Raw genomic sequence first — 141,129 nt, forward strand, 5'->3', positions numbered from 1 at the left:
AAGAAGAAATGAAGCGCTGGTACGACCAGAATGCCACTCTGGTCGAGTTCCAGCCGGGCCAGCAGGTATGGGTCATGGCCCCCGTGAAGCCTGGCGCCCTCCAGGACAAGTGGACCGGGCCCTTCAAAGTGATTGAGCGGAAGAGTCCAGTCACGTACTTGGTGGACGTCCAGTCGCCCCGGGATCCCCTGCGGGTCCTACACGTGAACCGCCTCAAGCCTCACTTCGTACGGACAGAACTGAGCCTCCTGCTGGCCACCGATGACGGGGCCGAAGATGAGTCCGATCCCCTCCCGGACCTCCTGTGTGTCAAGGAGAAGGATGGCTCTGTAGAGGGAGTGAACCTTTCTCCATCCCTCACTGACCAGCAACAAGCGGACTGTCGCCAGCTCCTAGGACAATTCTCCGACCTCTTCTCCCTGACCCCCCGAGTCACCGACTGGTGTGTCCATGACGTGGACACCGGGGACAGCCCGCCAGTAAGACACCGAGCCTACCGAGTCCCTGACCGAGTCCGGTCCTGCATTCAAGCTGAAGTCTCGAAGATGTTGACCCTGGGGGTGATCGAGCCATCCGATAGTCCCTGGGCCAGTCCCGTGGTCCTAGTTCCGAAGGCAGCAGCCCCCGGTGTCGCCCCCGAGCTCCGATTCTGCGTGGACTACCGGGGGCTCAATGACGTCACCCGGGCCGATGCCCACCCCATACCCCGAGCCGACGAGCTCATTGACCGACTCGGGGCGGCCCGGTTCCTCAGCACATTCGACCTCACCTGCGGATACTGGCAGATTGCGCTCACAGAGGAAGCCAAGGAGCGGTCCGCCTTCTCCACCCCAGATGGGCATTATCGCTTCCGCGTAATGCCCTTCGGAATGAAAAATGCCCCGGCCACCTTTCAGCGGCTGGTGAATAGGGTGCTGGCCGGGATGGAACAGTTCAGTGCGGCCTATCTAGACGACATCGCCGTTTTCAGTTCCGGATGGAGTGAGCACCTCCAGCACCTCCGGAGAGTGCTAACCGCCCTGCGCCAGGCAGGCCTCACAGTAAAAGCCAGCAAGTGCCAGATTGGGCAAGGATCAGTAGTCTACCTGGGGCACCAGGTCGGGGGCGGTCAGGTCGCCCCTCTACAGCCAAAGATCGACGCCATCCTAGCCTGGGAACCACCCACCACCCAAACGGAGGTCCGAGCCTTCCTGGGCCTCACTGGCTACTACCGAAGATTCATCCGGGGGTATGGCAGCCTGGTTGGCCCCCTCACCGAACTCACATAAAAAAAACAGCCCAAGAGGGTGCAGTGGACGACTGCCTGCCAGGAAGCGTTCGATGCCCTAAAGAAGGCCATGTGCACGGCCCCCGTCCTCCAGGCTCCCGACTACTCCAAGGAGTTTGTAGTCCAGACCGATGCCTCCGAGCATGGCATTGGAGCCGCCCTGTCCCAGGTGAATGACCAAGGCCTAGACCAGCCCATCGCCTTCCTCAGCCGGCGGCTGTTGCCCAGAGAACAGAGGTGGAGCACCATTGAGCGCGAAGCATTTGCCGTAGTCTGGGCCCTCAAAAAGCTGCGCCCTTACCTGTTTGGCACCCATTTCAAAGTACAAACCGACCATCGGCCCTTGCGATGGCTCATGCAGATGCGAGGAGAAAACCCCAAGCTACTGCGGTGGTCAATCTCCCTCCAGGGGATGGATTTCACTGTAGAACATCGCCCTGGTACGGACCACGCCAACGCGGACGGCCTCTCCCGGTTCTTCCGCCTCAGCGAAGAGAACCCCCCAAGATGATGGGTAGTTCTCTCCGGCTTTCAGCTGGGGGGGACGCGTGTTAGACCCGGCCTCGTAGCATGGCTCTTCCTGTCCTCGCACTACCTAACCTGGTACCAGGGACCCCAAGCACACGGCCCAGCCGATCCTTCCCACCAGAACACACACACGCAGCCCGGGCCTCCCCGTCCATGGCCTCTCTCCTTTCGGCCACCCCGGGCACGCGTGCCCACTTCGATGGCCGCCCGGCCTCAGCACAACCCGGGCCTAGAGGCGCCACTCCGGCTGGAGGACATCACGCTTCCAGGGGATGAGAGAGGGAGGAGCAGTTTCTATCGCACCTCTGAACTCCCCTGGGACGATGGGTTTCGATCGGCCCTCCGGCCTCCCTGAGGGCTGGCTCCACGCCTGCTGGGTGTCTGGGACTCCTCCCGACCCGGCCCTGAAAGGATCAAAAGACAATAGCAGGAAACCTCGACAAGCGACCCCCAGGTGACAAGACCCCTGCCTGCACAGACTCCGGACATCAAAGAGGGGTCGACCTATAACAAGGGGTGCTCTGGGACTGTCCGGCAGATTCGCCTTGGAACATCTGAGCCCTGCTGAGTGACTCGCGGCTCCCCGAAGAACGTAAGACCTCCGAACCTGTGCTTGAGCCCTGCTGAGTGACTCGCGGCTCCCTGAAGATCGTAAGACCTCCGAACTTGTGCTTGAGCCCTGCTGAGTGACTCGCGGCTCCCTGAAGATCGTAAGACCTCCGAACTTGTGCTTGAGCCCTGCTGAGTGACTCGCGGCTCCCTGAAGATCGTAAGACCTCCGAACTTGTGCTTGAGCCTGCTGAGTGACTCGCGGCTCCCCCTGACTCTCTTTGGTCCCGCCGGACCCCACGACGACAAGCGTATCCCCCAGCTCGAGGATTGTGAGCTGTGCGCCGGGTACGCTCCTGCATTTGATCCGATCCCCCCCAAAGACTGTCCCGCTACCTCCTACCCCCGCCAAGACTCTGTGAGCCCCCGCTCTGCTTGTAAATATCTGCCTTGCTGATCATAAAGATCCTACTACTTCGATTTGATAAACTTTGAATCCTAAGAACCCTCGGTGTGGCGTCTCTTTGTCGTGTGGTGCCAAGTGTACGATCCTAGGTACGAGATTCCTCCCCCTGCGGAATCTCCCGCCAGTGCCCGGCTACGATACCTTGAGGGTGGGTCTCAGGACAGTCAGGGCCCCCTCCGGGCTCCCCTGAGGTCGCCTTCTAACATCACCAAATGTTAACAAAAGTATTGGCTATGGACACAGGGCGGTGTCCACATGCCGCCTCTTGACTAGGGAAAAGGCCTCATAATCTCCTCCTACTTTTATCTTACTGGGAGCAGATGGAAACATGCTCAATTAATGTAGTGTGTGCTGTAAAAACCTTTAGACAAACACAAATGGTGGCTAGTCTCACAACAATGCCCATCCAATGTTCAGCACTATTGTTAGGGATGTTAGATCATACACAATATATCTTCATGGTGGGGTAGAGGTGCTACCATGGTATTACAGACACCCTGCCACCTCGGGTGTTTACCTGCCTAGGACAGTGTCCTTGGCATACATTATACAAAATAATAAGTACCAGAGCACACATAGAAAGTCTATTCAATAAAGAAAGTAGTCAAATATGAAGTCCATCAAATTCTTTGTCCTTTTTTGTGAAGTTATTATTAACAAATTGTAGTTTCACAATGTTCGGTCTATACAAGCAGGAACAGCCAATATTTTATCTAAACAAGCAAAAGCAGCAGACACGTATTTCGTCCGTTGGACTTTTTCAAGGCTGCCCAAAATATACATATATTGGTATGGAACATAATCTCTCATGAAATCTTTTAGCCAAAATTCATACATGTCAACCTCATATAGCAGTGATGAGGCGAAGGAAAATAGTGATATGAAATTATATACAACGCACTGAGGATCCTGAATAAAAATGCGCTGTAACGCCAGCTCACTCAAAGCCGTAAAAAGCGGAACCCATGATAGGTGATGTTGACCGAAACATGAGAACCTATGGAAGGGGACCATAGGGAATGCCAGGATATAGTATAATAGAAGTGAAAAACTAGGTTTCGCACGCATTGTGCTCTCAAGGATAAATAGAAATATGTGTATTTAGTGTTCTTTTTTGCATGCGAGGACAGAATAAACATTAGTAGTGTGATTTAATAAGAATATGGAATACCTGGGCGTCCAGTAGTAAGAACAATGTCCAAAAGTATTCCAAGCCATAAGTAGGAGATCTTGTCAGAATCTATTAAAAATATATATAAAATTGTATGCATAGGGAACCATGCTGAGGAAAATATAGTACTGTGTGGAAAAGTAAAAATTAGTACACCGAAAGGAGAGCGAAGTCTCCTGAACAGTAGACAGAGAAGTGTAAATAACAACATATAAAAGTAGACCAGTGTAAAAATGGAAACTAGTCACCCAGGTGATGAGGGAGGTGATTCCGTGTGTAGCGCAATATAATAAAAAAGGTCAATATATGAGTAGTTGTTTCATGAATTTCCCCATGGAGTAGTAAATTGGTAAGAAGTATTTTATGGGTGATGACCGGTTAGTATACCTAAAGAGTAGTCCTAGTCAGTCCTCATACTGGGCGCAACCATGAGGACTGAGCGTATGTACAGTGGTGTTGGCTCTTTAGACAGGGGAATGACAAAGCATACTTTGAAAATTGTCCCTATACCTTGGGAGCAGAGAACATGAGGTGTTCCTCTAAAGTGGAGGCTCCAAAGTCAGCTAGAAATGAAGTATGTCTCCGATCATTATGCAGTTTTATATTCATCTTGTCTGTGTGAGCAAGAGCAAGTAAACTATCTATTAATATGACTATACAATGAAATAATAAAAGATGATAATGTAAGTCAAGTGTGATAAAAATCAAACATTATACAGAGAAATAGCAAGATGAAGCAAAAATATTGCAATGTTTTTGCCAAATGAGGCAAAATATTAACATTGCCAACCGCTGACAGGGAGTTTGGGAGAAATCTAAGTATGTAGACGAGTAGACCCACCAACGTAAAAACAGAGAGCATAGATATATTCTAGGCACTATATTTGTACATAGTGTGCATACATATGGCTTACCTCCACCGCCAGCGAAGTGCTTTAAGGAGTCGTGTTTGCTCCTAACAAACGTGTCCAGTGCAGGTGTTCTGAAATAAACCTGGGCAGCCGACCGCTGCGGGAAAGTCTGAGTCAAAATGCTCTGTCGAGCGTAAAAGCCATGATAAGCCTGCAAGGTAAGGTCAACCATGAGCTCAGGCTATCGAGCACACATGTAACGGCATGTAAACAAGCAGTGGTGGTGTCATCTTCTTACCTGGAAAGTATTCAAAGCCCACTAAAGTGGCAAACCGAAGTTGCAGTGCAGTAAGATTACTTTGTATCTGGGTTAAGAGCTATCCCGAAAATTCTTGAACAGAGAAGGTTGTGCCACCTATGTTTTTTAGTTTGAGCCTAACGGCAGCGCGCGTGCATTGCTAGCTCTGCGAGACTGCTGTAGTAGAGTATGGGAGAGAAGCCAGCGCCCACTGTCCGCTCATATTTTTCATTGGCTTGTGTCATTGTCTTTCGTAAATGCTGCCTTCGGATTTGTAAATAGGCTTGTTAGTCCCTTCTTACTACGGCCTTGTCTTCATTTGTACCCTCCCATGGCAACTGGCCCTTTTACTTCAGTTGTTACACGGGACCTGTTATTTAGTCTGTAAGCACTACCAATACCACCACCACCACCAATACCACCACCACCAATACCACCACCACCAATACCACCAATACTACCACCACCAATACCGCCACCACCACCAATACCACCACCAACACCGCCAATACCACCAACACCACCAATGCCACCACCAATACCACCAGAAAAACCACCACCACCAATACCACCACTAATACCACCACCACCAATACCACCACCACCAATATCCAACACCACCACCACCAATCCAATACCACCACCAATACCAATACCACCACCATCAGCAATACCACCACCGCCAATACCACCACCAATTTCACTACCACCAATACCACCACAACCACCACCAACAATACCACCACCACTAATACTACCACCACCACCACGAATACCACCACCCCAATACCACCACCATCAATACCACCATCACCAATACCACCATCAATACCACCACCACCAATACCACCATCGCCAATACCAATACCACCACCACCAATACCACCAATACCACCACCAATACCACCACCACCAATACCACTACCACAATACCATCACCAATACCAGTACCACCAATACCACCACCAACACCAATACCACCAATGTCACCAACACCACCAATACCATCACCACCAATACCACCACCACCAATACCAATACCACCACCTCAGCGCCTCTCGCTCACTGATAATAGCACGGGCACTGTACGGGGCCGAAGCTGTAGCTCAGACCATCCCTCTCTCCCTCCATGCCTGCCATAAAGCATAGCCTGCCGTGCATCAGGGGTGAAACCTGGACCCACTACAGCTCGAGTGTTTTTTATTAGGCCAAAGATAGCAATGACATTACACAATGCCACACTGCACACTCAAATCACGGAGAGGGCAGGAAATAGCCCCCTGTTCCCACTCTTCCTCGGGAGCCACGACAGTCTAATCACAGAGCGAAAGGTGTTGGAGTGCTTTATTAGTGTTTAGAGCTCAGATCATATGTAACTCTCACTTCACACTTTGTGTCTTTGTAATTTACAACACTTACACATCTTCTTCACTGCACTATTTATCACTACTTTGAAGACACAGCAGGCCGCTCTCTTCCTCTGATATTAACAATCTAACAAGCGGTCGAGAAGGCCCTTTATTGCAATGCAATAGGTTTCGCATTTGCGAGAGTTTAAGCTATTAGTAGTATAAATGACAATGCCTTTTATTTACGTTTTAAAACCCAAAACATAAATAAAAGGCAGTGTCATTTACAATGCCATAGCTGAAATTCGCGTGAATGTGAGACCTATTGCATTGCAAATGCTTATTTTCTTGTATGGTGGGATTTTGAGGGGAGGAGCCAGTTTAAAGCGGAGGTTTCTTTGTTGAATATATTTTGTGATTTTATTCCTGATGAAGAGCGGTCCTGTTCCATGAATCGCTTTGTGGGGTATACAAAGCAGTTTGAATGTGGATCTTCTGGCAACCAGTAACCAATGTAGGGCTTTCAAGGCAAGGGACATAGAGGGCCCGATTGACAAAGGGCCTCATCACTTGTGGTCGAGGCCCCGGAGTCGGGGTGACCACCGCACTGCAGTTGCCCACTCCCAGGTTCCTGCACCGACTGGGGGCCCCTACCGCAGAGTGGGGTGGCGTTTGTGAATCAGTCCCTTAGTTTATCAGTATGATTAGTGTCAGAAACTCTTTCAGAGTTGCACTCCCACAGTACCTCCTGGAGTTCTCCTTCAATACGCACTATCTCTTCACTTGGACAGCCAAGCATACTACGGAGTTGAACTGGAATCAGATAGCGTTGTTACACATTGGACACCAGCAGTAAACAACAGTATTGTCTATGGACACAGGCCGGTGTCCACGTGCCGCCTCATAATCTCCCTCTACTTTTATCCTACTGGAAGCACTTGGAAACATGCTCAATTCATTTAGTGTGTGCTATAAAAACCTTGACAGGACCTCCAACAAAGTGGGTTACTCACTGGGCTGGCAGATAGAACCGCTCTTCTACCGCATGTGCTGCAGTGGATAAGTTATAGCCATGGAAATATTCCACTTGTCATTGGAAATACGCTTTACCATTTTCACAAAATATGCCAATAATAAACACTACATTAAAAATCTCGGCAAGGCTCCCAGCCCAGTGGGAATTCCTGAGAAGGGCAGTTCTGGGCCTCACCAGAAGAATCAGCCCCATGATATATTAGGCAACTTAAAGCTTGGTTTCTAATTTTCACCTACTGGAGCAATCAAATTGTGTGCTCTTGGACAATTCCGGTTTGAATTGCTGATTCCACTCCCTTTTTTCCCAGAAATTGGAAGTAGCCGAATCGCGGTAAATGATGGCATTTAGTGTGAGATTAGAAGAAGGCCAGACTGGTGCCCAGTACACATCACATAACGTGAATTTGTAAAGTGCACGTTCACCCAAGGGTATCTTGGCGCTGAATAACAGATGTTTCTCTACACATGGAATATTACCTTAGGGTAGACAGTGCCCAGGACACATTGACAGGGTAGGATAGGGTAGACAGTGCCCAGTGTCTCTCTACTAGCAAAAATGTAATTTAATGGGATGGTTACCTTAAAATGGGATGCCCTGCATTGCTATCTTGGCTCTCCGACTTGACCAAATTGTTTGATCTTGGGCAAATTATGATCTCTGTGTGCTTTTTTGACCTTATCGCGTGGTACACACTATTTAACTCGGGAGCTGTCTTTGCTCCTACGTTATGATTACAATAAATGTGTGCAGAGATCTCATCCCAGAGGTTATGTATGAGAGGATAGAATGAAAAAAAACTTGAATGTATGTAAAAAGGTGGAAAAAAACTTGAATGCATGTGTTGGAAGGGCCGATCTCAGGGGGGGTTACAGAACACGTTCCTGACAACCGCGTGACCCACCTCTCCCAGAACCAGGCCGAGCACCGGCAGGGAGGCCCTTTCAGGAAGGGGTCTCGTACTTTAGGATCGCACGCGCTGAGCTTGCACTACTTGACAAAGGGACACCACACAGTAGGTTTCAGTAGATGGAGATCTTTATCTATAGATTCTTTGGATCTTTATGATCCGCAAGGTAGTCTTTGGTCAATACAACAAGCTTGGTAATTCCTCGACAGGGGGGTTGGGGTAGCGGGACAGTTCTAGGTGCAGAGTCAGTGCCGAGTATCCTTCGCACAGCTCTCAATCCTCGAGCCGGGGGACACGGTACAGACTCGGGTCCAGCCGGACCAGTGTATTCTCGAGCCGCGACCACGTCCGCAGGGCTCCAGCGAGAAGGAACTGTCGTTCAGGTGATCTTCGGGGAGCCGCGATTCACTCGGCAGGCTCAGCCGGTCTTAGAGTTGGTGGGAGCCGCGAGTCTCTCAGCAGGGCTCCGATGGTCTTAGGGTCGGGGGGAGCCGCGAGTTTCTCAGCAGGGCTCCGGTGTTCTTAGTGTTCTCGGGAGCCGCGACAACGTCAGCAGGGCTCAGATGGTTTCCAAGGATCAGGTAGCGTCCTTCTTTCCGGTTTTGTCGAGCCGCGACCAGGTCCGCAGGGCTCTCTTAGTTCCAGGTCTTCCCCGCCCCAGTCCCCTCAGCGCCCCCTGTTATACGCCTTCTTCTCTTTGAAGTCCGGCGTCCTCACAGAGAGGGGTCTTGGCATCTGGGGGTGGTGTGTTGGGATTTCCTGCCGCTCGGCTCTTTGATCCTTTCAAGTTGGGCCGGGAGGGACTCCAGACACCCAGCATGCGGGGAGCCAGCTCCCTGGGGGCCCGGAGGGCGATCGAAACCCTCTATTGAGAGGAGGTCAGAGGTGTGACAGAGACTACTCCTCCCTGTCTTGCTAGGGGGGTTCCCTCTCCCTCGGCCGGGCATGGCGCGTTTAGGGTCTAGGTTTCGCTGGGGCCAGTTTGGGGTTCTCTCCTCTCACTTGCATCAGCCACCGCAAGGGTCGATGATCTGTTTGGACTCAGAAGTGGGTTCCGAACAAGTAAGGCCGTAGTTTCTTTAGTGCCCAGACTACTGCGAAGGCCTCTCTTTCAATGGTGCTCCACCGTCGTTCCCGGGGTAGTAGCCTCCGGCTAATGAAGGCTACGGGCTGGTCTAGACCCTTCTCGTTGAATTGTAAGAGGACGGCCTCGATGCCGTGCTCCGAAGCGTCCGTCTGGACTACAAATTCCTTGGAGTAGTCGGGGGCTTGGAGCACGGGGGCAGTACACATAGCGGTTTTTAGGGCGTTGAACGCCTCTTGGCAAGGGGGGTCCATTGTACTCTCTTCGGCTGTTTCTTGGAGGTTAGCTCTGTGAGGGGGCCGACTATTCTGCCATAGTTTTTAATGAATCTTCGGTAGTAGCCGGTGAGGCCTAAGAAGGCCCGGACTTCTGTCTGGGTCGCAGGGGGTTCCCAGGCCAAGATGGCGTCGATCTTGGGCTGGAGGGGGGCGACCTGCCCGCTACCGACCTGGTGTCCCAGGTAAACCACTGAACCTTGGCCAATTTGGCATTTGCTGGCTTTGACGGTTAGGCCCGCTTGGTGCAGGGTCATCAGCACCTGTCGGAGGTGCTGGAGGTGTTCGGTCCATTGGGAGCTGAACACCGCAATGTCGTCTAGGTACGCGGCGCTGAACTCTTCCAGCCCGGCCAGTACCCTGTTGACCAGCCGCTGGAAGGTGGCCGGGGCATTTTTCATTCCAAAGGGCATGACTCGGAAGCGATAGTGCCCATCTGGGGTGGAGAAGGTGGACCGCTCCTTGGCTCCCTCGGTGAGCGCAATTTGCCAGTACCCGCAGGTCAAGTCAAAGGTGCTGAGGTAGTGAGCAGCCCCAAGGCGGTCAATGAGCTCGTCTGCGCGGGGAATAGGGTGAGCGTCGGCTCGGGTGACCGTGTTGAGCCCCCGGTAGTCCACACAGACCCTGAGTTTGGGGGCGACCCCAGGGGCCGCTGCTTTCAGAACCAGTACCACGGGGCTGGCCCAGGGACTGTCGGAGGGTTCGACCACCCCTAGGGCTAGCATCTTGGCTACCTCGGCCTGGATGCAGGTCCGGACCCTGTCAGGGATGCGGTAGGCTCTGTGCCGTACTGGCGGGCTGTCTCCGGTATCCACGTCGTGGACACACCAGTCGGTGACCCTGGGGGTGAGGGAGAAGAGGTCTGCAAATTGCCCCAATAGCTGGCGGCAGTCGTCGTATTGTTGGGGGGGTGAGGGAGGAGGAAAGTCTCACTCCTTCTATAGAGCCATCTTTTTCCTTAGCGCACAGGAGGTCCGGGAGGGGCTCGGTGTCCTCCTCGGTCCCATCGTCGGTGGCCAGGAGCAAACGCAACTCCGTCCTCACGAAGTGAGGTTTGAGGCGGTTCATGTGGAGGACCCGGAGGGGGTTCCGAGGGGACTGGACGTCAACTAAATAAGTGACTTGACTCTTCCGCTCTACGACCTTGAAGGGTCCCGTCCATTTGTCTTGGAGAGCGCAGGGTTTCACCGGGGCCATCACCCAGACCTGTTGGCCCGGCTGGAACTCGACCAGAGTGGCATTCTGGTCATACCAGCGCTTCATCTCCTCCTGGCTAGTCTCGAGATTTGCTTCGGCGAGCTCTCGGAATCTCCGAGTTTGGTTGCGGAGCGCCAGGATGTATCGGAATACATCTTGGGGGGGCCCTCGGGGGGCGGTCTCCCAGCCCTCCTTGACCAGGCTCAGGGGTCCCCGGACGGGGTGCCCGGACGGGGTGCCCGTAGAGCAATTCGAATGGGCTGAACCCCAGGGATTTTTGCGGGGACTTCCCGGTAGGCGAACAGGAGGCAGGGGAGGAGGACGTCCCACCTGCGACGGAGGGGCTCTTCGAGGCCCATGATCATCCCCCCTTCAGGGTCCAGTTAAACCGTTCCACTAGACCATTGCCTTTGGGATGGTACGGGGTAGTGAATTTGTACGATACCCCACATTGCTGCCATAAGGACTTCATGTACTTCGAGATAAAGTTAGTGTCGCGATCACTCACGACCTCGCGAGGGAACCCGACGCGGGAGAATATCCCCATCAAGGCTCGTCCCACCACGGGGGCCGTCACGGTTCGGAGGGGGATGGCCTCGGGGTAGCGGGTGGCATGGTCCACCAGTACGAGGATGAACCGGTGGCCCTGGGCGGTCCTTGGATCCAGAGGTCCCACAATGTCTATCCCCACCCGCTCGAAGGGGGTACTAACGACGGGGAAGGGTTATAGTGGCGCCTTGCGATTTCCGCCACTTTTTCCGCTGGCCTGGCACGTGGGACATGACTTACAGTGGGCCTCGACATTATCTCGCATCTTGGGCCAATAGAAGTGGGTGACTAAGCGATGATAGGTTTTGTCTTGGCCCAAGTGTCCCGCCAGGGGCACATCGTGGGCTAGGCCCAGGAGGAAGTCCCGGAAGCGCAGGGGTACCACCAGTACCCGGGCCGATCCTAACTCGGCAGACTTCTGCTCACTGTACAGGAGGTCGTTTTCCCAATACACCCAATGGGTTCCGGACCTGTCGCCCGCCGCCTGGGCTTCGGCCTGCTGCCGGAGTCCGATGAGGGAAGGGCAGGCGGCTTGTTCTCTGCAGAACTCCTCCCGGGAGGGGCCCCCCTCGAAGCGCCATTGCGCCAACTCGGGAAGGCCACCTAGCTCCGTCATTTGCTCGGGGACCCGATTTAATGGTCCGTTGTCGGGGATGGGTTCCCCTTCCGGGGGAAGGTCATCGGGCTCGGGCAGCCTGTCCCGTCCCTCGGGGATGGCGACTGGATTCAGGGTTGGGGCCTCACCTCCCTCGAGGGGAGGCGATCGGGCTGACATGGAGCGCGTGGTGGCGCACACCCATTCGGGTAGGCCCATCATTCCTAGGTGGGCCCTTTGTTCCACCTGTCCCCACAGGGAGCTCTTGAGATCGTTGCCCAGGAGGCAGTCCACTGACTGGGAGGTTCGGACGGCCACTCTCAATTTACCGGTTACTCCCCCCCATTCGAAGGGTACCAGGGCCATCCTGCAGAGGCTCTCGGAATTGTCCGAGGATATAACCGGACAGAAGACGTCGGGTAGTATCTGGTCTTCGGCGACCAGGTGGCAGTGGACCGCTGTGACACACGCCCCGGTGTCGCGGAGGGCCTCGATTCGGTGACCGTTGACCTTCACCTGCTGTCGGTATTTCTTGGTGTTGGCGGGTAAGGGAGTTCCGGGAACCATTTCTCGGTCTCCTAGGGAGACCAGGGCCATGGCTGCAGGCTCCCACTCCTCGGTGTCCTCCATCTCTTCTCCTAGGGCCACGGTGGCCATCTGTGGGGCTGGGGGAGCGGTCGCTGCGGCCCGTTGGTACATGGGACATTGGGGGTCATGGCGTAGTGACCAGTCTGTTGGCATCGGTAACAGGTGATCTTGACTCGGTGTCCCTGTCTCCCCGGGGCCCCGTGCTGGCTGGAGGTGGTGCTGGAAAGTGCGGGGGTTGGTTTCTGGGGGGACTATGCTGGGGGCCTGCCTGGAATTCCCTCTGTCTTCCCTGGTTCCCCCCACCCCTCTGGCGGGGATGTCCCTGACTGTGGCGGCTGTAGTCTCCCACGGGGCCCCGGGTGTTCACCTAGCGGTCAGCTTCAACAGCCAGTTTCCGAGGATCTGTGAGCTTGCTGTCGAGGAGGTGCTGGCGTAACTCTACAAAGCAATTGGCGGACAAATGTTCCCAAGCGATTAGGTCGAACAGCTCCTCAAAGGTGGAGACCTTGCTGCCCTTGATCCACCCGTCCAAGGCTCAGCTGTAGAGGTTTACGTACTCCACCCACGTAGTACCGGGTATCTTTTTGCAGTCTCGGAACCGTTGCCGGTACATCTCGGGGTGAGTCCATATCTCGCTAATAAGGCCTCTTTCATGTGGTTGTAGGAATTTAGCACGGTGGAAGGCAGGTCCAGCAGGGTGTCTCTCCCCTCACTCAGGAACCGGCCCCACAAGCCAGCCCCACAATCCTTCTGTGGGACTCGGTGGGAGGTCATGGCGACCTCGTAGGCCTTGAACCATTGCTGGATGTCGTCGTTTTTGTAATACTCTTTCATCACATCCTTGGGGATGTGTACCTTTGGTTCCATTGGGGGAGAGGTCCCTTGACTCCCCGAGGGGCTGGATTCCTTATTCTTGGCTTTGAGTTCGATCTCTTTTAGGCTGCGCTCGTGTTCCAGTTGAAGTTTTCTTTCTTCGTGTTCTCGCTGGTGTTTCTTTTCCTCAAGTTCCCCTTGTAGGCGTAACTGTTCTACAGCTAACTTTTTTTCGGCCAATTTTAGCTCTCCCTCTATCTTGAGCTTGGCCAGTTCTAGTTCGTGGCTGCGGCTCCTTTCCCGGTCCGCTAGTTCCTCCGGGGATAGGCCCCCCTCTGGGGCGTTGTTCCTCACCGGGGTGCTTCGGAGTTCGTTCGGTAGTTCCCCCTCTCGAGCGTCTCCTTCGGTTTGGGAAGGGGAAGCTCCGGACTCTATCCAGGCTTTCAATGCTTTCTGGAAATCTTCTTTTGTGCTTAATCAGGTGGTAGCGATTCTAAGGTCTTTGCAAATTAATTCTTGGTGCGTATACTCTTCCAACCGGTCCTCTCGGAACGTAGAACTCGCGTTGGTTCCTGTGGTACTCATGGCGGTTCCTTCTTCCATCTTTGTTCGGTAGTGTGTCAGCCGTTTACTGTACGATTTCTAGGAGTCGGCTCGGATCCCGTCGCCTGCCAGTAAATGTTGATAGGGACGATCTCTGTGGGGGTTTCAGAACACGTTCCTTACCACCCCGTGACCCACCTCTCCCAGAAACAGGCCGAGCACCGGCGGGGAGGCCCTTTCAGGAAGGGGTCTCGTACTTTAGGATCGCACGCCCTGAGCTTGCACTACTTGACAAAGGGACACCACACAGTAGGTTTCAGTAGATGGAGATCTTTATCTATAGATTCTTTGGATCTTTATGATCCGCAAGGTGGTCTTTGGTCAATACAACAAGCTTGGTAATTCCTAGACAGGGCGGTTGAGGTAGCGGGACAGTTCTAGTGCAGAGTCAATGCCGAGTATCCTTCGCACAGCTCTCAATCCTCGAGCCGGGGGACACGGTACAGACTCGGGTCCAGCCGGACTAGTGTATTCTCGAGCCGCGACCACGTCCGCAGGGCTCCGGCAGGAAGGAACTGTGGATCGGGTGATCTTCGGGGAGCCGCGATTCACTCGGCAGGCTCAGCCGGTCTTAGAGTTGGTGGGAGCCGCGAGTCTCTCAGCAGGGATCCGATGGTCTTAGGGTCGGGGGGAGCCGCGAGTCTCTCAGCAGGGCTCCGGTGTTCTTAGTGTTCTCGGGAGTCGCGACAACGTCAGCAGGGCTCAGATGGTTTCCAAGGATCAGGTAGCATCTTTCTTTCCGGTTTTGTCGAGCCGCGACCAGGTCCGCAGGGCTCTCTTAGTTCCAGGTCTTCCCCGCCCCAGTTCCCTCAGCACCCCCTGTTATACGCCTTCTTCTCTTTGAAGTCCGGCGTCGTCACAGAGAGGGGTCTTGGCGTCTGGGGGCGGTGTGTTGGGATTTCCTGCCGCTCGGCTCTTTGATCCTTTCAAGTTGGGCCGGGAGGGACTCCAGACACCCAGCATGCGGGGAGCCAGCTCCCTGGGGGCCCGGAGGGCGATCGAAACCCTCTATTGAGAGGAGGTCAGAGGTGTGACAGAGACTACTCCTCCCTGTCTTGCTAGGGGGGTTCCCTCTCCCTCGTCCGGGCATTGCGCGTTTAGGGTCTAGGTTTCGCTGGGGCCCCGGGCCGGCCATCGGTACATCGGGACATGGTGGCCGGGGGTCTTCGGTGGCTACGGGGTGGGGAGGTCGGGCGGCTATAACCAGGGATCAGCGGTGGTGTATGGGTTGTGTTGGGGTGCTAATGGTCATGGAGGCCCATGCCACGAGCCCGGGCCCCACACGATGGAAAGAGTTGGAAGGCGTTTGTCTACACACTCCCCGATCCGTTCCTAAAGTTGTATCATACTTCCTCATTTACACATTTTCTTTGCCAATCTCTATTTAGTCCATTGTGTTATATGCTTTTTTTTGTAAGTCTGTTAGACTCTCTAAACCCCTTTGACGTATTGTATGTAGACTTTACTCCTCTTAGCATGCATTGCCCCTTTCTCTGCCCCTAGAGATTTTGTTTCCCACACTTGTGCTTGGTGTTGTCACGCACTTTCTGGAATCAATCGCTTCTCACTCACTTTCTGGAATCACTCTCTACTCTCTCTCGCTGAAGTTATGACCCCCTCCTCTCCCCCTGCAGTTGTTGTTACACATGTTTCCTGCCTCCCAGAAGTTGTAGCACACTTCCCCTCCCCTCTCCCTCATTCCCTCTCTCCCGGCACTGATCCTCTGCTGAGCTGTACACATCTCATACCAGGCGGGGCTGGCGCAGCAGCGCGGTCACCTGAAGAGAGCTGCTCTGCTGGGACTGTCACTCATCGCGCCACTATCACAGAAGGGCCAGCCCGACAGTGTCCCCTCTCAGCGTGACGTCAGCAGTGACCCCTCTGTGTCACTCTGCCATCAGGATTCCCTCTTCCTCCTTCTCTGCCAGCACTGCCCCCCTCTTTCTCACCCCCTTGGCTGTGGTCCTCCTTGCCTTCCACAGCAGTGCCCCCCTTTCGGCCCCCCTCCACGGAGAGCTGCCGTTCATGGATCCGGACAATGCCCACATTTCTGGTGAACTTGTCTCTCCTGACTGAAGCTCTCGTGGCGGCAGGTAAGAGAGGACGTGTATGTGGGTGAGTATGGAACCTGAGAGGTCAAGGGGCCAGGAGCCCGCGGGTGGTCTTGGGGGGCGGGGGGCTCGGGAGAGTGAGCGCTGAGTCCCCATGGGGGTCCACTGGCTACCAAGTGTGTGATATGGGCGGGTGAGGGGCTACCGGGGATGTCGGAGTAGAGTTGAGGGGATGTGCGGATATTGTTGTAGTTCCAGCGCTTTAGTGGTCTGTGGGGTCCAGGGAATGTCCTACGTCAGCAGGAGGTTGGCGGGTCGAGGGGCTTCCAGAGGACAGGAGGGGGCGAGCAACTGTTGGGAATTCCAAAGTGCTGGGGCTGGTAGAATAGCGTCAAAGCCTAGAGGCGTTGCAGGGTTCCGCGAGAGGGTGGATGCAGTTCGGGTCTTTAAGAGTCGAGGGGATGTGCCCGCCATTTCTCTAGTGCTAGGAAAGATGTAGTCATTTTCCTTTCAAAGTCACGCTGCGGACTTTGGGGTAGGGGACGGGGGTTTGGGAGGGTTGGACAAGTAGTGGTAAAAAGAACCGGGAGGCGGTATGCTCTGCCTCCGGAGACAGTTTTGTTGTCGGGTTTTGAAACACTGCAACAAGTGTTCCCTCGGCCCTTTATTTTCCTCCCCGCGCCCCCCCCCCCCCCCTTACTGTGCAGCCCGGATCGATGTCTGCCAGCTTTGTCTGCTTCTCTCTCTGCTGCTACGAACCTGCCCTGTGTTTCCAAGTGATGAAGTTGCCTCCGTCTTACTTTTCGCCGCGTCTTAAGTTATAACATCTGCAAAAATGATATTTTTTTTACTCTGCCAAGGACAGCAAGCATAGTAACATTTTAGAAGAGTTGAGTGGGAGATTTAAAAAAATGGGGAGATTGTATTTCCCCAATTGACTTCTACTGAAGAAGAGACAATTTCAATTTCAGGCAGGAAACAGTCAAAATAAAGCCATTTTGTTCTTTAAAAATCCGGAGTCCCCCGCCAGAATCGCGTCTATTAGCATGCATTGGACAGACACATATGTTTTCGGATTTTATTTTATTTATTTATTTGAGGAGTTTTATATAGCGCTGGCTAGACCCGGAGGTATCAGAGCGCTTTACATGAGGTTCCACAAAATTACAAAATTACATCAGTTACAAGTTACATCAGTTGCTAGAAAAACATTACAAAAGCATAGAAGACGAGATAAGTGAAGTGTAGAGGGGAAGGTGGTAAGGGTAAAGGGGTAGGAGGGAGATAAGACAGAGAGATGAAGGAAAGTCTACCCAAAGTCCGGCTGGGCAGGTGCCAGTCGAGGGGGAAGTCCAAATCCCATCTCCTCTATAGTATCTATTGCTTATCGTCCACGAATACATACCTCTCAACTCATCCACGTGTGGAGGTGAGGAAGGGGGGGGCGGGGACACATTCCTTGGACCCATCTAACCTGCAACCAATTGAAATGCATCCCATAGATTTTAACAGAACCCTGGGGCCAGTGTCCAATTTGTAAACTAATGAGTCACAGTGCCGGTGCCGATGCACTGCTCAGAAGCCCGCGGTCGGTTCAATTCAATGTCGGCGTGCCAGATACCAAGGTTTCAGTCTTGAATCGACCTCATGCCCCTTTAAGCCACTCTCTGCCCCTTTGTTTTACTCTTACAGGTTCCTGCTTTCTTTCTTTTTTTATGGGTTTTCAGTCTTTCTCATCCCTCTTTTCCTGTGTTTTCCCCTGTCATGCTCCTGGTCAATACCTGATGAGGGAAGATAAGTGCTGGAGCCCAAAAATGAGTGCTGGTGGGCTCCACCACCACCGGCCCAAATTAAGCACTGGGATTACCAGACTTTAACACCTTCATAACCCTCCCAAAAACATGTAATCACCATTGATTTCAGGGGGCTCACTGGTCAAACTAGCTGCTTGGAGACTCAGAAGGTTGTGAGGTATGCAAATACCAGAAAGAAAATAAATAAGACATAGTACAGAATATGCAATTGGCATGATAGGGCTGGTAAGCATTGCCGAAGTATGTACATGGAGTGTAAGAAGTACCCTCCAGGGCACAGTGTAGCATATTCCTACCAAGAGGCCATAAGGCAGGTGAATGTAAATGCCGGTGCTGGAGATAACAGCAAACTAGGCTGAACAGTGTAGGCTGTCGCACGTAGCCCCTCTACCCATCACTACTGTTGCTTATCTGTCTCACCAGAAACTCCCACAGACTCCTCGACATCCCACCCTAACAACACCCATTTTATTTAGGAACCTCACAAGTAACAGCCTTTCCCTTATTGGACCCTGCCACCACCACCAAGGACCTTCCATGTAGCCTTTTGTCTTCGCTACTCATAACTCCTCTTATGTCACCCCCTACACTAATGCCTCGCCTACCACACTGACATCACACTCACAAACAGAAGGGTCTAACCGTATCACCCATCTCCCATCACCCCCTTCTTCTTGAGGATACACATCAGAATAAAACACCTTCTCCAGTGTCCCCTGTGCCACAAAGTAACTACTGTGTGACTCCCCCGCCACCACCCGCCAAACCAGATTCTGATGGTCACAGGAGAAAAGAATGTGGGTTCCTCGGCCACATTGCATCACCTCCTTGTCCTGGACTTCCTACATCATCCTCAGTGAATTATCTAATGCCTCCTCTGAGTCCTTCAAAAGTTGCAAGACCTGGCTTCCACTTTATGTATCTTCTGCACACTGCATAAAATAGTGGCTCTAGGCACCAAAAGTAGGGAAGGGAGAAATGGGAGAACTTAATCAGACCAAAAACACTCAAAATAATCATATCTTCAGACAGACAATGTTTGCTTTTTGCATGAGTGCATGAAGTGGGCACCAGCACTCATTTTTGTGGACCAGAACTTATTTTTCATCATTAGATAGTGACCCATAGCAAAAGAGAGAAATACAGAAAAGGGGGAAAGAGGAAGAGAAAGATGGAAAAACAGTGTTAAAGGGAAAAACAAGAATGAAAAATAACCTTTAAGGGTGCCATAATGAGGCAATAAGTGTAGGGTGGTGGAAGAAAGAGGCATGAATCAAGACTAGGCAAACTTGGAATTTTCCAACCCAACATTTGGCAGCGCTGGCCACAGACTCTAAGAAAAGCTGTGGGTCCATGCTCTTACATGTTAAAAAATGGTCTCAAGAGAAGCTGCATTCATATGTGAAATAAACCATATCATCCCTCACCACACGTGCATTTTGGCAATTTCAGCAAGTTCTGTATTTCTGCGTCCCAGAATTCTAGATTGTTAGTAGCAACAGATATTTTCCATCAAGCAGAAGCATGGAACCACACCTACAGACCTGACGCAAGATTCTAAACAATACTATGAACGGATCAAACAAGTGATTAGGAAAATGCCAAGTTGATGCTTTATTAAACAACATTTCAAGAGTGAGCCACATCCAGGGCCCTTCCAAAGGTGCTCGGATTGGTAGGAAGGGATGGTAGCGGAGCCAAGCATAAAGTTACATTTCAGTGACGGGTAAATCCCCACAGCATGGTTCTCACTGGGAGATGCATAGGCGCTTCAACGCCTCATCAGGGGTAGTATGTGCTACATAAATGTAATTACTGTACAGTACAAGAGGTACGTTTATGCAGGGAGCATGGGAACAATGCAAATGAACAGAACACGAGTGGCTGTTCATGTCCTTTGCAAATTTGCGCAATATTTTTGGCATGAAATGTGTGCACGTGAGGACGTATTTTGCTCTAAAAATAGAGCAAATTGCAGGACCAGCTTTTCACGTAAATTTGTTATTTTTCGGACATTTAACATAATTGTTGCCAAGAAAATCATAAAAATTTTGCCCAGGCTTAGTCCTGGGCCTGTCCTGGGGCCTATAGGGGCTCACTATCCCTCATCATGGGCAGTGAACTACTGTACATGTCCTGAGCATAGAGCATACAGCGTTGGTAGCAGATTATAGTGTTTTAAAGAAAATCAGTAGTGTGACCGACCTTTTTAGGTCTCGCCTGACCCAGCGCATGCGCTGGTCTGGCGAGACTTATTGAGAGGGCTCCAAAAAGTGCTACCAGGCCAGCCTAGAGCTACAGTGCATGTGCGTGGGCACGCGCGCCGCGCTTGGCCGCGATTACATTCAATTTCACAGCCGCTTTGATGTTTGATCGTGATCGCGATCACTCTCACTTTCGCGGCCGCACGGCCGCTTGGCATAGCCAATAGGTCTCGCTTTTGGGACCTTATAAGTATTTAGTTATGCAACTGTTGCATGGCTAAACACTTATAAGGTCCCAAAGGCGAGACCTATTGGCTATGCCAATGCTTGTTTTTTCTATGTCACCGGGGGCTAAAATCCCACTATTGCACTGGCATCTCGTTTCTGTGTTGAGTGTATGTGCAGTAAGTATAACACACTCATGGTGGTAAATTGTGTATGAGGGAACCAGAGTGTGATCCTTTTTGGATTCCCTGAGCCTTGCGCAGCACAATATGAGAAGTGACACTTTGCTCGCAGATAGTGGAAGTGTATAGCCTGCATTCCTGTATCCGGAGGGAACGAATCCAGACACTGAAGGGAGGAGGATGGATACAAGTCTTACTTTATAATTTCCATGAGGCCTCTTGTTAGCAAGGAGCTGTTGATTACCCTTCATGGGCACTGCCCTTTGGTGGATGGTAAGGGTGAGTTAAAATCGGAAGACACTCTTGTGAGAGGTGGGTCAGTTTGTAAGTGAGGCCTGACCTTTTGGCTCTGCCTGAAAATGCCTTTCGTTTTGCTGATGACAGCCAGGTGCCGATACCTCATACTTGGTTGTGTCTCTGTTGTGAGTTCCCCTGACTGAAGACAGCCTCGGCGCTGCCTGCTGTGGGAGGGAGCACTCTACACAAAGGCCGTGTCCGGAGAGCAGTCTGAGGAGCGCGCTTGAAAGAAGAGCTATTGCGAACCGGTCCTTTAGATTAAACCAGTGGATTCAGATCCCCTGTCTAGAAGTTGTTTAAAAATGTGGGTCCTGGAACACTGCACTTTGTTCCACTTCCTAGTCCTTTATGACCAAAGAGTTCACAAATGACTGATTAACAACAAGGGCTGGTGAGAGAGTCTCCCAGAGGTGAGGGGACATCAGATGTCAGGGAAGACTAACAAAGAAAAGAAAAGACTAAAAAGACTGAGCGCATGTTTGACTTTTGGCCTGAGCTTGATTCACACTGCATTCTGACTTCTGAAGTGGGGGAGGGAGGCAGTGAGAGACAGGGGGCCTACCGGGAGGGAGTTGCAGAGGGGACAGGATAGGTGTAGCACTTTGAAAGAACCGCACTGAGAGAAATGTGCACAGTATTCAGTACAACTGTGCAATTAAAGTATTTTCATTGTTGACAAGACAAGCACTAGGTTGGACATTGGGATTATTGCTGAGGCCTGAAAAACACCCCACATGTCCTTCCTGTGAAGCCTATGACTGCTCACCCTCACTAACCTGAGAGTCAAGTGCAGAAAGGATTGTACTCAGACCAGTTTGTAGATACATGGTAGGACTGACCCAGGACATATGTGGTGAACAACCTCAGCACTTAGGGTGAAGGCCAAGAAGCTCCTGCCTGGCTTATGGACCCCCCGAACATGGTCTGGCAACGTGGTTAACATATTCACAAAGCTGAAGTTGTCCCATTGGGCAACATTGGGGTTGCAAAAGGCTCAAGCAGTGGTTCAGGGGGCTACTGCCTTTTATCCTGATTTGTTACCAAATTAGAATTGTTTGCTCTTGGAACGCCACAGGTTCCTCTAAGGGAACACATGCTAGTAAAATAAAAAGCTTCCCTGTTTGTTGATGCAAAGACAGGGATGGTGGTCTGTTGTTCCTTGCAGGGCACCATCCCTGTTTGTAGCCAATCGCAGGGGGGTTGCAAATTCAAACTTGCCTAATTAATATTCAGTAAGTAGGTTGTTCTGCACTCCCTGCGACTGGACAATTTGTGGCGCAACCTACGAACTCATAAGTTACATCCCAAAATTAAAGAAGGGGTACAAAAGTTGGTGGACAATTTGCAACCACTTTTTGCAACCATTTTTAATGTACATCTGGCTCCCAAACTTTCTGTAACGTTTTACAGTCTCACTGCAGACAGCTTTAGTTGTCTGTCTCAGACAGAAATGTGCCCGATACTTTAAGTTACACTTATAGTGGGTTTAGAGTATGCTCCTTGCTCATGATAAATTGGGTTTCTTGAATATTTCAATTACCTGTTCCTAATATAATGTATTTCCTGCCTATTCTTGTGATTGTCCTGCCATCAGAGCATTTACGTTTCACTGTGATTTTTGATTGAGTCAGTGTGTCCTTCCACGGCTCATGGCTGGGATCCTTTAGTGTTCTCTGTTTCATCACTTAATGAGAGTTAATCTCTTTCTCATTCCTTCCTTTCTCTCTCTCACTTTGTCTCATTTTTTCAAATGCTCACACATTCTCTTTCCCTTGATCCCTCCGGCTTTCCCCATCAATCAGTCAATCTCTGTTTCCCACACTCCCCCACTGCCTCTATTTTCCTCTTCCCCCCTCCCTCTGCCCGACAATGAGCATTCCTCCAACTTAATGTCTCTCTCTCTCTTTCTCTCCCCTTCCCCACCTTATCGTCTCTCTCTGCCCCTTACCCACCGCTTTCCGCTATTATCGCTAATGCTTGTAAATTGGATCTGCACTGGCAAAGCCAATATCAGTGATTGGCCATCTTGTAATGACATTGTCCATGCTTCCAAGATGGCCGACACATTGCGTTTGCATGCAATGTAATGGCATCTGGGAAGCACAGCAAGCACTTCTACCAGTCGTGGCTGGCATAAATCGCGGGTGGGGAGGGGTGGTCACGCGGGAGGGTAGCGCGGGAAGGGTTGGGGGGTTAATACATTTTTAAAACTTACCTGTCTGCCGGGTCCCGCGTTTTTCTGCTCTCCTGCCTCAGGGTAGAACAGGAAGCAGGCAGCCTCCCTCCCCTCATCTAAGCCAATCACAACACTGTAATGGCAGCGTTTGATTGGTCGGGACGCTGACCAACCAGGCGCCTATAGGGAGTCCATTTTCCACATGTAGGCTACATGCAGCCTACATAGAGAAAAGGCAGTGTGCACATGACTGGTTTGGTCGTTCCCGGAGGGTCGACCAAACAGTCAGTGCCCTCAGCAGTGTGTAAGCCACTCCTCCCCTGCCCTAGAGCAGACCCGCCCCCAACCAAACCCTTCTGCTTTCTCACAGTGCGAGAAGCAGAAACATAAAACGGTAGGTTAACATTTTATGTTTCTGTTTATCACACTGCGAGAAAGCAGTGGGGTGACACTCCTCCGCCCTAATGGAGGAGCCACCCCTGACTACTACTAAGGCTGTTTGCTGATTTTGGCTTTCTGAGTGCCAGGGCAATTATACAAGCATTGTCAAAGCCAGACAATTGGGATTGGCAAAGAAAGGTCAGTTGGATTTGAGAATGCTCATATTAAATAACAACTGCAGAGATATGCATTTTGTTAGCCAAGTATGTACTTAATCTAGGATTTGCCACCATTTGGTTCCAGGTTGTTTTTTGCTTTACCACAGCTGAAAAAGTATCACTTGCAATGCCTGGTATGGTGAAAATGGAACTTGATTACCAAAATTAAATAGGACAAGTAAAAAACGTGTGGGACCTCACTAGAACCACTACAGAGGACAAACCAGATTCTTACAGTCTCATAATCTGTTCTCCTGCAGATACAAATGACAGGGACGTAGCTTCTATTGGTGCAGCAGGTGCAGATGCAATGGGGCCCACTGAACCCCGATAATTGCTGTATTTTATAACTCAAATAGCAGCCATAGGGGCATTTCCTTCCTTGCACTAGAGCCTGTGACACACTGGTTTGCACAACTGACAAAGAGCGAATTTCAACATATTTTTATTGATTTTTACACATATGGTCATCAACGCTTTGTCGTTACAGGGTGGCAGCCCAAACTGGCTGTGTTTGTTGAGAATACAGTTACACATTATGTATGTCTGGCTGTCCCCTATCCACTGTCCCGCTAAGAGAATAAGAATGAGTGAAAAGGGAAAGGATAGAGATTAAGAGAGAGAGAAGAAGAGATAGTATACCAGAAGTTTACTTCCTTCTCGTTAGTGTTCTGATCTTGTGGGGGTGTAGTTTTAGGGCCATTTGGTTCCTTTTGCTAGTTCTTCTCACGGGGGTTCGTAGGGGTCCAGGAACTCATCCAAGGAAGCCCACATTCCCCTGGAGTTTCGCAGGGCGGTACTGTCAGAGCCTCTAAGGTACGTCACCCAGTTGAGCCAACCCTTGAAAGTTGCCTTGGCTGTATGGAAGGAAAGGCTTCTTGAATATAATATGCAGACTTTTTGGGGAGGTGGAGATTGACGTGGCGTAGCGTCAGCAGAGGGTGAAACGACAGTGGTCTGAAATGTACTTCATCATTAAAAGTTATCAAACATTCCCTGTGAGCGGCATTACAGTGGTACTTTGTTATGCTTTTGATGACTTCTTTATTTCAATAACTGCTTAATGAAAAGAAGTTAAAAAAAAAGTTATCAAACATTAAGTAAAGAAATTGGCAATCCTTTCCAGTCATAAACGGATATATGAAGCTGGTTTAAAAAAAGAGCTTGATGTTTAGCCTCAGATGGTACAAGCAGGATTCCGCTCTGTTATGAGCGAAACGCGCCCCTGAATTCATACTCCGAGCACCAGAAGAGGCTACAGCCGTGTACTGAGCCAGTGTGAGTCACAGTTTATTATGCGGCTGGAGCGGGCCAATCGAAGCCACAAATAGTAATGCAACCCTATACCAACTATAACATAACCGACGAGTTTGCATAGTTAAATAGAGCTTGGAAAGGTTGAAAGGGTTAAAGGTTAAAAATATTCCTCTGGTCTGAAAAGCCTACATGCCAAGATGTGTCCTGGTGCATGTACGTTGCAAAATCCAGTAGGGGATGGGCCCCTTTCTCAAAAGCTAAAGCGTTTGGGTTTGTACATTCACGGTATAATTTTACTGTGAATAGTGTGTCATTATGTGAAGTGGTGTAATGGCATCATTTCAGAAATTTCGTGGAACAAGTGTAATGCCTAAATTTCTGCACTTATGCGTATTATGCTGGCAGAATTTAAATTTCACCCAGGTATCTGTATTACCTCCACTTAAAAAGGAAATTTGAAACATTCCAACAAATGTAATCAAGAACTGCAACAGCACATGCCATTGTCCTGTCTTGGATAGACTGCTGTTGCATCCAGTTAATTGGTGCACTGCTCTTTTATTGGGAAGACTGAAGAACATTCACCTTTATTTCTTTATTTTCAGAGTTTTGTAAAAAGAAAAGAGGGCTTGGTACAAGTTAGCATTTTGCACCAGTGAGGCCTGTCAGAAAATAAGGTTGCAATTTTCTTTGATGACTGATCTCTCTCTATGATAAAAATGTCAACCAATAGCATAGAATAGAATATCAGCCAGTAAAGGCTCATAAATCGTCTCGAGGGGTGGGATCAGGCGTATAACAAGCATTTACAATGCAATAGGTATCGCAATTGCGAGATTTTGAGCTATTGGCATTGTAAATGGCAATGCCTTTTGTAATATTAAATACCAATAGTTCAAACATTTGCAAAAGCGATACCTATTGTATTGCAGAGCGTGGTGTCCGTGAGGAAGGCGCCGCGCTCACTATTAAAGTTTAAAAAAAAAAATGAAACCGAGCGCGGTGTCCCTGAAATGGGCGACACGCTCAACATCTAAGTTTACATTTTTAAAAAAAACTAAGTGCGGTGCCCCTAAAGCAAGCGCTGCGCTCAGCATGCAAGTAAAAAACGAAAAGTTAAAACTGAGCGTGGTGTCCCTCATTAGGCACCGTGCTCGGCATGCAAGTTAGAGCAGCATAGTGCTATGTGGGCGCGCTGCAAATACATAAAGCAGCCGCCATTGTCTCCATGAGTGGCAATAAACAAAATACTGCTCACCGACTTATAATGCAGACCATGTAACAAGCCAAGTAAAAGGTCCAGTCATTATGGAAGGTAACAAATGCAGACAAGACGGTGCCAAGGAGGGACTAACAAGCATATTTACGAATCGGAAGCCAGCATTTAAGAAGGACAATGACACAAGGCAATGACAAATCTGGGCAGAGAGTGGGCGGGGCTTCCAGTGCATACACCATGCATGCCACGCAGAGCGGCTCAACCTAAAAAGGATTCCTAGCTTTTTTTCTATGGGCTAGGCAGGTATTGATGGAAGGGAAGGCTTTTTTCAGTTTCTTTTTGAAAGCTCCCAAGTTAGGTTGCGTTTTTTAAAATTTGAACTCATAGTGTTTTAAACCAGGTTCACAAAACACTGATTCACTTCCTCTATTGGTCTTCCGGTGGATGTTCATTTGCTGGATTTCATGCTTATGTTTTTTAGATATAATTCATGAATTGCAAATAGGATATATTTTGGGCTGGTCCCTGCTTGAACTTGATGATACTGTAGAGGATTTTAAAGTGCTTTCTCAGTGCCACCTGAAGACAATGTAATTCTTTAAGGGCAAGAATGATATATAAATATTTCTTCAAATTGAGATATAGAGGACATTTTAACCATATTGAGTGATACCTGACAGCCTGGCAGTCATATCTATGCCTTCTGTGAGTCCATCAATGAAGCAAATGCACTGATGTCAGAGTAGAATGTTGAAAGAGTACTGTATGCTTTGGACCAGCATGGCATTCTCTATCTACAATTCCCCACACATGAGAGTTGTGGCTGAAAAGGAAAATACAAATATCTCGAAGTGCAGGAAGTTTTCTCATAGAGCGTCAGGTATATTCCTGCATTTTCCTTCCTGGACCCTGATGTCACACAATGTGGTCTCTGAAGGAAAAACCAGTGATGCTTGCCCCATACTAAGAAAGGTGGAGCAACAGCTACTGTGATCCACCGTGACCTGGCTGACCAAGGGTGGGTGGAATGCAAGATGCAGCATTTCCGCCAGCGGGGCCGGCGGAGGCTCTGCCATCAGAGTTCCCGGTGGTTCCTTTGACTCCAAATGAGGTGGGTGAATCGAGAGTTTACACGGTGACAACGCCGGCAATTTGTAGTGGACCTCACTCTACCAAAGTCTAAATGATCTCCATAGGTTAGCTTCTTGGTATAGCAGACTCTGGAGTTTCTGGATATCTTTTAATGCGGTGTTTCGGCATAAACCACATTGCAGGGGTTGTCTCGATTAGTTTCATCTGATAAGGATGCTGAAGTAAGGGAAGGATCCTTTAGATTAGTTTAGAGTGCAGTCTCATGTATATGCTAAATAGCATGGGATACAGGGGGGTGGGTACCCACCTGTGGTAGACCCAGCTTTCAATTTTTGTGTCTGGGTTGACAAGAAAGATTTACAACTTTGGAGTGCCGTTCTAGTGATCCCAGATCCTTTTCTAGAACTGAAACAGTAATGTTTTGTCCTAGAAACTTTATACCCCCCTCTAGGACTCTAAGGTCTTGCAGCAAATCTCTTCTCCAAGTCCCCAGAGTTAGGAAAAACCAGGCTAGGTGGGAAATCTTTTTCTACCTTGCTCCCTGGTACTGGAATCTTCTTCCCATACACCTGAGGCAATGCCCTGATTATCTGCATTTTAGGTAACTTCTCAAGGCCTCCCTGTTTTAACATCCTCCTCAGCCCTCCAGCATGCTCCAACCAAAGCGCAGAGATCCCCCTCCGGGGGTGATTCAGGCGCTCTACAAAACCTATACATAAAGAATTGTGGTCCACTGTGTCATAGGCTACTGACACGTCAGGAAGCATTAGAATTTCAGAGCAGACTGAAGCAGATCTTTTCTGTTGTCTGCAACAGATGGGTCTATCTCTTGCCACACTCTGAGTTGGAATCTGTAAAGTATTGCAAGTGTAGAGTTACCTCCCCTTCCATGATCTTTCCAATGAAGGGGAGATTAAAAATTAGTCTGTAATTCTCTTGTTCCAGTAGGTTGGCCTTCTGTTTACTGTAACGGAGTGGCTATTGCATACTTTATTGGTTTTGGCACCAAACATCATTGAAGGAATTTTTTTATCCTATTAGCTGTATATGGACTACTTATTGAAAATCTGCTTTTTTGTGTAGTTGAGCAGGGTTCACTTGAAAGTTTAAGGCTTTCGGGTAACCACACTGCCATGGAGAAGAATGAGAAAGAGTGTATGAGCGTCTCAAATGATGTGCTAGGAAAAGACCCTACTTTCTCTGATATCTCCTCTCGGATTGTTGTAATCTTGTTGTCAAAGAAGGATGTGACAGGATAATCGCAATGCTGGTCAGAGACAACGGGGGTTTCTGTACTGGCTCCAGTTCTGTGATATCTCTAAGTAGCTTACATTATTCTCTAGTTTGCATGAGTGCTTGATTGAGTCTGGTTGAAAGAAATCATATATTTTTTTTTTTTTTTTTTTTTTTTTTTTTTATTATTGCTTTTTGAATTGCTCTGTGATATCAATTTCGGAAGAAACTCAAGGCCCATTTTTTTTGCCAAATGTTTTAACTAGACCACTTATTTTCTCTCCTTTCTATTCTGCTTTCCTTCTCCTACTCTGAGAATCTGTCTGTTGCAGCGCCATGAAACCGCCGGTGAAAGTGCGCTATACAAATACTTTAAACTCAAACTCAAACTCATTATCATATAAGTTTTACACAATTTTCTGTCAGATTCCATTTGGGATTTCTTCCATTGTTGCCTCATTTCTGACTTGCCGCTTTATGTCTGCCAGAACGGAGTCAAACCACCTGCTGGCCATCTTCTCAGCTGATTTCAATTTATTTATATTGGGGTGCCAGCACGTCCAGAGTTCTGCATATTTGCGGCTGTAGGAATTCAAGCAGAACCTCTGGGCTGTTGACAGACCAATAGAAAGAGTAATTGACGGAGACGACAAAGATTTAGTGGAACTTGTTTTTGTGAACCTTTCATCTCTTGTCATGGAGACTAGTGAGGCCTGGCTTATGGAATTCCCACTTGTGTGGTTAAACTCACTTGTTGTGTTTGTGATTAGAGAGTAATCGGACAGAAATAAGATTTAACGGTTAGATGTCGGGTCATCATTCCACACGTGACAACGGATCCACTGTAGATCCCCAGCATGAAATCTGCAGAGAGTTTTTGTGACATTTTGTGCTTTGTAGGCACTGTTCTGGTCTTATGTAGAGCCATTGTGAGTTGCACTTGCTGGGTCATTTGGACTCAGAGATAGGGCGGATACTGGATAAAAATGAAATCGGAACTTGTTTTGCACATGTGCCTATTCAGCATTAAGTGTAACCTATAGTCACTCTTTTTTTTTTAAATCCCAGAACTTACCAGCAGATTTTGGCCGATTGTACGCGCCTGAGCAAAAAAAGGAAAATCTATTTTTTTAGTTTTCCGATTCTGAGACTGAGCCGCTTTACTGTCAAATTGCATTAAACAGAACCTGGCTCTAATCTTGAGTTTGTGTAGGAATTACTGTTATGATTTCAGTACAGCCTGGGTTAGAATTATTGTGAATAGTATGATTAGGCTTAAGGGTTAAATGTAGGTTTATGTTCATGTATGGCTGTTTCAAAGAATGGTTACAGTATTGCCTAGCAATGTGATGTTGAGTATGCTTATGACTTGGGTTGTGGTTAGTTTTTATTTGAGAATTTGGATTATGCCTAGACTAAGGGGCTATGGCTCAGGATTAGGTTGGCATTTGGGTTAAGACCTATCTGTCCACCTAGTCAAGGAAAGGTTTTATGTTAGTTATATGTTTGTCTTTCCATACAACTGACACAGTGAATCCACACCACTGTTTCAGCTTAATATTAACATAACCACCCTCATTGTTCTAAGTCCTGCCACCAGCGTTGCTTTGTAAAATGTTTCTGAACAAGATGTTATTGGTAATAAATAAAATAAAATAGATATAGTTGATAGCTAAAAGTAAATATTAGTGTCAGAGAAAGAGTCAGTTTAAGGGTAAGGTTTAAGGATAGTTATCAAATATTTATGAGTATGTTTTGTAGTGTAGCAAAAGAGAAGGGGCTACAGAGCATGCAGCCAATGCAGTGCCTATCTGGATTGAATCTTAAAAGCTAAAATGAATGACAGAAAGCAGCATAATAAACTATTTGAATGATTCAGGAAACTATTTCAGATTTAATCTTGGGGTAAAAAAACTGATGTTATCTTGAAATGTGAAAATTGCAGCATTAGACTCTCTACTCCATAAAATCTCCGTGCCACGAAAACCTACACAACTATCCTAGTGTTTCACGTCATAGAGACGCTTGCAATGACTTGTATAAGGCCTGCTTGGAATAAGAGAAGTCGAACTTAATGTACATGCGCATAACAGAAGTGCCAGCGTTGATGCATAAAATTGATTTGAAGAGCTGCTATTTTAAATCTTGAAAGCCTGATAAGGCTGGCATACTGAGAGTCAACCAATGGGCGATCACGGGTTGTGACCACTTTGCATGCAGGCTGTAGGAACTTGGTGTAGTGAGCCCTGAGAAAGAGTAGAACTTCTCATGCAAGCTGAATTTCACCACACTGATCCCTTATGAGACCCCTTTAAGTATATCATTGTGGGAGGAAAAGCCTCATCCCACTCCCTTTGGAAAAGTTTGCATCAAGTCTTGTGCTTTGTGTCGAAACTCCTAACTCCTAAAATCGTACAGGAAGAATTTGAATTCTATCCATTGCAGTTGTGCAGTGAAGAATAAGCTCAGAGCTTTTGTGAGTGAGATTTCCTGTGCAGAAACACAGGAAAAGAACTAGAACTTTCAGCTGGAACAGCCAAAAGGCAAGGCTGGCTAAATCCACCTGAACTGGCAATGAGAATTTAACAGAAGTGTGTTTCATCTTCTGAGAACTACTCCGTCTGAATGTAGAATTCACTACTTCTGTATCCTCTTTACCCATTGGCCCAAGGGGCTCCCTGAGCTGGTCCAAGCTCAATGATTGATCTCAACTGGCCTGCCCCTTCTAATTTTAAAATTACTTGTGAAGACAACAATTAGGATTTCATTTTGCCAATTCGTAAAAGTTTGTGAGGTTTCCTGAGGTTACTGTTTGAGTTTTCTTTACTGTTTGGACATAATCTCGAAATTAGGACATGCTGTTTAGGAACGTGTGAAACATTACTTTTTGGTTAAATTATCCTGTGTTTCCCTGTAGATTTTTTATTTATTTCCAATTTATGTTTTATGTTTATCAAACCTTTACTTTACATGTGGGAATACTGGATATTAATTCTTTATTTTCTATTACGTTTTCTTGCAATGTTTATATAATATTGCCTTTCACACTCGTCCAGAAGAGACAGTTTTGGCCTACTTCTAAAACAATTATTGGTTTATCTTGGAACAAATATTTTCCTCTTTGTAGTTCATCATTACTTTAGTTGGAGTTGGTGGGAGCAGTAAGACACTATTTGGTAATTGTTTTAGCTATTCTGCTCACTGAAGGCCACCTTTTAGTCTTGCACCTATATTGAGCATTTGTGTGCCATACATGATATTACAGCATGTCTATGTCAAATATTGTATTACTCTACCGAGAATACTTGAGTCGTACGCAGTACGATGGTCCTATTCCGAGCAAATGTTGATACCGACACTGTACGAGTCTTAAATTGCGTTACTGGCCTAGGATACACCTGCATGAGCCACATATGGTGTTATGGTCCAATATTGAGATCAACTGATCACACATGGTATTACAGTCGTACACTGACCTCTGTGTAAGTCACACTTGTATACACATCTTGCATGAGCGACACACCATGTTACAATCTTACGTTCACTGAGCCTACCCACTGCGAAGGGTACATTTTATTCTCTCCAAGAGTTTTTTGGTGAGGGACTGTCCACTAACTCCTTGCATGTAAATCAATATTTAAAAAGCTTTTAAGTTGCCTGTTACGATTTCACAAGTTTGTGCTTTGAACATTTAGAAAGGTTGGGTTAGTTTAAAATTATTGTTCTCGTGGAAGATTCTCACGTCTTTGAAACAACGTGGCTAACTTTTTCACTGCCCCTTGAGCTGTGGATAATTCGCAACAATGGAGGCCATGAGATCATATGGGAGAGGTTAGCGCAGTTTTCTTAGGTCAAATACAAAGTTATACAGATATACAGGAAAATAACTGGCAGAGGAACAGCTGAATCACACTGATGTCTCAACTGATATTCTATTAAGTCAAAAAGAGTAAGGTGTATCAAGAGAGAGTGCGGAAGATCACTGTATTCCGTATTTAATATCCCTCGATGGAAAGACCAGATCAAGTTTTTCTGGATGAGGAAGCCTCACCCACGTAATGTGATACCAAAGGGGACGATGGACGGAGCATTTGAGCAAATCAAACACTCACCCCCAGTCTACTGATCTGGGTTTCATCCATCATCATTCTTTAGCTCACTCCACCACCCCAGTTCAGACATGGCCATATGCAAATCAGTCTGACCCTGTGCCTCATGGGAACAGTCCAGCCCGAACTGCCAATCGCTTTATTTGCCCTAAGTTGGCAGGGTATGCCCAGACGTGGGTCCCTTGACACTTTGCCACTGGATTCAAGATAGCCTGGCTGATGAGGGTTATGAACCCGAAACCGGTCCCAGGATGCTTGTTTCCGGTCCAGGAAAGACATGGCTTGGCAGTTCGGGCTGGACTGTTTCCATGAGGCACAGGGTCAGACTGATTAGCATTCCGGGATAATTACAGGGTTCTACATAAAAATACCTTAGGGTAACCCCATAGGAATTCCCTTTGTTCTTAGGCACCCTATGTATGGTTAAAAGAAATGAAAAATATGTTTCTGGGCACTATGACACTCACATCTATGATTTTTGTTGACAGGCATTGTGACCCTCACAACTATTAACCTACCCACAAGTTTATGCTCATAAACAAGCCTAATACACGGTCTCGGGCATTCATCAGGGGTAACAAAGGTAGAGATAGTAAATCCCTCCTAACTGATGTAACACCTACAGATGCAGGTGACACAGGGAATTCCTACCTTGCCTGCAAGAAGATGACCACCTAACGTAGGTGGGTGCTTTACAACACGGGCAGATGCCAGGGTGGACGGCTCCTGTAGTCACACATTCGTCAAGGAGGCACGCCCTTCCGTTTACCTACATTGCTCTCCCCAATCTGCCAAACATCAGTTAGGAGGGATTTACTATCTTTACCTTTGTTGGCTCTGAAGAATGCCTAGGGATATTTAATACGAAATACAGTGTTCTTCCGCACTCTCACTTGATTCACCGTACTCTTTTGTGATTAGATGTGTTAATATTTTGGAGGATGTGCGGTGTCTTTTTCCTCTTCATCTCCATTTGTGTTTGTATCAATTGATAATCTAGTCAATCAGCTGGTTGGTTGTAATGATCAATAATAATAGACGAAGAAAATGGGGTCTTAGGGAATTAAAGACCTACCTCGGGTTCAGTCCCCAACAACATATGAACAAACCAGAAAAACCCGGGGGTCTAAATAATCTCTACCAGTCTACATAGAGTGAAACCATGGTGGTCATGATCACCATCCACATAACGTGGTTATCAACATTGAGGGAGCTCTCCACTCTATTTTATGGAGGTACAGAACAAAGTTGGGCGTTTTGTACTTATTTATTTAATGTGCTTCATATAACAATTATTGAAGTATAGGGTTACAAAATCTAGTAAACAAGATACATTTGATCCACTGACTGCTAATTAAACAGTCTGCTGTGGATATCAAGAAGATGTAACATTCAGTTCCCATTAGGCAGGTCCGATCCAATCTGTCCTTCGAGCAGAAGGTCCTAGTTATGAATGAATATTGCCTTGAAGCTTATCCTAAGAGGTAATGTAAGGTTCGACAGGAAACCAGCCAAGGAAATCAGCCAGCATGTCTTTTGTTCCTCTTGGAACTTTTTCAAGCCTGAAAGAGATGGAAAATGAGTTTGAGGTCAATACAATAGAATGGAATGGTACCTCATAGTCAATTAATTGAAGGACTTAACTCTTTGGTGTGAAGTAGTGTTATACTTCACCCCACAAATGCAAACTGTTTGAATCCCAAGGTAGCATGAGGTCTTCCAGGGACAGCATCCTAAATACTTTCTATAGTTTGCTTGTTGCTTACCCTTTTATAAAGGACATATAGTTCTGGAAAGTATTTTGAGTGTGGCTAATTTTACCACTGAACCCCTCCTGTAAATGGTTTCCATATGATGAGGCTTATAAGGAAACCATTGATTTGTATCTCAATGTATTTTTCTAAAGCAATAGTTCAGGAGACAAATGAGGGAAACAAATATGATGGGCAAAGGGCTTGCAAATGTCCTCAGCCACTGGTATCGGTAAGTGTTGCATTCAAGTCCACAGTTTTTTACACCCGGCTGCCACTCCAGACAGAGAACAGCCTTATGTAAATCAGCCTTGGTCCTACACCAATGGGAGGAGTCCAGCCAGAACACTTTCAAGCTAGGCCCCTTTTCGACAGGGGGTGCAAACAATCCTATGCTAGATTTGGTCTAGTTAGTCCTCGTCAGTCAGGTATCGCTTTTTCCTGTGGCATAGTGACCATGGGACCTACATCTGGCCATACGGGTCGCATTTAAGAGTGTCGCACTGAGCACGTTAGAAAGGTAATATGTGGAATACCTCTGTATAGTGTCAGCAGTTGGCAGTCGGTCAGAGCCCCATTCCAGTTCATATTTTACCCCATTTTGCCACTATACCACTCCACAAAGAGACCAGCTATATTCAAGGCAGCCTTCGTACTCTTCAATAGGAAGAGTCCAGCCTAAAATGCCAATTCAGCTCCCATCTGGACAGGCAGACAAGCAACACTAGAAGGTTGTGGCTTAGTTGGACGTCACCAGGACATGATTGAGCCATCTGAAAAAGAGAAAAGACGGGTCTTTAAAGATGGTGTTCATGTTAGGGCCATCAATGGACTTTGGCAGGCTGTAGCTAGAATTACATTAGTATCCTTTTTGAAACCCTAACCTTGTATACCACCCAATCAATGGAACTGTTACATTTACAGATCGTCTCCTGATCATTACCACTAAAAATGTTAACAATCATCCTGGGCTGATTCTACAAGGGAACAGGACTGCCACAAGGGGAAAACAGAGGAGGCATTATGCCCCAGACCCCGTACATTTTTGCTTCAGAAATGTAAATAAAAGCAGACCCACTGGCTTTACTAATAAAGAAGCAGCCTGTGTGGCAGTCTCACTAGAACGTTACAGATTATTTGCTCTCTCTTTCCTCCAGGTACATTTTTAATACCTGGAAACAGGTGCTTCTAGCACATGGCAAAAAACCTCTGACAAGCCTCTCTGAGGAGCCCCTACTAAAGAGGTGATTGCTGAAAACAAAGCTATAGAAAAGAGGTGCCTGAACTAGGTTTTATATACTATTTATTGTACTAGAATCCCAACTGGTAGAACACCATGCTAGCCCATATATTGCCAATGCCTACTATCGGCTGGAACTCTATAGGGGCAGTGTGATGGTCTTTGTGTATATATAACCAAAAGGAAATGTGTTGAACCCAGATACATGCTGAATTTTCTTTTACTGAGCACGATAGGGAAACTATTTGCACAAGAAAAGCTGATATGTTTGCTCGCTTAGATGCACAGTGCAAAAGCCATCTGCTGTATGCAGGGCCATGTAAACGCTTTTACATTTTTGGGAGATTAATGGATTATTTCGAACCTCATAGAAAACAGGCCTACAAAACTAAGGAACATGCCTCTTGAAACAACACATCATAAGTAGGGTAAAACTAATCTTCTCACTGGTTGCTCTGTCAATCAAACCAACACTTGTAAATTTTCTCAAATCGCTTTTACTCATGAAATGGATCGTAGTTAGAATAAGTGATAGACAGTTCGCACAGCTTTGTATACTCAGCTCTCTCCTGTTTAGGGTGCTAATCAATGATCTGCATAAACCATTGACAAATGTAGTCGCTTTTCAGGGCTGGTTCTAGAGTAGGGTAGCACAGACAACTGCATAGGCAGCAGCCAGCAGACGAGGTGCTATAGTGCTCCTTCAAGTTGCACATTGTATTGTTTTGTATTTGCATTTATAGAGCATTTACAACCCCTGACGAGGCGTTGAAGTCACACAAGGGCAAGAGGAAAAAGCATTTGCAATGCAATAGGTCTCGTTTTCACGCGAGTTTGAGCTATTGACATTGCAAATAACAATGCCTTTTATTTTTGTTTTAAAAACATAAATAGAAGGCATTGTCAATTACAATGCCAACAGCTTAAACTCGCGTAAATGCGACACCTATTGCATTCCAAATGCTTGTTCTAACTATGTGATTCACTAATGGGGACCGCTTTTATTTTGGTGCACACGGCTATTTTCTGCCCCATGGGCGGTGAGTTACCCTGATCTGCACGGACATGATATTGTTCTGCTAGTGAGGCATTCACACCTAGTGTGTGCAGCCAGAGCACCCAGGGTGTCTCGCAGGCCTGGCTGTACATGCGAGGTGGGCATAAAGTTTTCGGGGCGGAGAAAAAAAGGAAACCAGGAACAACTTTTAGTAGCTACGGAAGTAGAAAACAGAGGTATTAGTAGGTGAGTGGGGAGAAAAGCGAGCGGGGTAAAGAAGGGGCAGAAAGTTGATGAAAAAAACGTATGAATTGTGTTGATAGAAAACAAACAGAGAAAAAAGATTCGGGGGAGGGGCACGGTGGAAGCTACATACCGAGGACAGGCTGAGCAAGAGAGGAGGGCACATAGACGGGCGGGGGAGGGTTGGGGCGTGTAGGGTTTCTGACTGAAAGCACCTGATTGTCATCCAGTCGAGTGGTCCCTAAAACCCCCATGGCGCTCTAAAACCAATACATTTCTTATCGCACTTCACGCTCACATAGAAACAGGGAAACAAATAAATTTAGGACATTTTCGCCCGCAAGTAAATGACCCCGCATGGGTACAGAAAATCCATATGAATTATAAAGGTTTTCAAGCGCGCACGTCAAAATCTGCGACTGTCGCATGTTTACAGAGGCACTGCTGAAAAGCCTTTGTGAATTCCGAAAAACTACTGCTGCATTTGTTGAAAGGCATGATGGCATCGGTTTAAAGTCTGCCATTTTGGGACAGATTCTCGCCTGTCCTGCAGTTCCCCCGGGGCACAAGCAGGCATCCTCTTCTGTCAGGACAGCTGATCGCAGCAAAAAGACAAAAGTGGATGCCTGCTTGTGCCCCGGGGGGACTAGCATAAAAAGAAAAACACGTGAAGCGGCATTTGGTTGCTATGGCAACAAAATGGCGTGGGACTGTCTCCAGTCCCTACGGACACGCGCATGCTGTCTGCTATGGCCAAATGGCAAGAGCAGCCATGTTTGTCCATGCAGGCGCGTGCATGAAAAGCCCTCGGCAGAATCGATTACAAAAGGTACTCGCAATTGCGAGGGCTGCGCATGCGCTGCTTTCGCAAGGCGAGACCTATAAATGGCACTTCACTTAACAACATTAAAAATGCTAACAGTTGGAAAGGACTGGTAATCTCCTAATGTACACCAATGCTATATTTATTTTGTTTTTTAACCTAAAGTGCCAGTAGCTCAATTTATCACTTAGCCACCATGTTGAAGAAACAAAAAGTTAACCCTTTGGTTGTTTAAAACCAAGGCGTGCCTGGGAACATGGTCGAGTTTTCATCAAAATCATTGGCAAACATGCAGAAGTGTTTTTAAATAAATTCAGATGTTAGACTGCACTCTTGGTTAACAAACACCACAATTGCTATTACTCAACAACTATAAGAAACACAAATTTAGGTTTGCATCAAACCCCTCATAAAGTTATAGATTCAGTTTATACAGGACAGTAGAGCTGACCAACTCTCACCCTTTCACATGAATTCACTAATACAATTAAGCCAATTTTCCAACAATATCCAGACAGCGAAGAGTTTTTAGAGTTGATCATGACAAAAACAACATTCAAACTTCCAACATTATTTAGAAGTCAATTAAAATTTTTAGGATAAAAAAGGTAGCATGAATGCGAAATTAAGAAACATACTTTAAACCTTCTAAGTATAACTTACCATTATCATACCAATGTTCATATTCAAACACTAACAATTATAATATTTTTTTTCCTCCTTTCTCCCCCCACATGCAAACTATGTGCACCCGAATAAGCTATACTTACTGTACCTCTTAAAGTATTTTCCTGTGCACAGTCTGACTCAGCATACTAAACGCCCATCCAACCGGAAGCAAAACAGTCATGCACAACCTTTTAAAAGTCAAAACGAATCCCTCATTGGTGTTTTTTTGACTAGAGCGTTAACAAACATGTACGCTTCACCAGCTTCCATCTTAAAGTTCCACATATGTAGACGGTTCTATGTAACCAAAAGCATGTGCCATCTTGTGATGTTGCTAAAGTTCACAAACAGAAGATATGAACACACTATTACTTGTAAAACTTATACATATTACATTTTGAATATGCATAAAATTCCTTGATTGTCGGTTACCGTCACCCTGTACATTTTTCATGGGTGGTAGATAATTCTTACTAATTTTGTCTCTGATAGTTTTGTCTTTTTTATATGTGATTAATGGTCTCTCAGAAACGACATTTGTCAGGCCACCTACCCTGGATTGTAATGCCCAATGTTTTGATATGATTTTATAGATTGCATTATGTTTCATATTATAAGTGGTAAGGATCTGGATTAAATATGGAGAATGAGCTTCACTATTTCTTACAGTAATTATGTAGGTTATAAAATGAATAATGTCAAGAATTAGTAATATCATAAGATGGCGCGCTACTCTTTTTGGTTTGACGTAGCACTCACTTTATGTGGAACTTGAAGATGGTGGCAGGTGAGAACTGGTGGAGGTAGAAGGGATGGCACAAACATGTTGTTTGGATACTTAATTGCCATTGCAAGAGTGAACTATGCAAACCGGGGAGCAGCAACCAGTGGGATCATCTTGCCCAAAAAACATTGGGCCTCATTTATGAGAAGTGACGCATCGCTGCGTGAAAGCAGCGATGTGTCACTTCTCAGTGCGCCCTCCTTGTGTCATGATGGATGCGTCATATTTACTGTATGACGCATCATGTCGCAAGGAGTTACAGATACGTCAGTATTTTCGACGTATCTGTAGGCGCAAAAGTGACGCATTGCAGGAGTGTGTCACAAAAGTGATGCAACTCCAGCAATGTGTCCTTTCACATGGGGCAATCCCCATGTGAAAAGGCCTGCATCAGTTTTATGCCTGCTGTGAGGCAGGTGTGAGATATTGACCCATTTGCACCCTAGAAGTCGCGCATTGAAATCTCGTAGATTTCACTGCGTCACTTCTACGAGGCATACTTACGTGGGGGAGCCCACCCTGCATACATTATACCTGACGCAGGTATAATGTAGCACAGGGGTTTACTAAGTGACACATCTGCTTAGATGCGTCACTTTGTAAATAGGGTGCAACAAGGGGCATGTTTTACGCTACCGATGTATCACAAAAAGTGACGCAACGGAAGCGCAAAACACTTGCAAGGCCTCATAAATAAGGCCCATTGTACTATTCGCCTATTGGATGACATTCAGTAAGTGTCAGAAACAGGGCACTTTTCTTCCTAGGGTGGATAATTCAAGGGTTTAGGAGGTGAGAATGGGACCTCCTTCCACCGAGGACGGCCTCAGATTTCCTGTGTCAATATGAGGAGGGAGATGAGAATTTGTGCTGGGTATGACCTGTAATCTGTATAACTGTTGTAGTATGAAAATCCATATGCAGACAAGTTGTAGGTTCCAAGTAGTTCCTTTATTAAGTTTCAGTTATAAATGTAGAAAGATGGAAGTAGGATGGTAAATAAGATGGAAGTAAGATAGTAGAGTAGCCCCACCAGGAGAAGTCTCCCTCTGCTCAGCCTCTCATCCTCAACTGACACTCTTACCAAGCTCTCACACCAACATTCCATGACATCACACAACATTCTTCCAGTCAATCAGGCTGAACAGATGAGAGAATATTGAGGCAAAGAAAGAAGAGAGGAATTAACCTTACAACAATAACCATGAATAGGGGTCACTGGGGATAGCACATATGTAACAGTCGACTACAGCTCTTTATGTTCTCCTTGGCAGGTGTGTGGAACAGCCTGAATGTCACCGTCTCTCCTGGGCCTTCGGTGCCCCTCTTTGAAGGAGGAAACGCTTCTCTTATCTGCCATGTCTCCCAGAAGAAGCGACCCGAGAACCTACTGGCCGTGCGCTGGGTCTTCTCCAGGTCACCCGGCCGGGAGCACATCATGATCAAAATGAACAAATTTGGGGCTGTCCAGTACTATGGGAATTACAGCAATCCAGCCAACAGGCAGCGGCTGCACCTGCGTGAGGAGCGAGCAAGGAGGACCTACAGACTTGAGCTGTTCAACCTGCGGCGCACGGACCAAGGGCGCTATACCTGCCGAGTGCAGGAGATCGGCAAGCACCGGTTCAAGTGGACAGCTTGGTCCAATGGCTCTGGATCCACAGAGTTGATAGGTGAGAGTGGGGATCCCATTGCACAAGCATTCATCGGGGATCTCTCATTCTGTGAGGGATCCTATCATTCAAATGGTTGCATTTAAATTTAAGTGAGTGATATCTTTTAAGAGGGGGTTCTTCAATTTTCATGGGGTTCTTTGATTTAACAGGATACCTAATCATTCATTTGAGCTCAGTCATGCAAACAGCATATATATGTTCTTTGGGATTCCATTGTTTAATGAAGTATCTTTTTGCCTAGCCTCATGCTATCCATTATTCATGACATCCGATTCCATAAATAGAATGTTCCTATTAAGTAATGGTGTGCCGTCATTCACTGAAGCCCTATCGTTTAAAGAGGTGCATTTCATCCTTTCCTTTCTTCGCATGTGATGGGGTACCCTAATTGGTAAAGGCATGTCATAAGATTTAATTGGATTTATTTTCTAATAGGATTTATTGTAATCGATTAGTATCATAGTGTTCTATAATTAATTTAGCTTCTTTTCCCTTAACATAGCATTTATTGATATGTTACTTTTCATTTAGGCATCTTTTCCTTTTGCTTCATCATTTCATCGGGTTCCCTATAATTGTTCAGTACTGTTGAATCGCTGGTTCTATTAAAACCTTACAGGACTGCCTTAAGAAGTTAAACATTAAGCCCAATTGTTTTCCACAATAAATCCTGCTTACAATTGTAGCTTTCACACACAAAAACAGATATCCAGTCAATCCTAGCTATTTCAGTTGCTGCGTGTACTGTGCTTGAGGTGTACCCTCACTCATGCCGTACAACAATGAAGAAAGATAATTGCTTAATTTGAGTCGGTGATTTCTGGTGCTCGGCACCAGCACCTAATTTGCAGCACTGTGGCTTCTGACAGTTTGCCACATGGGGGCGCTGTAATGCTAATTTAGGTATGAGCACAACAACAGCCGTTCAATTTACATTTACAATGACTAATACCTTTCTCTCAAGCCATTCTTATAGCTTTGGAGGTCTGGAATAGTATGAATTGTCACACTTGTAAGGGTGTGATGGTTACTAGCTGTGTTTGTACTGTCATCGGCAGCTGGCAGGGACAATGTGTGGTGCAGGCTGCAGTGGCCTCCTAATGAGAGCCCCGGCCCTTATTCTTGTACAAATTAAGCACTGCCTACTATTAAAAACTAAAACCTTTAATGGGTAGGAAATTATTAGACAGATTTTATGGACAGTCCAAAATGATAAAACTAATCTTATTTAGTCAAAGCACTTTGGCCCTCATTACAAGTGGCCCTGCTAGTTGTGATATGTGAAGTAACTCCTGTTATCCCACATATCGCAATTAGGAATTTGGCAGCATACACACCACTCTCCCAGTGTTTCTCTGATAAATTTCAGCAGGCCAAACCTGCCAAAATTTAGCGGGAGTGAAATACCCCCCAATTACCTAAATACGTGCGTTTCGCCGTGCTCAGGGCCAAAATCCGCATGTTAGCCCCTGTTGTAGGCCAGATACTTGTCATTGGAGAAATATATCAGACCCGATAAACCCCAACATGGGCGCAGATTTTATCGAGTCAGATAAATATCATGCCCAACACCACACAACTCATTATAAGAGCCTTTTTGTCAGTCCATTACATTTTGGCATAATCTGCTACCGCTCCTTCGGCAACTTTTATGAATAATAGTATTAAGAGTTTGAAGGAACATTTCGATACAGCTCATTACAATTACTAACGATAGCTGTTATACATGTGGAACTACATACACATGATAAGCAGTGAGTGTGCGATGCAAAGAATAAAATACTAGCTTGTGCCTTTGTAATCCTGGCCAGGACTAGGGACCGGATTCTCAAACTGACCTTTGGAAAATGTTTTGTAGTACTACCAAAAAATCCCACAAAACGTACCACAAAATGTAAGTCTTGACTATACCTATGTTTATGGAGTTGCTTCACATGTAAATATAGATTTTAGTGGTCGGTTTGGGAGGGACACAGTGTCATGGGTTGGAAACAGGATATTATTACAAAAAAATCTCTGTGTCAAAAGCAGTAATCTACTGAGCTATCTACATAAAATACAAATCTGTAATCTGCATGTTACACGTTGAGCTTTGCAGAAGGCACATCAGTGTAGTTCCTATATCCCTGATAGGCTCTGCGCATTGGAATAACCACACACTATAGATTTGACATAGGACTAAGGTCAGTATGTCTCTATCGAGTATATTAAACTTAATTACTTGTGTGTGCCAGCTAACTCAGAGGTCACTAGAAACTTCTCGAATATACAAGAAGGGATTAGTCTCTGACAACCGCATAAACATGACAACTTTGTTTCCTTTTAGAATCGGAACAGTCTCAGAATCGTGGAAACAATAAATAACAGTTTCACTCAGTCAATCGTGCATGCTTTGTTTCTACAGTGTTGCACAGAAATAGAGAGACGGTCTTTTCAATAAAAGGGTTTATTGAACAGTCTTATTTCTCATGCAAGAGATATGAATTGCTACAATCGTAAGACAGACTGCGAAGTACCATATGTACGAGGTTAGCAGTCAGATAAAATAATATTGCAATAGCATGGCTTGTAGCTATGACATATATACATCAAAATACATACATAAATAACGTAAGCTAAAATGTGATACTCATCTGATGCTTCTAAATTGTTCTACCCCAGTATACCTAACCTAAGTGCAGTACGAGGTTTGAAGTAGGTGCCATTTCTAAAGTATAGCTAGCTATATTTTAGTTTAGCCAAGAGTTGCCAAAAGTTTCTCTAAGTTCTAGTCAGCTCCATACCTTAGAATGAGAGAGGTTGGAATCTCTTTTCTGGACTCGATAGTCTAACCACCCGCAAGGGAAGTCAGAGAGCACTGGAGCTGGATTCTCTGCGAGGAGGATGGCAGCGTCAGGTCAGTGCATCAGGCTGGAATTCGATCTCCTTCCGAACTTGCCGTGGCGAACCACGCAGTCTGGATTGGATCGAATCCTCCGGGAACCGCAATTTGCCAGGGCAAGTGCTGGTATATTTATACCCTGAAGGTGTCTAGGAATGCCAGTATTGACCCAAAAGTCGGGCAGAGGAATGTCATGAATGAACCCCTAAGGAATAGATGTTCATGCATACTTAATGAATTCTTGGAGAAATCAATATTCAAGCTGGGGGAAATTCCTAAAGGCTTAAGGGTCTGGTTTTCCAAGAATTCATTGTGACGTGGATGGACAGATGTAGGTGGCCATGCCTGTATTTGGTTTGTACGGACAATGTCTAAATAAGGGCCGGATTACTATGTCCAAATAAGGGCAATGTGAATTGTAACTATGTAAGGGCATAAATCGGGAAACCTATATACGGAATCTAAATCTGCACACAACAGAGTCAGAACTGTGACGAGACAAAACTCAGACCTCTCCAGTAGGTACATTAAACACCAGAGTTATTTTACCATTATTAACAATGAGTAAGAGAAAATAGCAAAAGAGAGCTGTAGAGAAAACAGCAATGAAACCTGCAAGAGTGAGACAAAGACACAGGAAGTGTATGGTGGTGGAAGAAAGATGCACGAGGTATAATTAAGGCTAGGCAGCCTTGATATTCAGCAATTCCTGAATTCCTCAGCCCTCATCCTAGGCTTCTAAGAAACATTTTGAGGCCCTGCGCTTAATTTATTTTTAAACAAATCAATTACTATGAGAACCAATCTGAAATGCTCTCAAAAGTGGGTTTGTTAACTATCAGTAACCGTTAATGCTGTGGGGATATCTTACTGAACCGTACATTAGCCTCTGACAAACAACAGTTGGATTTGTAAAGTGCATGTCGTCCAGTGGGGTATCATGGCACTAAATTACAGGTGCTTATTTTTACCCAACTGTACTTATTTTATCAATCTTAGAAGAATGGAAAGCTGAGTGGACCCACAAGGATTTGAACCTTTGGCCACAAGGCCAACCTCAGATTGGGGAAGCAGATGCATCAGTTCACTGAGTCACCAGCTCCTGTGTGGTAGCTTGGTGATCATGAGTTTGTAACCCGTCAAAAACAAAGTAACCAAGTCTTTCATCCTTCTAATGTGACAACCATAAATTGAGTAATGGTAACATATTGTAAGCCAAATTTATGGCCAAGCCACGCAGCGCAGCAAGTCACCTTGCTGTGCTGCACTGCATGACTGTGAAAGGGCAGGAATATGTTGTATTTAAGGCAATATGGTGCACCCATGTCTTTTCTCTAGCGCTGGCGCCCTTTTGGCTGCCTAGCGCCGACGCAGGCACTCTCGCACCATGGTGCAAGGTTGCCCCTGCTTTGCATTCAGGATTGTTTTTGTGCAGGAAAGGGCTCCTTCCTGCACACAAAAAACAAACCTGGGAGGCATATTCCTCTTTCAATGTGTGCGGAAGAATGGAGCAAAAATAGAAAGAGGAAGAAACAAGGAGAAATAGAGGTATTCCACTGGGAAGGTGTAAGATTCTGGCGCATTCCCAGGTTTACTAGTTCTTGTAAATCTAGGAATGCGTCAAAATCCATGGGAGTTTCCTGGGAACACCCATTCAATGCCCATGGGATGTCTTCCCAGAGCAGAGTATCGCAACGCAGTGATTTGTGCTGCGTTGCTGTACTCCAGATTTTTTGAGCCACTCAGAGCCATGCAAAGTGGCTTTGCATGGCTTGACTTCAAAAATCTGTCTTAAGGTTTGCATCGCTCTTGCATCATGTTGCATGGTGCAAGAGCAATGCAAACGGCCTCATAAATAGCCCCTTTGTTTATAGTTCTTAAAAATAGCAGATGTACTATATAATCAACTAGGAATTGTTACTGCAACTACATCAAAAGATCAGTGTATCTACTGAAGGTTTTGACACCATATAAATTATGAACAAACATTAGTAAGGGGGCATTGTATTTACATCTACTTCAAAATCTAAAACTCAATCATTTCCTATGCAATAGGCAAGCTCCTCCAAGAACACAGGGCTACAGGATATCTTCAACTTATGAAATTCCAGAGCAGCCTTCCAATACCTAGTGCTCACCACATTTTATCCTCATGGTTTATGTTGATATGATTCTTCTGAAACTTTGACATTGCTATATTTTCATTCTACAGCTGCATGATGATTAGGGGTGCCAGGAGTACAAGAACCACCCCCGTTTCTTAGAATGCTCCTGACCTTGATACAGAAGACATATGAAAAACAAATTTTGTTTAGGAATCCGGCTCAATCGCCTTATCCTGTTCATTCATTTCTGGGTTTGCCTTTCACCAACACAGTCAACACATTTTCAGCAAAGAACCACTCACACATTGCTCGCATTTTCTTAGCTACCTTTATATGCGTAGTATTAATCTGAATTCAACTTGAAAACAATAAATATATCATCTGTTGTAAGTCGTTCTTACATTGAGCTTATTTTACGCCACTGCCTTTGGACTGGATGACTTTTAGCTATTCACTGTTTACGTTCCTTGAACTCCCTCATTGTGCATTTAGCACTCGATGGGAGTGCATGTGTTTTCTTGTTCTGCTGCCCCTTCCCCCTGTGTGCAGCTTCACCCTTCACACCCCTCCTCCTGATTGTTCGTTGCTTCTCCCATCCTTCCCTGTCCTGCCTAGCCTCTTTTTTTTCAACAATGCCCCCTTCAATACTACCCCACCCCTCCCTGCTCACAGCCACCACACGTTGGAGGCATTTAGGTGTTTATTATGAGCTCCTCTGTTGGTCTCCTGCCCCTTCCCTTCACACTTGGTTTTTATTTAATATATACTCCCCTAACTCGTGCGTTACTCTCTCGCACCTCCCTGCGTGACGTTCACATTCCATTGTCTTCACTCCCTCCCGTGTCACCTTTCTCTACATGTTTGCAGCCGCAATTCACTTTGCCAATGCTGGATGCTTTATAATGCACCAGCACTGGCAAAGCAAATCGGATGATCTGCCATGCTAAGAGTATAGAAACATTTTTTCTATACTTTCAAGATGGCTGCCACAACATGGTGATGCATCAAAATGGCCACCTCACTGCAAACATTCTTTTCTATACTTTCTATACTCTTAAGAAGGCTGCCATGTTGCATTATACAGTGTGACGACACGCCGTCACTTTGTGTGATGCATCGTGGCTTCCATCTGGAATGTATGGAAAACTTTGTTCTGCATACTATCTACACTCTCCGTATGGCCGCCCTGATACATCACACAAAGTGATGACGTGTCATCACACTGCATAATGCAACTTGGCGCCCTTCTTCCAAGTATACAAGGCCCCATCATAGACGCCTTCCCCTAATGTTTAATAACCTCACATGGCATGCGCTGCACATTTATGAGCCATCATCCATCACATTTTAAAACACCAAGGGGCATATTATCAAGACAGGCGATAAAATTATCACCGCTTTAGCGGCAGAAAACTGCCGCTAAAACAGCGGTAATGGGCTTGATAATATGCTCTATGGAATTCCAATTGAATCCCATGTTAGATGTGAAGGACATTTAACCTGAGCTTCAATTGGAATTCCATAGAGCATATTATCAAGCCCATTATCGCCATTTGAGCGGCAGTTCTCTGCCGCTAAAGCGGCGATAATTTTATCGCCTGTCTTGATAATATGCCCCAAGTCACTTTCTCTAAGACTCAACAGCAGCTAAACCTAACATACATCATAAAAAGAGCAACAATCCAGGTATTTGTTTAAACCATAAGGTTGTGAGTATTCAGTTTTCGTATCTTAAAGGCTTCTTCTCATCTTTATAGACCACCAGAGGGGTCTTCTCTCTCTAGGGTAATTGCCAATCAATTCTAATACAGCAAAAGTGAACAGCAGCATGGTGTATATGTGCTCGATAAGGTACTTGCTGTTAGAATCTTCATATAACTACGCGTGTTGGACTTTGTTCTCCATCCATATTTTTCAGGTCACTAATCCCTCTGTTGCAAAATCTGACCAGTATACCTCTAGTAGAGGGAAATCTGCTCCTCCTGTGTTTATAGTACATAGAGGCTTGGACACTGGTAAAATGCAAACAGGGCAAGTCCCAGAGCTTTTGCTTTCCCATTTTCTGACTCCAAAAAGTCTAAAACTATTTTCTCAGACACAGCATTGGCTTAACTTCCTTCTTCGTCTGCAAGAGGCCATGAACATGGTTCCTATCTTTTATACCAACAAATACTTCTTTGAACTGTACTCTCAACATCTGCCTTTGCTTCACATTACCAATTACAGGCACAACATGGCGCACAATGATGGAAAATGTTATTTTTGTAGCTAGTCCACGTCTTTATCCACACCATGACAACTGGGCAATACAGGGGGCGATGGTTGACACATGAACACCAAATTTGGTATGGTTGCCACTTCTTATTTATGGCTCTTAATCTTTCTCATGGGATGTTTCTTAGTCTTTGCATTATTTCTTCCAATCATTTCATCGTACTAGCCCCAACTTCTCTTTCCCATGTCGCCATTAAATTTATGAGTTTAGTGCCACCATGACTGTATCTTGACATCATTTCAGATGCCCTCAGTTTTCCTTTATGACAATCTACCTTCTTGTCATAGACCCTTGCTGCTATTATCTAGCATCTCAGAGGAGAAAGGTGTGGCAGCTGTTAAGGAAATTTTGAAATATTGGTGAGGAACAGGCACACACAATAGCAATATTAACCTAAGCACAAAGTAAACAATTGAATGTTGCAGTATCAATCCCCAAAACATTGACCTACAAATATAATGTGACCATAATATTGACTCCTGAAATAGTGACAAGGTAAGTGTAAATTCAATATTAATATATTACTAGACAATAGTTCTAATTCTAAAGGCAGGAAACAGAAACTAAAGTGGATTCTGTCATAGGGAATTCAAGGTACTGGAGAGAAAAAGCCAGAAGCAATTCAGAGCCAATATATCAACCAGAAAGCTGCAGCAGAAATCACACACATAACAACATACATTTAATACAGCATTGAGTAACGCCCTTATTGCCAATCCATGATGTGAAGTGCCATCACGTGAAAGAACCTAAGGGGCACATTTATCAATTGTTCACGCAGCGCAACGCAGCAAGTCACCTTGCTGCTCTGCGCGAAAGGGAAAGGGCAGGAATGTGCCGTATTTAACACAATGTTGTGCATTCCTCTACTTCCTCTGTGCTGGCGCACTCTTGGCTGCTTAGCGCCTATGGAGGAACCCTTCCACCAATGTGCAAGGGTGCCAGCGTTGCAAGCAGGATTGTTTTTGTGCAGGAAGGAACACCTTCCTGCACAAAAACAATCATCATGGGCATTTTCCTATCAGCACACATAGAAAGAGGAAACAAGGAGCAATAAAGGTATTTCTCCTTGTTACTCCTCACGTATCATTTTGGCGCATTCCCAGGTACTCCAGTAATGGTAAATCTGAGAATACACCAAAATCCATGGGTGAATGTGTGGGAACACCCACACTCCATCCATGGAATGCATCCCTGGGGCAAAGATTTGCGCTGTGTTGCGATACTCTAGATTTATCAAGCCATGCAGAGCCACTCAAGGTGGCCTTGCATGACTTGATAAATCTTACTTTAGGGTTGCCTCTCCCTTTGCCCCTCCTTGCGTGGCGCAAGGGCAACACAAGACATTGGTAAATATGCCCCCAAATGATCCTGCAAAGAGCATCCAGCGAGTGCCATGATAAGCACTAAACAAAAACAATCACAGAGTCTGATGAACACATATCCTCAAAATACAACCACACGTAGCAGTCGAAGGCAAAACAATAATATAGAATGACCGAAACAAGAACATAGCTCTGCAGAAATACACATCAGCAAAGTTTTGGCAACACCCAACTGCAACGAAACAAGGGTACCAAATTTTGTTAAGGGACGCAGCTGACATAAAACAATGGCTTCTGGGTGCTGCTAAAGCACAGCACGCAATGTTAAAGTCATGCAGCACATAAACCCCAGGAACCAGGATTACCAGTCCATGCAGAACAGGTGCAAATAAATGAACTAGAGCAGAAGAGTTAAATCAGACATGGCTACGGAAGGTCACCCTTTTCATAAGCCGTGGAGAGACCTTATCCAAAAGGTCGCTCACTCAGTCTGTGTTCATCCTAAAGCTGCCTACTGCTGGACCTTACTGAATGAATAGAGAAAAACTAGATTCCAAAGTGGATTCACTATCTGGAATTAGAGCTTTGCAATTCTGTCAAAGCATGAAGACTCCAGCAGAATTTAGGGAATGTGACATGTCACAAACACCCACAGTGCACTCTACTGTTTCCATTAAATGCCTGCAACGTTTTTACAGTGTTTATACTCCTGCACTGTTGGTTCTAAAACCTGCACTGTTCACTACTGCTTATCATGCATTTCTTCTCTCCCAAAGCACAAACTTACTTTCAAAAGGCCTTATGTCTAACACTGCTGCAGGGGCCTCAAGACAGACAAGACTACTGGGCAGCAACTGTGGTGGTTGAGGTCATTTGCCCACAGTGTCCTTGGGGGCCTTCCTACTTGAAACTGCAAAGTGGGTTATGTATAACCCTTTCTACACTTGACTCTAAGGGTAGCAAGGCAAACAGCCAAAGACTTTTTATGGAAGCAGTGTGGGGGCCAAGAGCTCAGAACCCAACAGTCAACTAGGGGAGAGGATCTCCTAACGGCTAGGGGGTCGATCTCCAATCTGGGGAACCGGGTTTGAGTCTTGGCAACAACGCTCAACATCCTGTGATTCTATGCAAATCACTTAATCTCCCCGTGCCTAACAAAAATGAATGTGTCCTTCTGTAAGCAACTGGTGCTCGTGTAAAGCGCTCTAATACCTTTGGGTCAAGTGCACGGTATATAAAACTTCGGGGGGAAAAAAAAACCAGACACAATAATTATGTCATCCTTTACTTAACTTTATCATCGCAACTAAACATTAATACTGCACAATACAATAGGGATCAGATACAAGATTGTAATTACTACAATAAGGCCTAGTAAAGCTATCCACCAGCTACTGTGCCCTCTTCCCATTCGAGATGGTACATGGTCTAAAGCTCTTCGATGCTAGTCATAGGCACAAGTGAAGTTGACTTGATCTCCCTCACTCTTTTCATTTTGCACTTTAGTTCAAGAGTTTATACACAACTGAAAGGCATTGTTCAGGCAACAGCCATGCTCCCACTGAAAACTGCTGTCTGTGAACCCGATTTATTGTCTGGTGTGAGGCCCCATTACCTGTGTTTGCTTTGACTGTCACCCGGTGCTGTCAGGCACTCTTGAGGTTGGCTCTTTCAGTCTGGGACTGTAATTGTGGTGTGGGAGCAGCATGGCATTAGAGGGCACCTCTCCAGGAAGAAGCAGCCTTCAGGCCAAGATCTGATAGGTGCTTGATGTGCAGCGGGTTAGCACAGGGTTGTGCTTCTTTGGGCAGTCGCGGCCTCCACACCAGGTTCACTTGGGGGTTGTGCTTCTTATAGCAGTTATGGCCTTCAGGCTGTGATCAGTACCTGCTTTGGGGTGACATCAACTCCTCCTCGGTATTCTTTAGTGGGTTGGGACGCAGTAGCACCAAGCTGTTGGGCAATGCAGGGGTGCTGGACAGCACAAATGACTGCTTGGCGTGTTTTCTGTATGTGGTCCAGTGCACCTAGTGCAGTGGCCGCATTGGGAGACCTGAAGATCCCTCACAACACAGGTCAACTTAGTCTTTGCTCCCAAGGTCAGTCAACAACTTTTGGCTGATCCTCACACTAGGCTGCTGGCCTCTCCTCTCCTCAGTGAGAGTCTCTCCTGCAGGTTCAGGCAATTTCCTTCACTTTCTGACTGAGAAGGTAGACAGGCTTCCATGTGCTAGAGAAACCTTTAGCTTCACGTATAAACAAAAGTATGTGACATTCTGTAAAGTACGGAAGCAAACGATTCTATACTCCTCCTCAGTTAATATTGGATTTCTTTTGATCAAGATATTGTGAGGTCCCAGTTGATGTATATTATTCTCCAGAATGTTACAGAGATACATTTTTGGTGTTGCAGTAGCCGACACGTGTTTCACCCTTTAGTGGTCAATAAGACCAGAGCTTTCTCAAGGCTCCAATAGATATAGTTCAGCATCATTAGTTTAAGTTACTTGAACAACCAGATATAATCACCACAGAGTGCTAGTTGAACGGAGTTCAATAATAATTCTTTTAAAGGTGCTGATTATGAACAAACCAAAAAGTGAGAAGGAATGTAAAGTAGTCTGTTATGATTTTCACAATGAACCACTATTTATGTCGACCTCTGCTAAGCCAAAGGGAGGATCCTTTTCAGGATGCACTGGTAGCATAATATAACATAACTTAACATACTTTACGTGGAATGTAAAGTACTTCATCATGGACTATATATTCAGGCTGTCGGTCACTAACACATGGTGGCAGAGACATAACGTCTTAACTTCTCAGCTCTGCAGCTGGTTGTGTGGTTTGTTGGGAAGTTCCATTCACACTTGGTTTCAATCAATCTAAACCCCTGGTCTTCACTATGCTGTGGGAAAGTAAATATTTTGATGACTGGTAATTAGATCCAGATCTATCTCAGTGGATAACTGAATATTCTCCAATGGTGTCTTTTTGTAACCTTAAGGATGTGCCCTGCTATTGTTTCGCTTATATCATCGCAGTGGTTTTGTAAGAGAAAGCCACAGCAGTGCCAACAGTAACAAAAACAACAGCCACCACCTGTCTCTTCTTCCTCTGTTTATTATTACTATGCAGGAAGACAATATACAGTGTTGTATTATTAATGTAAGATAGAAGTCTTAGTTTCTCGAGTTAATGAAAGATTTATTTTCTACAGTTGTAAGGATCGGCACTCTACATCTCCCTGCGATCGCTCCTGACACCCAGTGCAGCTGACAGTCTGTAACCCCAATAGAGAGACACCCTTGCAATTGAATCTCCTAGCAGCATTCCAACAATTAAGGAGCTATACAAAACAGAGTAAATCTCAAACCTATAACACACATGTCTTCCAGTAACATAGCAAAACACAAAGGAACTACATACATTTAGGAATAAGACCACAACAGACGAAAATTAAAAAACACACACATTTGCACTCACATACATGGGTACCACACCACACAACAGAAATAACAAGACAGGCACAAAATGAACAAGAAAATAACAGTCTAAATACGAAGAGAAAATAAAAAAAGAACTTCATAAAAAAGTTAAATGCCTCTTGAACGGAAGAAAACATTAGATACCTGAAACGTCTCAATAAAGGATATAGTAACTGCCCCCATTTTCACAACCTCACACTCTGCACCCCTCAGTTGCAAATCAGGGTCTTCTCTGTCGGTCTGCTGAAGACCACAACCTCCATCACTACCATCCAAACTAGTGTCACCACTAGATGTGAGCGTCCCAGATGTCCCAGGTCGCACCCCACCGCTTGCCGAGGCATCAGAATTCCCACCTTCAAGACACCCATCACTAGCCCTTGACCCCAACACAGGGGAGCCCTCAATGTCCAGACTCAAGGAAGAATTCAGCTAATCATGAAGATCCCACTCTAGTCCAACTAGCACCTTGGGAACTCATCCTGAAAAGGTTGTAGGGACGGTGCTTCGATAAAATATTTTAACATGTCAAAAGCATTAATTTGTTCCTGTTTCTGTTTATAATGCATAATTCTCAACAAATCTTGAATAATATTCACATAGGCCCAAAACCACCTTAACTGGTCTTATCTGTAGGAGAGAGCCATTCATTAATAACTCTAATGAGATCTTCCTCACGCATAATACCCATAGCAGGACCCTTATGGCCCAAATACTCCACCTCTTCCAACATAAATTTGCAATTCCCTTCCTTCACGGTGAACCGTGATCTTCTAATATGCCTAGGACTCTATTAAGCTTTTGTAGATGAGAATTAAATGACTCGTATCAAATCAAGATGCCATCTTGATAAGCCAACACTCTGCTTTCCTCACCCAAAAGGTGATGTATCAATTTCTGAAATACTGAAGCTGAAGGGCTAGGCCATATAGTATGCATAAAAAGTGGAAAGCACAGAAAGGGGTGTTGAACGCTGTCAAGAAGCGAGAACTTTCACTGAGTTCAACCTGATGATAAGCAGCTCTTAGATCTAGTGCAGCAAAAATGTTTGTTCCCCCCAACTGCGCCGACATCTCCTGAATTTTTGGCAAAGGAAAGCAACCAACTTTGAATGTGCTTGTTTAAAGATCTGAGAACAATACACAGTCTGAGATCGCTTGTCTTTTCTAGAGCTACAACTATTCGCGAAATCCACTGTGATGAGTCCACACGCTCAATGCACCGTATCTGCACAATTTAACTAAATGCACCTTCAGCTTACTTCTGATACTCAGAGGTACAATGGCAACCCTATACATTACCGGAATGGCTTCAAGTGTAGCATAATTTTGTATTCAAGCCCTCTTACCAACCCTAATCTGTCCTCAAAAATAGTCCTGTGTCTGTTCAAAACCTCTAATAATAAAAACACTGCCTAATCCACCTTTTTCACCAAGGATATGGGATAAGGAGTTTCTGGTCTAAGAACCATCCCAAATGTGCCCTTGTCTCTCCATCCCAAAATGTTATACCCTCTTATCGCCACATAGACATTAGTATTGATCACTCTGTCCTTGTACTTAATATTTTACAAAAATATCCCATCATTTTAATTTCTTGTCCACCAAAAGCTACTGTACAGATATCTGAGGGTATAACTCAATCTGTTTCAATTCCTGATCATACAATTTGTCAGATACTATAGTAATGGATGATCCCGAATCTACTGTGACTTCCATGTTTACCTTGGCAATTTTGATCTCACATAAAAGATCCCCCTTGCTCTCCGATTTCTCTCCCTCCGACACCATATTAAACAGGCGATAACCTACTAACAAATAACACCAATCTCTTTTTCCTTTCTAATTCTTCCAAATGTTTGATTGATCGATATTCATCTTGGCCATTTATAACAAACAACATTTTGAATAGTCTTGCAAACTCTTGCAAAATGTCGAGTTTTTTTGCACTTCAGACATACTTTGCCCACTGCCGGACAGTTTCTGTAGTTGGCCATGTGACTCTTGGAGCTGCATCTATAACAAACCCCTGAAGGGCTAGATGAGCTTCTGTCAGTCCTCCCTGATCTCAGGGGTAGACTTTTTTCTGAGGGCTATGGCATTTACCTTCTCCATCATCCCTTGCTTAGATTTAGGCAGTTGATGCTGCCATTGACCTTTCAATGCCCCAGGCGATATCCAACGTTTCATCAAGAGTAAGGTTTCTACAACAAAAAATCAGTTTCTGGATTCTGTTATCAAAGCAGTTAACTACTATTGGTCTCTCAAGTAGTGGTCAATTGGACTTATGAATTCACAAGTGGATGCTAAGACTCTTGGGCCCGATTCACAAAAGTCTAACTTTACGACTTTCGGTATTCGCAAAGGGCATTTACTAATCGTAAATGCCCTTTGTGAATACCGAAAGTCTAACTTTACGACTTTCAGTATGCACAAAGGCCATTTACGATTAGTAAATGCCCTTTGTAAATACAGAAAGTCGTAAAGTTAGACTTTCATCTCACTTTAACTTTGTGAACCGAACCCTTAAGTTCTGCTAAAAAGTTATCCATGGAGTCATGTGAAAACTGGTTCAGAGTGAAGAATTTGTGTCTTTCCACGATTACACTTCGGTCTTCCTTAAAATCGTGTTCTAGTCTCTTCAAAGCCTCTGTAAAAACAACCCATTCAACGGAAGGGGAGGAATTAACTGTGGTTGGTAGGCAAAAATCCTCTGACCCTCTGTGCTGAAACAGTTATACAGTAGGTCCCTTTTGCTCTCAGCCTTAAAATTCACTCCATTAATGGCCAGTAGACAACTCTTGAAAGTTCTATACCATTTTTGCCATTTTATTCTGGTAAAAATAATACAGGAAGTTTGACACTTTGCATATTTCTAATCGGTGGTATTCGCACTTCCAATCACTTGCACTTAAAATTGGTAACAGGGTTCCTTGTAAATGATAAAAGAGGCTAACAAATCCTGTGGCAGGAAGAAGGGAAAAGGGAGCAATCTCAGGGAGAAACCATGGGGAGGGGAGCACCGTGGAGTTACATGTGAATAACCAAAAATAGGGCTCACTGTGGGGACTCACTCTCCATGCACTAGGCCACAAGAAGGGAGGCACATGAGGAACACTTCTTGCAGCAGTGTGCAGACTTTGCCCTCAATCTTCTGCAGTCAGGCGCCGCGCAAACTTCTGCATGCCATGTCTGCCCTTGCTAAGTTCTAAAGAGATAGACAAAATAGAGTAAATCCAAAAACCCATAACACACTGCCATAGAGAATCCCTCCTCAAGACCTCACACCTACCTGTTGGTAAGAGAATCCCTGCCACCCCTCGAATAAAAACAGTAGCAATGCAGTAACCAAATAAGCAACAAACCCAGTACCCCACCTAGGGTGACCAACCGTCCGTAAATTTCACGGACAGTCCGTAATTTCGGCCGTCTGTCCGTTGTCCGTGAAGGATTCTTTAACGGACGCCATTTGTCCGTAGTTTTAACCGGGCACCGGTAGCACCACCCTAAAGCCGGCACAGCTTCCACCCACCTCCTTCTTGACTCCGATGCTGTTGAGGTCGGGTGTAACAGACTCCGATGCAGTACCAAAGCTCAGATACCCAGCAGCATTGGAGAGGCACAGCGGGATGTCATCCCTCACACCTTCAGCCCTTGATGAGCTGTTAAGAGGTGCTTGAAGGTGACTGAGAGGAGGGGCTGCAGCTTCAGGCGCAGGGGCATCTATTCAGATGCAAACAGCCCTGAATGGGTCATGTCTCTGCCATTAAGAGGGGCCTCACACATTCCCTTTCTGCCCAGGGCCCCAAACATCCTAGAACCGGCCCTGATTACCCCGAGGAAGCACGTGGTTCTCTTCACAGAGCTTAATTACTGTCACGAAATTGTAAGCAAAACTCAGTTCTTCAAACATGCAGTGATAAAATAAAGAAATGGCACAATCGCACCCACACTGATTAACAAAGTATGGAGGACAATCAGTTAAATCAGTTCTCTTGGAGTATCTCCTTTAAGTACTGTACATCACAGTGGGGGATGGCAAAACTAACATTTTGGAAAGAGAGCCTGTCTTCTCGTTGTCTTGTCCAGGAGGGGTGAGGAGCCCTACCCCACCCTGGAAGAGACCAAGATGATACTAGAATACTGCGTGCCCACCCCTGTGCCCACCCTGGTGGATCCTGTTCCCACTCCTGTGATGGCTCCTGTCCCCCCCTCCCCCCGTCTGTGATGGCTCCTGTCCCCCTGTGGTGGATCCTGTCTGTGTCCTGGGTGGCTTCTGTCCTAGTCCTGGAATGGCTCCTGCAGCGAGGGTGAAGTTCTTGATGGGCCTCTTCTCAAAAAGGCTCAGCTCAAAATTAATATGAAAAGGTGGTCGAGTGAGTAAGTAAAGGGATGGGTGGATGGCTGGATGAATTAGTGAAAGGGTGAATGGATGAATGAAAGATTGGATGGATGGATTGATGAGTCAGTGTAAGGATAGATGAGAGAAAAGGTAAATAGCTGTATGTATGGGTGGAAGGGTAGCTGAATGGGTAAAAGGGTGGATGGATGAGTGAAAGGATGGATGAGTGAAAAGGTGGATGATGAGTGAGTGGGTGGATGGATGAGTGAAATGATGGATGGATTGATGAATTGATAAGTGCAAGGGTGAATGGATGGACGGATGAGTGAAAGGGTGGATGTAAGGATGGATGAGTGAGTGAAAGGGAGGGTAGATGGACAAAAGGATGAATAGATGAGTTAAGGAGTGAAAGGATAAATGGATGAGAGAAAGGATGGATGAGTGATAGGGTCAATGGAGAGATTCATGAGTGGATGAGTAGATGGATGGATGGGTGGGTGGATGGAAGGAAGGATGGCTAAGTGAAAGGGTCGATGGAGAGAGAAAGGGAGGAGGGATGGATGACTGAAAGGGTGGATGGGTGGAAGGATGAGTGACTGGGTGGATGGATGGATGAGTAAGTGAAAGGATGGCTGGATGGGTGAAAGGGTAAATGGCTGGATGGATGAGTGATTGGCTGGATGGATGAGTGAATGGATGGATGGGTAGAAGAGTGGATGGATGAGTGTACAGATGGATAGGGTGGATGGATGGATAATGGATAGATGAGTGAAAGGATGGATGAAGGGATGGATGAGTGAAATGATAGATGGAAGGATACATGATGGATAAGTTTGCAAATGGTTGAATATGTTTGGATATGGCTGGGCTTACTTATATACTATTGTGCGACCTCCTCTGAAGTGTCTGTAAAACTTACCTATTGTCCTGAAGTTTTGTCCTGAATTTTGACCTCCTGTCCTGAATTTGTGTCCTGAATTTTGACCCTTTGTCCTGAATTTTTACACTCACCGCCCTGAATTTGCACCAATGCCAGTTGGTCACCCTAACCCCACCGGAATAAATGAAAACAGTTGGGCGGGTGTAGTTCCCGAAAGCAATTGGTTTTGCTGCCTCTAAGTGTTGTAAATTACGTGTGAAACTCTCACACAGTGTAATGGTACTTAATTTACTGACCTCAGACGGATGCAAACTCACGACGGCAGGTCATAGCAGATGTCAGCCACAGTTGTTTCATTCACTGCGCCATCTTGCCTGACACTAGGCAATAGCCTGGGCCTGAGGGCTATTAAAAGACTAGACAGAGTAATCGCCAAGTATTGAAAACATTTTCATTGAATGAAAAAGATTGTATAGCGCGATCAGCTACTCAAAATCGAGTGTCCTGGATTTCCTGGCGCTGCCAATGAGGAGAAATAGAGAAGAGAGAGTGAGATAGTGAAATATTGGCTGACCAGATAGGTTTTTACAGCTTTGAGAAATTCAAATTCGATTCCTATGCTTCTGAGATGAAAGGGGAGGGTGTTCTAGATTTTGGCAGTACATGCCAAAAAAGAGGTTCCACCACGTCCAGCTTTTTTGAAGTGGGGGATTGGTATGAGGTGGGCCTTACTGGAAGGTACCCCGAACTTCTATTGTTCAGGTAACTAGGGCCGGTGTTATGCAAGGCCCTGTGGGCCAGAGTAAGTGCTTTAAAGGTGATCCTTTTAGTGACAGGGAAATTTGATGAGGAAAGGCGAAGTGGGGGTGCATTTTCGCAGATTAAAAAGGCCAGCTGCCGTATTTTGGACCACCTGTAGTCACCGGATTAAAAATGCGGGTAGACCTAGATTGTGGGCGCTTGCGTAGTCCAGCTGAGAACTAAAGAATTTACTTAACTCAGTGCAGCGAGGCAAGTTGCTGTGCTGCGTTTGGGTGATTATGAGAGAGCTGAAGAGTGCTATATTTACAAAGACATGGCGCTTTTCAGCTCTGTCCTAGCACTTAGCGTACTTGTGGTTACCTAGCACCAATGCAGGCCCCCCTGCACCATGCTGCAAAGGTGCCTGTGATACATGCAGGATTGTTTTTATGCAGGTACCTTCCTGCACAAAAACAATCCAAAAAAGGCATTTTCCTCTTTCTATGTGTGATGCAGAATGCATCACACATAGAAAGATAAAATAATGAACATATTTCTCGATTTTACTTCTCTCTGCGATAGGCATACTGATTTCACACAATTCTAGCTGTAGAAACCTTAGTAAATCTGGAATTGTGTGAAATCCTTCGGTCGATGCACAGGAATGCCAATGCTCTATCTAAGGAACACCTACAACTAAGAAAAGTCAGATACTTTCTTTACAAAGCCAGACAAAGCCACACAAATCAAGCCTTGCATGGCTTTGTAAATCTCAGATAAACCTTTGTGTTGTCTTGCATCACTTTGCGCAAAGCACTGGTAATGCTCCAGTGTCTTAAAGGGAGAAATACACAGCAATGCAAACAGTGGCATTCATCCCACGGATGGTTCGCGCACTCCAAAAGTGCTTTAACTGTACTTGGTCCTGCCCCTCTGATCAGCTTGCCTTGGTTGCAGAAACTTAGTGGCACTTAGTCCCTAAGTGCATCCTGGAAGGTAATGAGGTATTTACCTCAACTGATAAATATTGTTAACAAGAGGGCCTGATTACGAGTTTGATGGTACGGGAGCAGACAGCCACACTGGCGGCCCACTCCTACACCGCCAAACCCATGTGCCCACCGCCCACCAGATTGTGAGTTTCCTCATGTCTGGTGAGCTTTTTTCAGAACTGAGGTGCATGCACACAGAGGGGCACATGTTGTGCCACCCCCGCATGCATCCCCATGCAAATGGGCAATAGGGGGCCCTGTAGGGCCCCCTTTGTTACAGGACCGCCAGCCTTTTCATGGAGGAAAGATCTCCATGACACCATTGGCGGTCCTGAAATGCGTAATATGCTTGGTAGTGCCTCAGCGGCACCACCAGCATATTACTGAAGCCCTGGCTGCCACGTCACCGCCAGGGAACGGCGGTTTCCTGGCGGCTGCTGCGGTGCAATGGTGGTCTGGCTGCCAAAGTTGTGATATAGCAGTGAGACCGCCAATGCAGCGGTGGCTAGACCACCATTGCTGCGTCCCCTCGAATCTAGTGGTCCTCAGACTGCCAGACTCCTTATTAGGCCCAGGGTGTGTTTTTATCACATGTAGTAAGTACTTCCAATACTGATTTTCATCAGTAAAATGCGGAATTAATTTCACCCAATAAATTTCGATAGGGGAAAATAGTAAGGGTGTGATATTGTGTGGTGACGTAATTCTCATGCATGCACAAACAAGGTTTTGCACAGGGATTGGGATTCATAAACCCACTTGAAATCAGAGAGTTAGTAACCAAGGTATTACAGTGAGGAGGATATGGTAATCTGCGCTGATGTGATGTATGTTAACACAGAAGCCGGGTAAAACTTAGAGGGAGGTGGTCCTTCTTCTCTCTCTTTAGCTTTAGCCCATGATGTTTATTATTATATAACTCTACAATATACCATTTCAACCCAGAAATGATTTTTTGGGATCCCTAGCATCAATTGGCCATCTGCATCTCTGAAACTTCAGTCACCTTCCTCTGTCTTAACCTGAAACCTCTCGCAGGTTCTACTTTGCAATCTTCTGCAAGATTGTACCCTCGCTATATGTACAACAACCTGCATCTGGCGTAAGAACCTGCCACCTTTAATTCGAATACCCAGCAGCGTCCTGCATTGCCCATACAATACATAACTAGTAGCTAATGGCTTGCAAAGCTGCTGATTTCACCCTTCATGAAGTATGTGAAATTTCTCAGTTTAGCTTCGCCTTTGCAAAGTTTTTTTCAGCATAGTGAGATGATTTGTATTCATAGTGAGATGATTTTCACTAGATGGTGTGGTAATTTTCATGCTAATCAAAGTCACTCAAGCTGGAAAATGTATTCAGAATTTTTCTCTGTTGGTTTCCCTTTTCTAGATCTTTTTGTGCACAATAGCCTTGCGCAGAAGATTATTAACTATTTATTTAGGTAGATCATATCCAGAAATATTTGGTAAGTTTTAAACACGGACATATGTGACGTAAATCTTTGCAAAAGACAGGATTTTCTTATTGCACTCCAAAGTGAAAAATGATGCAAACGTTATGCAGTTGCAAAGCTTTCCATAAGACCTTTGCGAAAAAGGCACAAAAAATATACAATATCCTTCCTATAATGAGCCTGTTTTCTGCTGAGTTATAAGCCATCAGTAGCGGTCCGTGGAGGGAGTTCCGTGGGGCGGTGAGGCGGGGCGGGGGAGGGGCAGGGTGGGGAAATGTAAACACCGGAATATGGTTGAACGGAGGTAAGTACACATTAAAATAAATAAAATGAATTCCTTTGCGCGCGATGCATCGCAAAATGCGATGCAGCGCGCGCTACGAAATTCATTTTATTTATTTAAATGTGTACTTACCTCCGTTCATCCATATTCCGGTGTTTACATTTCCCCGCCCCGCCTCACCGCCCCATGGAACTCCCTCCACGGACCGCTACTGTAAGCCATGCCTTTCTACTGGGGTCAGAAAATTGTTCCACCCTTTCATTACCCCAGTAAAGTCTACGCTGTAAGGCAGGGATGCAGGCCTTCCTGCTGCGCTGCCCTACGGCAAAAGAAAAGGGCAGGATTGTGCCGTATCCATCAGATACGGTGCATTACTGCCCTTTTCCCATGGTGCAAGGGTGCCTGCGTTGCGGGTATGATTATTTTTATGCAGGAAGGAAAACATTCCTGCACAAAAACAATCACAATACGCTTTTTCCTCTCTCTATGTGTGCTGCAGAATGCAGCACACTTAGAAAAAGGAAAAACGAGGAGAAATAAAGATATTTCTCCTTGTTGTGCCTTCTTTATGCCTACCCTTGGAGCGTTTATGGAAACGATATTTACGAGGCAGCATTAAGCCCAAAAAAGCGGCTTAGTGGTGCCTTGTAAATATGGAGCAGGTTCCTGCCCCACTAAACGTCACAAAAAGTGACGTTCTGGCTGAGCAAGGGGCATCATACATGAGGCCCAGAAAGCCTGGGCTTTGTCATTCTATGGCTGTCAACATAAGCCCTCCACTTAGATGTGAACAATACTCATGAAGATGTCCCCTTGCAACTTACAAAACTGCTTGTTAATTTAGACTTATACAAAAATCATTCACATGCATTCCCTCATAAAAAAAGCTTTGCACAATTAAAACAAGCATTTGCAATGCAATAGGTCTCGCATTTACGCAAGTTTGAACTATTGGCATTGTAAATAACAATGCCTTTTTTTATGTTTTGATTTTTAAAACATAAATAAAAGGCATTGCCATTTACAATGCCAATAGCTTAATCTTGAGTAAATGCGAGACCTATTGCATTGCAAATGCTTGTTCTTCATATGCGAGAGACAGAGTCCAGGGCTAATGCCACATGGCATCACTTGGCGATACTGGAGAGGTGCTAGGCAAACGTTTTCAGGACCATTCTGGCACTTAAAAGGTTGCCACATAATAAATCAAAATTGAATGTTGAAAGTTTTTAAATGTTCTGTATATTTGAAGGGATTTGAACATTTCTAACCTTCAGATTAAAATGTAACTTTTGATTTCTGCATATTTTTTTCGTGAAATAAATTAAATATTCCATAATATATGTATTAATTTGAAACACACCTCTTTCTGAATCGTTTTAAGGTTCAAATCTTAGAAACTGTTTAGATGGGGGTTCCCATCTTCCAGTAATCATTCAGTAGTGGTCAACAGAAATCAAAAGGTTAAGAAATGCTGGTTAAATGGGTCAAGAGACTGATCTACAAAGACTCATGTGTATCCTGCTGGTCACAGATTTGAATCCTAGAGAAAAGAATGCAGAAGGGTAAATGCACCTACTACAGATATATATGTGTTTCCTGCAGTCAAGAGATTCTGGTCCTTATGAGAAAGTTCACTGGGTTAACGCATCTACTACAGAGTCCGGCAACTGGGACATTGGTCCCAGGTTTAAATCAAAGTGAGATATATCTAGCTTGATGATGTCTGATGACGTGAAAACAACTTCTAATGTAGTTGGATGATCATCTAATGACTCTGGGATGGCTTCTAAAGTCATCCTGTTTTACCTGAGTGAGCTGTGTCTCACTTGAATGCCACATGTATAAATAAACCCTAATACGATATCTCCCTGCCAGTAATGCATGAGCTGTGGAGCATTCTGTGACTAAAAATAGAAAGGATCTGACATGTCGATGTGTTTGAATGACAGCAATCTATACTTTATAAAAACAAATAAAGCTATATGTAACTGTCAGTTCGGGTAGCAGCGAGGCTAAATATATTATGTTGAGTAACATGCAGATGAGGTCAGCAACCACAACCTCACCCCAACGCTTAATTATAATTAATTCACATACACAACTCATCTAAATAAACTGTATTTGGAAATTATAAGTCTCATTAATGTGGACTACATAAATCAATAAAGAAACACATCAAAGGAATAAAACAAATTAAACATTTGCAAACATTCAGACATCGCTATCGTAGAGCACAGGCGAGTTTGCCTAATTTTCCGCAGAATCCTTTTCTAGTAACATTCTCACCACCACTTACTTCCCTGGCGAGCACAACTCACAAATCTAGCCCGAGGTTTATGCGTGAACCGTAGGCCGCATCTTCTATTCGGGGCCTCCGTAGCTCCTCCCACCTCACAGAGGTATGGGCCAGGTAAGGACCCTCCTAAGTTAAAGAATGCCCCTCCTAAGTTAAAGAATGCCATAGTCGTTTGACGTTGTCCCCTAGCGCTTTGCTCAGACTCTTCTTGGCTGCTTCCAGCTCGCACACGAAAGTTGCCATCTTTGAGCCCACCCGCACGACTTCTCGCAGAGAGAAAGATTGAAAACAGAAAAACACCGCCGAAGAGCAAACCAACGTGCGCCCGCTTGCCTCAAAATGTGTTTCAAAAACTGGATGAATGATAGCACGCATGCTCGGGAAGAGTGTCACTACCTTCTCAGTCACACGTTCTCTCAGGAGAAGTGAAATATTAAGCTGTGTTTGCCTTGCACATTGAAGAACACAGAAAGTTGCAAATATTTACTTATCAATACAAATATTTTATTTTTAAACTATTTTAAACGTAGTATACTTCTTTCTCATCTTTATTTCGGTGTTACAACAACATATGGGCCAACATTTCGAAACAGGATAATGTGAAAAAACAAGCGCTCACCATAACGCTGTTTATATTTGCATCGCGCTTTCACTTGCAGTGGAAGCGAAAGCGCGATGCAAAAATAAACACGCGGCACCCTGTCTCCTTTTGGGAGGCCCATCAGGACTGAATCTCAGAGGCTTGTTTACATAACACGCCTCTGAGATAAGAAATTGGTTCACGACAGCCGTGAAGCAGGAGACCCAGTCCGTATGGGCCGTCCCAAAAGGACAAAGGGCGGTAACACAGAAGCCTCATTTTTAATGGGAAGCCACCGTTTACCATAAATGGTAATGCTACCCAATGAAAATGAGGGGCGGGGCTTCAAGCCCCCTGCTGAAATATACTCACCCACAATATGTCTTGCAGACTCAAGCAGCGCATGCGCGCTGCAACGCAGGTCTGAGCGCTGCAACGCAGGTCTGCGAGACCTAAAAAACTAAAAATGTGGGGTTTGTTAGACAAAAAGCAACGTCTCGTACTCAGTGGAGGATGAGGAACAACACAACCACAGCTGCTGGGAGATGGTTTCCACAACAGGTCTATTTGCAGAACTCTGGAATTCCTCATCGACCTGCCAAGCGAGTCATTTATTTTACCCCTGGTGGATTTCATCAGCTTAGGGTCCCAACATGAAACGTGTCGCCAAAGGTTGGTAGGCAGGCCTGTCATTCAAGGATAAACCTTTCTGTAAGTCCAGCCCTCTCCCCCGGGAGCCTAGCAGAAACCCAAGGGAGCTCCTAGAAGATGTACTCGATAGAAAGACATGGTTGGAGGTATTTTGAATCTCTGCCCCAGAGAAGGGTCTCTTCTGTAGTGGTGTACTATGTTGCAGTCTTGCTACTTTGCATTTTCAGTTTGTGAAGTTAAAAAGAGGTTGTTGGTTGACTAGAACTTACATGGAGCATTCCCATGCCCCATGATCTGGGCTGCTTCACCGATGCAAAGTCCAGATCTCCTAAGTCCTTTTGTCCCTTCCTCTGCACCCAGTGTTATCTGATACTAATGATGGGGTAATCAGCTCATCAATTTGTAAAATCTAGTCATGTTTTCAGATTGCCCAAGTATGCAAATAATATCCTCTGAAATTCATTGTGTGTCAGTAGGCCTCATATATTTTCATTGGGGGGGATCCTGAAGACCTGAATGGATTTTACTCTTGAACGGGTCATAGAAACCCATGCCAATTACATACAATGGGACCCTTGTAGAAGTACTGGATGAACCTGGCACGAGTATGTGTATTCTGGGGAAACAGAGGGCTACCAGGTAGGTGCAGATAGGTGTCTCAATCACCCACAATACTCTGCCACCTCACCTGCCAATTTCTTGGTCAGCAGTGAGTGCCTTCAATCTCTTTCTGAATGTGCAGCTTCACACTTGGTGTGGGTGGGAACTGGTGTCCTGGCATGTCTATCTACAGCAAGGTATTAATTATGTGGTTTTTGTATTTCAGTGAATTCCTACAAAGGAGCAGAAGAGTCATTTCCAGAGAAGATTTATGAGCCCTGGGAGATTTTCGAGGGTAAGTCTGACTGATGTTTAACTGAGAGATTTGGGTTTTCCTAGTCCCCTTCAGTGCTTCTCATCAGAAATCATTGACAGTACATTTAAAGGAAAATAGAGAAAACATTTGATAGTAAAATACATCTCAATGTTGTCAGTCCCAGCTATAGCTTTGTTTTCTCTATTTGGGACACACACGTCCTTGCGAGGCATTTCATGCTGTGATGCTAACCTGTAGAGGAGCAGAAATAACACAGGCTGGCTGCGGGATGTAAACTGAAGCAAACTATATACAAAGTACACCAGAGCTCACTAGAAAGCAAGGTCAGACACACTTCTTACAGACAAAAGAGAGGGAATCCTACAGTTACTTATTCATTTGCCAGGGCTAGTAGTCCCAAAATGGATTCACACCTGCAAATTCCTTCTAGAAATCATTGGCTCCTGGTTCCTGACTCCCCCCCAACTCCAACTCCCTTCCATCTTCTGCGCCTTCATAACCTGTGATAAGGGCTTGGGGACTAGGATAAACCAATGCAACCTTTCTACCTTTAGCACATCAGTAGCCTAGTGCAAGGTCCTCCAGTCTTTCAATCCAAATTGGATAGTGCCTCCGTAAAGACCCGTCAATATATGTGGATCCTCCCAAAGGAGCTCTTCCTTCCCCTGGCCCTGCATACCCCCCTCCTAAGAAACAACTAACACTCTGCCTGAGATACTTCCAGAACTCGTTTTGACTCAGATACTTACTTCAGAGTATCAGTTAATCACACAACATCACACACTATGGGCCTGATTATGATCTTGGCGGATGGGTTACTCCATCACAACGGTGACGGATATCCCGTCCGTCGAAATATAAATCCCATTATATCCTATATCCTTCACGACTTAGGCCAGGCAGCAGCAGTGACATCATCCTTTCATCTTGACAAACGTAATAGAGTGATTATTGCTTTCCCTTACAGTACCACACTTGCACAAGACGAGTCTTGCATATTCCACCAGACTGCAGGAAATAGGCACACACACAGGGAAACTGGACGAGTGCATTAGTGAGCAAAGGTCAGTTATGATCAGATCAGATTGTAGGTGTAAATAACCAATCATTACTCAGACAATCAATCAACATTTATTGATGATTACTTAAAATAATTACGGTATATCTATATAGAAATAAAAATGGACATCACATTAAAAGTATTAATTTCTTTAAATATGATGAATTAAAAAGGATAAAAACAAACGATCATGTGAAGTTAAAAATGTGTACATAATAAAAATATTCAATAGCTCAAACGAAAAATCTATAGGTATTCTGTTTTGTTTGCTACCACAGATCTTGATTGGGTTACAATTAACGATTATCAAAACTTTGACAAAATATGAACCCATTAAAGATTTGATTCCAAACGATACATGTACAGATATTCATTCTTTATTTAGTTTTTTTTACTCAAAAGTGCTTAAAGCAATTTGTATACATTTTATCAGTCTTCCGATAAGGCCCATGTCAATATCTTTCAACCACAGGGGCATATTTACAAGCCGCTTGCACCACAGGAGAGTCAATTTTTTTACACTACAGTGGCACAGCCTTGTTTCGGACCTCCTTTGGGGAAGCGGCAACGCCCTATGATGAAGGGGCATCTTGGGGCTCTCAACTACGAGCTTTATTGGGCATCGACGCAGCTGCAGTGACCAATAAAATGGCTGAGGGAGGGCCCCAAAAACAAGCGATGTGAGGTGGCAGGTGTGTGGGGCAATGCACCGCTCATGAACTGTCTTCTCCATCATGCAGGTAGGAGGGCCCTGCCACTGGAGGGTCACTTTTTTACTCTCCTGTGGCGCAGTTTGCTGCCCCAAATTTACAAGACCACCCAAAGCCACCCTGAGAGGCTTTTCATGGCCATGTAATTATGGCCCCCTTTCATGCATTACTCTGTATGAAAGAGGAGTTCCATGTGTTTTGCTGTGGGTGTTATCTACCTGGGGACAACAGATAACCTTTAAAGAAGTTTAGGCAAGAAAAGGAAAGGAAATGGGCCGTGGGTTTCTTTCTACATTCTGGTGAGAATTTTGCACATGACAAATCTGCTCTGCGTTACATATATTTATCTTTCCCATGTCAGTTTGAGTGTCTGTGCTGTGATTAAGTATGTGCAGTGCTATCATTGAGTGAGATTGTGTAATGTCAGGAGTGTGTCTGTCTGTGCAGCTCCAGTCAAACTCAGTTTATGCAGGTCAATTGTGTTCTTGGCCTACATAGGTTTGAGCACAGCTGTGTTTTTGTCATTCTGCCTAATGCTGGTTACGATGCTCGGTCCAGCACTGGTTGTGTGTCTTCCGCAGTGCAAGGTGTGTGTCAGCCTTTGCAATATGGACAAATGTGTTTTCAGTCCTGTGTACTAACCTGGACAATTCTTGGTCTAAATCTGGCTGTGAAGTTATAAGTGTACGCCCTTGTGCAGCAGCAAGCCTATCTCAGGTGGCTGTAAAATGCTCTCTGCCCCTTCTGTAGAGATGAACCCAGTCACATGTTGTTGGGATAGGAATATTCCCTGCATCATAAATGGACATGTACCGCTATCCTAAGTGCGTGACTACAAATGATTCTGAGTACTGGGTCATGTTGGATCCATTTTGGCTTCCCCTTAGTTTGTAGTGACACAAAATGGAGGATCAGAACAGCTTCCCACAGACAGTGGAAGTGTATTGCCTGCCCTCCTGTGTCTGGAGTGTATAGACTCAAACACTGAAGAGAGACAGAACTAATTTAACAAATTCCATGCAGTCCTATCTAACAAATGCCTGCCTACTAGTTCTTACTAAGAATTGTTATTTGGTAGATGGTAGGGTGGAGAGGTGGGACTCCAGTTTTTCTTGTTGCAGGTTAGACAGTTTCCAGACAGGCCTGCCTCTTTGCCTATCCCTGATTACTGCTTCAGGAAGGCGAGTGACAGCCAGGAGACGAGAAGTCACACTTAAGACACATTGTGTCCATGTTTGGTCACTATTGCTTGGAGCCAGCTCCATTTCTACCTCATTTCTACCTGCTGTGGGTGTCATCGCTTTGAACGTAGGGTGTGTCTGCAGAGCAATCTGGAAATTACATTCGAAAGAGAAACAACCCAAACCAGTTTTGAAACCTTAAATAGTGCATCCACATCCCATGCATGGAAAATGTGTATAAAAGTGGGATCCACACCACCACACTTTGTTCCAATCCCACGTTTGTCTTGACCAAGTAAGGGAATATTCCAGAGAAAAATGAAGCACATGTAAAGTACAGTTATGGTTACAAACCAAAACCTAACAACACTCTAATTCACCAATAATGTTCAAGTAATGTTGGGGTAAAGAGTGAATCCAAATGACTTTGAACTGTGTAAAAGTTGGGGTTCGAAGCTGTCACGGTTCAGGTCATTGAGAGAGGTTTGCATGTTTCTTATATGTTGTTTTTGGCAATTAACAGGAATTCTGTCTTGGATGGGCTGAGCCTCAGGTAGGCTGTGGACAATGAGGTGGTTGATGTGCAGGCAGTGTTTGAGGCACTGGATGCTTGAAGCGGAGGAGACTTTCAAGTAGAATTATGATTCATCAGAACACTGGTGAAATCTTGATGGTGTTATCTGTGAGTCGGGCATTAAGTGGCTCCATGTAGAGGCTGAACTTGACTGGAGACAGTATGGAAGCATTGGGGACTTTGAAGGTGATAGGTATCTTTTGGGACCTGGAGGTGCCAATGTGAATAAACTGGTGTTAAGAAAGGCAGGAGGAGAACCAGTAAAGCATGAAACATGGCATATGATGTTTAGGTATATTCAAGATGTTCAAGTAATGAAGAGCCTAGATTGCCGGGTTCTCCAGATGTGCAGATAACATGGTACCTGAAATATAGACTGTTGCAAAGTCACCTTGTGCCCCCCCTGGGCACCCCCATTTTTTGCTGACTGGTACTGGTGGTAACTGACTGACTGATTCTGGGATCTGCCTAACCACGCCCAGGGCCAGTGCTATGCTGAAAACACACTTAAAAAACACCTTCATACACTAGGGTACACTATGGGTTAGTGTACCCCTATGGTTAGAATGACCTCCCCATAAGGCCCTAGTACATAATAGGGCATAGGGATCAAAACTACTTTTAAGTCCCTGGTATATGATACGGCATGGCAGCCCTTTCTGCACTTGTATGTGTGCACCGCTGAGGCCTGAGGTCAGTTTAAAAGTAGCCCTGTGTTGCAGGACTGACTGCTTCTAACATGAAAGTTGTGCCAAAATTGAACTTTGGTGTTTGGGGCACTTACAAATTAATAAACTATGATATTTTGGCATTTCAGGTACCCCCAGGGTCTCCCCTAGGAGTCCCAGGGCTAAGGGTCAGGTACTTGTAAGGAGGACGCTTATAAAATAGGTTTTATATGCCTTGGGTTTAGTGAAATTGCACACTTGACTTCCCACATTTTAGTAAAGTGCTTTCAAATATAGACTTTTGTGTTAGGAGCACCATGGAGTGAGAATCTACATTCTTTTTATATTTTTAGAACCCCTAAAGTATCCCCTAGGTGTTCCAGGGGTGGGGGGTCCTGTAGCTATAAGCAGGGTCCTCATAAAAAATGTTTTATAATCCCTGGTGTTGGTGAAATTGGCCAGTTAATTTTTCCCATTGCAGATCCCCAGCCACATAGGTTAACATGACAAGAAGTTATTAATTAATAACTCCCACCAGGAAACCCATAAAATTAAAACAAGGACTTACTAGAACGGTATTGATAAATCTAACAATATGCTATTGTTGAATTTATCCTAAAATGTGCAGACAAGAATTTATAAGACTTGTCTGTAACCAAAATACAGCCTTCCGGTGATCTGCCCTGATTGGTCAGAGTTAAGTGGATTAGCCAGGCTGCTTTGATGAGGTGATGAGTAGCCCCTGGGGTGAAAGAGCAATTCTGGGAGGAGAGGGTTCTGATGCACAGGAATACCTGGGCAAAGGGGAGGTGTCATAAACTATGATCCTCAAAAGAAGGTGGGGACAGGCAGAAGCCAGTTACATTTACACCCCTACTCTTTGAACCCAGCCAGATTGCAGGCATAAGGAAGGAATGCGCAGATGCCAGGGGGTGTGAGAATATGGATATGAGACATTCTGAAGGTTGGTTTAGCCAGCTCTTGCCTCTCTGCTGAGACTTCTGGAGAAATAGTGCTTTCTGGGAGACCATTGTGCCACACTTTAGAGAAAATGGTCTGCTCTGGGGTGTTGCCCTGTACCTCATTGTACAGGAGTGCCCTCCTGTGTGACCCCAGAGAACACTGAATAAGTACTTGAGAGGGGCAGTGCCTCTCAGACCTTCTGCTTGAATCAAGAGGAAGAAGAAGGGTCCATGCTGAGAAGTTTGATTTGCAGCAACCAGGCCCTGCACTATGACTGACTGCCCCTGCTGCACAATCTGGAACTACAGCCCTATGGACCTAACTTGCTTCAAAAGAAAGGACTAAAGAGTGGGTTCCCTGCAAGATACTGGTGAAGAGAGCTCACCTGGACCATCACCACCAAGAATCCCCAGCCTGGAGTACTACCAGTGGCTTTGTACGGGTTTTGTCCAAGTGTATTGTGGGAATTGAAGTCACAAACCTTCAAGGACCATCTTGGAGCTTCCAGACCCTTGGAGTAAGTTTTGGACACTTTGGGACCCTCAAAGGGACTTCAGGAAGAAGTTCCAGAAGTTTGAAGAAGTTTGGAGCAACTTTGGGAAAAAGCTCCATGAGTGGACCCACTCGACCTGGCCAGCCAACCTGGCGACCCTCAACAACGAGCCAGCCTGCCCTTCAGGTTCATTCCACTGAAAAGCTCCAGAGGTCCGACTTCCAGAGTTTGACAGGGAGTTGGTAGAAAACCAAGTCGGCGCATCCTCACCGAATTCGGCCTGATGAAGAGCATCATGGGACCCTGGGAGCAAAAGCGCCGTAAAAGTTTTTAAGTCTGAACGTAGAAAAGGAAACCGGGAAAAGCTGCGGGAGTCAGGTCGGCACCTTCAACCGCGAGCTGGTCTAATTCTCAGGTTCGTCCCACTGGAAAGCTCCGGAGGTCTGACTTCCATAGGTTTGACCGGGAGCTCGTTGCAAGACAATCCGGCGAACACTCACCGAATCCAGACTGGCTTCGAGGGACCCCGGGAAGAAAATCTCCCGAAACGTTTCTAAGTCAGAAGGCAAAAACCTTAACTGAGACCTGCCACGAGGGGTAGCTGCACAGAGCGCCATCGCGTTCGGCCTGAAACTTTGACTTTGTCCCGGTCTAGTGCTACCAGATGTCCCAAAGGGGCTATACGTTTCTATTTGCTACATAGTGCAAAATCTTTAAAAGTTCATATCTCCGGTTCCCTACATTGGACTTTATTTGTTTAGGTGTCATTTTAAAGAGAAAAATATTTCCTCTTTTTATACATTGGTTTTGGAAATTTATTGTGTGTCGTGCCTTAATTATTTACTGAATTGGTGTTTTTAAATGCTTTACATATCTGTCTTTGAAATTAAACCTGCCTGCTCGCAGACAACCTATCAAGGGTTGAGCATGGGAAAACATTTCTGAGACCTATTGTGTTAGTGACATTATTGTCATTGGTAGATGCCTATTTACCACTACTAACAATTCACTATCCGACATAGATATAATGCAGATATTCACCTAGAGAGGCACATATAGGTATTCTCCAGATTTGAATGTAATTAGGCACTTGAAGTGTGTCACATTCCAGGTGTGCGGTATGTGTGGTATTACAGTATAGATACACTGTTGTTGTATAAATACACTCTCTAAGGGGACTGGTACTAAGCTCAGGGAAAAAAGCCATACCTCATCTGTGCCAATAATGAGCAACCTGAATTTTAGCAGTGCTCAAGGTGTACGTTTAATGCGACCTCCAAAGTATTGCCATATGAATGCGTGCAGGGAATGATGCTTCCAAAATGTAATACTCATGGTCGGTACGTAATGGAACACATGAAATGATGCCAGATTCCAGATGTTTTGGCAATGATTTAACTAAAGTGATGCCATATTGCAGCTCTTTTGGTAATGAGGCACCTAAAATCTAATCCTACTTCAGATGTGTAGATAATGCACCACCTGTAGCTATTTTAAAGATATGCGGGTAACACGTGACCTAAAATGTAGCCAAAGCCAATGTGTAGAGAGAATTAGAAACCTGAAATGCTGCCTTGCATCAGGAGTGCCAGTGATTTGGCAACTAGGGTACATCCTTTTGCCATGTGTGCTGGCAATGCGGCCCATGATACATAGCTACACTCTGGGTGTGCAGGAAATGTGGTACATGAAATTGGGGTAACACTTATGCGTGCAGTGTAGCAAAGATTGTGTGATTGAAGTCAAGGTGCCTATGCCCAGCACGTCATGCCAATCTAAGACCCTTAAAGGACCAAAAAGAGTCTAGTGCCCATATTATCAAGAACAGCGATAACATTGTCACCGCTTTAGCGGCAGGAAACTGCCTCTAAAGTGGCGATAAGGGGCTTGATAATATGCCCTAGAGAATTCCAATAGAAGCCCAGGTTTGAGGTTCTTCACACCAGAACCTGGGCTTCTTTTGGAATTCTCTAGGGCATATTATCAAGCCCCTTATCGCCACTTTAGCGGCAGTTTCCTGCCGCTAAAGCGGCAATAATGTTATCACCGTTCTTGATAATATGGCCCTAGACATCTCTGGGTGAAGAGGGAATCTGAGGAGTTGGGATAACACTGCCATGTATGCCAGCTAGGTATCTGTATGAAGACTGATATGTTTGCATACTGAGAGTGTTCTGATTTTCTTTTTTGCAGGATCAGTAAAGCCAGAAAAAATTCCAGTAGGCTGCTACTGGTAGTAGTTATGGCTTCATTAACTCCAAATTATAGAATTTAAAACCAAGGGTGCTCTTCATGATTCACTATATGGCCTTGGGACACCGGAGAAGATGACACTTTGGGCCTAACTCTGTGAACCTGAATTTAGGGTCCTGGACTCATTTACTTTTGGATTCACAAGAGCTGACCAGCGGCCTGCATTGTCACACCCTAATGCTTGCTTTAGGTAGCTGTCCCTCAGCTACATATAACGTCATGAAGGACAGAAAAGGGATGCTGGTATTCCTGGTGGGCAACACACAAAGATCATCACCAGGGCCTCCTGGAGAGTGGCGGTCACACAAAAACCCAGCAGTAGGCAAAGTAAACAGATGTGGCCATAGTAAGCTGGTGTGATTGCTGTTAATTTTGTTTTTATTGCAATTGTATGCCACAAAGTTTATAATATAACTTTCAAATAAAAAAAATACTTTTGCATATAATTTTAATAGAACCGTGGAGGGGCTTTCCAGCAGACAGATGTTCAGTGAATATCATTAGAAGCACTGAGCCATGTTTCTTGTTGTACTAACCCCGGACTATTGACCACCAAATTCTGCCTCATGGATCGTGCCCAACGAAAGGTCATCAGTGGTTTCTTGTGTATTTTAGGTCCTAACACGTGATCACTACATAATATGTGCCAGTGTTTTTGAAAGATAACTCGAATTCCCTGATGTTGCACTTTAAAACTCGCAATAAAGCGGAATTTCTGCTCATTAGTATCTGAAGATTTGGGTCTGTTGATGTCTGTAAAAAGGAGTTGCAGCCTGGGTTTTAGATTTGCTTTTGCCTTTGCTTGATCGAGGATAGATCTGTTAGAACCTCTTGCTTTAAATCTCTCTGACAATTCTGATTGGGCAATTTGTAGCTGCTGAGGATTGCTACAGTTCCTTCTCATACGAAGGTGTTCAGCGTATGGAATACTATTTTTGAGTTTAGTGGGGTGGAAACTCTGAGCATGCAGTATCGTATTGCCTGCAATGCTCTTTTTGAATGTTTTGGTTTGTATTTTTCCATCTACCACATAAATAGTTATATCTAGAAACTGTACTTCTGTGTCACTGAGGTGGGAGGTAAAATGTAAGATTAGGTCATTGACATCGAGTCTACTTACAAAATCTTCTGCAGATGATTTGCTGTTACGCCATAAGACAAATGAATCGTCAATATAGTGTGACCAGAGTATCACGTTGTCATTCATTTCTTTGCCATAGTCATTTGCCAGCACCTGCTCCTCCCACCAGCCCATATGCAAATGTGCATAGCTGGGGGCGAAGCAGTTGCCCATGGCAGTACCTCTCATTTGCTGGCATAAATCTGATTCAAACTGAAATATATTGCTGCGTAGGCACCAGCCTAACATGTCTACCAACATTTCTCTGTGTTTAAGAAGTGACAGTGGTCGAGAAATTAAAAAATGTTTAACTGCCCTGATACCATCAGAATGCGAGATACTTGTAGAAAGGGAAGACACATCTAATGTGATCATAAAATAGTCTGAATCCCATTCAACGTCATAAATTTTGTTCAGGAAATCTCCTGTGTCCTTGGTGTAGGAACTCAGACATTTTACCGGATCCTGAAGAAAGTAGTCTAAATATTTGGAAGTGTGTTCAAATAGACTGCCCATGGCCGATATAATTGGTTGACCGGATGGCATTCTGATGTTCTTATGTACCTTTGGAATAAGATACAAGATGGGAGTGATAGGTGAGCTCACTTTGAGAAATTTGAATTCTGATTGAGGTAGGATTCCTAACGCTTTAATAACGACTGACTTATTCACAATGTTTTCTGTTATCGGCTGAGACTTCGCAGCACTATACAAACCCAGCCACTATTTCCCACTGTGCAACTAGGATTACTTTCTGCGACTGCCATGTCACACCCAGGAACTCTGCAGTGAACACATTAGCCAAATGTGATATGACAGCCTAAAATAGTGCATTTCCCACTTATTGGTTTAACTTGCATTTATTTTTCATTTAACATGCGCCTGTAATTTTAAATGTGCTACAACACAGTGAGAAAATCCAAAAATAGTTACAGAATATGTTGCTCTTTTTAGTCACTTATTTGATCCTGTGATGCCACTTACTGACCCTGCCCCATGGCATTCGGGATCTCAGTTCACACACTTTATGTAAATGAAGACAGCCTGTAAAAGCACAAATTAAAGAAAAATTGCCCTTCCAGGCTATCTTCATTTACAAATAGTTGAATATGCATTCGCTCCCCACTGGGAATGCAGCCACGGCCCCCCAGGGGGGCACGCCTCACAGTTTGAAGACCTCTGCTCTAATGTGAAGACATAGTTTAAACACATCAGAATGACAAAAAAAACAAAAAAGGATAAAGATTGGAAAGAAAAAAAATTAATGGCAAAGTAAAGTTATTGGCGGAGCAGCCTGGGCACCAAAGTTCATTTATTTTTAGGTGAATGTGCACGTGATTAAGCAAAATGCTGTCGCTCGCAGTGCAAGAGAGCAGCGACAGAAGTGGACTGATACACTGTTCCACGCTGTATGATGTGGTGGGTGGAAGCAAAATGTGAATGGCAACTAAACACAGGGATGCTCTTGACATTTACATCATCTCGCTCCCAATACTGTGTAAATGGTGCTTCTGGGACTCTCAGACAGGCCCATCAGTGAGGGGACATTATTTCCCACATCTCTGCTTTTTCATCTCCCCACACTTGTGTTGTTACATTTATAGACCGATTTTAGCCCAAAGCTGCCCTAGTTATTAATGGGAAGGCAGCTAACACAGCAAGGACCAACAGATGGCGCCAGATTCTGCATCTGCCTATGTCCTCTTTCCTCAGAAAACATTTGTATAAAAGCTTTAAACAGGGACTTGTGTAGTGTGCTGACCAGAGCTATGTGGCAGTGTCTAAAATGCCGGCCTCACTAGCTCTGCCAAAGCTTAATTTGAAATTAAATAAGTGCTAGGGCTCTCGTCAGGAGACCACTGCAGCTTGCACCACAAATTGCCCCTGCCATACTGCCAGTGATGGTAACAACATAACTACTAACCATTATACGCCTACAAGTGTGACAATTCAGACTATTCCAGGCACCCAAAACTATAAGAATGGCTTGGGAGGCAGGTAATAGTCATTTTTAATGTATAGTAAATTAATAATTGACAGTTGTTGTGGTTATCTGAGACAGCTCCACCTTGTGGCAGATTGTCACAAGTGCAGGTGTTGACAATTAAGTGCCGGTGCCGAGCACCCGAAACCACCGGCTCAAATTAAGCACTGGCCACTCTGCATGTTTCTAGTAAACTCCCAGGATGCTCCTGATGTTCCTATTGTCACACTTTTCTTCCCTGTTCTGCACCTATATCCAGGCATCCCCTTATTATTCTCTTCTTTCTCCTTCCCTCCCCAGATCTGTACGTGTATGCTGTGCTGTTGTGCTGCACTGGGATCCTCAGCATTCTGCTCTTTGCAATTGTTGTTTGGTGCCAATCTCTTCCCAACAAGAGAAAAACAAAAGGTAAGATGTTTTCATAAAACAGAAACAAAAAAGGCAGCTCTGCCTAGGGTTGGGATGGGGGCTCAGTGCTCCTCTCCTGGTGAATCTATTCGTGTGATGGCCAGAGAGGAAGCCCTGCTCCCGTCTTCCCTCGACTGAGTGAGCCCAGGGCAGACAAAGGCAAAGAGGATCTACAGGGTGTCCAACGTAGGTTCAAGGGGTCCAGATCGATTACATATTTTCAGGATAAATGGTTCAATTTAGTTTCATTGTTTTAAATTTATCTTCATTGGATACCCCGAAAATCTGTCTTGGATCCAGCTCTCCTGGTTTTAGGTACACTCTTTTCTTATAGCATTCCTTCTACACTCCACTCAATTTCCTTTAGGATCACATAGGACCCAAGGATAATTTTTCAATGTTTCAATTTAGATAGGAGGAAGGTGGGACACAAGTTAGAATCAAAGACAGAGAGATGCTTCAAGCCTCGTGCATATCGCACTGACGATAGAATCGAATTTTATTTGGGGTTTATTTTATTTGCTCTACCTGTGAGCTTTCAACAGCATATTTTAATCAGGATGTAGAGTTTTGGATATTTATTTGTCTTTACTAACAAATACTTGTATAAATCAATTGACTGTGGTATAATACTAAATTATTTTGTGCGCCTGCATATGGCTAGGTGGGTTGCTCACACGGGGTCACTGAGGAGACCAAAGAGCAATTGCATTGTATTTGCATCTATATAGGGCTTACTACCCTTGACAAGATGTTGCAGAATTGTATGACATTTGCAGCATTCTGGGTATCACAACTGCACCTCTTGAGACATCATTTTACAGAATCAAAACTGAGCTGGCCTGGCACAGAGGTTTCAGGAACAAGCAGGACACAATAGGAATAGTGGTGAGACATTTAACATGTAGTTGCAATGCAATTTATGCATTTACGCAAGACCTATTGCATTGCAAACGGTAGTCATCATGAACAACAGGAGGGAGGACAAATGGGTGGTGGGGAGGCACGGACAATGGGAGTGCTTGCGGGGGGAGAAGGGGTCGAGAAGGCATGGACAACAGGAGTGCGGGGGAGGGGGTGAGAAGGCACGGACAACAGGAGGAAGGGGCGAGTAGAGAAGGCAGTACGAGAATCTCATTAAAGAAATTAGTGCTCACAGTCTAAATAACATGTACTGTGTAACACTCAAAGTAAGGGGCCAGTAGCCATGGGAGGATGCCAATGACGACCTGGCTGTAATAAGAACGGACTATCAAGCCTATAAACTAATCCGAAGGAAGCATTTACGAAGGACAAAGACACAAGCCAATGAAAAATATGGGCGGGGGAGTGGGCGGGCTTCCCTCACGTATTGATCTACAGCAGATCTTCACCAGAGCAGCGCTTGCGTGCTGACTTTAGGCTCGACCTAAAAAGGGATGCAGTGAGGGCAGTGTTTAAAATAAGAATTGCAGCAAAATGAGCACTGTATTAGTGAATCAGAACTGGAATGACCTGAAACAAACCTGGCTGATCAGAAGACTGTGCACCTATCATGAAATGTGGCCTTGCGCTCAGAAATGTGAACCCTACATTCCACTGCTCCCTCAGTGTGTTTCTTAGTACTTCCCCTCATGGGGACCATGGTTGAATCTACAGCAATTTTATATTTTACCACAGTGGTGTGTACAGAGTGTGGATTGACTGAAGGGAAGTGACAATAAACAAGCACTGGCAAAGCCAATAGGTCTTGCCTACGAGATGAGACCTATTGGCTTTGTCAATATTTAGACTGGTACAACAGTGCAGCTGCAGTGCAGCATGGCTATAAGTTTTTTAAAGCGCTATGATGCGGCATCTGCATCCATCAAGGGCGGTTCAGCAAACTTTGCAAAACCCAGGTCTGTAGACTTACTTTCAATTGAACTTTATATAGAACAGAACATTAATACACATGGTTACGGTCCCTGCCCTTTTGATGATCTCCTTATGAAACTGTACATTTAACATATTTGTCAGGGCCTATACATAACTGAAATGTGACGTGTAGCACTTTACAAAAACCCCAAAGTAAATAAATACAAAACTGAAAACAACTTACTATTTTCTGTCAGTCTCACTTGCAACTTTCAGTGAATATTCATGACATCATAAGTAGTTCCCTGTTAAAAGGCTCGATATCTTTACATTGATAATTTATCAACTAGAACATCTAATTTTAACTGATAGAGTGAAGATATTGTGTTTGATTGTTCACTCATAGGCCCTCCGTACAAATGACCCACTAATCCACCCGGTAACTTCGTTCCACTGGAGTTACCAATACCAGGGATACTGCTGTTACTGCCCCCTTCGGAATTAAGATGCCACTGGTAATGACAGCAATAGTCCTGATAATGCTCTGGTCAGTATGGAATGGTTTATAGGTATAAACGCTGCCCATTTGTAATGTTGCTTCAAACAGGTATTCACGCAGGGGCCGCAGTTACCTGCAAGACAAAGTTTATCTCGCCCAGTAGTTTTCCCCTACCCATCTCGTGCACTCGTTACCACAGGCCTAGAAGATTGTATGCCCACCCCAACCTCCCGCCATAGTATAATGTTTAAGTGATAGACTTTAGCACTTGAGCAACTGACATCGAATCCTCACTTCCCTGCTTAAACAAGTTATGTTAGGTTTGCTTATGAAGCGCACGTATCACCCCGGCTGGGGTCTCTCGGCGCTACTGCAGCTCCAAAGATTCTGAAGGCCCAGAGTGAAAGAATGTCAGAGACTAGAAAAGCCAGGTCTTAGATTTTCTTGAACTGTTTAAAGTCCGTGCATGCACGTAGATACAATGGGAGCAGATTCCAGTGCTGGGGGGCTTAATGTGAAAATGAATGCCTACCATACCTGGTGGGCGAATACGCCGGGAAAGTAACAGGAATTTCCCACTGGATCTAAGACTCCAAGTGGGGGCATACCACTGCAGTTTACCCTGTAGATAGGGTGGCCCACTTCCATACAGGGCTTTATGGACCAAACAGAGGCGTTTAAACACGGCAACTTATAGTCTTATCAGTAAAACTGCACATGAGTGCGATTTTTGTGGCCATGTCAATGGAAAATGTCCTATCTGTAAACGACAATGTGCTACCACACGATGCTTTAGTAATGTATTTGCAACAGTGGGCTGCAAAATCCACCACCAGCTACATACCACACCCATTCCTCTCTCCTATTGAAAGGGGGTGACTCATTTGCTACATTTGTTCTATGCGATACTTTGATTTTTCACAATCCTTATGACTTAAAAGAGCTCCCTCACTCGGAAAATTGTCCCAGCACCACTGATTGGAATAATTCTCAGTTTTTTCCCTATTTGATGCTTATTTGACAAGTCTTGCGCTCATTGGGAAAGGATGTGGCATAACAGCCAGAGTTGCTGACTTTGTAGTTGTGGAACCAGGTTCGAGTCTCAGCATCCTGTGATTCTAGACACATCACTTAATCTTCCTGTGCCTAAAGAAATGCATGTATCCTTGTGTAATCTAACTGGTGCTCATGTACAGCGCTCCAATAACTTCGGGTCGATTTCGCGTTATATAAAACTGCTACATAAATACATACATTGTCCTGGTTGCAGTCGTTTTCTTTCGTGCCACCCCGGGTCTCCCTTTGCCTGCCCCCTAGTTTGAAGCTCACGTGCGTAGGAGGTGTCGAGTAGCCCGCGGGCTGACCTCAAACACCCTTTCCCTGCTCCTCGACTGCAGCTGTGGCAGACGGGCCCTAGACCACGGCGAATGCATTCACGCCTAAGAACAGCTCTGGAGGCCTCGGCTCCACATGCCAAAGAAGTTAACAAGCCTGTGATTTATTTTAACCCCGAGGACATTTGCTATAAAACTCTATACTGCTGGTATAAAGTTGGACCTGTGCCACGCTGGCATCTGGTTCTAATTGGTCAGCGTGGGTGTCCGGAGCCAGCCTTCTCCTCTCTGACTCAGTGTGGTGGCCGTGGAGCCGCCGTGTCGACGCTGAAGATTTTCCTTTCGCTGCACTAATGATAGAGCTGCTGCAGTGCACTCGTATGGATCTCAGGGGCAATGGCCCCTGTAGCATCGCGAGACTTGGCCGCTCCCTTTCCTGCGTCTCCTCGAGAGCTCACAGCTGTCATCACCCAGTGGGTAAGGCACAATGATGGCCCCCCTGCTGAATGTGGTGAGAGGCTCTTAAGTCTCCCATATCTCACAGATATTCATTTTCCTTAGGATGAACGGGTCCCCTCTGAATATTTGGAGGCCCTTGAAAGTTTGGGGATCCCTGCGCCGCAGGGGCTGCTGGAGCCTCCATTTCGGCACTGTCTTCACTGCAGCTCCACAGCAGACCGAAAACGCTGTCTTTCTTTGTGGCTGTGGCTCCACGCGAGTGGACAGCCCTTTCATCACTGGAGCCCCATGATAGTATAACCCTTTCTCCTCCCAGTGGCTCCTGGCGCCAGTGCAAAGCTCTTGTTACTGTGCACACAGCGGCGGCTCCTCCGCAATGGCGGAGGAGCATCGCCTCACTGCCTAGCTCAGAGCCAGCAAGTGTAATATAAGACGATGTTCGTGCATTTGCCGGTTCTTAGCCAGCGCTGTAGGTAGTGGCAGGGCCTAGGCATGGGCTGGGCGAGGAGGAGCGCTACGTGCACTCCACTCCCTAAGTGCTCATGTGTGTTTTGGTCGGCCCGACCAAAACACACATGCGCACTTAGATTTTCTGCTGCTCAGCTGCAATGTGCAGCTGGGCTGGAGAAACCCCTGTAGACTCCCTTGTCTGAGCAGAGCGTCTATTCAGCCCGCTCAGAGCAATCCCCTCGGTGCTCTGCAGCACGGGGATTGGATGCAAATCTGTCCCAGGGCCTGTTGGGACCCAGGAAGAGGAAGAGAGGAGGCGAATGCGATGCAACGTTGGAGACGGCCGGCAGCTAAAGGTATGTTTTTTGTGTGGAAATCTATTATTTGTCACCCCCCACAAGATCCTCCTATCGTGCTGCCCCTCCTGTGCTCCCCCTCCCACCTCACCACCCTTTATTTGTGGCGGCCGCCACTGTGTGAACACCTCTGTAAGCGCCACGAGTCTCTTCAGCTCTGTCGCCTTTGCCATTGCATCTCATCAAGACATCATGTACAGCTCTCTTTCTTGTGACTGCAGTCCACTATCATTGGGTCAGAGTGACGAGAAAGCCGTACAATATTGTGGAGATACGATGAAGCAAGTGCTTAATTTGTAAAAGAATAAGTGCCAGTGCCCAAAGCAGCCTAGAATCCACATCAGACCTCTTTAATCCACTAGCTGACACTTCCAGAGTCTTTCTTTCACTCTTGCAGGTTCCTGCTTTCTCCCTTTGTGAGGGATTTTCTGCCTTCCTCTTCCTTCTTCTTTCTCCTTTGCGTGTTTTTATATTTACTCTCTTGCTTTCGGTAAATGTTTTATGAGGAAAAATATGTTACAGTACCCGAAAAGGAGTGCCAGTGGGCCCCACCGTCAAACACCGGATCAAGTTAAGCACTAGATGGCTCTGTAAACTATCACAGAGCCACAGTAACAAGAGCAGCAAACTGTAATGGGGCTACAGGCACAAGAACTGTTCACAACCATAGAGGGACTGCGGTGACTGAGATCAAGAGTGTCTGATTAGTAAACTTATTGTGCAACACTGTGTGACACCGAGGAGAACCCCATGCATGCCCACCATGTGGTTCTACTCTAGCTTGGAGGGCCTTGTGGAGAAGGGCTTAAGGCGTTTTGTTTTCAAACTTCTGTAACATAGATTACATCATTAAAATGTTGAGAGCTCTATTGAAGACAATTCTATTCTCAGTGGGTGGAATATTATAAAAAGCGTTATAGCCCTTCTGCCCTGGGCTATACCAGTTGGTGAAGGCCCTCACCCTAATTATAGGCCCTTGCCTGCAGCTTGGGCCTATAACTCAGGTTCAGGTCTTTAACCACTGGTATAGCCCTCTGCAGAGGACTGTAATGTCTATTGTCAGAGATAGAATGGGCAAGTACCTGTGGGTTGTCAGAGTCCAAAGCAAGCACATCTTCACTTATGTGGTGTGGGAATATGAGTCTGTTTCATAGCACAAGATAGCTCATCTGGTACAATATATTAGTGGGCTGGTGGGCCTGTTTCTGAATTATTTTAACACTTGCAGGTGACTGCTGAAGTATATACCTGTGTCCTCAGAGTAGATTGTGTAGTCCTTGTGACTTGCCCATTGCCGGCAAAATTAAGAGTGTTTAAGATATCTTGGTTCTTAATAAAGTTGCCACATCACTCAATGTCAACAGTGACACCTGTTTGTAGTTGTAGGCTTTCAGTTAATGCCCAGGGAATTTTAAGGGTGGGGGTGTTGGTTCACCTGAATTAACTCATAAATTAACAATGCTAGATTATGTTGGCCACTCAGGAAAGATTAGATTGAAACATGGAGTTCCTGACCTGGATCAATTCGGCTCTCCTACTCATGTACTGGCCTAGAAGAAGGTTTTTGATAAATGTATGTGGAAAGACACATCAGAAGTGAAAAAATGCCTGGATTAAAACTTCATATGAGAGATCTCCGCAGGTCTGTAGAGCCCTGTCCTCAGTTGGTCGCTCCTCCTGGGGCAAGCATGGGTTCTCAGACTCCTGAAAATTATATTTTGTTGTAGGGTCTCCTGCAGTTACGACATATTTGTACTTTGCCAACTTCTCTCCTTTCGTGCTTGTATGATACTGTGCCGGGAGGCCAGGACTGAGTGATTAAGTCGCAGAGATGGTAGTTGCAGCAGACTTGGCCAACCTGAGCCTCACCTTCTTTCTACATTGTTTTCTCTTCCAGTGCGACATCAGTTGGTGAGACATCCTCAGAACAGGTAAGAGACCCTTTCCAACAGGCACACTGTTGTCATGTACAGATACTAAGGGCACTGCAGGGCTCATGGCCTCACACTACCATAGCTCGGAACTAATGGGCAAGCTGTGATCCAGAACACAACGTTTCACATGGTTTGTGGCCAATGGGTGAAAGCAACAGAAAGAGTCACATTAACTGAAGGCAGGATTTCACTGGTAAACATTGATTTAGACTAAAGGCCTTTTCTCCATAGGCATCTAATGACTCGTAGCCCAGTAGTGATCAGGAACACAGGCTCTCACAGGATTTATTAATAGGACACACCAGATCAGATGTGACCTAAAACACAGACCTTTCTGTGCCTAGAGCGAATGACCTGGAGACTGCTGTAATCAAGAAGTGAGTCCCTCATGGTCTTTTATTAAGGATCCTGGTACTAGCAGAGACCCTTAAGCGCATCCTGGATCCCACCCCAGATGCACTTGAGCACTATTGAAAGTACCACCAGGGGCTCAAACTCTCTGCACGTCTGCACCAGACTTAACACAAATATATATCCAGTGCTTTAAATAGGCAGGCACTGTCCGCAACGAAGTACCTGCACTTCTTTAATTCGAAAGGGAGAGTACCTGCACTTCTCAGCACTGGTACAATGCTTTTAATGTAAAAGTACCAGCACTTCTAGGGAGCAAACAGGCTCTCTGGATAGCGAGTACCAGCACTTCCTTATTTACATTTAAGGCACTGCATATATTCCTGTACTTGTTTATAATTGGTAATCATCAGCTGTGGCCCGTGCAGGTAAGAACGGTGGGGCTGGTTGGAGGGAGGATTTCAACAGACGACTCTCTTGATATCATTGGTCCCCTCAATCTCAAAACCTTAAATGAACGCTTCATACTGGCCATGGTGGACTATCACACTCGTTGGGTGGTTTACAAGTGTGTGCACCAGATTAACACAAAGGTACTCATTAGCTTTCTCAGGGACGTGTTCTTTGATGAAGATATCCCGTACATTCTGGTTACTGATAACGGGGTACAATTTATATCGGAAAACATGACAGATTTCTTATCTGAAATGGGCATTACTCATCACAAAACAGCTCTATATTGTCCCCGTGCTAACGGGTTAGTGGAACGCATGAAACGTTTAGTAAAAGAGTGTCTACAGCAAGCAGAGATCTTAGGAATCTCAGCGAAGGATGCTTTGCAAGATAAATTTCGGGCCTATCGCTCAACCCCAAATTTGGTCACGGGGTCTTCCCTTTTAGCTCCTTGAAGTGTAGAGTTCCCAAAACCAGACTCTCACCTCCTTTAAAAAGACAAAATACATGTGTAGTAGATCGAGACGAGATTAACAAAAAAATAGTTGATCATCAATGCAAGTACAAAAACAGGTATGATGTAACAAAACATGTTAAATCTTGCACGTTCGCAGAAGGTGATTGGGTTTGTGTGGACCTTCCCAAACCACGCAGAAGGGAGGCTACAAGATTCTCAGAACCCATAAAGGTAACAAAAGTGGGCAGAAATGTAGTTCAGCTGGCTAATGGGCAAACCTGGAGCATGGACAGAATTGTCCCTCATAGGCACGTAAATGTTTCTCATGTTGATGCCCAAGGGGGTGAGAGGGGTAGTGTTGCTCCAAGGAGATCCCAAAGAACCAAGTCCAAGCCTGTGTGGGTAAAAGACTTTTGTACTATATAAGGCTTATCAATTCCGTGTTCTATTGCTTTTCTCTTTATTTCCACATATGTGTTCCTAAGGTTGCATTTCTTCTTGGTATGCCCCGCCACCCTCTCCCTCCACCTCTTGGTATGTACCACTCTGATGTGTTATGGAGATTCCACAGCTGACTCCAGCTGACTGGAACCTGTGGTGGTGAAAGGAACGAATAAAGAAGACTCTTCACTTTACTGCGCTTCGTCTTCTTTTTGTAACAGTTCTCTTTGTCTTTACGATGCTGTCCCCTTTGTATCCTGCAGTTCGGGTGAGACAGTGACGAGTGTGTCAAGTTTATCACCACTTCAGCCAAAGAAGAAGAGGAAGCCGAAGCCGGAGCTTCCGCCAGCGGTGCCTGTGAAAGGTAAGGAGAAGCCAGATTAAACATAAAGGAGTCTTTGAGTGATGGGACAGATGCATATCATACAAAGATACCTTGGAGGAGCGAAGCAAGCACTCACAAGTCCAAAGTGAGAGGGATGTGAGCAGAAACACCACCATCACAATCTGACCAGCACATGAGGCAAATCATTTTAAAGAGAATTGAATGAGATAGCGCGGCAGGCCCACATCACCCTCAAACTGACCAAAAGATGACAGAACAGATACATTGTACCCTTAAGTGATGGGCGCAATAGCGTTGATCATTCCATGTGACCTGGAAGTGAAAGTGCAACTACTCGACACCTCAAAGTGGCTCGCATATGATAACAGACATACGTCATTACAAAGTTACCTGGGTATGCTAGAACTTAACAGCATGGTAGATCAGAGCAGAGCACATCAACATCACCCTAGAGTGACTCGGAGCCACAACACCCTCAAAACAGCAGCTGATCTATTCAGGTAACTGGGAAGTGACGCAGCAGACATCCATTTCACATCCAGTGGCATCGGTGTGATAGAGCAGACCCACACGACTGCTCAAAGTGTCAGGGAGCTGATAAAATGTGCACCCTTCACCCAGAACAATTGTGATGTGATAGTGCAGATGACACCAAGTGACCTGAAACCAAAAGCACATGCAGACCACACCGAGAGTAACCTGGATTTGATAGAGGAGGACTGAATGAGACTAGAATGACCTGCAAGTGGTAAAGCAGGCACAGTTCACACAATACTGATGCAGGACTGCTAAGGGAATGCAAGGTTTCTCCCAGGTGACCTGTCGTGCAACAAAAGACACACATCATCCCAACGTTACCTGGAAGTGAATGAGGAGGCACACATCACCCAAAGAACCTGCATATTAAATCACCAACACAGGCTACCAGGGCAAGGCTGGGAGCTGACAGCAGCTTGGCACAATGCGTTGATAGCGTAAGCAACATTTAATGGGTAAAAATAATTCATTATAAAGCAAAATGTTCTTAATATATTGGCTAAAAGCCTTACTGTCATACCTCTGCAGTCCATCCGTAAAATCAGTCCTTGGTCTTCCAGCCTTCCAAGAGGTTCCCTTGCTTCTAAATGGCAAATCAGAAGTGCACATTATTTTAACAATGTGGAATATATCATGCAGATATGTTCATGCATGTGAGCCTGGAGGTTATATTAGGTGGCCTGCAATTGAAAGAGCTGATCTTCATCGCTATAAAGTGATCTGGAACTGATTCGGCAGACACCCATCCAAAAGACACATATCCAAAATAGGAGGCACACTTAATGTTCCAAAGTCATATGGAAGTCATAGAGCGGCCGCTCACAATGACGTACTGATGAGAGAGAACATCTCACCCAAAATACCTGGTAGATAGAAAACAGAGGGGCATATTTTCAAGGAGCTGGCCCGCCACAGCGGCATTTTTTTATTTTTATTTATCGGTGGCGCAATCAGTGCTTCACACTACTCCATATTTACAAACTGACGCATTGGGCCCATTGTGTCAGTTTGTAGAGGCCTGCGTCACATTATATCTGTGCCAGGTATAATGAATGCCGGGTAGGCATTCCCACAACTTTTTACATATGATGTGGGGGTAGAGGGAATAAGACTCAGGCAAAAAATGTACGGCTACAAAATTTGCCAGTTTCGTATCAGCACAAAGGGGCATATCAGCAACAACCGGCGATAATTATCGCTAAGCGCACTTAGCGCTAGGATAATTATCGCCGTCTAGCGTGGATTTTTATCGCTGAGATAGCGTGCTATTAGCAACGCTTATCTCAAAAGCGATAAAAATCCTCACGCTAACTGCCTAACGTGAGATTATCGCTGGAAACCCAGTGATAATCTCACACAATGTGGCGTTAGCTTGATGATAGGGACTCACAAACTTAGCCATGATATCCACCTTCCATAGGATATCATGGCTAAGTCAGTCCTGAAGCAGGTGTAAGGAAAGTAGCGATAACAGGGGTTATCGCCCCATGCTTCATAGCATGGGGCTTGATGATAGGAGAAATGTCGCTTAGCGACATTTCTCCTGTCATGTCAGGAACGCCCACTTTGCATCTCATTAGAGATGCAAAGCTGGGCGTTAGGAATTCCTACGCTAACGCAAGATTTCACGCGTTAGCGTGAGCTTGCTAATTAGGCGATAAAATTATCGCCGCTTTTCGGCCGAAAACGGCCGCAAAAGCGGCGATAATTCTATCGCCTCTCCTTGCTGATATGCCTCAAAGTTTGTAACATTTTGCAAATTTTGCAGGTGCACAATTTACCATCATTTTTTACCATGAAAGACTAATTCATGAAAACGATTAATGAAGGAAATACATTCTTTCTGAACCAGTCTCCAGTATCTTGCGTGATTTTGAACACAAAGTTTGCATTCAGTTTTCATGAGAGATACAGGCAAGAGAAATTTGAGAAATTCTATGATTTTGGGGGTCCATTCAAATATAAACCATGAAAGTGAAAGAGCAGATCTACTTCACAGTCACAAGACCCAAAATAGATGAAGCAAATACATGTAAATTGGACCCTACAGATGGGCAGTCGCTTTGGTTCTGAGTCATTTTTTTTTGCTGCTGCATTAATTGCCATCCTGGTTGCTCTTTCCAGCTCCAGTGTTGGAGGTGCCGCCCGGACCCAAGCTGCTGAAGCATCACACGGGTAACATTGCACTGGTAAGTCCCGCTTTGTTTGTTCTTAGACGTCTTCTCTTTAAAGTGCCCATTCCCCTTCCGGGTCACAGCAGGCTCTGAGAGGGCTGTACTGCCCCTCCACTCCTCGAGATTTCAGAGGGTTTTCACAGTCATATCAGTAATCGCTTGGCCTCTGTACTACATGGCGTGCTCAACGCCTGTCTAGACAAGCATTTACAATGCAATGGTCTCGGCAATATTATAGGTAGAGCTATTGGTATTGCTCATTATTTTTTTATTATTTTTGTATCCCTAAATAAATGGCATTGTCATTTCTATTGGCATTAGCTTTTTTTTGCATATGTGATACCTATTGCATTAGCAGAGAGAGAGTGAGGTAGTGAGATAGAGAGAGAGAGTGAGGTATTGAAATAGAGAGTGAGGTAGTGAGAGAGACAGAGAGAGAGAGTGAAGTTTTTAAGTAGTGTGTTAGAGTGAGAGATAGTTACTGTGGTAGTGATATTGTGTTGCTGTGAGAAAGAGAGAGTTGAGTAGCGAGTTAGAGAGTGAGGTAGAGAGTTAGTGAGACAGAGTGTAGTATAGTGAGAGATAGTGAGGTAGTGAGAGATAGTGAGGTAGTGAGAGAGAGAGAGTTAGGGAGAGAGAGTGACGTAGTGAGAGAGCCAACCCCACACACATACAGAACCACCCACACAGAGCCACACACATACAAAGTGTATCACCCATACATACAGAGCCACACATACAGAGTCAGCCAGACACAGATAGAGAGCTATCCACACAAATATTCAGAGCTACAGACATCCACATACCGAGCCACTGACTTACACATACAGAGCTAGCCAGAGACATAGAGTCACTTAACACACATACCGAGCTAGCCACATAAAGGTACTGAGCCATCTATACACACACAGAGGCACCTATGCACTTATTGAGCTACACATACACTGAGCCACACACCCGCACAGCTACACACATAGAACCACACAGACATACACAGACTTACACATACTGAGCCACACACACACAGCCACCTACACATACAGAGCCACACACACACACACACACACACATAGAGCCACACAGTAACCTCAACATTTGACACATATTTACTTTTTGCTACTTCAAATGTCACCGCTACCATAGATCCAGTTGTAGAGTGCATGGATTAAACTATGAATACTGTGTTGAAGATGGAAGGACGCAGGCAATACTGCAGTTAGTTATTTATAGCAGCGGCGTTGAGTTATGATTCTCAAGCACAATTTAGAATAGTTCCACCATAATTTACATTAAAACCATAAAACAGCAATATACGTGTGACGTCATTCCCACCGGAAAATACCATAGGCTTGAATCTTCTGGCAATATTTACATTGTGTCCGTGGGCTCAATTAACTAGCAGTCCTTTAAAGGGTTTCCTTAATTAAAGGGGGTTAAATTAGCTGTAGATACTTCCACTTGCCAGTGAACTCTAAAGGAGGGTATTACAGCATTACAAGTTCAACCCACCTTTAGCTCTTCGCCCTCTGAGGCTCCTAGGCCCGTACGTGCCCAGGTGAATCCCAGAATGCAGCGCTGCTGGCCCCAGAGATCTGACGTACGTCACAACTATTAACTGGCCCGGGGCAGGAGTTTGAACTCCTGCGAATTCAGCTAGCATGTGATGTGTCCGAGGCCCAATTGGGCAATATTAAACGGTGTAATGACAACAGCTATTGCTTACAGTGCTTTGAAACATAAGTGAGGCACTATATAACAACAGTTAATTTGCAGGGTGCCCGCTAGGGCCACACCAGGAGGTTGACGGTGTCACAGATGACACAGGAAACACAACCGGTGCTCCGTCTCCCTGCATCACTTTATCAGGGTAATAAAACACGGCGGACTCCTTATCAAAAGCTGAAGAATTCCTTGGAGTACCTTACACCCACAGGGCCGGGAGTGTTCAGTCAAAGAGGTGCGCAAGAACAAAGGCGAGACACTGAGCGTCAGCAGCAGCCAGGATCAGATAGGATCTACGTTGGCTGGGAACCCGGGATTAGCAGTTGAAGACTGCACACTGCCCCCACAGTAGCCCACAGGTCCAGAGTCAGACACCCCACGTCTGCACCACTCAAGGAGTCAAGACGGGGGGGGGGCACCTCACTAAGTGACATCACCCGGTACGTGCTCACATTTCCATCTTGTGGTCGGAAGTGCGGCCGCCAAGCCCCACCGCCAGACAACTATATTACGTTTCGGGTTGTTTGCCCCCCACGGGGGCTCCTTCTGTGGCTATTGTTGGGAGACAAAGGCGCCCCTGTGAACTGTCTGCAGAGGCCCGGGGCCAGGAGATACAGGCCTGGGGGCGCGGGCGTGTCTCAAAGTCGGCAAATCAATCAGGTTTACAACTTTGTCGCGAGAGCTCACATTTAAACACAAATCACAGATAAGATCTGCAGGCTGTAACTAGAAACAGGCAGCAAGCAGAAGGACCTCCTTAATGAATGTAAGTGGCTCCTACACCTGGGCTCCCTAAAGGAAGCAGCCTGGACTACCAAATTAGGTAGCTCAGCGAGCTAAGCACTCGCTGACGAGAAAAGCAGGTAACAGATTCAAATCTCTACAAAGTTGTCCTTTTAATCTGTTAAATGTTGTTAAAATGAGCACAAAGTTTACTTGGGTTAAAATAACTGCATATAAAAAGTTATGCTAAAGCGCTCTACAGACAACGTTAGGAACAATTGAAGCGGCGCATTTCTCTACCGGCAACTCTCTCCCAAAACAGCTCGACACAACTGCACGGCCCTCCCTCATCCTTGCTCCCCCCCTGCACTACTAAGAGCACTGCAAATAGCCGTCACCTCTCGCATTGCAACGCCACATGATCCCAACCCCCAAAATAAACGTCACGCCGCTGCACCGGGACATTCCTGCCGGACCGTCACCACTGGGGAAGATGAGCATGGGGGTGGTGTGTGAGGGAGCCAGACAGGGCAGGGCACTGCAGTCTGGAGTTTAAAGGCAAACAAGAAACACGACAGAATCAGAGAGAGACAACTGCCTTTCTCCGAGGCAAAGCAGAAATGCCTCAGAGAAAGGCAGCGGCATTTTCGGATTCGGGGGCGTGTTTTCGGATTCGGGGGCGTTTAAACACGCCCATCGAAAAGTAATGAAAAAACATGCCCCCGAATCCGAAAAGGACGGGGCCTGTTCGGAGTGACAAACCTCTTCTCCAATGGCTGGCCAGCATTCAAGAGGCCAGCCAATGGAGAAGAGGAGAGAAGAGGGGCGGGTTCAAGCCCCTCTTCTCCAAAACATTAATTCTCCGGACTTCCGGTTCTGCCTTCGGCAGACCGGATGGTCCCGAGACCTAAAAAACAGCCTTCCCAGTTGTTAATGAGACTTTTTCTCTATCAATGTGGAACTTTATTAGTACAAAAAGAAAAAAAAAAGCTGGGAGCAGGAAGCAAATATTTTCTTAGGAGCCTGCCACCACTGTTGCAATTTGCCAAGGTTGCAGAATATCAAGGCTGTCAAATCTAGATTCCACCCATAACTCCTTCCTCCACCACCCTATACTTCCTGTCTTTTCTGTTTACCACACTTTACCGCTCTTTCTCTTTCTCCTATCTTCCTTTCCTGCCATTCTCTCTCTTGCTCTGGGTCAAAGTCTGATGATCAAAAATAACTCACAGTCACCAAAGAATGACTGCCTGTGCCTGCAACTAGCAACCTTGGCTACAAACGCATGCAGGGCGTGGTGTAGTTATGATCCTTATTGACAGGAAGAAGTCTCTAGATCTGAAACAAAAACATACAATAGTCAGAAATATGAAAAAGTCATACATATTCAAGTTTGGGCCCCAACCGGAGCCGGCTTTCTTTGATTGTTGAGTTCAGTTGATGTCTATGGAGATGAGCTGTAACGTATCTACCCTGGGCTAGCAGGCGTAGCGGAAAACTACGACGCAACTGTTATCACAGATTCCACATTTGTAGTGACCAGTGCCGTCTTACCTCATGGGCACGTTGGGCAGTAGTCTGGGGGCCCCACGAGCATAGGGGCCCCATGCAGACCAGAATTTACCACTAATTTTCTGTTAAACAAATGTAGGCAGGGCCCAGTACACTGCTTTGCCCGGGGGCCTATAATGCTGTTAAGATGGCCCTGGTAACAACTGTGGATAAGGGCGGGGCAGTCCCTATCACTTATCATGAACCCAAAACTCTGTAAGAAATGTGATTTTCTGGCACCATATAGCTCCTGAAAGCTATGGCTTTGGAAGGGTTGTGTGTTTTTTACCTTTTACTTTGGACCAGCAATTCTGGAGGAAGCAACCCTGTGACACATGTCAGGGAAGACTAGGAGTGTCCAGTGAGGGTCTCAGGGTTCCTATCAGACAGCTGTCATACAGAGTATGAATGAATGACCAAGATTTATAAAACGTACATAGGCATCTAGGTGCTGTAGTATTGCAAAAAACATGCAGCGAACTGTTAGAATACAGATAATTCTGTGCCTATCTATGAAGTGAACAGCCAAGCTTTGGGGCGTGGCCAAGCCGCGGGCTAAGATGGCCGCACGGCGTTGAAGCTCCGCCATCGACCCGGCGCAAACCCTGCTTTCCTCGCCCTCCTGATGCGGGCGCGGGACGCCAGACGCTGCCGCTGACCCTACTAAGACCCCGGATGCGCTGGGATGCAGAGCGGACCTCCCGGGCCACGGGGGCACCCGGAGATGAGCACACCATCCTGAGGCCCAAGATGGCGGGCTGATCCGGGAGCGGGGGACTCGAGTGCGAGGAGGGCGGCCGGCCGAGAGACAGGTAACCGGGGGGCTCGGAGGGGGGGGGCATTGAGCACCGGGGTGCTGGCTGGCGGGGGCCTGCTTCCTTCTCCCTACGCCGTTGCGGACCGGAGGACGACCGGGCGCACGGCTCTGGCCCTGCGCTCCGGCCGCGGCCTCGCTCGTTGTCTCCTCCCTGGGGCCCCGGACTAATCCGGTCGGGGAGCCTGAGGGGGGTGGCGGGACGGCCTGCTGGCGGTGGGGGGGGCGGTTGGGGCCCTGCGCTGGGCCCGACGCCCGGGTTGTCTCTGCCTCGTCACTTGGGCCCTCTCGGGTTTTGCCATGTGCTCCGCGGCTGGTTGTTGCGTTCCTCCCTTGCCCCTCCCGGCGGCGCCGAATCGTGGCCGCTTAACACATCGCGATGGCGCACTTGATGTTCCATTGGGGCCCTGCTGGCTACTCGGAGTCGTGGCTCTTGCCTGCTGCGCAGTGAGGACGTGATCTGTCCGGTGCCCGGTGGGCCCACCATCATCAGTGCTCCTGACCAGATTGGCTAAGGATTAGCCGGACGCTCCATCGCACCATCGCCTCCCTTGCGCTCCACACGTCTGGCGGTTGTGAGAATGGGTCGCAAGGACCCCAAACAGAAAACGCTGCAATTCGAGAAACTGTCTGAGCAGCCCACGGATAACCCCCCTGACATGCCGGACCCGGCTGGTGGGGCGTCCGGCGGCTCGACGACCCAGGCTCCGGCCCCGGACTGGCTACAGGAGCTGCGTGCCGGCTTCAGGGCCCTGGATGGTCGCTTTGACGCCCTCAATAAGACGCTGGAAACTATGGGGGCCAAAATCCAGGCCCATGACAAGCGTTTGGGAGAGGCTGAGGCCCGGATCTCGGCAGTGGAGGATAAATCGGTACAGGAGATCAAAAGGGTGGACAGATTGGAGCGCATACTGAAGGAAGTGGCCAGCAAAAACGAAGATTTGGAATCGCGCAGTCGGCGAAACAATGTACGGATTATTGGGGTTCCGGAGTCCACGGCCACGGGCTGGCTGGATGTTTTCGTGGAACAACTGTTGGCATATATCTTTGGGAGAGACTCCTTCACTCCTGGCTTCGTGGTGGAGCGTGCCCACCGCTCCCTGGGGCCGAGGCCTAACCCGGGGCTCCCGCCTCGCCCCCTGATTGCCCGCATTATGAACTTCCGAGACCGTGACACGGCCCTGCGGCTTGCCAGAGAGAAGGGCGAGATTACTTGGCAAGGTGCAAGACTCTCATTCTACCCAGACTTCACTGCCATGGTCCAGGAGGCCAGGCGTAAGTATGCGGGGGTGAAGGCGGCGCTCCGGAAGCTGGGCCTTAAATATGGCATGCTCTATCCGGCCCGGCTCCGGGTCGAGGTTGATGGCCGAGCTCGGCTATTTGACAATCCCGCTGCGGTGCAGGAGTTTTGCCGTACCTACAAGCCGCGCAGGGGCCCGCCGGGGGGAGATGAGGGTGGACGGTCTCCCCCTGGTAGTAGGTCTGCGGGCAGCCAGGACCTGTTCTCATCCTCCGGTGTCGGCTGAGACTGCGCCCGTTACTGAACTTTGCACTGTTTTGACTTTGGTCATTTGAGGACGTATTAACATTTGGAGTATATAGGTGCTGCAGCGCTGGGTTGATTGCGGATCGTTGTCACCCCCCTTTGGTTGAAACCGCTGGGATCGTTTTCTGTTACGATGCTCTACTTTTTGTTGTTTGGTTACACTGGGTATGTCTGCCTAGAGCTATGTTCTTCTTTTTTTCCAGAATTGGGATTGCCTCACGTTTGCGTGGTTTGGCTGGGCGGGGGGAAGCGGGTTGGGGTAAGCAATTTTGATTCTACTACTACGGCTATGTGTGAACGAACTTTATTGATACACAGTGACATTCCGATTTTGCTGCTCCCATCACTTGCTGACTGGCATCAATGGCCCACATAGGTTTGAATGCAGCTCCTCTCAATCTATCGTTAATGACTTGGAATGTCCGGGGCCTGAACAACCGGAGTAAATGCAAACAAGTACTGCATTACTTAAATCGGCATCAGGTGGACATTGCTTTTCTCCAAGAGACTCATCTGCATGGCCCCATGCCCTCTCGCTTTGCGGCTTCCTGGGGCGCTCACCGATACTTCGCTAATTATAGTAATTACGCCAGAGGCACTGCGGTGCTGATCCATAAGAGGGTCCCGTTTCAATGCCAAACGTTTCTAGGGGACAGGGAGGGGCGCTACTGTATTGTACAGGGGGTCTTGATGGGCCATGTTGTTACTCTTGTCTGTGTGTATGCCCCCAACACTGATTCCCCGGATTTTTTCAGTGCGCTTGCGGCCCAACTGGTAACCCTGGCACCGGCTGGTGTTTTGCTGGGCGGCGACCTAAACATGTTGCTGGATGTGGGGCTGGATAGCACCTCTGGGGCCACCGACTCTAAGCCTAGGGCAAGGCGCGCATTCCAGGACCTTTGCCGTCGATTCTTGTTGACGGATATATGGCGCAGGCGACACCCAAACACTACTGACTACACACACTTTTCAGGGCAGCACAACACTTGGACCAGAATTGACTACTGGCTCCTCTCCCCGGGCCTGTCCCCTTGGTTCCGCGCGTTGAGGACGTTCCCGAGAACGTACTCGGACCACTCTCCAGTCCTGCTTGGCTTAGACGTTCCTCGACCTGAGGGGTTTGAGCGGCAGTGGCGCTTCCCTGGGAGGGCGCTGCTGGATGACCTTTTTGTGCACGAGGTTTCCGAGGGGATAGAGGACTACTTCACCATAAATACTGGCTCGGTGGACTCGTGGGCAGTGCTCTGGGATGGGTTCAAGGCATACATCAGAGGGGTCTGCATTGCCAAGCACGCGGGGGTCCTGAAAGTATTGCGCGCCACAATAACACAACTGGAGACACAGCTAGACGCGCTAGACACTGAGGCGCAGCAGGCACCCGCGGACGAGGTATTTACCAGGCGCTTACGACTGTTATCTGACTTCCGGGAAGCCGCGGACAGGGAGATCCTGTATCTGGGGAAATACCAGGTTGCGCGTAGGTATGGAGAGGGGGACAGACCAGGGCGCACGCTAGCGCAGGCCTTGCGACCACCATACAGCAAGTCCCTGATCGCCGAGGTGCGGGGCACGGACGGGAAAATCCGCACAACGCCCGCTGAGATCCGGGACGAGTTCCTGGCCTACTACACAGATCTATACACCACCAAGTTGGGTGACTCCGCGGCCGCGCGTGCGGCCTATTTATCGGAAATCGCTCTTGTGTTCCTGGATAAGGGCATGCAGGAGTTCATGGCGGAACCTATAACGGTTGCGGAGGTGCGGGGGGCGATCAAAGTGCTCCGGGGCTCTTCTGCCCCGGGCCTTGATGGCTTCTCCGCTGACTTCTACAAGGCCTTTTCGGATCTGCTGGCGCCCAAGCTAATAGAGGTGTATGCGGAGGCCTTGGAACGTGGCTCCCTCCCGTCAACTCTTAGTGAGGCGGTCATTGTGCTGCTCCCGAAGCCGAATAAGGACTCTACATTGTGTGGGTCGTACAGGCCCCTCTCCCTCTTAAACACTGACTATAAGATCTTGGCCAAAATAGTGGCCAACAGGCTTTCCCAGCTGATGGAATTCATTATATCGCCCGCACAGTCCGGCTTTGTCCCCCGCCGCTCTACGTCGCTTAATTTGCGAACGCTCTTCACGGTTCTGCACAGAATTAACCCGACCACTCCGGCTGCAGCGATCCTCCTAGACACCGAAAAAGCGTTCGATTCTTTGGAGTGGCCTTTCTTTCTTTCCGTCATGGAGCGCATGGGCATGCCCATGAACTTCCTGGCGACCGTCAGACTCCTTTATAGTCGCCCTACGGCCCGTTTGCGTCTCAACGGCACGCTATCTCGCCCATTCTCACTCACGCGCGGTACGCGGCAGGGTTGCCCGCTTTCACCGCTCCTGTTCATTTTGGCTATGGACCCCCTGATTCGGCATTTCCAAGAGCGGCACCTCCACAGGGGTCTCCAGTTTCGGACGGGCCCATTGCTAGCCTCTCTTTATGCCGATGACACAATCCTGTATGTCAGGGAGCCGCAGGCCAACCTGGCCCCCTTGATACATGAGATCCTTCGTTTCGGTAGCCATTCGGGCCTGGGCATAAACTGGCATAAGTCCATCATCTTCCCACTGACTATCGGCACCTCCCCATGGCAATGTGAGTTCCCTCTTGAATGGTGCTCAGACTCGGTGCGATACTTGGGCATACAAATACATTTGAACACGGACGAAATCATCCACCTCAACTATGGCCGCGCGATTGCGCGGCTGGAGACTCAGGTGGATGGGTGGTTGCGGCTCCCGCTCTCTATGTCCGCCAGGATAGCTATTCTTAAAATGATAGTGCTCCCCAAATTCTTGTATCTTTTCAATAACATCCCTGTCCCTCTGACCCGGGCCTTCTTCTCCACACTGCGGTCCCTCATGATTAGGCTGGTCTGGGGCGGGAAACACCCCCGGATCCGCTGGGCGACCCTCACACTCCCACAAGATCGTGGCGGCCTTGGAGTGCCGGATTTATATTTATACTATCTAGTCGCTCAGTGTGCACATGCCTATGCCTAGTATCACCCTGATGCTCGGATCCCATTCCTTCGCCCAGAGGCGGTCTTTGTCCTCCCGGGTCGCCTGTCGACGGTGTTGCCCAAAGGTGTCCCCAGGGACCCAAAGGACATTCAAATCGTGTCTACCACCAGCTGGGCATGGAACAGGCTCTCGCGCTATTTGGCTCAGCCTCTGCTGTATTCGTCTTCCCTCCCGATACCCAACCCTGGGCTGTTACCTGGCACGGATGAAGCACTAGTGCGACGAACGTTGATGAAATTTGACCTCACCAGGATCGGGGACTTGTACCCGGGTGGGCACATTTTCTCGGCGTCAGAGGACGCGCGATTAAGTGACGCTACATTCATGGACCGGTTCGTTCTTCGCCGGCTCTATTGCGCCGCCCGGGCGGAGATTCAGGGATTCCCCCTCGAGCCGGCCTCCCTAGAACCTCTCACCATCCTGATTGACGCCGATACGGGGGCACATATTGTTTCCAAGCTGTACAGGGCGTGCGCGGCGCGGGTCCCCTGTGCGGATGATCGTGCGCGGGAGGAGTGGGGGACAGACCTTGGTAGGCCTATCACGGACGAACAATGGACGGCATGTTGCAAGGTCACCGACACAGTGTCATTGAATAGCCGTCACAAACTCCTACATTATAAATTCCTACGCCGTTGGTATATGACCCCGGTTAGACTCCACGCCATTGATCCCGCGCGGCCGCACGCCTGCTGGAAATGCGCTGCACCACATGCCGATTTTGCACACATGGCCTGGACGTGTCCGAGACTGCAGACATTCTGGGCTCAGGTTCACAAGATCCTAGAAGAGATGCTAGAGCTTACACTCATTCCCACTCCTGAGGTCGCACTGTTGGGTTATACGGTCAATTTCCCAAAGAATGTCCGCAAACTGGCCTCTCTAGGGCTTCTTCTGGCCAAGCGGGAGATAGCAAAGCACTGGGGGAGGAAGACAGCTCCCACGTCCAAGACATGGCTTACAGCCATGGCTTTCTGCAGCACGAATAGCGAGCTCTACTCTAGTCTCCTCCCAACGATAGCGCGTCCTTGGGACATCTGGGGCCCTTATAAAACATACATTGCAGGCTTGCCTGGCTTGACCCCGCCATCCCCGAATCCCGGAATAGCTCCCACTGGAGTGGGGTAGGTCATACCAACCCACTATTACGAAGATGTAGGGGTCCTGCTGGGGTGTCGACGCGGGGATATTAAGCTCCTGGGGTCGGGTGCTGTACACCGAGTGGCGTTTTCCCATGTTAGAAATGAGGGCAGGGGAGGGGGACGTCTTTAGTACCCTGGAGACAGCTCACGGGTCAGGGATCCCCCTGGTTCAGGTTCGGGCAGGTGTTGATGATGGATTGGTAGATGGGGTCTTGTTGTCGGTTGCATTCATGATGGGGTATTGTCTATTTCAGGACCGGAAATGTCACAATGCTGCTACTGATTGGTCATTTGTGTATCGCACAGCCGCAAAATCTGTATTATTTGATTTGTCTAATTTCAATAAAAACTTAAAAAAAAAAAAAAAAAAAAACAGCCAAGCTTTTAAGGCTTTTCTAAAAGGGAGATGCATTTTCCGGGATGTAAGATAGTGGGGAAAAATGTTCCAGAGCCTTGCCGCAAGTGTCGGCTCCTCCGCTAAGGTGAAGGAGCATAACCTCACAGCTTTTTGCAGTGTAAAAAAAGGAAAAATATAATGATAATAACCCAAGGTTATTATCATTTTAGTTTTCCCCATTACTGCGTCTTTGTGGGGCAGGGCAGCTCTCAGAGCAGGGGGGGTATTGCAGCATTGTGATTGGCTATAGGGAGTCTGGGAGCCCTGTTGCTTCCTGCTTCCTGTCTTCCTCCCCAAAGAAGCCAGGAAGAGGATGTAGAAGAGGATGTAGGAGAGGCGACAGCCGGCCAGCCAGTCGGCCGGTAAGTGATTTTTTCAACCTATTCCCCTCCGCCCCTTCCCTCACCCTACTCCATTGCTGCTAAGTAGCAGCCGCCGCTTCTTGCTGCTGCAACTGAAAAAGCTCTGCCTCCTCATTTCTGCTTCCAGGCTCTGGAAGACGGTACCCAATTTTGGTGTGCTAAGCGGAGATTTCTAGCAGGGATATGTGGAAAAGAAGCACGTGCTTGTAGCCATCACAAGTCTGCCCTGGAATATCAAGAAGTCAAAAATGGATAGAATGCACCCGTAGGTTATTCGATTTGTAGATGCAATGAGCAGAGGACAGTAGATGACTCCTGTAGGCCATCTGTAGAAAAACAGGGCGGGCACTGGAGAAGGGCACAACATTAATTTTATCCCTTTTTAAACCAATGAATGCTTTCAGGATCCCATGTAAGAGCAGGAGATACTGGACGGAAAATTCTATTCCTGCCACATTTGCAATGCATGTAATACCAGACTTCTAGATAACTAGTCCCTGTATGCCCTCTGGTAAGAGCTAATACCTTCAGAAGAGACGGTGCACCCTGCTGCCTTATGCGTAGAATCCCAATCCATGAACACTCTCCCACAGAACCAGTGATCTGATATGCTCTCACAATCTTATGGAACCAGCACTCTCACAATATTCTAAGGAGCATGCCTTCCTGTCACACAAGCTGTGCTCCTGGAAGCCAAATGAGCAGGATTGTGTGCCCTGCCTACCACATTTGCTGAAATCTCAGCCCAATTCAGCATACGGTTTTAAGCGTTTGAACCCTCAGAGCAGTCTCTGTAGTCACGTAAGTACCAGGAACAATGCTTAATTTGTAAAAGAATAAGTGCCGGGGTCCAAAGTTTGTTCAGAACCCCCTCGGCCGGTGCTATCGAAGGTCAGAGTGCTGAATCCGAGGCTGTGTACTCTTGGTTTTACCTCATGCCTCTTTAATCCACCACCAGATGTTCTCTGCCGCTTTGTTTCACTCTTGCAGGTTTTTTTTTTCACTCCTGCTTTTAAAGTTTCGCCTACAGCATGCATGCTCTGTCAGCAAAAGCTTAAAGAGGCTTAGAGTCCACCTTTACTTACCATTGGTTGGCTCTTACGTCACTTCAGCTTCCTTGCTTCCTATTGGTCAGTGCCTCGTCCTCCCCTCTGGCTTCCTCCTGGGCACGGCCGGTGCTGGTAAGCATAGGGGGGCGGGGGGTCCACAGGCAATGGATATGATTTATTTATTTATTTATTTATTTTATTTCCCTATTTCGTCGTCTGTCAACTCCCATCCGTGCCCAGCCCCGCCTTCCCACTGCGCTTACCTGCAGCAGCCACCACTGCCCACAAAGTTACCCATCTGGCACTGGGAGATTCCTCTGCAGGTTATACCCATGGATATCTCTGCAAGTGGCGCTTTAACCCTGCAGTTTCCATATATGTTTATGCAGTGACTAACCATTCCCAGAGCTACCCTAGAGCATCTTTTTTGTGGGGTCGGGGGGGATAAGCAGTTGCTCTGTTTCTTTGCACTCTGATAGATGTAGTGCATGTATAATCAAAGGTGAGACTGTGTGTAACCCTGGCAGATTACTTGTCTCTACAGAATCAGCTTTCTCCCAAGAGAGGTGCCCCTGTAACGTGTAGACCTGCGTTTATCATCGAAGAGCTGACGCTCCGTGTGATCTAAGGCAGATCACTTTTACCCAGTGTTCTCGGGTCCACGTTGACTCATTCTTAACTGTGTGTGTGTGTATGTGTCATTTGAACCAGTCTCTGCACAACGCAGCACACTGAGGTACAGTGCCTACATCCGGGGAAGTTGCCAAGCTTGGGCACTAAAAGACTGGGGTTTAAATACCACTACGCTGCTTGGCCACGCTGTGTCATCAAAATTTCCCTGTACAACAGGCCCTTTTCTGACAGATATAAGTGAAAAAGCTTAATAGTACTGCTCAGCAGGTTGATGCCCCGCTGCAGACATTTCTGTGTAATGCTAACATTAATGCTAACATCCCAATCTCTGTGAGATGTATTGTGGCTGTTATGCCTGCAAGCTCTCTTTTTTATTTTGCATAAATTAAACATCACTCTAAGTTTTCCAATGGTTTACTAAACAGCACAGTTTCGGTATCATTCAAAAGCTGAAAGCCTCCCTTCAACAGGGCAGGTTGCTGTGTTCTTCATGGAACCTCTGGTCACAGCACGGCCTTATTTTCTCAGAAATCGAAGGTGTTCCCCTATAGTTGCTCCTTTCTGGTTTGACATGTCCATTTTTCAAAGGAGTTAAGCCGGGGCAAGTAGGCATCATGCCTAAAAGGCTCCAGATCGCCAGTTACCCTATTGAGGGCTGTCTGATTTGAGAGAGATTTGAAACCATTTAAAAGTCAGTTTTTCATCAGTAATAGAAGTACATTCCATATAAGAGACATTTCAGTGGATGTGTGAACTCCCTCTGTCTGCTTCAAACCCTCGACAAAAGCGTTGATAATATTTGTTTGATACCAGTTGTGGTGTTGAGAAGGTGCCAGGGCAAAACTGGAGATATTGTCTGTCGTGCCGCCCAGTTCCAGGCCAGTGGGACACTGTTATTGTTTCATCGTGTGACTGCTACTCTATTCTGAGTGGGTGCATGGGTGCTATGCCAGCACTGCATCCTGCTACTCTCATGGCATTCGTGAGCAGTCCGACTAGAGCTGGGGTACCAGTGTTATTGAGCAACATGGCTAAAAGGAAAAGAAAAAGCTATGATGCGGCTAGCGCTGGCCACATCATAGTGCTTTTTTTCTTTACTTACTTTAAGCCACATTGAATCACCGCCCATGCTACTGTGTAACATGTCTAAAAAAAATTGACAAAGCCAATAGATCTCAAGTAGGCTAAATGTATTGACTTTGCCAATGCTTGTTCCCCGTGGCATTGTTTTTCTCTCTTTCTCGTCTTCCTCTTTTCTCCTTTTTTGCATTTTCTCTCTTGCTTTGGATCAAAACCATGGGCCTTATGTAGGTAAATTACATTTACCACTTCATAAATACCGAATGTTACCGATTCAGTATTTATGAATCGGTAAATGTAATGTAGGTAAAAAAATACCGATTCGGTAAGTGTCGGTATTTTAGAGTCAGTATTTACCGATTCGGTAATGGAAACCTGTATCTCATTGATTCCTATGGGCCAGGAGGCCCATAGGAATCAATGGGAAGCCAGTTACCATTACCGAATCGGTAAATACCGAATCGGTAATGGGGGGAGCTCAATCAAGGGTGGCAGGGTGTCACATTGACACCCTGTTGCACCCCTGATTTCTGCATGTGTGCACATGTGGCACACATACATGCCCTGAGGGCATGTGTGTCTGCCACATTGCACACATCTAAGGGCTAAAAAATGCATTTACTGAGTCATTTGTCATTTACCACCAACTTACAGTTGGTGGTAAATAACGAATCCCCACACCCACCACACACTCCCCCTACATCTCATTTCTGTATTCGGTATTTACCGAATCGGTAAAATTACCGATTCGGTAATTTTACCGATTCGGTAAATTACCGAATACAGAAATGAGCCCCCTACATGTCAACAGCCTAAATACCGGTCGGTAACGGTATAATTACCGAAAATCGGCCGTTACCGACCGGTATTAGGCTACGTACATATGGCCCCATATGAGGAAAATAATTGTTAGTCCCTAAAAGTGAGTGCTGATGGAAACCTACCCAGTGGCGGCCGACATAGCTCGCTGGTGGAGGACGGGCATGGGGGGTTGTGAGGAGGGGTTGCGGGGGAGGTCACGGGGTTGTCGCATGGGGGGAATAAAAAATAAAAATATCAACTTACCTTTAGGCCCGGTCCCGGGTCTCTGCTCCTGCTCTCCTGTCTCCGACTCTATGCAGGCTGTAATGCAGCCTGCATGGAGAACTGGGAAAGTGCGCATGACTGATTTGGGCGGCCAGAGAGGGCCCACCAAACAGTCAATGCGCACTTAGGAGTGGGTAAACCACTCCTCCCCTGCTCCAAGAGCAGAGCAGCCCCGTTCACCCATCGACCCGCCCCAAAGCAGCAGGACACAAAGCATAAAGTGATAATAACTTGAAGTTATTATCCTTTTATGTTTCTTCTTCACACTGCTTAAAAGCAGTGGGGTGACGCTCCGCCGCCATAGCGGAGGAGCGGCCACCGAACCTACCTACAACACCAGCTCAAATTTAACACTGATCAGACTCAACGAAGAGTACGCTTGTGTAGGACACCTCTTTGAAACTTGGCACACATGATATCTTAGATACCCAAGCTACTCAGGGAATGAAAGGAGGGGGGGTTACAAATCCTAGCTCAAAAACACTAAACTTCTTTCTTTATTTTGTGGGTCAACAGAAACATGCATGCGTGGGTGTAGACATTATTTGGAAGAATGTATGATGTTACAATGCATACATTTACAATGCATGCCTTTACAACACAGTTTTTACATCGCAGCATCCTTTACAACGCATACATTTACATCGCATGCCACTACAACTAATTTTTTTTAACTACATTTATAACGCATTCCATTACATTACATTTAAGGTAAGTGTTGGATAGTGTAGGGGTAAAAATTACTATTCTAACTCCAGGGAGTGCAACAGTAGGGTAAGTGTTGGGTAGTGTAGGGGTACTATGCATTGTAATGGTATGCGTCGTAATGACATGCAATGTAATGCCTGCGTTGTAGTGACATGCGTTGTAGTGTCATGTGTTGTAGTGACATGCAATGTAATGGCTGCGTCGTAATGACATGCAATGTAATGCCTGCGTTGTAGTGACATGCGTTGTAGTGTCATGTGTTGTAGTGACATGCAATGTAATGGCTGCGTTGTAGTGACATGTGTTGTAAAGGATGTTGCGATGTAATGACTGCGTTGTAAATGTAGTGCGATGTAATGACTGCGTTGTAAAGGTTGTTTCCCTATTTGGAAGAAAGTGTCAGTCATCTGTTCCCCTGGGCCATTTCAGGCCTAGTATTCCTCTACAAGGATTACATGGTGTCTCACCCCATGATGGGGTTTTGATTCCTCTGGCACATGCACTCTTTTTTTCTCTTTCACTCTCTTTATCTTGTTCTTTACTCTCAAATCTCTTGTTGCTTCTGCTGCAACTGCCCTTCCACTTCTACTCCCACCTTCCTGTCCAGACAATCAGACAGCTGGAATCGGCTTCCCATTTTGCATCACTGTTCCATCGACCTGTGTGAGAAGAAGAGAAGAACCAGGACAGTTAGAAGTTTATTTGGTGCCATGTTTAAAAACTTCACTCGGGCCACATACAGCCTTCTGTACCCTCCCCTTGTGATAGGTCTGAGAAACACGGTTGTATGATGGTACAACACATGCCTGAACAACGCAGGCTTGTACTACGCGGTCTCAACCACGACTCCGTCTTTATCATGCATGCCTTTACCACGCATGCCCAATCCACGCAATTCTGTGGTAAAGACATGATGGGTAAAGAGACATGTGTGCTAAAGATCATACCTCTGCCCTCTAAACTGTCCCTTTTCCACTTGCCCTAAAAATTAACCCCACCCCGCAAAAAGTACCCCGACCCCAGCCTCCCCCGCCCTGAGCCCTAAAATCGGTCCCCTACATCGCTAAATTACCCCGACCCAAACCCTTCATGTTGAGGCCTAAAACTGCCCCCAGCCCTTAAAACTGTCCCTTTCCCCCGCCCAAGCCCTAAAAACTGTCCACACGCCCTAAAAATGACCCAACCCCTGCCTCCCCGCCTTGAGCCCTACAAACTGTCCCCTACACCTGTTAAGTACCTCGACCCATCCCCCTTGCTCTGAGCCCTAAAACTGCTCCCTGCCCTATAAACACCCCAGACCACCTTGTGAGCTCTAAAAGCTTCCCCCACCCCAAAAAACTACCCCCACCCCCAAAGACCAGGCCCCAGTCCCACTTTCCCCACTGCATCCTCTCCCGATCCTTCCTCTTCCTGTCTTCCTGTGCCCGCCCATTCGCCCAGCACCTAGACCGGTATTACCTTAACCACGCATATGCGTTGTTAAGGCATATGCATGGTTAAGGCATGCATGGTTCGGCTTGCGGGGAAACGGCACGCGTGGCTGAGCCCGCATTTTTAAGGCCGTTTCCCGAGAAAAATATTTTATTCACATGGTTCCTAAATCTTTTCCCGCTCTCCGGATCCGTCATTTCCTCTGTTCTAGTTCTTACTTTCCAGCTCTCCACCTGAGTGCTGTGAGGATCCCTCATGGATCATAAAGGAAGTTTAAGCAACCCTCATAGCATAAATCAGCATCAGTATTTGCAGAGGTGTGAGTCGCGCAGCACTGACCACCACTTAGAAGTAGGCGCAGGACCTACTCCGCAGTGAGTGCTGCTAGACCTTCAAATCATTTTTTGTGGGTGTCAGGGGTGCAGCAATGGATGACTCCCTCCCTTGCCACATCTACCGTCGTTCTACACCTGCAGGGCAGGGCCTTGGGGTATCAGGTGCCTAGCTCTGGTTCTCTCTCTGCCCGGGGCTAGCGATTAGGGCAAACACAATGTGTCCACGGTTCGAGATTGCAAAGATGACTAGGGTCTGGTCGTTGGAAGCTAGGGTGGGAAGGCCATTATACGTATGTAAGAAAAGAAAGATTCCCTCCATCAGCCTTTGCATTAAAAATCACACCAGGCAAAGGTTTTTTTCTGGCCAGATTCTATAATTAGATGAGCCTGCTGACATTTGTGATACCAGAACATAAATCCAGACAAGCCATCCTAGGTAATTATTTTGCTACAAGGTCTTTTATGCACGAAACAATTGCGTCATTAATTATAAAAATCGATTGCTGGGACGTGTTGGGTGTGACGCCTCTGTGACTAGATGTGCACGTATAACTGTGAACCTAGAAAAGGGAATAGGGACAATTTTCATCAAAAATAGATTTGTGATTCAGTTCTTAAGTTTTGCCAGAAGTGAAAGAACACCCGTCCTTTCATTGGAGGGGATCAAAGCAGTGCCAATATTATTGGCATTCCTTTTGTTGGGATTCTGGAGCTTAAAACTTAACAAGCATTCACAATGCCAATACTTCTTGCTTTTGAATGAAAGTGCCTCCTCAGTCAGTGATGGGTTTAGGCATCAAACAAGCACTCTGTCACTCAGCACTCATATGTCCATTCATCCACTCATTGGACTCTTTCTTGCATTCATTCATTTACACAACTACAATAAATTCACACACAAACTCAACAACATATGCAAGATAAATTAAAAGACGATAAACGTGTGCTGTCACCTAAACTTGCAATAACAAATATAATTAAACATAGCAGTAGGTTGGCATCTTGTAATGCTATTGTATATGGTGTTTCATTGTTTTGAAGTTCCAGCATGGCCGCCGCATTTTGAACCAATGTGTTGGCCATCTGGAATGGTAAATCAGTGAAACTATGGGCTACACCACTCCATGACGAAGGCCTGGTCTAGAGGCTACGGCTTCGGGGGAGGCACCACACTGTATATGAAATGAACGGCAGGCAAGCAATCTGTTAGCGCTGCCTGGGGAGCTGTAGTAAGCTTTCAAAATAATAAAACTATGAGAAAGAAAGAAAAGAAAGGAAAACATTGAAAAATAGCCCACCAGTCCTGGCACTGAAGCACAGTCATTTACAGAAGGATGTGCATCTGATCTGAAAGGTTCAGTGACTTATAGGGCAATGGTGCCAATGTCTGGAGTGCCGGAACCATTTCCCTATGTTAAATGTTAACATGGATATCTATATATGTATGACCTAGTAGAAGTTGCCACTGTATAGTTATAGTTATGTTAGAGTTTTAATAGGAAACCATTTTTTTTTACTTTACTACCAACTCTGGCACTGTTTGACTAATCTGCACAAAAATGTCCAAAGAAAAGCTCATCCACTTTGGGTCCTTCATGGAATGTTTTGTTCCAATCCCTCAATCAGGGGCCAAGGATATGGAGTCATTTGCTCCCTGCTACTCCTGGCACTTCCTTTGGGAGCCCTAGCCTCAGAAGGGCAACAAAGCCAGGGGTCACAAAGTAAGAGCTAGGAGTAGCTGGGAGCAAGCTAGATGTCACAGCTGCGACCCATGGCTTACAAATGAACTCCATGGCCAAGGAAATGAGGAGTCCCAAGAGTGTGATTTCTCATGTTACTTCCCGAAGAAAATCTGCGCTCTGATACAGAAAAAAATGACTGAAGAAAATTACACCAGTTTTGGCATGAAGTTAGAACTTTCCCAAGAAAGAATGCTTTATGGATTTGGAGTAACTCTGTTCAGGCATTTTTGAGAAATTAGCATTTAAACAGTGTTCGGTTTGGGCATGAACTGGCTAACCTTCAGAAAAGAAAATAGGTAAATCTTGATGGTTGATCTGCGGGAGTCCCACGGGACTCCTCTTATACCAAAAAATAAAAAATAGGCCATTCTGATGGAGCTTTTTTCCTGTCAGTCGTTTCGGTATTGGTGCTGGTACAGTGGTCCTGAATGATCTAATTGGCTGGCTGCAACACTGAAAAAAATGTTGTAGCCTTTACTACAGGACTCAAGGACTCTGTCCTCCAGTCTTGGAAAATTTTGGAAAGGTCACTTAAGAGACACAGTGGGCATACCTTGACCCACAGAGCCATACGGTTAAGTTAAAATAAAAAATATTTTGGGTCGCTGGTACAGTGGTACTAGCAACCAGTATCACGGTACCAATCGAGGACACCCCTGTGGTACCACGGTACCACGGTACCAGTACACCATAACCAACATAGGCCTACTGAGGTGCGCGAATGCTAGCAACTGTCATGAATACAGTTATAAAACTACAAATACTTACAAAACTACAGTTGACAAAACAACATACAGTCCTGGTGAAAATAACCTGACAAGGGTTATCACAATGAAACTCTTCTGCCCTGAGGGTTTGTCATAGGGGATGATGACACTAAAACCCTTGCCTACTATAGTAATCTATGAGAATCATGTAACAAATTACCTACTACAATCTGTAACACAACATGATAATATTCCACCATTAAATGCCTATTGGCTTTAACAATTTTTTAACAATACACAAACCATGCTTGTTGCCTTTTTCCTAATGTTTTATGATAAAGAGATCAGATCTATGGCTTCAGACACCAGTAAGCCAATCTGGCCTATACCCTTTATCATTGGCCTGTCACTATAACCAACCCAGGCCTACTGTATTGAATGTAGGCTTCTCAAAAAGGCACTATCAGATATACAGTCACACATGAGAAATCTAAACAATAATGCAGTTGCCAAAGTAAAATACTTGGGGCCTCATTTACAAGAAACTGATGCATCGATGTGTCAGTTTCCTTGCACTTGCACCAAATGTCCTTGCGACACCATGGATGCGCTGTATTTACAATAAAGGGCTCCACTGCACAAGGATTTAACAGATGCGTCAGAACTTCTGATGCATCTGTTTGCGCAAAAGTGACGCTCTGCTGGAGTTGATCGTAAAACTGAAACAACTCCAGCAATACGTCAGAACACGAATGGTCTGAGCAGGCATAAGGACTTTGATGCAGTCAAGTTGTAGAGTGGCGCAGTGAAATGTTGTAAATTTCACTGCGCCACTTCTACGTAGCTTTTCTGCGCGGGAACACCTACCCTGCATACATTATACCTGATGCAGATATAATGTGACAGAGGGCTCTATGAACTGACGCATTGTAACCAATGCATCAATTTGTAGATTTGGAGCAGTGTGGCGCACTGTTTGTGCGGCTGGTGCGTCAAAACAAAGTGACGCAGTGGCGGCGCATTGGGTTAGTAAATAAGCCCATGAGTCTCCCAAAAGGGCCTAACTATGATTATCACATTGTAAATCTGTTATCCCCATAATTTGTCAGAGGCGGTAACCGACTCAGAAACCATTGCCTACTGCGGTAAATTTTGAAAAATTCCATGTAAAAAATACCTCTCTGCAGATTTTTGTGGAGTAATAACAATTCACCCTTAAATGCTTTTATTGACTTTAACATATCCTTTTCACAATAAAAATCATAAGTTTTCATAGTAAACATATCTGGGGTATAGTCTTGGTCATTGGCTTGCTGCCATAACCAACAAAGCCCTGTTATATTGAGAATAAGCTTTAACACATAGCACCCAGATTAGAGCAAACACTATAAATGAGTAATTATCTATAAGAAGTTGCTTCAAAGCATCACAGTGGGATCTGTGCAGTGCTTAATTTGAGCAGGTGCTTTCCGGTGCTCAGCACCGGCACCTAATGCTCAGCACCGGTACTTATAGCACCAGTTAAGGAGACACTCATTTGGAAGGCAGGTGATTTTCCACAGAATCACAGGATGTTGGGCCACGCCGAGACTCGAACCTGGTTCCCTAGCTCTGAAATCAGCAGCTGTAGCCATTAGGCCAAGTCCTCTCCAGAATAATAAGTGCCGGGGCTCTAGTCAGGAGGCAGTTTGCACCAGCACATTTCTCCTGAGGAGAGCCCCAGCACTTTTTATTTGACAAATTAACCACTGGATCTGTGTTACCTTAAAGGGTAAGCTCTAGCCATCATAATGGCATGCTTTGCTTGATAAAGAGCCTTTCGCAAGCACCAGGATAAACAAATGATCTCAGCTGTTTGGATTGGAGGGTAATCAGTCCTTGTGTGGAAGCACACCGCTTTTGACAAATCAAAAGCTGTACTCAGATGAACCAACACCTGGACGTAGCCACAGTCCCTCTCTCTAGTACTCCTAAACGCTCTTTTTTTGATCACACAGGGTCTGGCGACAGCTGCGCATCCAAACCAGACCCAGCCGCGGCCCGACAGGTAAGAGCGGCGAGGCAGTGGGGACGGGTGGGGGGGATTTCGACAGACTATGATGAGGGAAAATTAGTTATTTATTTATTTTTCCCTCGTGGTCATCTGTCGAATCCCCCTCCCACAAACCCGGCCCCACCAGTCTTACTTGCACAGGCCGCAGCTGGCCAGACCGTAATATGAGGGAAACACATACATCTCAGTTCTCTTTTGCCGGGAACATCTGCAATTCTTTCGGTGATTTTAGTCTCCCTTAAACCCCCCTACCTACAGACCTCCCCTCGTTTCAACACTGAAATTGTTTAAAGGTCTCCTCAATACAAGAAGCAGCTGACATTAGGATTTTTTCTTTCATGAAAGAAAACATGTGTACCTCTTATTAAGGCAACGTGATCGAACAGAGTGTGAAGGATGTGGTGGTGCATTCCCTCGTGATTCAAAAGTTGGACTTCTGGCATTTTTTGTAGTTCACCGAAGGGTGAAAATTGTGAACCCTGTAGTTAGGTACGAGGCGGCAGAGATAGTTTAATTGTTGGTTATTATTCGTGCACATTATGTAATACATTATTACTACATTTCAATGGAAGTATACCTTAAGCCCTGGGTAATTTTGGTATTGTACCGGCACGAACGGTCTGGCCTGCCTCATGTTTTCCAAAAGAATCATAGTAAAATGAATGCATGTAGTTGCACAGGGGCTCTTGGGGAACCATCGTCATTTATTCGTCTGTTCACGTCATTCATTTTTCGCTTCCACCCACCAAGGCATGGAGCGTGGGGCAAGGTGTAGCCCAATTCTGCCATTGGTCTCATCACAGTCATGAATGGCATTTATTTGTGCACATCCACATAAAAAGTAATCCACTTCAGTGCCACCGCTGGTGGACCAATCTCTGCATTTATTTTTACTTCTGCTTCATGTTTTTTAAATTAATTTTTGCAATGGGCCATTTTTCACTTATTTGTATCCAATATTTCGCAAACTTATACATGGCACATTTTGACTGTGATATTTATGCTTTCCGTAACCTTTAGACTTGTAATGCATATTGCATATGTTTGCAAAAATTAAGAAATAAGGAAATGTAAAACAAACTTTACAGCCTTGCCAAGGCCAGACCCATTGGCTTTGCCAATGCTTGTTTCAATAAATCACGACTGTGCGCACACCCCTCCTTCCCTCTCCTTGCCCCGCACCTCCCATCCATGGTGCACAGGGGGGTTTCAGGTGGCGTGCAGGGGCTGTCTGTCATTATGTCGCTAGCCCTGAGGGGCTCGTGATGAAGAGTTTGGGATGAGCTTCCATTACCACTTAATGGCGATGTTCATGGCAATCGGATTAGCGAATATGGCATCTCTATTTCATGGGCTTCTGATGGAGACTGCCCTGTGAATGAGGGGATTCCAGTAAGAGAGCTCTGTGGGGACAAACTGGATCCCATCTCCTCACTCCCCCTGCGGAAGAGCCTCGCCATTGTATCCTCTCATTAGCTCCTGAGTGAAGGGGCCGTGCCAAACTCTCTCTGCTGGTGGAATGCAGCCTCGGGTGGCCTGCCTGGCCTGTCCGTACGCGGAAACTACGTATCTGTTGAACTCTGACCTGGGAACATAATGAAACATGCTCACGCTCCAATGTGCGCCTCACGAATACCCCTCACACATATTACCCACCTGAAATGAAGTCTGCAGGTCACACACAGGTGAGCCTCAGGCCAGCTGTGTCTAATGGTGGCTCCAGTAGGGTGGGGCCTGTGGAAGAATATGTAATAAATGAGTTTCATTTACATTTATTTCATTCACATTTTCGCCATGAGGATGCAATGATGTTTTGCACTAAGCTCTGACTGTGTTAATCAAATCTGAGCTTTCCAATTAATGTTGTTGTGAACACAGAGGCGACGGGCAGTGGCAGCTGGCATCTACGGGCAGTGGCAGCTGGCATCTACGGGGAGGGGTCACGCGCGAGCAAGCAAATATTTTTATTTAAAAAAATACTTACCTTAACTGACGTCCTCCGACTTCCTCAGCTCTGGACCTCTTCTCAACGGAATGCTGCAATGCCAGCACCAATCCTGGCGCTGCTCTCAAGCTGTGATAGCAGCGTACTGATTGGAGGGAGTGGCCTGACTCGCCGCTCCCGAGGGCACTGGATGCATGCACTTTCTCTAACCCCGCTGTCTGTAGAAAGCTGGGTTAGAGGTCTCAAAGTGCACATGTGTGGCGGGCCGTTGCAATACGGCTGGCCCAAAAGACATGCGCACTATGAAAAGTGCAAACACAGTCAGGGCCGGACTGGGAACCAAAACCGGCCCTGTAACAAAAACGGCCCCCAGGGGACTAAACCGGCCCCCACCCGTGCGGCCCACCGGGGGATTGCCCGGTGCCCGCTACGGCCAGTCCGGGCCTGAACACAGTCCACCCTCCCTCCTCCATGCTGCTGTCATTCAGCAACAGTCCCGTACCCATCAGGTAACTTGAGTGGGGCGGCGCTCCTCTGCTCCAACGGATGAGCAGCCCCTGTACAGTGCACATTACACACTGCCTTAGCCTAAATATTATTCATGACATATCCACACTCTACCTGAACCCTGAGTGCATAATAGAGGCCCCTCTTTTACCTAACTGTGCATAGTGTAGAGCCACCCAGCAACCTTTCAAACTGTGGACTGTGCAAATCACACTTAGGAGCCTCCTGAGTGTTGTCTATAGACGTGTACATGTCACATCCATGTTTCATCGCCAGAACTTGTCACACAGTCCCCTGATGTTTGAGTTGTGCACTCCACAATATGCATATTGAATACTCTAAAGAGTATTCAATATTCAATTTTTTTGTAATGTCTGCCTTTCTCACTGCATTTCCCCAAGATTCTCCCCTTTTTACACTCCAATGCTTCTGACCGTGAAGGGCTTCCTATGTACCTTGCATCACCGAACAACCATTAGCCCCGTTGCGGAATCCCCGGGTAAATTGTAATTCAGCCTGCTAGACTGCGATCAAGGTGTTGGGCCGGACTGAAGCACGCTCCCACCTCCTTCCTCACCATGCACTACCACGGGCTGGTGGGGAGGGAGAGAGAAGAAGGAAATCCACGTAGGACACTGCTTGACTTTTTGATCTGCTAATCAAATGTTAGGACATTTTGAGCAGTCACAACATTTTCATTCAATAATTCGTTTTCATATGTTTTTTAACGTAGCAGGTATAATACTAAAAGAGATGTTTAAGGACTCTGTCGTATTCACCTCCATAGTTGTGCACCGCTCAAAAGAGCCCAATTAATGCCATGTATATGGTGATCATATAATTCCCCTATTACAATGTGCTCTCCCTGTAACCAATATTATACCACTGGAAAATATGGACAACGTCCTTTCCTACTTTATGCAAATTCCCATCATGGCGTATAAGTGAGCAGTATCCTTTGAGTATCCTTTGATTTGTTTTATCGTTTACTACACCACAGTTTACACCCAAGAAAATTCTCCCTTATCTTCCCAATTTCTGAATAAAAGAAAGCGATGAGATTTTGTCTGAGCAGATTTTACTTCTTCATACCGATACCATTTGGAAACGGTCTCTTTTATCTCTTCCTGTCTCAAGGCCATCGCTCCTCAGAAATGCTAAGAAATGGTACCAACATCAAAAACATGTACACTTCATTCTCGACTAAAGTTGTAAGACAAAAGTGGTCTTTCATTGTCCCTCATAACTAATACATGGGCCAACGATTCAAAAGTGTGCTGTTTAGTTGCTGTAAAAGACCACGCGCTCTTTATTTCTGCTCTCTCTTCGTCACTGGCACTCACAGACATCATACTCCCTACGGATGGTTGCTGGAGAGCGGTCTCTCTTCATCAGGGCAGCAGTTATAAGGAAGCTGGTTGGAAAAGATGTCCATCTGGACTGAAGCAGCAGAAAGGATGAAAGACACTGGTTTGGCACTGGTGGGAGGGGGTACACATTTGGCTCTTTTATGTGGAGTAAAAAATCAGTCTGTTCCATAAGACTAATAGAAAGGACTGGGTGGGACAATGGAGTGAAGAAAGTGAAGGCAAACAAGACCCACGCAGAGGAGCAATTGTCTGCACCAGAAAGCAGTGGAACCTCCAGAACCCATGCTCAAAGACAATGCAAACAATCCTTCCATACACAACCATGATCATCCACAAACTCCCTCAGACCCTTTGCATTGGTCCTCCTAACAGGAAGTTAGTAATCTATGGATTTGTCCAGGTGGGATTGGTATTACAGACTTGCGCAGCACCATATCTCTGGGGTCTCATCCCTATAGCACTGTTAAATTTGTCAGAAGTAGCAAATTTGTCATTTTATAGTATCCTTGGAAAATTGCATACTACTTTGTTCTAATATATGTACAGTTATTGGTATTCGTGTATGAAGATATAATCACAAAGGTTTCCTTTGGACACCACTATACAACCAACCATATATATTGTGCCTCAAAAGAGTCTTCAACTTTGTCACTCAATCAAACCCATTGCAGTCAGGATAGGAGAATATATCTGTATACCCAAGGCTACTATGAAATGCAAGACTAATGACAGAAGGTTAAAAAGATGTTATTCATCATAAAACACACAAGGCTACACAATTGATGACACTGTGTCATAAGATATAAGAAACATTACAAATTCATTAAATTTCATTCAAAAAACACAATACAAAATATCAGACAACATACATTTTAAAATATGAACGAGAGTACAAAAAATAGACCAAACACTGTCTTAAATTGATCCCATCCGTAATACTTGTTTCTCAAAAACCGAGACTGGGTGCTGTACTCTATTGGCACTCGAAAGTCTCAGCGATAATACAGATTGTGGTCCTAGCAAATCAGGCGTCCACGCGTTTCGATGGAAGAATTATGATGCCACCTTTTTCAAGACAGACGTATTATGACTCTCGAAAACTAATAAAAACGGGAACAGTTAAAAATCCCCTCATTTGTCATAGAGGTTCGAGGGGATATAAATATAACTTGAGCACCAGATTATTAATATGTCTGGGCTTCAGGGGCAAACACCTCCTGTTGTCAGCATTGCCTGTCCATAGACTGACTAGAGGATGTACCCAAAGCGAAAAAAATAAGATCTAGAGCTAGACAGTTCAAGAATCCTGTCGGTAGCAGAAACTATAATCCTCGCGTTCATAGCACGAAAATTCTGCGTGGAATGTCCTCAAATATGGGTAAATTGTTGTTCCTATGATTTGGTTTTCCTTTTATAATGGACAAAGTAGGGGTCAATGAACTTCTTGCAGCGATCCTATGATGATATGGATTCGCTAGCGGGCAGCAGCCTCACGTCCTCCGTTCCTGTGACTGTAGAATAATGCGGATCGTGTATGAAGCCCAGACGTAGCTGGGAAGAAACAGAACATTGTACTGTAGAGTGCGGAAGGATCCAGACTGTGAACTCCAGAAGAACACAATGCACAGCTGGCTTAGAGGCATGGAGCTCCCCTGCAATAGGCACCATAGTGTAGCAGGAACTGTGAGTTAACACTGGTGGATGAGATGCGCCTTGAAGAGATGGGGTTTCCCTCTTTTTGGAAGGGAGCAATGAAGCCGCTGGGATGTATCACAGGATTGAGCGCTTAACAAGTGATAGCATTGATGATGTGTTATGTGATCGTCGATTACTTTACAAAAAAAAAGTCATTTGTAAATAAAAAAATTTAAGTATAGGTACAAAGTTTGCCATGTATTTTTAGGAGCCTGCTGCTGAATATTGGGAATACTGGATACCAAGGCTGCTTAGTCTTGGTTTCACTTCACACCTTATTCTTTCACCACCCTACACTTCCAGGTCCTTTTAACTGAGTCTTGCATGTTACTGAATTCTCCCTTTGTCACTGTTTTACATCTTTCTCTGCCTTATGTTTGTTTTTTTGCTTTCTCTCTCTTATTTTTGGTCAAAGTCCGATGATAAAAACAAGCCTTGATCTCCGAAAATTAGTGCCAGAGAATGCTTAACCACCTGCATTAATACAGCACTGTGATGTCGTGCATGATGTTTAAAGACTTGGATGTCGTCATGGGTGTAGTCATGAGCGCTGCTTGTGGGCTAAGCTCGCGCAGTCACTTTAAGATGGTCGTATTGAGGCTTCTGCTGAGGGAAGTAGTCACTGGCACGTGACAGGGCCTCGGGGTGATGGCGGAACGTGCAGGGGCTGCTTCCGGTTGCTGCCGGTTGGAGCGCGTCCCCTAAATCTCACAGTATGAGCTGGAATTTAAGCACACACGGCGCAAACTCCGTCCTCCAGCGGATTCCTTCATCTTCACAATCAAATTATTACATGCGAGAAATATGCATGGGGGAGCGTCTGCTCCGCGTTTTACAGCGCGCCGCGGCTTGGAGCGGTAATTGAGGGGCCGTCTCCGTTTATGAGCGCACTAATTTTATTTGGTTTTATTGCTTTTCGAGATGCAATTATTTATTTAGTGTGCTTTGGCTTTATTAAATTATGTTTACAAAAGGAACATCATAAAAATGCATGAAAAAGGCAGAGCAGCCCTCTTTGCCGCTGACCTGCTGAATGGGAGAGGGTTATTTCTCATCTCCAAAGATAATGGGAAAGGCAGCCTAAGAAACAACTAGGCCTTCCCCGGCCCAGCCTGCCCTGCAGGGAGGCCAGGTTGTAAAGCACGTGCCACGTGCTCAGGCGCTACTCGGACGGTGAGAAATGAACACGTGCCGGGTTGTATACTGCCTGGGAGGGAGTACGCGTTCAACAGTGTGTGCTTCAGGGGAGCACAATGTGCTTCAAGGTGCTACACGGCACGAGAGGGAAAACAACCTTCCACAGTGCCTGCTCCACTGTGTATTTTACTGTGGGGTGTGGTGTAAGTGCAATATATGCTCAAGTGTGTACCTTGCCAGGGAAGAAGGGCCCATTCACAAAGTGTGCTGTGGCATGTACAGGCGGCTTACAAAGTGTGTTCTCTTGAATGTGCTCTGACAGTGGGAACTCGTTATACGTCATATCCTCCGATGTAGTTCTCTGGCAGGCAGAGAGTACACCTTACACAGTATATGGCCGAGTTTGCTTGGGAGACAGAACGTCGTCCACTATGTCTGCTGTGGAGGGCACACGCCCAAGGAGAAGGCACACCTTACATGGCGTGTGTTCCTATGTGTACAGGTGTCTGATGGAAAATCCTTTTCATGGCTTCCATGGGCCGCGTTGCAGTGCAATACTCTGTCATGGGGAGAACACCTTCAGCTTCAACAGAGGGTGGTGCCCCAGGGGCGCTTACCATGATAGACGGTGAACAACTTTCACAGTGCCTGCTCTATTTTGGGACAGTACCAGGTTGAGACAACATACTCCAGGGTGTGTGCACCAGTGTGGCCCCAGGAAATAGAATATTTCTAGGTTGTCCTCTCGCTATCTCTCAAGTGAGGGAGTCTCGGGCGGGTGTGGGGTTGAGGGGGGTAGAGATAGAGAGACGTTTACTGTGACAGCCATGCTATTTCACAGCGAGCTGGCCATGCCTCTCTTAACACACATGCAGATGGAAAGTTGGCCATTCTACACCTTGTGAAAAGCTGGCCATTTTAGCCCTCAATCAAGCGCACACAGAGCTGTTCATGGCCGTTTAGTCCAGGAAGTATTGGCTGTGCCACATCGGCTCACACAACCCCTGAGGAGACGGCTGTGCCGCATGACTCCACATGCCAGTGAGATGATAGCTATGCCACACTCGTTTATGAACAACCAGTTAGGTCACACTAGCCCACAAGTAACTTAACCACCAAAGCACTTGACAAACTCTCATAGTTTTGATAGACTACCAGAAGTCGCTAGCCCAAAAGCTTATGGGCAGCTAGGATGCCACACTAGCCTGTGAAGATCTGGCTGTGCGGCATTAGCAGATAAAGAGCTTGTCATGTGCACTAGTCCACCAAAGTAGACAACTACCTTGTGAAAAGTTTGCAATCCCACTCTAACCAGCGAACACCATCCACTCTTCATTAGCCAGCAGAATTGCTATCAGACCCATTTAGGGGCCACAGCACAGGCAGGGGCTACTGGGCATCAACCGTGGAGGCTGAGGGTATTTGGCCATGTGTTCTCAGGTTCACCATCCTATGGTTTGCAAACTAGGCAGATTTGTACCCTTTCCTCATTTGGCTCTCGAGTTAGCAGGGGCCAGTGGTCAAAGGCTTTTCAGGTGGGTGGTGTATGAGCACGTACTCATAACTCAATAGTCAAACAACAGAGAGAATAATGCATGCATTCTTCAGCACTTTGCCCTTTTTAGTGAAGTGTTCGAAATCTTACAAAGTACTGTAATAATGCAGCAAATGACAATACTACACAGTTCATTGGGGCTCAGCTATGGTGTAATTCCAGCTACAATTCCATTTTGTATGGCACCCACTTCCCATTCCAGAACTTCTCTAGTGTCCATGGAACTTCTCCCGAAGTGTAGATAGAGGCATATATTAGGCACAAGTTCAGTTCACAAGGTCTCAACTGATGCGTAGTACTTTCTAGAGAGGTTAACAGTTCGCGTCAATGGGATTTTTTAAGTACCACTCAATGTTCGCACAGCAGAACACGGTTTGAGCGCCTAGCTCATTCTTTTGTGTCTGAACTCTTGTTTACTGCTCATGTTGCTTCAATTGCGCATCATTGGGTGGTGCTTTCAGCAGCGGCTTCACTGACAAGGGACAGCAGTGGTAGCTTCACTCAGGATTTCGGCCACAGCGGGTGAGCCGCATGATAGGCCTGCTCAGCGGGCATCCATCCTGGCAGATGCAACCTCCAAGCATGGGTCCAATGGGTGTTGGTTGTGGGCAGTTACAGCCTTCTAGCTGGGATCATATGGGGTGCTTGTCTGGCATGTGCAGCCTCCTAGCTGGGTTCAGGCTTTCTCTCTGGCAATGATGGCCGATACTCAAAAGGATTGGCTTGGATCTGGGAAGCCGCAACTCCAGGACCATGGGCATCGAAGAGGTGTCATGCACCACATGGCTATATCTTGGGCTTCATTATTGTAGGTGGTCTCCTGCAGGGTCACTATGAGAGACCGCTCATGACAAGTGTCAGCTTTGCTTCACTCTCAAGGACAGTCAACAGCTTCTGGGAATTATGAATGCCAAGAATACAGCTCCATCTTCTCCTAGACAGACTCTCCTCCTGCATGATTAAGCACACCACTTCCCTTTCTGAACATGCAGGCCTGGCCTACAAACGTCTCCACCTTGAACAACAGAAAGTGCAGTCCCGCCCCTCACCCCTATGTTCACCTAATGGCAGCGCTCAAGAAGAACTAACCAGCAGCCTTTTGCTAGCAAGGACTTCATGGAATTTCTTAATGTAGCCCTGTGTTCTTCCTCCTCATCTCAGTGTCTGTATGTCTATCCTCTTGCCACAGGAATGCAGGCAATATGATTCCAAAGTCTTGGAAAGCTGTAACACCCTCTGTCTTGAGCCATGGTAAAACAGGGGACATCCAAAATGGATCCCACTTGTACTGGTCCTACACACTCCCTACACCTATATGATCTCAACATACACACAGAATATCAGTGCAGGTTCTGGGTTCCAGTAACAGTGAAACTTTATGAGAGGGGTCAGTAGAATCTCCTGTCCCGGACACAAAAAAAGGTCTGGTTCACTGGTTCACAAAACTAGGTACGCTGTGTCCATCGCTTTAGGTGGTTAACCTAGGACAGCAGACCCACAGCAATTATGAGGACATGCTTTGTGCACCATTCTAGGTCACAAAATAGGACCTTGCATTACCAGAGACAGGCCTAAATCTTTGCACACATGCCAGATAATCATAATATTGTGCCCAAAATGTAAATCCAGGCTATCAGTTTCACATACAGACAGGTACTTTGAGGATGGGGTATTCACCCAGTTGCCATCCAAGGAACATTGCCGTCCCGACAATACCAAAGTGAAATGAATATTTGCAATGCGGCAAATTTCAACCCATTAGTTTGAAACTTGGCAAGTCCAATTCAACTATCCATCCCTTTGAGTTCGTAAAGTGAGTACATGAAATTGTGTAATAGTAACATATTGTTTACAGAGCTTAGAAAAACCAGGATTGCAGTATGAACAGCTATATAACATTATTACTTTCATGATGTAGTAATAGTATTCATTTTAGCCAATGAAGAGTTTTGGTCACCCAGATCATTTTGCTTTTCCCTGTCTCTGCAGCCTCGAATCACAGAGGAGAGCCTGACATACGCGGAGCTGGAACTGATGAAGCCGCCGCCGCCTGCCAAGGGCCACCCCACAGCCACAGTCTACGCCCAGATCCTGTTTGAGGAGAACACTATCTAAATGGATCCGGCCGATGCTGGCACTGAGCCCTCCTGGACTGATATTTATAAAAGAAACACATTTCATTATTTTTTTACTGTACTGTCTTCGCCCACTCTCTGCTGGCGCCAGGCGCCTTGGTGACTCTCTGTTCTCTGTATAGTTTAAGCCAAGACATAAACCTATCCCCTGCAGATAGCGCCGCCTATCCGTGTCTATGTGTTTCTTTTCTCGCGCCCTTTGGTCAGTGTAGACAGGCTGTATCATTAGAAACATTCTTCTTTTGGGTCAAACCATCTGGCTACTGAAAGATTATCTAACCATGCTACTGAACTTTGATGAAAAGATTGAAATTGCGCAAAATGCTATTTTAAGGGGCTCAGAGCTTTACCAGGTTGGGAGGTAATAGCTTCAAAGACACGAGCACTGGCTGTACAGTGTCTTTGGACTGAAACAAAGGTATCTCCAACACAAAACACCACTATATAAAAGAAAAAACTATTGGTTGTGTCAATAATTGTTGGGTTCATGAAAACTTGCTGTGTTATTTTACTGTGTTTGTGAATGAAGCTTTCCCTGCTGCTCTATGACTTTGAGTTGTGTGTATGTGTTCGAATCTCTTTTGCCGTCGTTGTATGTCTTTTGTTGTGTTTTTTTGTAGAAAACGTGCTCTGTTGCTGTATGTTTTTTTTTGAGTTTGTGAAAGAAGCTTACACTTTTGATGCAAGTTTACCTTGTACCATTTGTGACGGAAGCTAGCACTGCCACTGTATGTGCATACATTTTGTGTTTGTGAAGGAAGCTTGTGCTACTGGTGTAGGTGTTTACCTTTTTGTGTTTGCAAAGGAAGCTTGCACTACTGCTTTTTGAAAATGTTTAGGAAGCTTGAACTGCAAATCCTTTGTAATAATCTTTTTCTTGCGTTTGTTTTGGAATTTTATTTTACTGCTCACATTGCAGCTGCCGGATATCAAATCAAAATGTGCACTATTTCATAATCTCTTTTGTCTGTCACTGTTGCTGAGTTTTTCTCTCTTTCAGTGAGCCTTTTGTGCTCCTGTAGTACCAGCTTTTTACCGTAGCTTGTCATCGTTCTCTGGTAAAGAGGCATATGGCCAGGTATTGCCGAGTCCCCTCACCCGAAACATCCCATTCTTCTAAAACACTTGTAGCCGCTTGGGGACCCAAACACTTCCACTCTCCCCTCAGGCATAAATGCACATCAACACAGTGTCTTGGGTTAAGGGTCGTAAAAACCCAGGCTGTATTTTATTCAAAACGTAGCAAAACAGTTTAAAAATGTCATATTTACAATATGCAGACAAGACCCGTCCATCAATCCACTACATCAGTACACCAACATTCAGTTACATTTATATTTTCAGTATTTCAGATGGCTAACTTTAACATGTTATCTAATACGTAGCCATTTTGGTCATAAACTAAATGATCTACATTATTCCTATCCAGCATATCCCGGAATGAGCCTATGGTCATGACTGGTCCAAGAATGTGCTAGGTCCCACCCTCCTACCGGAGTGACCTTGCACAGGAGGCCCAGTTCCCCAGAAGGTTGTCTCCCCCGGGAACCCCCTACGCCCTCAATATCATCTCAAAGGGGCTGTGCTGTTATGCCAAGTTTCTGGAGACACAACCTTGTGTGGGGATATGGCTGTGGAGCAGCGAAGGAAAAGACTGTCCCGCCGCTCTTCAGCCCCTTTTAACCGCCCAGCCCAGAGGATGAAAACCGGCTGCATCCAGTTTCCGGGCTTGCCCCTGCCCCACCTTTTGTGCCCCGGAAGCACTTGACTACTACCGGGTCAATCCCATAATGCCCAATCAGGGCGAGGGGTGGGGAGGGCGTCACACTGCACGCGGCGCCCGCTCCACCCCTTCTTTCCAGGAAACCGGCAATACTGCAATAAGTGTGGCATGCCCGAGTCCAGTTGGCCCCTTTACAGACTGCAGATAGCTGAGGTTTGGCAAATTCTTTGAGTTCATACAGGAGTGAGGGCATTGATCGTTGCTCTAGTGCAACCTTACATCAGATTTTCTCTTTCGTTCTTGTTTAACTAACCCCCAGTCCCCTACTTCGATGTTCCATTCCATGACTTTTTATCCGGAGTCCCAGTAGTGTTTCATCTTGTACTTCGTTTAATCTCAGCAGGGTAGCACATCCTCCCTTTTGTTGAGAACTGGGATTTTATTTTAGGTGGCACATGGTCCTGCTTGAAAGTCAGAAGCACACTTCATGCCCTAGCATGAGAGTGACCGGGTATTGAGCCATGGTGCTGTGTGGAGCATTCCTCCATGGTTTTAGAACACCATTTAATGCTTGTTAAATGAGCACTTGGTCTAGCTCTGCTTGTTTTGTACTTCTCTTCAGATGAGAGATGGAGTTGTCTACCATTCCATTGACCTGAGAGCAAAGAGGTGTGAGTTTTAAAAACTTGAAAGCCAGGTGTGTAACAAATGCTGCAAATTCTTGTCCATCAAAATGGGTCCACTGTTGATCTTTATTGGTTTGGGGATTCCCCACGCTGCGAACATTTCATCCAAATTCAGGATTACTGCCACCACACTGATAGATGACAACTGCTTTATGAAAGGAAATCTTTAGTCCTTATTCATCATTACCATCACATATTTACCTGATTTTCTTAGCCAAAGAAATCAATGGGAATGCTGTGCCACAAATACTGACATTTGTATTGAAGGTGATTTGTACCCCGAGTCACGTACTGGACATTGGTGACATTCTTACAGAGTGTCTTCTTCAATTTGGCCAAGCATGGAAATCCATACCCTTTACCTCAGAGCTCTCCTTGTGGCTACTGTTCCCAGATGTCTCTTGTGGGCCAGGTCTGTGACTTACTGATACAGGTGTATCTTATTCCTCGAAGCATGGAACCACAGGCATCACTGATAGCTAGGGGAGAGGAGTTGGCCTAACAGCTAGGGCGGTCGACCTCGCATCTGGGAAACCGGGTTTGAGTCTCGGCAATGACGCTGAACATCCTGTGATTCTGGGCAATTCACTTAATCTCCCCGTGCCTAACAAAAATGAATGTGTCCTCATGTAATGCAACTGGTGCCATGTAAAGCGCTCGGATACCCGATACCAGGTCAAGTTCGCGTTATATAAAACTCAGTAAAAAAATAAATAAATAGTACGGTACTCACATATCGGAATGCTATGAGCTCCTTGACATTGACTTCAAGGACAACTGCATGATCCTCAATTTGTGTTGAGTTACGTATCCTTTTGCCTCATTCAGTGTGGAAACTATTAGAGCTGCTCTTACAATATGGGTTAGTGTTAGAGAGGGTGGTGGCACTCTTTCCATCAAACAGTTTAGCTATCCTTGTGCAGAAGAGCTTTTTGGTTTTCTTGATGCTTGGAGATGTTAAAACATGTAGTTTGCTGCATTATGGTCTTTCCTTGGCTTGTGTGCGATGATGTAAATATACTTTGATAAGCATAGTCCCCATCTTTTGATTTTATGTGGCATATTTTCTTTGATGTTTCCATAGTTCGTGAGCAATGCTTGGTGGTCAGTCACTATTGTGTATTGTTTGCCATAGACTAACCGAAGATAGTGTTTGCGTGTCCACACAGCTGCTAGGCTCTCTTTCCCAGGTGGAGACAAAGCGCTTTCAACATCAGTTAGATCTCCGCTGGCATTTGAGATGATCTGCCATCGATCATCATATCTTTTCTGATACAGGGCTAAAATGGATATTTATTTCTGTGCAGAGCTATGGATTAAAGTATTCAATGTTTATGGCACTGCCGATTCTCTTCTTGATTGTCTCAAAGGCTGTCACATTTCAATGACCAATTGAAAAGTCTTCCTTGTTTTTTCAGCTGTCTCAGTGGATTACTGATTGGGGATAATCATTCACAAGTCTTGAGCAGTAGCTGGTCACCCCAAGAAAAGATCTAACATTTCCGACGTCACAGGGAGCTGGGGTGTCATTTAGTGGTTTGATTTTCTTCCGATCTGGAAGCAACCCTTTATCCAAGAAGATGTGTTAATAACATTGTAGATGGTCTTTGTGGAATTCACAATTATCTTCATTTTGTCTTAGGGTTTCTTCCTGCAGGGTTTGACAGACCATGCCTAAGACTACGCCATGTTACCCACTTGTAGATCCAAATACTGGGACGTCATCACTGTGGTTCAGCTCGCTGACAATGGTCTTGAATCCCATGATGGGGATGTGTCGCTTAAGATGTCCCATTAAGATGAGCTGGTGGTTCATGCTTTCACTGCTCTGACAGGATGCTGGGTTTTCCTGTACATTGTCTTTTTGGACATCTCCCGTGCTTTGAACATTACTTCATAGCAGTTTTCTTTTCCACACTTTCGGCATATTTGTCAGATGAAAGTAATAATCTTGTTTCTATTGGCAGTGATTTTTCATTCCCATTCTTTGCCTGGATTTTGACCTCCACCCTTTGTCCCAGCTTATCTTCTTCTTAATGCACTTTTTTAAGCAAAATGCTTGTTCCCAATTTTCTGCCTTGCCAGTTTCGATTTGACTGGATTTCTACTTGGTTCTCAATATGGGTCATTTCTTATATGGCCAGGGTGGTCCTCTTTCTTTGCTTTCAACATGGCTGCCCTGCATTTGGTAGGTGTTCCTCCTGTCCCTAGCACCTGCTGCGGCCTTCTGCTATATGCGTTGCCTCATCTAACTTGCATAAGTCTGCTGCATGAATGCACCACCATTTCTCCTTGTCCTGAAAACCTTCTACCCTGCGTTTCAACTTCACATGGAGGGCTTTACTCCACAGAACAGCTGTATGCGTCAATGGGTACTCACACTTCATATGACACATCTCACTGCTTTCTACAAGTGTTTTTCTTGGAGTCTTCGTCACCAGTTGTTGTGCTCCCGCTATATCTTCTAAGTCTCTGGAGCAAACCGCTCATCAGAATGAAGAGACGGACTCTCATTAGACAAGCTATACTACTTTGTTATTTATGTGAAAACTCACTTATACTCATTTTTCTAGTCTTGGGAGACTACTCTTTGTTCTCCTCTTCTTGCCCCGCCCACCCCACCTGGAAATGGCGACGAGGTCTCTGGTGTTATTCTGGGATGCTGTTGTCCTTCTTCTCCCCATTGTGTAGGCTCCGGGCCTCTGTTATCGCTCGACATGACAAGTCCATACACTCCACATTAGTAAACATGAAAGAGGGAGATTGTGGAAAAAATACACAGGAGAATGTATTTTCTCCATAGACTCTCATTGAAGGGTGGGCAATTTTAGGCGGGAGTAAGCTACAATAATGCCTTCTCCCGCTCCTCTGCCCGCCACAGCCTGGACTCCGATGCCAGGCCTCGCTCGTGCATCACTATAAGGGATAGTCTGCGCTCTTGTCCTTTCTCCACCCGGTGTAATTGGGCGGGAAAAGAAATGAGCGGCGTCGGTGGCACTATCAGCGCGCGCCCCGGCTCCTCGGGGGCGGAGGGAGGTGACATTCAATGGGCCGCACTAATTGAGGTCTTGAAGTGAAGTTGCTGCTGTTATTTAAAAGGTCGCCGTGGTTGGCAGTGAGGGATGCACCGTGATTTTCCACTTGGCTGAGCTGGGCTATTTGATGCAATTAGCGGCACTGCAAGTGATCTTGTGAGGGAGGGAGGAGGCAGACGACTCCCTGGGCCTCGTCTCCGTGTCATGCCAGCAAATCTTACCCCGGCGCTTTTCTTCCGGTCTCGGTAATGCCAAGTCCGGGAGTGCTCGTTTCGCCGCATGAGTTTGTGCCGTGCTGCTCTCCTCCGGGGGCTCTTGCTGCTGTGCTCGCGGTCAGATTCTCACCGTCAGTCGGGTGCTTCCGCTGTGCACGCAGCCATCCTCAAGATGAGCTTCCTCCTGTCCGTCTTCAGCCGTGCTCTAGTCATTCTCCAGCTGGGCTTGGCTTGTGTTTCCAGCTGTGCTCCCAATCAGCAATGGTCCAGTTCAACCTTTAACTGGGCTTCAGGTCACTCCAAAGTGGTACCTTATGTCAGGCTCCGATCTGCCTCTGTCTCCAGCTGTTCTTCTGGCTTAGTCTTGGCTTAGCCAATTGAGGTGGTTTTGATCTTATATATTTATTTATTTTATGTATTTTTGCATGTTTATATAGCACGGACATTACCCAAAGATGTTAGAGCGCTTTAAAAAAAAAAGAGGTTTTGTTACAAGAGGTACAAAGCTACAAACAATTGCTATTTATGATCATTACAAAAGGCACAAAGTATTGGGCCGAAACCTGGGGATATTTGCTCGTTTCGGTCATTACAAAGGCACAGATTACATACAGCTTATAAAATGAGGTAGGTGGTGTATGTAGAAGCAACACGGTTAGGTAAGATGAAACAGGACTAGTGTAGTTAGTCTCAGTCATGGTAGAGTAGATTATTTTGGGGGAGGTTGGCTAAGGGGTCAACAGCATGGATTTAGCCAGACATGTGCTACAGGTCTGGTTAAATCCATTCTCTTAGTTGTCTTCTGTCTTGGACCAGCCCCTGTTCTTGACTGAGCGTTTATTTAGCCTTCTTCTGTGGTAGAACAAAGCAAACACAAGGAGATGATGGACGCAGCGCTAAAACTTTTCAGACACTCACCCGCAGTCACAGATCTGGGTTGAATCCATTTTTGTTCCTTAGCTCACTTCGCCACCCCTGTTCAAACCCAGCCATATGCAAATCACTCTTGACCCTGTCCCTCATGGGAACAGTATAGCCTGAGCCAGGCCAGGTCTTCCCAGGACCGAAAACAAGAATCCTGGGACGGGTTTTGGGGTAACACCCCTCATCAGCCAGGCTAGCTGGAATCCAGTGGCAAAGTGAGCAAGTGACCCACGTCTGGGCATACCTGGCCAAAACGATGGATTTAAGCCAGATATGTGACTGGGGTGAATGTTTGATTGATTCAGTATTCCGTCCATCTTCTGTTCTTTTTGCATTTGTCACCCTAAGTGGGAAGGGTATGCCCAGACGTGTGTCCTGTGCTCGCTACACCACTAGATTCAAGTTGTCCTGATTGATGAGGGGTGAAACCCCGAAACCCATCCCAGGATGCTTGTTTCTGGACCAGGGAGGACCTGACCTGGCAGTTCGGGCTGAACTGTTCCCATGGGGAACAGGGTCACGACTGATTTGCATAAGGCTGGATCTAAACTGGAATGGCACGGCATGTGAAAAAACTATGGATGTAACCCAGATCTGTGACTGGGGTGAATGTTTGATTGAGTCAGCATTCCGTTCATCATCTGTTCTTTTTGCATTCTTCTGTGGTAGGTCAGACTCCAGGAAGCATATTTATAAGGAGTTTGTGCTGCATTGGGCCCAATATGTCAGTTTGTAGAGGCCTGCGTCACAGTACACCTGCGCCAGGTATAATGTATGCAGGGTAGGCATTTCCACGTTAAAAGCCACGTAGAACTGACGCCATGAAATTTATAACTTTTTAGTGCGTCACTCTAAGACTTTAGTGCATCAAATCCTTACGCCTTCTCAAACCTGGTGGAAGGATTGAAGCAGGGCTTTTAACATGGGATTCACCTTTGAGGGGCATACTTACAAGGAGCTAGCACCACCGCAGCGTCATTTTGTTTTTACACTGCGGTGTCACATTTGGTGCTCCACACTGCTCCATATTTACAATCAGATGCATTGGGCCCAATGCGTCAGTGTGTAGAGGCCTGCGTCACATTATACCTGCACCAGGTATAGTGTATACAGATAGGTGTTCCCACATTAAAAGCCACGTAGAACTGACGCAGTGAAATTTACAACTTTTCCCTGAGTCACTCTACGACTTGACTGTGTCAAAATCCCTATGCTTTCTCAAACGAGGCGTAAGGATTGATGCAGGGCTTTTAACACGGGACTCGCCTCTGTATTCTGACGTATTGCTGGAGTTGCGTCAGTCTTCTAACCAACTCCAGCAGTGTGTCACTTTAGCACTAAAAGATGCGTCAGAATTTCTGATGCATCAGTGTATCCTTACACCATGGAGCACTGTATTGTACATACAACGCATCCATGGTGTAGTTAGGGCATTTGCAGCAGGCGCAAGCAATCTTACACATTGATGTGTCAGTTCTGGTAAATATGCCCCTGTGTTCTGACGCATTGCTGGAGTTGCGTCAGTCTTATGACCAACTCCAGCAATGCGTCACTTTAGTGTCAAAAGATGCATCAGAATTTCTGACTCATCGGCGAGGCCTGGCGCCATGGAGCACTGTATTATGAATACAGCACATCTATTGCGTCATTTGGGTATTTGCTGCAGGTGCAAAAATCTGATGTATTGATGCCGATGCGTCACATCTTGTAAATATGCCCCAATATGTGCTCTTGGTTAATTCTCATCTTTGTTTTGGGTTGGCTTCTCGCTGCACTCAAGCCTGGCCCCCAGCAGTCCTCCTTTCTGGCCCCCAGCTGTGCTCCCGCCTTCATATGTTTCATAGGTCGATATACAGCTGTGCTTAAGCAAAACACACTAGCTGTGCACTTGTGGCCTCATTTATGAGTTTTTGCCATAGAGCAGCACCACAGGCCTTCCTGCTGCGCTGTCCTAATGCAAAAGAAAAGGGCAGGAATGTGCCGCAGCCATCAGATGCGGTGCATTCCTGTCCACTTCCCCTGTGCTGGTGCACAATAGGCTGCCGTGCGCCAACGCAGGCACCTTTGCACCAGGTGCCTAACCTGCACCTGTGATCTAACTTAGTCTTCAACTTTGAGTAAGAGCAATCTGTAGTTGTGCTCTGTCTTTTTCTCCATCTGCTTCCCAATGCATCCTCCAGCTGTGCTCTGTGCTAGTCCCACGCACCCTGTCTTTCCTAATGTGTTCCACGTTAAACTTCGGTTCTCCAGCATTTCTTCATTGATAATCACAGGTTCTCCACAATGTCCTGGTTCTATCTAAAGCATCCAGCTGCCCTCACATCTGATCCAATTTACTTCTGCCTCCAGCAATGCTAAGTGCCAGTACCATGCTCTACTGTGATGGCATTGGACAGCCTCTATCCAATCCCAGAATCCCCTGCCCGGCTCTGCCTATATTTGGCTCTTCTTGTGTGATTTTCTCAAATCCCACATTCTGAGTCTGTGCCCACGACCACTTTTATTCTGTCCTGATGTTCTTTCAACCACCGTTTACTTTGCTTCCTGGGCAGTTCCATTATTTTTTGCCTTGTTCTCGGTCAGGGCTGTATGCACGTAAACACTGTGGAATGCAAGGTCTCTTTAGCGTTCTAGTGGCATCCATTTTCTTGTGAAAGTGAAAATAGGGCACACAAGTGGTGATTCGAGTGTGTGTTTAATTTATATATAATTTTATTTCATGTATTAAATTAGCGTAGTGCTAAGTCGATCCAAAAGTCTCTGAGTATAGAGAATAAAGCTTGGAGGAAGGAAAGAAGTGGCGCCAGATTGTTGACTATCGATCGATAGCTCTTGATGGTTGTCAATCACAGTGTCCAATTGGCCTCAGAGCAGGTTTTTGAAGGTCCTTGAGGGAGAAGGGAAGAACAGGGTGCAAGAGTGGAGGTGTTTGCAGGAAAGATGCAGTTCGAATTTACACCATTGAAACCGACCATCCATATGCAATTCAGTCTTGGCCCGCCTCAATGCAAACAGTACAGCACCAAATTCTAGGCCACATGCCCTCTGAAGAGAAACACAAAGTACCCCACATTGTGTGGAACTTCTAGGGCCTCATTGGTGAGGTGCAGTTTGAGTCTATGTGTCACAGCGACCTACAAAACTAACATCTGGTCATCCTTTAGTGTGTCTCAGCTGCTCTGACATCGACTATGTAGTTCTGGTGTTCGGACTCTGCTTAGTTCTGAAACCAAAAGTACAAGGCTGAGACCACAGCAGGAAAGAGGGAGCTGCATATTTGCACCCATGATGTGTTTTACTTCTGCCTACTTTATTCATTAACGGCTGAAAAATGTATATTGCTACAATAAAAGTTGATATACACACTGGTGACGAGGTGGTACTTATAGCAGCGTGTTTCACAGAATGGCCCAGCCCTGAGGATCCTATCCACAAACTGCATTCTTAAAGTACATGCAGCAGTAGTAGTACTACAAAATGCTATTCACAAACCTACGAGTATAAATCTCTATCTCCAGCATCCATATCTTTTCTATGGGGAGAGCCTCACACATGTAAGTGTCCTGCATTGCAGTAAACGAGGGAAAGACCGTGGCAGTGGTTGACAAATGGGTGTACCTCCTAAAAAATAGGCACGGTCTATGGAGAGAGGAAGGAAGTTTTGAAAAAAGGTAAATGAGGGGTTTTGGGAGGAACAAACACCCATCCACGAACAAGTAGGCCCATTCATATTCACAAACTGCTCATCTAAAGTTGCCACAACAAAAAAGGACCCAAAACAGTAGTAAATGTACTCCAGCTCTCAGCTGGAGTAAGTTCAGCACCAAGCAGGTCCAGATACTAGTACTGCACCACCCTTCAATTGAAAATATTGAAGGTAGGTATTTAAACTAAAACCCCATTGGAAATTATATTAAATGTAATTAAGTTATGTAAATTAGTAAAAAATATAAATACATTTAATTTAGTACTATCTGAAAATAAAATATATTTTGTATTTTTTTTAACATATTTTAATTACCTTTTGAATTTGAAATGTATTGTAAAGTTTAATTAAAATATAACATTATTTTAATTAAACCTATTAATCACTTTTAATACATATTAATACAGAATAAAACAATATAATTTTTTTACTTTAAGTGAATTTTTAAAATGTACACTTCAGAACAATAATTTTAATTTAATATGTTAAAAAGAGTTACATTTTAAATTTAAATTAAGTTATTAATTCTGCGTTTTTTTTTGTTTTTTTATAAATTTAAAATAAATATTAAATAAATTGCATTCATAGTTAACATAAAATATTTTTAATAATTGTTTCTAGTTTAATAAACTTTTTATGTTTCCCTATACCTTGCCATAGGGAGATTTTCGCCACCAGGATGGAGATCTCCTTATGGAAAAGTATAGGGAAAAATAAAAAAGTTTGCTAAACTTGAAAAAAATATTAGAATATCTTACATTATATATTAATGTAAACTAATTGTATACATTCATATTAAATGTAAAACAAAAGTAAAAAAATACCACAGCACTATTAACTTAACTTTTATTAAAATATTGAATCCATTTAAAAATATTAAATTAAATGAACATTATTGTTTAAAGGATTACAAACAAAAATTCACCACCTCAAGAAAAAAATTATATTTTTAATGTGTCGAAATATGCTGTATACAATTAAATAAAATGTGATTATATATTAAGCACCATTAACGTTACAAACATTTTTAAATTTATAAAATCTATTAATATATGTTCAAATCAACAATATGTTTTATATTTAGATATTTTTTTTAATTGAGTTACATTTATCTATGTTTTAACTATTTGAAATAATTTAATTTACTTTAATTTAACTGTGTTTCCTATGGTATTTTATTTCAATCTAGCTCCATTATTTTCAATCGGAGAGAGATGCAGTATCAAAAGTTGGTCATGCGTGGTGCTCGACTTACTACTGCTCCTTTTTGGTTATAGTACATTTACAAATGTAAATTTGGCTCCACCTCCTGTATCAGGGCGTGGAAACATGTAATTCTATACTTATGAGTGACTTTACACTCTTGTTAATGCTGAATAATCCAAAGTAGTAAAGTTATTTAAAAATGTAAGAGCAAACCTGCAAATGTAGATTTACTCACATGTAATTTTACCTTTGTGAATAGGTGACTGAGAGTGTTGCTTATAAGAGTTTAGCTTACTTCGTTCTTTTCCTTCAGTCATCTTCTGGAGGTATTACAAGTGCACAAATGATACCAAGCTAATGTCAGGGCATCCACCATTAACATGTTGCTGGCCATGCCTCTCATTTTAATATGGCACAGTCTAGAAACCTCGGTCTCCAGTGGTCACAGAGTATCAGACGTTTCAATTTGTGCCAAAGGGCTATCCATTTTTCACCCAATTTGGTGGATCAATTGTTCATTGATTGAACAGAGTATAGTGCTTTTTATATGTGCATCGCAATAAAGGTCGGTGTCTTATGAAGTAATGTTGTGCTTGTAAGGATGTGCTAAGTTTATGCTGTTTGAGCTGCATGTTTCTACATAGTGTGGTGGTGTGTGACAGTGTCATTTATTTGGCAGTGCTGGGCTAACTATACTGCTTTGTTTCGTGTTGTCAGCATGATGGAGAATTAGTTCAGTCTGTCATCTGCTTTCTGTTGTCATTTGTAGGTGGGACTGGAAGAATAGTGTATGGTGTTATTGTGTTTAGTATAGAGTAAAATTGTGTTTCACTCTTTTTTGTTAGTGTGAGTTCTGTAATTTTACTTTACTTTTTTTTACGCAAAGATCCTGAAATTATACTTTTATTCCACATCACATAAATATCTACTGTTCGCAGTAAAAAGGATTTAAAATTGCACCATTTATGGAAAAAATTGACAGCAAATGCACAGGCACAACGCAAATTATAGAGTGCGAGTACAGTGGTAAAAGGAAGGGGGCGGGGGCCACACACATACACACTCACTCACACCCATGCATTCATACGCGCATACATACCCATTCACAACACTTATTCAAATACGCATACATACATTCATACATACACCACACACCAAACATCAAAAAACAAAACTTACCTTCACCGCAGCTCTCTGAAAGGGAAGCCTCGGCGCTCCCGTGAGGGTTGGGACTGCTGCCTTCTCTTAAGTCAGCCAATGAGGGAAGGCATTAATCCTTCACTCATCACAGAGTGGGATGGGGTCAGTGAGACTTCTGGCCCCACCCCACTTTGTGATGAGATGTCACTGATTGACACTCAGCTCTGGGCACTTCATGGCTTAAAACTGAAGCACCCATGTCCGAGGCAATCAGTGATGTTCCTCCTCATCACAAAGGGGAGAGGCTCAAGGCACTTTTGCTGAGCTGATGAGGTCATGCCCACAGGGCTCTGAAATCCTCAGCAAAGTTCAGCTTAGGCAGCCAGGAGCCTGCACATTTAGGGCATGTCTAGCTCCTGGCTGCCTGATCTGACCATGAAAAGTGTCTGTCTGGCTCACCTTTGTTCAGACTGAGAGATACTCTTCTTTTCTGGAAAAAAGGTGGGTGGTGTTGCCTCTCTGCCACTACAGACACTGCCCGTCTGCCACTACAGACGAGCCATGTCTCTATGAATGGTGCTTTTGTTTTTTTCACTTTTGTAGCACAAATGCGTCCTCCTATTCAAAGTGAACAGAAGGATGCATTTTGCTTTAAAATATAGCACCAAATGGCAGTTTTGTATTTGGCAGAATTTCATGTAATTTTGCCAAAAGTTTTCATAATCAGGCAAAAGCAAATTATGGAAATTTGACCTACACCCTAGTGTGAGCACTATTAAATGTCTGATAAAATCCTGAATCTATATAATCAGGTGTACATTGGTTTGCAAGTGTCCTCAACTCTGGCATGAAAAGAGGCAATACAACACACCAGTTTTATTTTTAGGTCGAGCCTAGGCAGCGCATGCGCTGCTCTGTGATGCATGATGTATTTAGGTGGGGACTTAAAGCTTCCCCCACTCTCTGTTCATATTTTTCACTGGCTTGTGTCATTGTCCTTTGTAAAATGTATGTTTTCATTGGTCAATAGGCTTAGTAGTTCCTCCTTAGCTCCGCCTTGTCTCATCTTGTAACCTCCCATGAGGATTGGCCCTCTTACATGTTTTGTTACTCTGCAGACTTACTCTTATGGCCTCTGAGCACTATTTCCTTAAATTGCTTTCCCCTGCCTGCTGTTGCAGGCAAGATACGCTCTCTCCTAAGTCTTTATTTTCTTTTTATAGCACTAAATGCAGCTGCATGTTTTTGTTTTACTATTTATTCACTTTTTTTTGTTATTGTTCACAGTCGCCCCATTCCGCGCTTTCACGTTCATAGAGGCTGCACCCCTTTCTTTAGATGAAGCGCCATTAAAGTGAAACTGCGGCATGGGGCCCTTTACAAAAAAATCTCCCTATACCGCGCTTTCAGATTAATGGTGGCTGTGCCCCTTTCTTTAGACGGGACTCATCTGAAGAAGGGGGTGCATCCTCTATTAACGTGAAAGCACAGCGTAGGGCGCTTGTAAACAACAAAAAATATGTGCAATGCAATAGGTCTCGCATTTGTGGGAATTTAAGCTATTGTCATTTACAATGTCAATAGCTTAAAGTCTAATAAATGCGAGACCAATTGCATTACAAATGCTTGTTTTCTGTGACACTGGTCAAAAAATCCATGAGAGATAAGGAGACAATGAATCCATTGTCTTTCTCTATTGGGACATGTATTTTATTTACAAGCAAGTGTGGAGGCACTAGGATAGGTGTGCAAAAACAGAAAGACTACCGGTAAACCCACGACATCTGATCACCTTATATATTGGTTAGAATAAAAATATATAGTTATTTAATACAGCAACACAACTATTCAAAAGTCCATGACAATAACAATTGCCATATAGAAAGTTTATATTTAAATGCTTCACACCACATCCCTTGTTGCTATGTATGAAAGGATGTTATGCGGGAAGGCTCAGTCTGGTTCAGCCACAGCTACCACTTTGAGAAAGCAATGTCAGCCTTAGGGTGCCACCAAGTGGTGGTGCTGCATTGCATCAAAAAGATCCCAATACAACTGTTTTATGTTTTGCCTACAGACTGCTTTTAGCTGTGTTTTGTTGAAGATCTATTTTTACAATGCGAATACTTAGAGTGGGCTTTAGTTCAGCCCAATGCTTATCAATTATTGTCATTCTTTTCAATTTAATGTTCTTGCTTCTTATTAAAAAAATGTCTTCAACTTCTTGTGTTTGCTCCTCAATTGATGCATGTTATGTGTATTTGTAAAGCAAACACAAGGAGATGATTGACGGAGCGCTGTTTTAGACACTCACCCCAAGTCACAGATCTGGGTTGAATCCATCATCATTCTTTAGCTCACTTTGCCACCCCAGCTCAGACCCAGCCATAAGCAAATCAGTCTTGAACCTGTTCCTATGAACAGACCAGCCTGAACTGCCAAACCAGGTCTTCACTGGACCAGATACAAGCATCCTGGGACCGGTTTCGGGGTAACAGCCCTCATCAGCCAGGCTAGCCTTAATCCAGAGGCAAAGTCAGCAAGGGGCCCACGTCTGGGCCTACCCTATCAACTTAGGGCAAACAACGCAAACTCAAGGAGATGATGGAGAGAGTGCTGAAACTTTTCAGACACACACCCCCAGTCACAGATCTGGGTTGAATCCATCATCGTTCTTTAGCTCACTTCGCCACCCCAGCTCAGACTCAGGCATATGCAAATCAGTTTTGACCCTGTTCCTCATGGGAACAGTCCAGCCCGAACTGCCAAGCAAGGTCTTCACTGGACTGGAAACAAGCATACAGGGACCGGTTTCGGGGTAACACCCCTCATCAGCGAGGCTAGCTTGAATCCCGATGAGCTGTTTCCAACCGGTAAAATGCTTCGTACATTTGGTCCTTGTGTGTGAGTGTGGATGTACATGGCACTTGGGAGAATATTCCCTCCCACTGCCCACAAAAGAGTACAGGGGGCACTAACAGTAGTCCTAGCCATTTTAAAATGTCTGGGAGGAGACCTGTAGGTAGGATAAAGGACACTTACAGAAGACATTAGGGCACAGATAGAGCTGACAGAGCGTTATGAATAATCAAGAGGAGTTGAGATCTTATCACAAAGATAAGTGCCTAACAAAAAATTAATGTGTCCTCATGTAAGGCAACTGGTGCTCGTGTAAAGCGCTCTGATACCCGATACCTTCGGGTCAAGTTCGCGCTATATAAAACTCCATTGAAAAAAAAAAAAAATGTAAATCATTGAAGCGCACTCCAGATGGGCTGGTACATGGGTGTTCCCATTCAACCATCCATGTCTTTTGATGAAAAACCATATCTAGAAACAATTGTAGACAGGGTTTAGTGCCAGAAGTTAACGGCACTAACAGGAGATTTTTTTTTATTTGTCCTTTCTTTTCCAACACTGCATGCGTGCTGCATTGTGCAGCACACATACAAAGTAGGAAAAGCTTTAAAACTTGTCATGGCATGGTATTTTGTACAGGAAGGGTACCCTTACCCTTCCTGTATAAAACTATGCTAGACTCACGCACACACCCTAGCACTATAGTGCTAAGGTGTGTGAGTGGCGCTAAATCAGCACCGGCGGCACCGATGCTAGGGAGAGGGGTGAGAGCCATAACTCTGAAGATGTGGCGCTTTCCTGCTCCCTCCGTGTCACACAACGCAGCGCAGCCTCTTTGGTGGCTGCGCTGCGTTGCGTGTATTTTTTAAAAATCTGCTGCTAAGGGTTGTACTGCTGCCTGTGCGGTGGCACACAATTTTGTGATGCACCTGAAAGCATTTATGATGGTAAGCAAATCTATGCAATGCTTTACCATGCACCTTTTGAGCACCCGAGCACAGCCACAGCAGGGACGGGAAAGTGCATTATGGTCTCACACACACGCATTTTGGAAAGGTATTGCCTCTCACATTTGCCATTCACCAGCAGCGCTCTCGAGCCGTAACAGTGCTGTCTGCCAACCGCTGACAATCAATATTGCAGGATTCTGGGAAATCCCCCGCACAGAACCCTCGCAGCGCGCGCGCAGCTGTCTTCCTGTAATGAAGTGAGAAGCTCTTTCTGCAGGTTTTATGTGAAAGCTTTTAAACTCTCTTTAATGTAAAAACAATAATTACGGTCGGGTGTTTTTTTCGAGGAAGATATTTTTTCTTGTCTGCTTAACGTTCAGGATGTAAACACATCCTCTGTATACTGCTGGGCAGCGGGATCCGCGGAATTGATGCACAGCTTCTTAGGAAACCCCATTTACAACTCCAAACAGCTCCTGTGAACTCAATGACTGGAAGTACAAGCTGTGTGATAACTGGCACCCACTCATAGCTTTCCCTTGATAAATTCAGGTATGCCAAACCTGCAGAAATGTATCCTGGGGTGGTGGGCGGGTTGCAAAACATGTGGAAGACGGTGTGGTAACATTGATTCTTCATGCTAAGCCTACATTTCTTGTTGAAAACTCAGAATAGAAGGTATTTACCACACATGGTAAATACCTCACCCTGCGATATTGGCATTTACTGCATGTAGTAAATACCTCACCTTATTCCGACAAACTTGTAATGAGGGCTAATATCTAGGATCCTTGTAGGGCTTCATCGGAACAACATCTGTACTGAAAAATGATTAGTAAAATGATAAACTGAACTTATGTCAGGATCAAAACACTTCAAAGTCAGTGTTGGTGAGATGCACACCTTTTTTGTATTGTTCAAATTTACATGGACTTATTTGAAGGCACAGCTGTGCAGCTTGACGGAGTCACAATTGGTTCCTCTTCAGTTTAGGATCCAAACACTATCATGGAGGTCAATTAAGCGTATACAGAGGACACACTTGCTACATGCAACTTGCTCTTTAGTTAGGCTGACCAGACTTTCACAACCAAAGATTTGAACGGCCACTGGCTTAGAAGTAGAACTAAATAGTGGCACTGGCCTGGGGTGCTGAAGGACTACAATACAGCACCCACCACCCACCGCCAAGGAAAACAGGTCCCACTGCCACATTCTACGAACCTATTTTAAAAGATGACATCTAAGAATGACATAAAAGACCAGCATTTCACAGGTTGTGCACTTTGTTTTGTTAAAAAAAAAAACTGACTAGCTGAGGAAAGAAAATTGAGATCTCAAGTTGCATATCCTATCACACATGTGCAGCTCGTTTAGGTTTTTTTTGGATTCTGGGACTTGTGGCCCTGTATTTATGATAAACTAAAACTACAATTACCGGAGGCAAATGATAAAAAGACTAGATAAGTTTCAATGTGTTTCCACAGGGTGTGATGAGGGGAAGCGAAGGTGGTGATGAGAAGATGTCCATGGACTTGTGATGGGTTGTATTTCCATACTCCACTGAGAATCAAAAAGTACATTTTGCAACTTGTATACGAAAAATTGAACACACCTCTGTTAGGTGCCACCTGTCAAATGAAAACAGTCCCTCCCACATGCTTGATAAGTCCTAGGGGGAGGCATTGAATGAAGGGATCTTTGACACTGATTCACGCCTCATTAAAACCTGTTGTGCTACGTGAATAAATCAAGGCAACACACCAGGTGAATCTGTAAAGAAATAAACTTGTGTCCATGGTATTGGGTGCTTACGTGGGGTTGAGCTAGGTTTCCATGATGAAAAGGAGGCCCAGCGCATTATTCCTGAGGAGATCCCCGATCTCGGTGACATGTTTGCTGAGTGATCGGGTGTTGAGGAGCATGTATGCAAGAGGCTATTGTGGTGCAGGTCTGGAGTGTTGAGCTGTGTTGAGTCAGGCAGTTGGTGGTGCTGCTGGTGCTTAAGGGGTGTCTATGGGTGTGCTGCTGCAGGAGAACTAGCAGTGGGTAAATGTGAAAGCTCCTACTATGTTGTGTGGTGTGGCACAGTAGAAGTGGGTGGTGCAGCCTCAATGGTTGACCAAATGGAATAGTGCTGCATAGAAGCGCTGGAGATTGATCAGACCAAGATTAAGGGCACTGGGTACGATCCAGGTACAGACAGGCTTGCATTTGACACAGCACTGGCATGTTCACTGTGCAGTTGCCATAGAGTGGGAGAAGCATTGAGGGTGGTTGGTGTGGCTGCAGGACGCAGGACGCAGGAAGGCGACAGAGGAGCAGAAGGAGCAGGTAAGATGCGGGGCAGATGTCAAAAGGCACAAGAGGGGGAGGAAATCATGGCAGAAAAACGAGTACAAAGGCACAAAGGGGTGAAAGAGAAAGGCATAAACATGGGTGGAAGCGCACCAAAGTACAAAGAGAAGCTGAACAAACGAGTAGACACTCAAGAGGCACAGAGAAAAGTGAAAAAATGAGCAGAAGCTCAAGAGGCACAGAGTAAAGGGGGAGAAAGGAGTAGAAGGCTCAAAGGCTCAAAGAAGCACAGAGGATGTGGAGGAAAAGAGCAGAGTGCTTAAAAAGTAACAAGGAAAAGCAAGGGACGGGAACAGAAGCTCCAACAAGCAGAGGAAAATGTGAAAAAGAAAATAGGGTAGAAGTACAGCAGTCTCAAGAGGCACAAGAAGAAGCGAGTGAATGAGCAGATGAACAGTGCAGTTACAGGTAGGTGGGAGGGGAGCTGGGCCTAGGCACATGCTTCATGGCTGTGGCTATCCCTATGGGATACAAGTTTGCCCAACAGGACCGCATACACAAGCCAGGAGGAAGACTCGCCATCATCCACAAGGATACCATCAAATATTCTACATCCACAGAGAATAGCACCCCCCTACATGGAACACATGTAGTTCAAACTGAAAATTGGCAAGAGCTTCACCCTGAAGGGAACATTTACCTGCTGACCACCTGAACCGCCAGCCAACTTCAGCAGCCTCATCACAGACTTCATCGCCCCGTCAGTATTAACTCAAAGGACTTCATACTACCTAAATTTAAGCCTAGAAGAGCGAAAGGACCCCTACTCCAAAGCCTCCTTGAAAGCCTGGACCACATCAGTCTCACCCAGCTCGTTACAGACCCAACACACATTGCAGGACACACACCGGACTCAA

General features: G+C 45.8%; 1 protein-coding gene across 1 annotated transcript; it reads left to right on the forward strand.

Moving 5' to 3' along the window:
• The first annotated feature begins 15,870 nt into the window (after positions 1–15,870).
• VSTM4 (V-set and transmembrane domain containing 4) lies at positions 15,871–121,637 on the forward strand. Its single transcript, XM_085608764.1, has 8 exons — positions 15,871–16,219; positions 40,366–40,764; positions 65,891–65,959; positions 77,248–77,355; positions 84,187–84,220; positions 86,189–86,289; positions 88,933–88,997; positions 121,325–121,637. Exons 1-8 carry the CDS (start codon positions 16,165–16,167, stop codon positions 121,448–121,450), a joined length of 957 nt encoding a protein of 318 aa, XP_085464890.1. The 5' UTR covers positions 15,871–16,164; the 3' UTR covers positions 121,451–121,637.
• The last annotated feature ends 19,492 nt before the right edge of the window (positions 121,638–141,129 follow it).

Source organism: Triturus cristatus, chromosome 1_2 (assembly GCF_964204655.1).
Source record: "Triturus cristatus chromosome 1_2, aTriCri1.1, whole genome shotgun sequence".
In the NCBI taxonomy this organism is placed as follows: domain Eukaryota; kingdom Metazoa; phylum Chordata; class Amphibia; order Caudata; family Salamandridae; genus Triturus; species Triturus cristatus.

Bases quoted from the DNA above. Each gene is read 5' to 3' on its own strand.
- VSTM4 (XM_085608764.1), top strand. From the start codon at position 16,165: ATGCCCACATTTCTGGTGAACTTGTCTCTCCTGACTGAAGCTCTCGTG. The intron at 40,765-65,890 runs GTGAGAGTGGGG...TTTGTATTTCAG, and splicing joins TGGATCCACAGAGTTGATAG to TGAATTCCTACAAAGGAGCA. The intron at 88,998-121,324 runs GTAAGTCCCGCT...CTGTCTCTGCAG, and splicing joins ACACGGGTAACATTGCACTG to CCTCGAATCACAGAGGAGAG.